Here is a 110,164-nt window from a genome sequence, read left to right on the forward strand (position 1 = left end):
TCCTGCTTTAATATCATCAGCCACAGTATCCTTCTGGATCAACTTTCTGTATTGGGTCACTGACACAGCAATTCTGTTCCAACTTGACTGGCCATTGTGAGAATATTAGGCTGGGAGATTATTGCTTTCCATCTGCATGAAACCACTGTGAGAAAACATCTGAGGATGTGGATTGAGCTTTTATTCATATACAAATGACACTTAGCCTTACTTTCCTTTTAATCTAAACTGAGGCAAAGACGAACACTTGGAATGGATATGAAAGGCCTGAGAAGGAATGTAAATTAAATCCTCATCCTAATATGGGGAATGTTGCCCTCCTTCCTGCTGGAAGTTGATAGACATTTTATGAGACTCCAACAAAGTTGGAAAGCTTGCCCTTGAACAGAGGTCCTGTATATGATCCAGGGGTGGGTTTCTCGCCCCGCTCCAACCGGTTCAGTTGGAACAGGGCCGGCGGCGTCCTCGTGCACGTGTGCAGTGCACGCATGCGTACTAGCGCCTGTGCGATGCTCCAGCTGCTCCTGGAGGATCACGCAGACGCTGTATGCGTTCTGCGCATGCGTGGAAGCGCAGAACTCGTCAAAACCGGGTAAGAAATGCGGGCGGACAGGTGGATCCTTTGGCGTTCCCGGAAGTTACTTACTTCCGGGTTCGCCGACAAACCGGTTCGCGGGGACCGCTGCGAACCGCCTGAAACCCACCCCTGATATGATCCCTGGAAGCATATCTTGACTACACCACCAAGTTTTGGGGATATGATTATTTGAAAAATCAGGATTCTATTTCCTATTATTTTGAGGCAGTGAATTCACAAAAATGATTGAATAAGCTCCAAAACAGTCTAAACATCATAGTAAATAGTTTTTTTAAAAAAATCTAATTCCATTTAGCAGGAGAAGAAAACATGGGAAAAAAATGGAAAAGCCAAGTTTCATCCATGAGTCCTTGGCACTTTGCACAATTGGTGCATGCATTGGGCTTCCAGACTCCTGCATCAGAAGTTGTTTACTTCTGCTCTACAAAAAACATACAGTATGTGGGTTTAGGTAATAGCGTTTCTATTAGGCTCTAGACAGGAGAAATGATCCACCTTTGTCTCTTAGAAATATAATTAGTAGTCTAGCTGCTTGACAGTGAGATGGGTGGCATATGCATTTAATTAATTTAATTAATAAATAAAAGCAGGTATTACTGTAACTATTACTTACATTGAGTGGAGAAATCCTACACATTAAATGCATGTATATTTTTACGTCATATTTAAGTTATCCCAGAAAAATTGTGCATTGACTTGCAGCTGTGAAGCAGAGATCAAAAGTGTTGCCTCAGGAAAATACAGGCATGCATTCATATCTCATACAATACTAGACAACTACTTCTAATCTGTTATGAAATTTCCCTCTGTAGAAGAGAAGAGTTTAGTGATAAAATAGGTGTTTTGCCTAGATAAGTTCCTTTGTTAACTTTAAGGCATTTTCTATGCTGGATCTTTGTTGTTTTGTAGACACACTGTGTGCTTTGTTTTTTTTTTAATTAAAAATCTGCCAGGGGAAGGGTTCACATATTTGAGAATGCAGCCCAATATTCACTGTACTTAGAATAAAATTAGTACAGTGTATAATTTATAAAAAGGATTTGATAAACTATTGTTTTAATGTTTGTGGTTATAACAAAAGTATCTGCCATAAATGTCTATTAGATTCTCAATCATCTAGGTCAAAGGTGTTTTTCAAAAGGCAATTGGACTTTCTTAGTTTTTCCTTGAAAATATACAAAAAAATATACAATAGCAGAGTTGGAAGGGACCTTGGAGGTCTTCTAGTCCAACCCCCTGCCTAGGCAGGGAACCCTGGACCATTTCAGGCAAATGGCTATCCAACATCTTCTTAAAGACTTCCAGTGTTAGGGCATTCACAACTTTTGGAGGCAAGCTATTCCACTGATTAATTGTTCTAACTGTCAGGAAATTTCTCCTCAGTTTTAAGTTGCTTCTCTCCTTGATTAGTTTCCACCCATTGCTTTTTGTTCTGCCCTCAGGTGCTTTGAAGAATAGTTTGACTCCCTCTTCTTTGTGGCAACCCCTGAGATATTGGAACACTGCTATCATGTCTCCCCTAGTCTGTCTTTTCATTAAACTAGACATACCCAGTTCCTGCAACTTCATATGTTTTAGCTTCCAGTCCTCTAATCATCTTTGTTGCTCTTCTCTGCACTCTTTCTAGAGTGTCCACATCTTTTTTACATCGTGGCCAAAACTGAATGCAGGATTCCAAGTGTGGCCTTACCAAGGCATTATAAAGTGGTATTAACACTTCACGTGATCTTGATTCTATCACTCTGCGTATGTAGCCTAAATGTTTCACTTCAGTTTAGAACTGAAGAAACGTCTTGGATGAAACACAAAATATTTTCAAGGGAAAAACTAAGAAAGTTCAGTTATCTTTTGAAAAGCACATTCGGGACTACCTGCCATAAACCACCTATAGAATGACAAGAACATGTGCACCGCAATAACCATGCAAGAATAATGCTGCTTTATGTAGGAAACTCATTTTTGAGGAACATTCAATGCATTCAGTTTCTAGTTTTGATTTATGCTTTCTTTGTGCATTATTTGATTGCACAGCTGTATATGTGCAGAAGTGAAAAAATACCCTAAAAATAACAATAGCAGCAATCGAATTCTTGCCTTTAAATATAGTATCTCTCCATTCCACCTGAGGACAAAGGAAAAGATACACGAAGTATTGAACAGCATCTACAACTTTAAACTATTCTCATTGGTAAGTAGTGTAATATCATGACCCATGAACATACATCACACATAGTACAAGGAAATGGCAATAATTAAAATAATGAAGAACTTGTGGGAAATGAAATAAATAGGGGAAATAGCATCAGAAAAACTGTTTGGGGAATATATACCATGTGCTATACAAGTGAGTTAAATGTTATTGATTGGAAGGAATACTGGTATAGATTGGTCCCTGGGCTTTTCTTATTAAAAGAATATCTGACAGCTGGGCTGGAAGAAGATAATGCTGGCTGAACTAAAATGCACTGAACAGGAGGAACTTTCCACAGACATACGTAACTCTCGGGTTTGTGCAATTAAACTTCTGCATACTTTTACTCAAGATTTTTAAAAAATGTGGTGTCTCACAGAGGGTGGGAAAGAGAAGAGAAACATAAGAAGTACTAATAGCCTCTGCTCTAAGGTGAGAAGATAATAGTACAAGACGACAATAAAAGACAATAAGATGCCAAAACAGCAGAAGGAAAGGAATAGTGCATACAACATTATTTAACGTGTTTGTTATAGACCAACCTGGTCCATATGAGCATAGTAGTTCTTTGGGGATGTTTCTAAGGAAATTAGGTAATATTCAGCAGCATTTTTCCAATGCAAACACAAAAAGCAGAATTTCATATATAGCCATGGCTATGAAAGGTTCAGTGGTCCAGACAGGAATGGAGCAAGGTGACTGAAACTCAGCACTATCAATTTTAGATGAATTTCACAATGATTCGTTAGGAAACACTCAAAAACCACAACTACTACACTAGTTGTAGAGGACAGAGTTTGAACCAATACAGGTTATTAGCACCTCTTGATGATGTAAGATTGACAAAGATGTTGCAGAGGTGAGAACAAAGCTTTTTTTATACCTGAAGGTATGGAAGATAGTGAGACAATTGATGCCCTTAGGGATTGCCAGTATCAGAACCTAAGTCTGTTCCTGTTGTCTCCCACTCATCTGGCTGGACTCAGCTTTTTGGGGGCAAGGAAGTGGTTGATATTGTTAATTTCAAAGCATCAGAATGAAGGAAAATTAATGGAGATAAATGCACTTTTGTGTGGTCAGGATTACAGTGGAGGGACATGGGAGAAGGAAATGGAGGATTGAAAGAACTGTAAGATGTACAGTCTATATAAGACTGAATAGATGGGATAGACTCAAGAAAAAGACCAGAAAAAATTGCATGGAGAGGAATTGATAACAGTTACATGTGAGTCAACTGAATGATACAGCATTCAAGATTTTAAAAAGTACACATAATTTGTTTTTTGATCTCTTTGGCCTATAATTGGCATAAGAGCAAAAGTATTCTGACAATTTAAAGCATCATAGTGAGTGAGTAATGAAACACAGACTGATTGTATACAGTCTATTGTGTATTTTTAATACTTTAATATTTTAAGTATTCTCAGGAGACTATTTGGTGTAGTGGTTAAGACAACAGGCTAGAAATTGGGAGGCTGGGAAACTCACAGTTCTAGTTCTGCCTTAGGCACAAAGCCACTTCCTCTCAGTCCTAGAATGGAGGCATTGGCAAACCTCTTTTGAAATTTTGCCAAGAAATTTACAGAGAAGTTGTCAGGAGTGAAAAAATGAATTGAGTGTATACACAAGTGGGGGTGGGATCCTTGAAGATGTATTCTGATACAGCTACAAATCAGTAGTCCCTTATTCTCCAACTCCAGCATTGAATTGAATTGAATTGAATAAGTTTATTTATAGGCCACCCTTTTCCCTGAGGGGACTCAGGGCGGCTTACAACTTATGTAGGAAGGGGAAACATACAATGACATATAGGACAATACATAATTAAAAGAATAGAGCAACATTCATCATTCGGGCGGGGATGGATTATAATCTTTAACCCCAGGCCTGACGGGCTAGCCAAGTCTTGAGGGCTGTGCGGAAGGTCTGGAGGGTGGTGAGGGTACGAATCTCCACGGGGAGATCGTTCCAAAGGGTCGGAGCTGCTACTGAAAAGGCTCTCCTCCGCGTAGTTGCCAGTCAACACTGACTGGCAGATGGAACTCGGAGGAGGCCCAATCTATGCGATCTAATGGGTCGCGAGGAGGTAATTGGCAGGAGGCGGTCTCTCAAGTACCCAGATCCACTACCATGAAGGGCTTTGTATGTGGTAAGTAGCACCTTGAAGCGCACCCGGAGGATAGGTGTTATGTGGGCGAACCGAGGTGCACCCACAATCACTCGCGCGGCCGCATTCTGGACTAGCTGAAGTCGCCGGATGCTCTTCAAGGGCAGCCCCATGTAGAGCATGTTGCAGTATTCCAGCCTAGAGGTCACAAGGGCCCGAGTGACTGTTGTGAGAGCCTCCCGGTTCAGGTAGGGTCGCAACTGGCGCACCGGGCGAACCTGGGCAAATGCATTTCTGTTCTCACACCAGGGAATGAGTTCCAGCAGGCACTACTGCCGGTTTGCTTGTGTGCGCGCTTGATGCACACTATAAATGTATGCACAGTGCAATTAAAATTGTTCTGCGCATGCGTAGAACTGAAAAACAAGATGGTGGTGCCAATGGCGCCACCCAGGGAACCAGTTCAGGGGCATGGCAGGCCTGGTTCCAGCAACCCAGGCCGCCAAACCACTACCGGTTGGGCTGAACCGGGCCAAACTGGTAGGAACCCACCACTATCTCACACCCTTTAAAACTGAAACATCTAAGTAAGCTTATTCTCAAGGAAGTCTCAAGCAGTTATAGCAAAAGAAACTAGGAAAGATAGATTTAACTTTCTGCCAACATTTTGCTGTTATCCTTACCAGAGAGTGAAATGACATTAATAACTCAGAAAATACCATATCGGAGAGTTAGGGTTGGTGATTGCAGAGTCCAATGGCCCAGGTAATTATGGGTTTGTCTATGTAACACCATTATGATGGGAGCTGCACTCAATGCCAGCTTGCTTCCAGATATAACTTACAGTGATGATTGTTACCTTCAAAACTCTCTATGTCTCCAGGATATTTTGGTGACCACTTTGTTTAAACTAAAACTACCCATCCAATAACATCTATGAGAAAAGATTGAAGGTTCTACTATTGAGGAAATGCCATTTTAAGTGCCCTTGGGCTTGAACCTTCCCTATGATGGCCCCTCTCCTTTGGAATAGTTGACCCCTGGATACATGAACCACTTTCTCTGTAAGATAGCTGTGAAAATGGCTCTATAAGACATTTGGAGACGGGCAATATGCTACGGTACCATGAATGATGGCGTATTAGACTGATTAGTTATAATTTTATCATTGAATAATCTTTATTTTCTGCTACTACCATAAGCCAATCATAAACTCCAGAAATGAACTAAGTTATAACAACAATAATTGTAATCATGATAATCTCAAGAAAAATGCAAGCAGAACAGGCTTTAAGGCCTCCATTCCTAGATAACACCTCTCAAAGCAATTTAATTTTTAAATGGCAGTTTGAAAAATCAACTATATAAGCAAACATAACAATTATTGTGGACATTAACCAGTACATGAGAATTGAATTGATATTCAAATATTCAAAACATCGAAAACTAAATTGATGTCAGGATAGTTATGAAAAATACATACAAACATGTTTGGCTAAAAGGCAATATTAAATTGGAATATTAGATAAAAGTCTTGCTCAGGCTACACAGATACAGCAAGAAAAAATTAAAATTAAAATCTAGATAATATAAACTTTGAATAGCAGTATAAAGGATAAATGCTATACAAATACTTATACACCCACATATTCTCACACATAAACAAACATGAAAATAGACATGTATTTCATCAATAAAAGAAAATTATCCAAAAGAAATTTAAAATTTTTACAGACCACTGTCAAACCTGAAAAAAATGTGGTACAAGAGCTTTCACCCCAAAGCCAATGGTTAATGCTGAACCTGTATAAGCATTAGTCGAGTTCATGACTGTTACGTTTTCCTACATTATTCCCTTCATCTCTTTGGGCCAGTGGGATCTGCTCCGCTTTACAACTTTTCTATTTAAGATCTCTTGACTTGCATAGCAACTTTTTTCAATGGTATCCCCAATGTTATGGGATGAGCTCTGCAGGAAAGCCCATACACTATTTTATTGCCTACCTAGGCCAATTTTTTTAATTCCAACTTTTAGAATTAAATTAAATTACTGTTGTATTCTTCCTCTTTTTTCTTATAAAATCTTGTGTTTATTCTATACTATTATCACAGAATTAATTAAACAAATGTCACATTGACTGTTTTTATTACAGTTGATTTTTCTCCTGCATGTGCCACTAGCATGTGATAGCATTTAGAATCTTGCAAATTAACAAGTGTGAAACAATCATTTAAGTGCTTATTGTTAATATGTGAATATGTTGAAGCAAAAACCTGTTTATACTGAGGCTGTAATACAATATATTTCTTGCTTCTATTTGCTTTTTTAAAAAATGTTTATGTCTTAGTTCCCCCCCCCACCCCAAAAGATGAAGTTTGATTTCATAGCATTATTTCACTTTACAGGGGTGAAGAGCATCTCAAATCTTTGGAGATTTACAGAATCCAATTAATTATTTAATCCTCTGAGGGATTTTCCAGAGGCAACAGCCAGTGATCTGTGGATGTCCTTGTTGATCTATGGAATAGGGAAACAGAATAGGCTACAAATACAATTGCCTCTAAGTACTGTACATTCTCTGGCATGAGAACAGACTTGCCCAAGGCACTCACAAAAAAGTAAGTTTAAAAACATTACAATATTCTTCCCTTCCTATTCATCTCTGGGTAGACTTCTAGGAACAACTTGGAACGGGAATGGTTAATTTACCAAACAAATCTCTCTGAGCTCTGATTAATAAAATTTCAAATATGGAACTATGTATGGTTAGAATAGGAAGGTCATGCTTATATTTCTTAACTGCTTTCTATGTAAAAGAGAGGAAGTTTGTTTCTTATGAAGGACCAGCAGCCTGCACCCATTTATTGTTTTGGAAATAGCTGATAGACTTCTTACCAATCTGATAACCAATTTTACAGTATCCAGTATCTAATTATGGAAGAATAAAATCAGGAAAGGCTTGTTTTTAGTAGTCATAATGTATAATTATGGATGAATTCATCTATTCAAATGTACCTAATTATTACCTACTATGGTAGTGATTATAACAAATAAAATACATTTTACAGTATACTATTAACATAAATCTGAAAATGGTTGATATGTATTGTTTTTTAAAAATATCTAATCAGGCAAGTCAGATGCAAAATATGGCTAGATGAACGAGTCCTACTCTATTGTAAGGTTACATTAACATTACATTTGTCTGAAAGTATAAATCTCCCACATCACTTTTAACAGCATGACCAATTAGGTCAGGTCCTTCCTAAATCTCTTTCTTTGATATTTAAACAATTGTGGCTCCTCCTTCTCTTTTCTGATCATTCCCTATGCAACATCATTTTCCTTCATCCCTCCAGGTCATTCCCACCTATTATTACAGGTAGCACTTTACTTATGGTTGAAGTTGGCACTGGAATTTCTATCATGAAGTCAGTGCAATCATAAGGTGAATCATCACATAACTGGACCAGGTTTTATAATTTTTACAATGGTCATTAAATGGTTAAATGAATCAAATGGTCACTAAGCAAATCAACTTTCTCTACAGACTTTGTTTATTGGAAGTCAGCTAGGAAGGTCACAAATTGTGATCACATGGCCACATGACGCTGCACCTGTTGTAAATGTGAGGAACTACCAAGTGCCAGAATTGCAGTCATGTGGCTGTTTAGGAGATGTGAGATTTTGAGGACAGGCTGTAACTTACTTTTTCTAAGGCTGCCATAACTTTGAACCATCAGTAAACAAACAGTTGTAAGAGAAAGGACTATATATACATCTAAAACCTAGAGTAGGAGTCTTTTTTAACAGATATCTATATTGACTGGTACACTTTAGTGCAGTTCTGAATGATTCTTTATTATATATAATAAAATGTTACTGTGGTCTGGTTCTGTACAACACCCACAGTTCATTGGAGTTGGGTAGTTATATCACTTTTAAATAAATAAATAATATAGCATCATATAATGTAATAATAGCTAACAATAAAAATACTTGTGTTCATAATTTTGCATCCCCTTTGCCAACTTGCAATTTGCAAATTTGTTTTCTTCAGTGCTAGAAGAGGTTCATTTGATATTTTTAGCTTTTTGTACTGGAAGAGGGATAAACTCTTAGTTATCCATCCATATATTATTTTGAAATATTAATGTACTATGTTTTTAACATTCTTTCCTTCTGAAAGGATCTAAAATTGTTATGGAAATATAGTGAATGGCTTTGGAGAAAATGCACTAGAAAGTACTTCTCTAATATGCTTTCCCATTTTTTAAATCAAGGTTTTCACTGTTAAAATGTTTTTTAAGAATATTAATTTGGACTTATGGAAATCATTTCTCCTTCCACATCTGTCCAATAAAGGTTTTAATCAGCCTGGGTCAATTCAAAAATAGGATGTAGGGAAAACTTAGATTAAGAAATCTAAGATAATTAATAAAGGCCCCTGCCATCACTGTTTCACCATAAAATATGCAGTCTTTGACAACCACTATTGCTACAGGATCAAACTTCAAAAATTCAAGATTGTTTGATGCACTATACTTCACAGTTCTTCCCCCTATAGAGTTTGCCGTGCAGAACGTGCTCATTTTATTAGTTAGGAAGTTATATGCACTGATCTTAACAATGTTAAATCCCACATGTCATCCTCTTGCCCAATCACTCAGTTTCAAACAATCTTTCTATCTTGTACTAATATTTGCACTATTTATTTATAAATTTTCTTCGCCATTTCAAGCTGTATAAAATGTTGCTGTTAATGTGGTAATATTTCATTCAGGTAACATTAAGCAGTTTTTGGGTTTTTTAAATAAAATCTAAGGCTTCAATGTTAAGACTGAAGCATTTCTGAGTAGGTTTATTTGATGCTAAATTCTGCAATTTGCTCAAGATTTCATCGGATAGAACTGTGATGCCAATGAATGAATTACATTTTAAATCCTCATATTTTAACCTGTTTTAGTCACATATTCTACATCAATCAGGAAAAAGAGAGGAAATCATAGACCACTTTCCCTTATAGATCTTACACTATCAATCCAGATTTGATTTGATTTTTCTATTGAAGACACAGCAGACAGACTCCTTGTCTTCTTGCTTGATTGAAAACTCAAAGAAACGACACTACCATGCTGCAAATGGAAGAAAAAACATTTGTACTTCTGACTAAAAGAATAACTATTGAAGGGGCTAACCAAACCATTTATGGCTCTGCTTTAATCCATTTCTATGCAGGTCTATTTATCAATATTATTTTGAAACTGAATATTCAAGCTGGCTCAATAATTGACCCTGGTTCTGACCCAGTTCACAACTTGGGGATCCTCCTGGACTCATGTCTCTTGCTCAAAGATCAGGTTGCTCTGTTTTCTTTTTTTAGTCTATTTTATTGTTCTGTTTGTTTTGTTTAAACTTCCTATTTATTTATTTTTAAGGTATAAGCCACCTATAGTAGCCCTATGGCGAGATGCACAGCAAATAAATGTAATTTAATAATATTAAGTGAGGTTTCCTAGATATATTAATCTGTATAGGTATGTAAGTCAACAATTATAATGGACTAATAATGCCATTTATTGCAATGCTAGTTTATTAGAGAGAACAACTGAATTAAAATATTTGTAATGAATCTGCCTCAAAAAAAAAAAAAAACCAACCTTGGGGGTTATGGCTATAAAAGGAGGCTGGAAAGAGTGACAGAAAGAAGCTGTTTAATCTTTACTATTTTGGTTGATTTTTTTTGCTCTAAAATCAATCTATATGCTTTTATTCTTCCTGTGCGCTTCTAAATACATAACTATAATACACATCTGGTCATCTGAAAGATGAAAGTAGCTCTTCTGGTAGTGAATTTTGAATGGAAAACAATAGGCAAGAAGAGCTTAAGGGCTTTTTTTTTTTGCTTTTGCTTTTGCTACTCCCTGTTGAAAACATCAATTTTCCAATAATTAAAACTTAGTAAATCCTAATAGTTGTACAGTAATGAAAGTGGGAATCTAATAAGTATTGAACCTTGATACTAGTATAGAACAATAAAAAGGGCTGGAACTATTTACAGAGACAGAAATATAACAGTTGGAATACCTAGTTTGCTAAAGATTTCTGCTGCTATATCCATCCCTTCTGTCATCCTTTTTAAACTCCTTGAGAGTCTCTCTATTGCAGATGGGTGACCTCTTGCTTTCACTCGACAGCCAGAGGCAGCTGGAAGTTCTCTAGACCTGTTAAATCAATACCTTAGAAATAGTCTGTGTCCCTTTTAGACTACATGTACTTGTTCTTTCAAAGGAACTCTTTGGTTGTAGGAATAGACAATTACTAGAGGAAGCCTGCTTTTGTGGTTGCACTACATCTGGGCTTTGATACCTGCTCCCCAAGGGAGCTGTCCAGTGTTCTGATCTCCCGCAACTATGTGATTCTGCTATTCAATGCTGCCAGTATCCCTCCAAGGTTTCAGTTATTACTGTTAAAAAACAGACTTCGTTTTCACCTTGCACAACCTGGCAAACTCTACAATACTACCCAAGGCAACAGATGTTAGGCATCATCAAAACAGCAAAGTAGAGAGAAGATAATTACAATATGGGCAATGGAACCCAAACTATCCATACTCTGTTCATTTCAATGTATCAGGAGTAGGAGAACTTCTCCGTGGAATAGCCATCTTGCTTAAATAATCAGAGTGGATGTCTATTTGGATTTCCTACTGGAACTGCCTTTACACATTTTAATGGCTGCTTGTGTCATTAGAGCAATCATCCAATACAGAACTCGAAAACACAAATTATATACTAAATAAGAGATATTTTGGACTGCTGCCAAGGTTTCTGACCATTAGCCATGCTGGCTGGAGCGAAAGGTAATTACCATCCATAACATTTGAAAGGTACTAATTTGCCTACTTGTATACTAAATTGATAGGATGAACGTAGTAATACCTCCCCAAAGAAAAAGAAAAACTGAAACATAACATTATCGGAGAAATGTAACACTCCCAAAACAAAAATATTCTGCTGAAAAAAGATTCGTATATCATTTGTAATGTAGTAGCAACTGCACATTTATTTTATCAAATAGCAAGAATAAAAAATGGGATTTTTAAATTAAAACACAATGAGGTGAAGTTCACTGAAGCAATTAGAAAAGCCAAGGTAGAACTGTTTTTTTAAACCCAAAAATCTGATTTCTAACAAAAATAATAACAATATTAGTTGTAAGATGAACAAACATCAAATATAATATCATATATCCTACTTACAAGTTTTAATCAATTGAATTCATGTTTTACCCTTTTAAATCAATGGAATTCATTTTTTGGTAAATATGTGGTGGATTGTATTAGTAGGCACCACCATCATTAGGACAAAAAACCAGGGAACTGACCCAATCCAGATAACTGGGTAACTTGTTTGAAAAACTATAATATATAAATTGCATTTTTATATGCAGATATAGACTTGTCAAGTTTAGTCATTAATCAAATTGATTAAAATGGAAAAATGGCCTTGATACAAATTTGTGAATCAATATTTCTGCCATTAACATACATAATAATAATTTACATTCTGGCTCTTTTATTTTGAATTTCTTTTATGAAAAATTAATTGAAAGGCTTAAAAAAATTAAGAATATTACTCACCTGAGAATAAAAAGTGGGGAAACTTCTTAGTAAATTGATTACATTTTTATTTTTAAAGGAATGTTTAACTAGATTCTATCACTATCAACAAGAATTCTTTTTTTTTTTTGGCATAGAAAATACATTTTCATATTAGCACACTTGCCAGTTAAAGGTTAGTCCATCTTGCTGTAATATAGGTTTAATATAACAGGCTATGCATTACATGCTGCCTTATTTGTAAATCTACAAAATGCAGGTCTTCTCCATTCACTGATTTAACTTTTACAGACTCAAATGAAACCTGAAATCGTTTACTAATGCACTGTTAGAAAATAAAATTAGAAAATAAAATAATGTGATTGAGTTTGTAATATAAATAGGTTATAGTATTTTCTTCACATAATTGCTATTTCTGTTAGTGTACCAAGTTTGAATTCTGGTGTGTATTGTAGTATATTTTTGTTGGACTGCACTTTGATTGCTAGATTTTGTTCTTTTTGGGATGATTGGATTTGAAGAACGAACTTTCATATACTATACTATCAATAATAGATTCCTTGTTTTGGTTCATTTTTTTCTACATTTTAGTTATTATTTTTATCTTACCTTGCAGGATAACAAATCTTTCAAAGTGATTTATAAGCAATGTTAAGAATTTAAAATAAAACACAATTAAAATTATTTTTTTTAAAAAAATCCCTGTAGATCTGTTGAAATTTGTGGGGGAAATGGGGTGAGAGAATCTAGCTGAATAGATTTCCCCCTGCCTTACTATTTCTTTCTGTATGGATCCTTTCCATAGAGAAGATGTAACATATTTCTCAAGAGGCTAAATATTCATCTTTTACATGTCTGTGGCTGTAGGAATTCTATAATCTTCAGTCCTTTTCTTTCTTATATTTCCAAGCATGCATAAGCTCCTTAAAAATAATTTGCATACTCAGACTTTGTAATTAAGTCAATTTAGAGAAACAAAAATATTTTATTTTCTCCTTTCACTGAATTATAGATTATATAATTATAAATTATGAAAACTAATGTATGCCCGATAATTGAAAACATATATAATTGATCAAATTAAAAAGGTGGCATTAAATGTTCTATGGCATGTCATTTGAGTAACTAACTCTATTTGCTATTGCTATTTATAAATTAGCACACTTTATTGCTAGTATTATTTATAATCTTTCAGAAGATATTAACAAAGATACTGTTTGGGTTTAGAAGTTTTAATTTTGTTACATATAGTTTTACAGTACAACTATACTGCATTCTCCTAGCACCCATATAAACCCCAATGTTAGATTGTAATACTCAGTGCTTAGAGGGTCAATGGAGAACTGAGGGAAAAATACTGTAAGAAATTAAGGTTGTACAATAACTTGATCAAAAAGCATTACATGAATATTTACTTGCTTATTTTATACCAAAATTCATCAAATATTTCAAATTTTATAGTGAATCAGACATCTGATTTTCATTTTTCAGAAATGCAACATTTATACTATCAATGGAATATCATATATTTCCCATGTATGTATGCATTTCAGTCTCATTAAATTGATAAGATTATTTTGATAGGACATAAAACAAATTGGAAGATTTTGACTTTATGATCTGTAAAACATACACTACAACCAATATATTTATTTTATACAAGTATAAGGTATGCAGCCTGGAGAGAAGGATATCCAAATGTTTAAGAAAAAATATCTGACCATTTTAAGTTTTTTAAGGAGATTTTGAGGAAAAATAGTATAAACACTTAACAAATTGATAATTTATTGTCATCAAAAGAAAATTCTTCCATTTCTAAATTAAAATTAACTAAACTAATTCTTATATTTGAAAGTTTTCAGGCACATATATTAAACCACCTTTGAATATTACAATGGGAATGATATTCAATTATTTTTAAAACAATACAATTTTTTCCTACTTTTTCACTAGCAAAAATTAAAGTATGTTGCGAGGATGCAGAAATTTTAGTATAGACTGTAGCAATCAATATATTTTTAACTCTTGTTTGCATTTTGAAAAATAGATCGAATATTATTTTATAATTTAAATTCCAGTGTACACAATATATTTCATTATAAAATAGTAAAACAAAAAACTTCAAAATAGTAAATTAAATTTTGGTATAAAGCTACTCTGAATTAAAATATTACAGCATATTGAAAGCATAACAATGCAGAAAACAATAGAAAAATAGTAATAAACTGCTTCAGTGTCCATCTATTGTTACTATCTTACAATATCAGAAATGAATAAAGACTCTCATAATCCTTTAAAATACAGTTGTGATATTTTTTCATAGTATTTCATATCCATGCATCAGTATATATGAGCATCTTTCTAGAAGCACTTTTGTTTTAATTTTAGTGAAGCATGGTAGAAAACAAAATTATGTAATCTGCTTTTATGAGCTTTGATGTACTATGCTATTCTAACCATGCTATATGAAATTTTTATTTAACTAGAATTATGATTTAATGTATTAAGATTTTAACCTAATTTAAACCTATCAAGAATTAGGATATATTTATTTCAAATGTTGTATTTCCCAATCAGCTCTTTTTTTAAAGGCACCAATAACATAATGGTAGATTCTATTCTATGGCCCAAATAATATAATTATCACAATTTCAAAGTCCATATAATTATCATTTTCTAGTGATTGTAGCTCTGCAGAACCACAATACATGGAACTACAAAATATTCACTCAGAGCTAAATCGTAGTGGAGCTTACTTCCAAATTTAAATAATAATGGGATTCCAAGGGATTGGAATCTTAAAGTATTGCATTTCATGCTAAAAGTTGAATCTAAAAAACCCCCATTATTTGTAAAAACCCATGGTTGCATATTAGGTGGTTGTATGAATGGAGCCTTTAGAAGGGGAATAACTCCATTGAATCCTAAAAAAATAATTTCTGATAGGAGTATAATATATATCACATTTTTTTCAGAATTAACTCTTTTTCAACACTGAAAATTGTTCATCGACATAAATATGTTTCCTTAAATTCTCAACAATTTTTCTGAATTATGAACATGTTGGAATTCTGAGGCTTTTTCTGAAAACTAGACATACAATATACTTGGCATCTTAAATGTGTTATAATGATTTAATAAAATTACATTTTTAAAAAGGATATACCATCTCTGATGATACTGTGAAAAAGTTGTTTATTTCAATCAAAGAATAAAATTAAGCAATTGTGTATTATATGGTTGCAGCTACTAGAATTCATAATAAAATATTAAAAGACCACAAACAAGACCAGTATAGAACAAACAGTCAAAATCATAGAATTATGCCATATGTGAAACACCTACCTACATCTTTCATGTACAAACTATCCCTGCGTGAATATTAGCTGAATTGTTACTGCTTTCTTTTACTTTTCCCAATCAGTTGTAGTTTTTTACATTTCTAATTTATTCTTTTTATAACATACAGTATTTGATTTTTTATAAACTGCTCTTGTACACAAATTATACACATGTCTGAGAAAAAGAAACAACTAGTTAATTGATCATCACTGTTTTAATAATATATTTTTCTTTGGTTTGAAATATTTTAGAATTCTTGTGGTTTTTAAAGTTTTCATTTCATAAATATTGTAAACATTCTTAGATTTTCATTATTCATACATTAATATTGTATTTAATTGGTGGATGTTTATAACTTTTTAAAAATAAAATATTATGCTTGTTATTTGTAAATGTAAATGTAACATATGCAATTGCAGTTCCTTGTATTAATAAAACCTCTATATTTTTACTATGTTAGGCATATATATTGTCTTCCAGTTTAGATTTCTATTCTGTCTTCTTCGGATTGGAAGCAGCTTTCTTTTGGTCCAGATATGGATTGTCCCCTATTTATATATGGGTGTCTGAGAATGGTAAGCAAAGCACCCATTACCCTTCAAGTGCAGGGACTTTTTATAATAAGCATTCTGTTATCTAAAATGACAAATCTAGATATTACTTTTTAATGAAAAGAATATATAAGGATTTTTTTACAAATGAATGTGTATTTAAATCCCTTTTATCTGCATGTATCTTTTTAGATCTGAATATGATCTAAAATATAGATAACTTTTGCTAATGTAGGAAAGGAAATTAAAAGATAAGACCATGTGTGAATTTTGACAATTGTACAACAAAGTTACAGAGTTCATCTCAGCTTTTTCCTTTACTTATGTCATCATTAAGGTTTGGCAATACATGCTGGTACCATGGAATGTATTATCTCCTAGTTGTTGCTACTAAGACTTTACCAATTTACCAATTTTTATAATTTAATGAAATTGTACTATTCCCATGAAATCTTGCAAGATATTGGATGAAAAAACTCAAATTCTGAGAGAACTGATTGTTCAAAATTTAAAGTAGTTGTAGGTTTTTTTTTTTACCCTATATCAGAGATTATCTCTTGTACCATATGGAGCACTATTGAGAGAAAGAATTATTGCATTACAGATATGGGAAAAACAAACTGTCCTTGTCCCAATACTCTTAGCTTTTCTAAATATATCTACATACAAAAAAGATACCAACTTTATTATTATATGGGAAGATTAATTTAAGAGAAATAGCTAGAAGTTGAAACAGGTACAACAAAAAGTCTTGTGGCACATTAAAGATTAATATATATAATTACCATCAACAGGGAAGTATTCACAAAAGCATTTTTCAATTCATTTTTATTATGAATGTAGTTAGGATAAAAACCCTCTGAACTCAATGAAACCTCTATTAAAATTTGCATCATACAATATTTAGTACTTGATTGTGAAATACCTTTGGATTAAAATGACATGTTCATATAAAGCACTTAAGCAAATTAAAATCAAAGTTTGAGGTATATGTAAGATATACCTCAATAGATTAGAGATTACCTCAATGTATTAGAGATCACTGACAGTGAGTCACATGGGTTTATGTAAAAATAGAGGCTGAAGTAATATAACTCCAGGTTTGGAAAGAAAAATAATCTATAGGATTTGAAAATATACGATGCTGTATTAATGTATATGAGATTAAGTTGTACCTGCCTTTTTTTTTTTTTAGCAATGTTTGTATATGTTGTGTGATGCATCCAGTGTGTCTGTTGACCACATATATTGCTGGAAAGGTCTCTCCTATAGAAGTCTTGTCATATATGTGTTATAAAAATCTTGTAGAAAAACCTCAGGTGGTGTTGGACACAAGAGAACCAGCAAACAAAGAAAATTATTATTGGCAAATGAATAACATGGGACAAAATAAAAGAAACAATAATATTTATTTTTCTGCAAACTAGTGGCAGAAAGTCTATTGTAAACTCTAATAAATACAGGTAATCCTCAATTTATGATCATTTATTTAATGGTCATTCACAATTATGAGAGTGTTGAAAAAAGAGACATAACTCATCCTTGCACTTATGGTCATTGCAATGTCTCCATAGTCACATGATCAAAATTCAGGTACTTGGCAACTAGTATATATTTACAACAGTTGCAGCATCTGGCGGTGGCATGTGATCACTATTTGTGACCTTGGGGGGGGAGGGCTTCTCACAAACAAAGCCAATAGGGGAAGTTGGATTCAGTTAATGACCATGTGATTTGCTTAATGACTGTGGCAAAAAGTTATAAAATCAAGCGCAACTCATCAGTTGCATTGTTTAGTGAGGTGCTAGTCCCATCAGTGAGAAGGATAGCATATAAATTAAATAAATAAACTATCACTAATTTTGTTCAAGAATTTTGCATAAAATATATAGAATTCTCCTATGTGATTGCAGATCTCTTCTCTGTTTTGAATCTCTACCCACAACATGATCTAATCAAGGATCCCAGTTTCTTTCTATTTGGATTTGCTATGTAGTGCATGTATTGCTTTAGCAAGAAGCAGAAGCTAATAAGTTGATGATATGCATGGCATGTCAAGAATGTGGGAGTTATAACTTCCTGCTGTTTTCTGCACCTTTTTCTTTTTGGCGTTATTTTCTGCCTACATTTCTTATCAAAGTGAGACTCAGATAACTTTCATAACCTATCTACTGGGCCTGATAATCCTGTTATATTGGAAGAGTGTAGTAGTGTTCAGCACAGCTAGCAGCTCCTACAACCTGGAAGAAGGTCAGAAACCATGCTTTTGGGATTTATATGAGCAGAGTGTTATAATTAATCCATGTTTATGTTATGAAAAGAATTCTTGATTAGATCTTAGTTATAGCACACATGCATGTTTAAAATAAATTCACCATAATTAGACGTGTTTAATTCAGCCTGAGCGCAATTGGATGCAATAGGATGACTAGAAAAGCTCCAGTGGAGCTTAATCCCAAATAAACTTGAACCAACTTCTGAAATGATGCAGCTGTATAGGACTGTATTCTACAAGCAAACTCAGTGTCCAACTATACCAGTTATAAAACTTGTGCCAGTGGAGCTACTGAGCAGCAGAATAATTTGAATCATGCAACTGTATAAATTGTATGGTTTAAGTTTGATATAGTGTTGTGTCAATCCAGCCCTGCTGGTTTGTAAACTGTATTTTTAAAATTATCGTGCAAATCCAGCTAAATGTGGTTTAAAGAAACCACTATTAATTCTTTAGCATGTGAGATTCCAAATGTCCTGTTTGTAGTTTAATGTTTTCATAAACCTAGCTAATGGGCTTGTAAACAGTGCTCTATGGTTAGTGTGTGGTATAAATGAAGGCTTTGGGTTTTTTTAAAAACAAGCTATGCTTAAGAAAGCCAACAGTAGTATTTTCTGTTTAGTTATCAAATGCCAAATGGTTGAAACATATTGTTATAAAATCAAAAAAATCGATACACTTGTATACATATACATATACACTTGTATCAATTTTTGATTTTATAACTAATATGTTTCAACCATTTAGCATGTTCACTAGAAGAATAAATTTATCTTTTTATGAGTACCTTAAATATTTTTAATAGTACAGAATATGGCAAGGACAATTACAACAAATTTTCTGTTTTTAAAGATATAATACTTTTTTTAAACCTCTGAAATGTTGATATACACAGATTGTCCTCCTTTTTTTTGCCTCATCTATAACTGCAGTATGGAGGGTTTTGTTTTTTTTCCCAATATAACACGCAAACATGAGAAGGCCCAACTGAAACCAGCATTTTACTCGCAGAGGTTGGATTCAGCACGTAAGAATCTGATTCTTCAGCTGTTTCCTTTATCAGACTTGCAAGCTGGAATAATAGGGCGGGCAGATGAAACCTTATGCAGACTTATTTCCTACCCATTACTATTTAATACAGGGGTTTTAAGATAACCTTCGTGTGACAATGGGATGATATTATGAGGCCGCATAGTGGAATTGACACTGTTGTTTTTTAAAGGTATTAGATAGCCCCGCATTTATGTAAATATATATACACATATATATAGCCTACAATGGAATGAAATAAACACTTTTGTACCAAACCAAGAAAGCTGCTTTATCCCTTCATGTAAAGTTGCCCGGAGTCATTCTGAAGGGGAAGGTTTTAGTTATTTTGTAATCAGGACCAATTAGGTAGTTATTTGAGAATCATGACCTTGGATACACTGCCCTGATGGGACTGCCTTCTCGGTATAAAGTATTTCTTTTCAACGCTAAAAAACGAAGAACTTTAGGAGCTCACAGCGGAGAAACTACTGAAGCAGTTTAAAAAAAAACCGTTAGACCCGTTACATTTCAAAATCCTTAAGCCCGCGATTCCGTACCATCTTTTTGTCCAGTGACTGATAAGCCAACGGGCCTATCGACAGACAAACAACCCGCACGGTCCAATCAGAAACAGAGCGAGCATTTATCCCCTGCCCACTTCGTATCGTTGTAACTGACAGCGCTTCCCGCCAATTCTAACGGCCGCCAAGAGCAGGGCAGCCTCGCCCGTGTAGAGAAACACCGGCCAATCGTTTCGTGATGGAGACATGAGTGATGGGCCCCGACATCCAATTGCAGCGAGGTGGGCGGAGCCTGGCTGTCCGGGTTTCCTCTCCGGCTCGGTTTTCCCCCTCCCCCCCCCGCGGGTTCTTCGCTGCGAAGAAAATGGCGGCGGCGCCGAGCGGAGATGAAGAGAGACTGTGAGTGACCCGAGGAAAGGGGGTGGGGAAGACCTGGGCCGGACCATGAAATCCCTTGCATGGGGGCCTTAGACGGGACCATTTGAAGCAGTTCCGAGGGTGGAGAGGATGCGCGACCGTGATGCGGCCGTTGGTTTCTTTCCGCTCGTGGGTTCCCCTCCCCTTTTCTCCTGCGCGCCCAGGGCCCCTGAGTGCGTCACAGCAATCCCCTCTGCCCAGCAATGGGAGGGGCTGCTCCTCCTGCCTAAGAGGGGAGGAGGAGTGGGTGAGGGAGACATGGGCGTGCCCCCTGAAGAGAGGGGGGGGTGGGCTTAAGGTCAGAGGTGACTCGCTGTTCCTTGATGCTCTGTGGCTGATGTCAGCTCCCCCGGGTTTACTCTTCGTGGTGCTGACCATCTTTCCCAGCCTCTAGGCCCCAAGCTATGTGTGGTCCATGCAGCTTTACCTTCCTGCAAGCTGATCCCACCAACTTCCTTGGGTGTCTTTTTCTCAAGATTGGTTCCTGATATCGGGAACATTTGGTAATATGCTTTTGGGGGGAAGGCTCTTCTCCTTCCGGGCAGCTCCATTATACTGAATGCATGCAAAAGGCAAAGAAACTGGACAAAGTTAGCATGCTATTCTCCATGGGCTGCGCTGCAAGGGAGGGTTGGGTTCCATTGTGCTCCCCTGGGAGTGGAAAGTGCTGTCTTTGCCCTCCTTTTTTCCAGGTTGTGCAGCAGGAAAAATTGGGCCTCATCCCTAGCTTATGGTGGCCTCTCATAGATAGAAGGATACGGGCAAATGAGCCAAGGTGGGCTGTTTGTGCATGGACAGCAACCTTTTTGCCTGCTCATTTGATACAGAGTCACAATGGGATGGAAGTTAGCTAGTGTAAATAGCAGAAGGTGAGGTGAAGAAGCAGAGATGGAAACTCATCTGGTTTTGGATCTTTGGGTGCAAGGAGAAATGTTGAGCATGCATGACCATTCAACTAGATAGGTAACTAAATGGGATTAGCAACCTTCACTTTTTGCAATTGTCACTCGTCCCATCCTGATAGATAATTAAGAGTAGGGATAGTAGTTTCCATCTCTTCTTAAGGTTTACAGATAGTCCTCGACTTACAACAATTCTTCCCAAAATTTATATTGTTAAGTGAGACATTTGTTAAGTTAAATTGCCCCATTTCACGACCTTTCTTGCCACAGTTGTTAAGTGAATCGCTGCGCTTGTTAAGTTTTGAAGTTTCCAAGATGAATAAAATTTGTATGCCGCCCACTCCCATTGGGACTCTGGGCGGCTCACAACAAGACAAAGAAACATTTAAAATTTAAAAATAGAAAATACAATATTAAAATTCCATATCATCCATTCCATCTAAGCGGGGCTGGATATCAATCAACAGCCCCAGGCCTGCCGGAACAGCCAGGTATTGACGGCTTTATGGAAGGCCGGGAGAGTGGTAAGGGTCCAGATCTCTACGGGTAGATCGTTCCACAGGGCCGGCGCAACAACAGAGAAGGCCCTCCCCCGGGGGCGGCCAGCCGGCATTGTCCGGTTGACGGCACCCGGAGGAGGCCCAACCTGTGCGATCTTAAGTTAATAACATGGTTGTAAAGTGAATCTGGCTTCTCCATTGACTTTCCTTGTCAGAAGGTCGCAAAAGGTGATCGCACGACCCTAGAACACTGTAACCGTCATAAATATGAGCCAGTTACCGAGTATCTGAATTTTGGTCATGTGACTATGAGGAGGCTGCAACAGTTATAAGTGTGAAAAACGGTCGTAAGTCACTTTTCAGTTCCATTGTAACTTCAAACGGTCACTAAATAAATGGTTGTAAGTCAAGGACTACCTATATTGAATTATCAGAGAGAGACTTTTCATCCTAATAAAAAGAGCGGTAAGAAAGGGAAGATGGTAGTGCTCTTTAGAGGAGCAGTATTTGTGCGTTCACTTCCGTTCCAGCCACTCCTTTACTTGGCAAGAATAATTAAACGTGATAGTTAGAAATAACAATCACTATTCTGATTAATATCTAGTGTTCACAGTAAAGAACCTGTTTTTACTCTTCTACTGCTCTTTGGTTATTTCAATGTGGAGGATTAGGTGAAGGGTGATTGCTCAGAATCCATCAAAGAACAAAAAACTAGTACTGCTCTTAGAGTCAACTTCAACTTTTTCCTCCTTCCTTTTTCTGTCTGGAGAATTACAATAGGATGATCTGATACTTAATTGCATACCTTTGCTCTCATCTATTTGTAGCAATTTTTCTGCTGTGCTCCATTGATGCTCACTTTCCACTTTCATTTCAGCTTTGTTGTTATTAATCTTCTAATGCACATTCTTCAATCTGGTATTTTCAAAACAACATTAGGGATCAGTAACCTTGTTATGTAGTGGTTATCTTCATGAAATTTTGTGCATTGCTTAAACTGCCAAATGCGTTTTGTTTTAAACGTTTTAATAAAAATTCTCCAAATCATAACAATATCTTATTTTAGTTAATTCTGTTATTTATATAATTTGAAGGTTCCTAAGTGCCATCTAGTGATGTTGTAGATGTCATGCCTATGAGCCCTGTTGATGATCTTTGGACTAAATTACCATTATCTCAGCATAGGAAATGCTAGATGAGAATTGTAATTGGACATTTGCAAAGAGTTCTCTCTGGAAAAAGATGCTTTATAGTTGTGGCATTTTCACCAGTTATTTAATTTTCTGCTACCAACTATTTTGTGTGATCTTAGTACTATCTTATCAGTTACAACAATTGTTTACTACATTGTAACACTTCTGTCCCAAGTAATCTATAACACTAAATGTCTGATCTTGTTTATTTGATAGTCGTTTGTGATTCTAATGCATGTATGATCTACCCCTTATTATCCCATTACCCAAACTAGAATTTAATTTCAGAATCCTAGCCATCAGCATATGAAAATCAAGTACTATATTACCTATATCTTCCTTATCATAAACATCGGTTTCGAGCGCTTATTGCATTCTTGTTTTACAGCTTTTATTCCTTCAGCAAAAATATATTTTTGACAATTTTATGCCAATGTGGGTGAATTTATGTGAGTTCCTGGAATAGTATTATAATTTGCCACCTTTAGTTGTGGTCTTAGGTGGCATTAAGGACTATAAAGCATTCTAAAAATGTAGCCCCTTTTCTATTTGTTATGGTTATTTATCAAACATATGTTAGCTAACATGGTTATTTATGCTTCATCTGCATTATTATTTGAGAAAGTTACTAATTTTCAGCATGTGACAATGGCAAAGTCTTAAAGAGGTTTACAGAAAATTATTAAAATCTAAATTTAGTATAGTAACATTAGAATTATAACTTGAGTTATAGCTAAACTATGCAGTTAGGAAAACAGCAATTTGATAACATTAAATAAAATATTTAAAATGCCTCAGGAAACAGTATTTCAATTTGGCTCAAAAGAAAAAGAACCATGGTGAAATAAAATATCACTTGTAAGAACATTCTAAAGTTTGAATGCCACCAACCAGATGCCGATAACTATTAGGTATCTGGTATTTATATATTTATTTATTTAATTCATAAATAAACTAGCCATCTCATAAATAACCCTGGGTGACCAACTTTTAAAATGGAATACAGTAAACATAACACAATATATAGTTTATTTTGAAAAATTGGCAATTTATTGTTATTTTAGAGACATATTAGTTTGTTTCAGCAAGAATAAATAGAGTGTAGGTTTTCATCAACGGAATGAAACGCGGTGGCTCAGTGGCTAAGAAAGGTCAGCAGGGACTTCCTGGGGGCGTGGCCTGTTGCCGAGGAGGGCTCCACCGAGCTCCTCAGAGATCTGGTCTGTATATCTAAATAAGATCATAGATAGCACCCCTTTTTGGCTAAGAAAGGGGCAGGGAGGATAGCTCTGTAGACTAGGGTCTATTCGTAAGCCACAGCCTTCTTCTTTTTTTGGCTGTGGAAGAGATTAGATCCAGCCGAAGCGGAGCTTTTATCTCCGGCCATTTCTTCTCAGCTGCCCTTTTTTTTTTTTTGGCAGCCCCAGACAGGCTAGCCCCCCCCAGGACAAAACAAAGTTTTTTCAAGCTAGATTTGATACGGGAGGGTACCACCCCTGTGAGATTTATGCTTTTATTACTATCTTAAATACCAGCACCATTCGTCTTAAAGACTTCTTTGTTTAAATAGACTTTAAAATGGCGATTTCTCTCCGTGGATGAACTGGATGTACTTAGCCGGGTTTATCTTCCTGCAGACCGCTCCTTAACAAAATAAACTCTTTATCTTTGGAAATAGAGGGGAGTGAAGCACTGCTTACTTGTTTATTTATTATGGCACCCAGATCAAAGAAGCGTCTTGCTACAAATGTGTCTAAAGAATTTAAAGAATCTTTTTTGGAAACACAGCCTTTGTCTCCTACGCCCTCTACTGGAGAAGTTTTAACACAGGAATATCTCTTTAAAATCTTTAATGCCTTTAAGCAAGAACTTAAGGAATTTGTATTGCAACTTTATGATGATCTAAAATCTAAAGTTAATCAAATGAAGGCGAATACGTTTGCAGCCGTGTCTGCCCTGTCAGATTACTCTGCTGAAATAGAGAACAAATTGGAAAGTCTGGAGAAGGCTAATTTTAATTTGACTACCAATATTCAAATTTTACAAGAAAAAATTAGAAATAACGAAGAACAGCTTATGATGCTAAATTTTGATAGGAAGGCATTTTCAATAAGAGTCAGAGGATTCCGTGAAAAGGAACAAGAGAATTTGAAACAGACCTTTGCTGAAGCCTTCAGCCATGCGCTGGGAAGCCCGGGACTTAACTTTGATTGGCAGATTCGGAAAATCTATCGCCAGAACTCATTGATAGCGGAACAGCGACAGCTCCCGAGGGACATAATTATACATTTCTCTACAAAAGAATCTAGAAACGCGATTGTGCAAAAGTTTCATAATAACAGTCTCCGAGTTGATGACCAAGACGTGATTGTCTTCAAAGATATACCTTTCCACATGTTGAAAGCAAGAAGGGAATACACTTTTTTAACTAAAGAGCTTAGGAGTCAACAGATTCGATACAGATGGGAGGCCCCTGCCGGCATCACGGTTACATTTGAGAATCAAAGATTTCGTCTTAACTCTGTTTCGGAGGCTCAAGATTTCTATTCTAGGATTCTGAAGGCGGGACTTCCTGACGCGCTTGGAAGAGAGGAGAGACAAGCGGAAGGAGAAAGCAAACGGCTGGCCATGCGGCTGCAAGATGGAGGGGGCAGCCCCTCCTCCCTCGGAGAAGCAGAAGAACGCAGATCGAGAATTTAGATACTTCAAAAGACTTCCTAAAGTTGAGGACTGAATGGGGGTTTGAGACCTCTCTCCGGTAGAAAAAGTGGACTAATTTTTATCAGAAGGGAAAGCTGGGTGAAACTACTTTGAGCTAGATTCTAAAGTAACGTTAGCATAAATTTGATAGTGGTTAAAAGAATGCGGAATGATCTATGTTGTTTAAACTTTGTTAGATGGGACTATTTTAAAATAGAAGGTTAACTGACTCTTGCTGAAAGTATTATTTGAATATGATCCATGCTATTTAACTTTTATTTGAAGGGAAAGTTGGTTGTAATAGTTCTGAGTTACTTTTCAAATAAACGTTAGTATAAATTTGATAGTGGTAAATATTAGACAAGCAAGAGATGAGGGTAAAATGCATGTGGAATGAACTACGTTATTTGTGGTAAATATCAGACAAGCAAGGGAAGAGGGCAAAATTTACGTTGTTTAAAGCTTATTAGAACAGGAAGCCGCTTGGGATTATTTTAAGATAACTGTAAAAAGAATGCGGAATGATTTATGTTGTTTAAACTTTGTTAGAAGCGACTACCTTAAAATAGAAGGTTAACTGATTCTTGCTGAAAGTATTATTGGAATATGTGGAATGATTCATGCTACAAATCGCTCTGAGTTATATTTTAAACAAATGGTAGTATAAATTTGATAGTGGTAAATATCAGACAAGTGGGGGATGAGGGTAAAATACATGTGGAATGAACTAAGTTATTTAAATCCTATTAGAAGGGGAAGTCGGTTGGAATTATCTTAAGATAGAAATTGATTCCTGCGTAAAGTAATATCTGATCTACGCTGCTTAACTTTACTAAGAAGGGGAAATCTGGTTAGATTATTTTGAATTACTGTTTGAAAAAGGGGTAAAGAAAGATCATTTACGCTGTTTAAATTTTACTAGAAGGGAAAGTTTGATTACTTGTCTGTAAAGTTATATTTGAATATATGGCATGAATCACGCTGCTTAAATCTTATTGGAAAGGATCATGAGGTTTAGGAAGGGAACGGGAGAGCCTACAGAAGGTCGGGGTAAATAGCAAAGAAGTAAGAGATGAGAATAAAATATAGATAGAATGATTTATACTATTTAAGCATAGATAAAGATGGGGGGCTGAGATCAACACAAAGAGTGGTTTCTTTTTTTCTTTTTTCTCTTTTCTCTTTTCTTTTTTTTCCTTTTTTTTTTCTTTCTCTGCTTTTCTTTTTTTTTTTTTTTGATATATTACTTTTATTTTTTTAATCCATATGTATACAAGATATTTTAGATAGAAGGTAGTGCCAGGTGTGGGCCCTGGGAAGTCGGGAGGATTAGGGATGGGGATTGTGGGGGGTGGGGTGGGGGGGTGTTAACATAGTCTTAATAAGAACAAGAATGTATTTATATACGGTGGTCCTTTTTTTATTATTATTATTATTATTATTTTTTTTTCCTTGGTTCATTTTACTTTTATCAGATCAAACAACACTCGAATAAAGGCATACACCAAGGAGGGAGGTAGAGGGAAGGAAGAGGGAGGAGTAAGGAAGGAGTAAGGGGAATGTAAGGAGTAAGGGGAATGTAAGGAGGGTGTCTGGGGAGTAAGGGGAGAAGGAAGGTTTGAGGGGAAAGGGAAGTAGGAGGGGAGTGTTAGAGGGAGAAAGGAAAGTTGGAGGGGGTAGATGGGGTGTATGGAGGATGCAAGGGTTAGGTGGGGTTGTGAATGATGAGTTGTGTTTCCTTTTTACTTGTTCGTTTTATTCCCTTTTTTCTTTTTTTTTTTTTTCTTTTCTTATAGTAAATACCCTGTATATAAATGATTGCAAATGGAATGTGAAAATTGAATAAAATATTTTACACACGAAAGGTCAGCAGGTTGGCTGTTCGAATCCCTAGTGCCGCGGAACAGAGTGAGCTCTGGTTACTTGTCCCAGCTTCTGCCAACCTAGCAGTTCGAAAGCATGTAAAAATGCAAGTAGAAAAATAGGGACCACCTTTGGTGGGAAGGTAACAGTGTTATGTGCGCCTTTGGCATTTAATCATGCCGGCCACATGACCATGGAGACGTCTTTGGACAGCGCTGGCTCTTCGGCTTTGAAACGGAGATGAGCACTGCCCCTAGAGTTGGGAACAACTAGCACTTATGTGTAAGGGAAACCTTTACCTTTTACCTTTCATCAACTAAAGTTTGCAATAATGCTGTTAAAAGTCATGCATTTTAAACTAAAACATTTAATGGTGCTAAATTTTTATTTAATTTTATTTTCCATGGACTATTGATTCAATCATACAGTTGTTAATCATTTATCTGAAAAATGGCCAAATTATTGCATGTTTATAATCTATGACATCTTTCCTGGAATGCTCAGAAATCATGCTTTTGAATTTAGAATTCAAAATGTCATTTGAATTACATTGTTACGAAACAGGGAAGTAATTCCCCTCCCATTTTCAACAGGAAAATGCTAAAAAGTGGGATTAACCTATAATTTTTTTCCAAAGCTATCCTCTGAAAATCCTGGCCTGGTTTATTAAAGTAACATCATTGCCGCCTTCAGCCACTTCCAAAAATTCACTTCAACAAAAGTTCCTCCTTGAGGTAGATTGGGCTATGAGATAGTATCAGCCAGTGAGCTTCTATGTCTTTTAAGTTCTTCATTCTAGTCCAGGGTTGAGAGAGCCACTGTTCTTATATAGATCCTAATCCTTAGAAATCATATATATACAGAAGTAGTAATCCCGATATAATATTTCCTGCGATAGCATGCTGTAAGAATTAATTTGTTGCTCATTTATGGTATACATAGTTCTGTAAGCTATATATATGCCTTTTACCGGAAGAGCTGCTTATTTACACTAAAAATCATGAGTTTTTATGAGATAGTGTGAATTAACAGACCAGTTTTCTCTCACTAGTTGTTTTCTTAATGCCGTGTTTCAAAATGAGATAGATTGTTCTTTTGTGGTTGTTACATCTTTTCATAGGTTCAACTGCTACATGAATAATCTTTTTTGCCATTCCACTATAGCAGATTGGGAGAGAATGAACAGAACACAGAATATATTGATAAGAGATTTGAAATATACCAAATGAATTGCCTTCATTCCAAATTAATCTATACAAATATTAATCATTGGCACACATTTTTTTCCCTGACTTTAATAAAACTGTGTCTGAGCAGAGCCAGGATAAAACATAACCTATGTTTTGACTGAATTTACACATCATGCTAAGTAGATCATGTCAACCTTGCTTTTAGGACTTTACTCAATTATGATAAAATATTTCAGCATTTAATGTTACATTTAAATCAATTTAGTATAATGTTCCTTTGAATATAGTTAGACTCTATTCCACCTGGAAGGATGTGTATTTCCTAAAAATTCAAACCAACTTTTTGGTGTTTATATTTTGATTTTTTAAAAAAAAAATCCAATAAGGATAATGACTAGAAATAGTGAAGCTTTAATAATGTAGTTATAGTTGTGGTCACTAAGGTGAGAATTATTTAGGACAGTATTGAGTGTTTTTTTGTTAGGAGTGCCCTAAACTATGCATTAAGGGTGTTACCAAACCAATACTTTTACACCAACTCTCCCAATGCTCAATCTTTCATAACATTTAGAAGAATTTTGGGTTGATTTTTTTTTTATAAAGAATGATATTTCTATTTATATACATTTATCCATTTTTGTTTATATCACCCATCCATATCAAGAATCTGAAACTCCCAACAGGTTAAACAGAATATATTGCTTAATTCATCTCCTGGTGTAGTTCAAATCTAGTAATCTCTTTTGCAAAGTGACCCATCTGTTTCCCTGATGGAAATGTCATCAAGTGCTACTTATATATGAATTTATTGCATTTTATGTGCTTCTCCAATCCAGCAAGGATCTTACATTCTATTCTTATGGTAAAATAAAATAATAAAAACAAGCAACAGCATGATAACTATCATCTTAAAACTATTCCAAAGAACTGGAGCTGTAATAGAAAAGGCTCAACTCATTGGTCTCTATAGATGATTAAATGAAGGGATGTGGAGTGAACCTTATTGTATAGGCAGAATGAATTGGGAGTAGATAGCTTTGTAGATATCTGGATCCGAAGACATATGATTTTTGGCATCAGTTGATATTTCAGGAGAGTCCTCTGTGGATTAAGTACTTGCAATCTCAGAATACTTGTTCTTAGGCAGTCTGGAAAAATCCAGATTGTGAACCTCAGACACAAAGTTGCTGGATAGCTTTTGACAAACTATTCTCTCTATTCTAGTTCACTGTCTGGAAGGATTGCTGGATATATTGAAAGAAGCATTAAGTGAAATAATGTGGCCAAGCACATGTAATACTAAATAGTATAATGTATAAATGTATGCTAAATTGATCACGTGGTTAAGGGTGACCTTAGGTCAGTCATTCTCTCTCAGGCCAATCCATCTCAAAGAGTTGTTGTGGAGAATATAGGAGGAAGGTTATTGGATATGTTTGCCACCTTGAGATAGTTGTAAAAATAAAAAAAACTATTAAGATCCCAAATGTAATTTGGCAAGCAAACTCTGCTTTTATATAATAAAGGTATGATTCAATATATGTGGTCATGCAGGTTGCCTATTCCTGATGTATAAGTATTATGGCCTTCACTATTCACTCACTCTTAATCATGATTATATTTGCTAAGGACTCAAGTATCAAAACCGTGATTAACATATCAGAATTTGTTTGTATTTTTCATATTTCTACACTTCATGAATACATTTTAATATAGTAGGGTAGACGCTTGTCTCCCAAGAGTGATTTACTCTTAAAGCAGACCTAGTAGCAAGGTGATTTTTTTATGTTTATAGGTGAATATGCATATATATCCTTTTTTTTTCAAAGATAGTGACATGATTTCAATAAATGGACTTTCAGATTACTCCAGAGCAGCCTAACAACTCAGTGTTGACTTCAAGTTCCCTGATTTTACACAGATCAGATTACAAACAATACTTTGATTCATTTAAACTGTTAAATGTTTAAAATTCCTTTTAATTTCTTATGCAAAAAAGAAAGGATAAGAAAGAAAAATATGTGAAAAAATGTCATTACATGCCAAAATATGTCATCTAATTCTTAAAACATTAAACTTTATCAATGCAAAATAATATTATCACTTTCCATTTTGTTGGTAGAATACCAGTTCACGAAAATAAATGAGATTAGATCTATAATCCATGATTGTAAACATTTAGTAAAACATGAAGTAAATCTGTCCTGTCAGTATTAAATATTTCCTTGCTACCTCCCATACACAATAAATTCATATTTCATATAAAATGTTATACACTCCAAAAACACATTTATATCCTTAAACTAGAATGAACATTGTAATATTATATTAACTTGTGATATTAAAATAGAGTATTAATTGAGTAAGACTGTATGAAATGGGTAAGTATTCCCTTATCCATAGATAGAATATTGTAATTGGAAACTACTATTTTTGAACATTTTCTGAAGAATATAATAGATACAGAAAAAAAGCTTTTGTTGAAATTGTCTTCTTAAAGTCATATGGGGTATAATTAATATTTTTTCAAATGTTTTGTCATTGATAATGTAGGCTATTCTAGTTCCTTTATTCCATTGTTCTTAAAAATAATATGCATTTTAGTAATAAACTTTACAAGTTTATAAATTTTTTATGAAGGTTTGAATGTAAGTACTGGTTCTGGAATTTTAAGTGCAGCCACTGCATCTCACCAAACTGCATTTAAGAGGTATTTTAATTGAATACATTGCTATTTTCTGTTTTACATAGTCTAAATTCCTCAAGTAATAACTGAAATAGCTTGAAAATTTTATTTGTGTAATAAATTAATTTAGAGTAGTGCTACTGTTAGCAGCCCATGTCTTCTAATTCTCTCTCCCACATTCCAGCAAACTTAACTATTTTTAGACTGGGATTATTTCAGAGTGTAAATATGTTGTATGAATTGGGGGATGAAATTATACTTTCATCCCAACATTTTCTAAATATGCCTTCTAGCTTTTAATTCACTATATCACTGTACCTAAAATTGGAATTGAGCTCCTATTTGACATTACTGGGATCACTTAATTATTTTATTATTGTACATGTAATGGATTTTGATTTGATCACTTGCATTCCAAAGGGAAATCAAGACACATTCTGCACAGCATAAAATTGAAAATCTGAGAAATTAAATTCCTTTTGCTTTACAATAACTGTAATTTAAGTTTAAAAAAAACTAAGAGGCATATTCTTGCCATAAGTAAATTCTTAATATTTCATGAATCTGTTGAAAAAGTTTAGAAGTATTGACATAGAAAGTATCACCAAGTAAATGCAGCCAGGAAGCAATATTCATTTTAATTAAATTACATTTTTGTATAAATTCATAGGGAGTCTTAACAATCTGTTTGTACTGATTACCATGTGTGATTTAAAAAAAACTTTAGATAAGTATACAGTGAATGAAGAAAGTTTCTTTGAAATGATTATTTGCCAAAATTTAAAGGAATTCACTTAAAACCACTTTTATTATGTTTCAACAGAGAGTAAAGCCTTTGGGAGTTAATATCTTAGAGTTTAGCCCAATTCACTACATAACCTGAGACATTTCTGAACTGCTGAATAATATAGCTTTGATGTATCATGATTAATACTAAAATATTATCTTACATCTGCATATATTTCAGGCTTATTTCCAACCATAATTATATACCAAATGTTTGTTTAATAAGTTAAAGGCTTCCAGTACCAAATTAAAGATAAATCTTGAGAATTCTTACCAGGCAGTGGTAAATTTATTTAGGATGTTCTATGACTACTCCACTTGATATTTATAAGACTCCTTATAAAATTGTTTACTGAAGGAGGGGAGTGTAATTTGCCCCAGATGCATAACTGTTTCAATATTTTGAATATCACACATATGCAACATTTAAACAATGGGATGGAACATTGTATTCAGCATTTAAAAAGCTACGTAAATCCAAAAAAGTGAAAAGTTAAGTAAATTCACAAATTAGTGCTTTAACTTAACAAGTGTCCAAAAGAAACGTTATACCTGCTGATTAAAATTAAGTGGATTACCTTTAGGATGGGAATTTCAGTGTTTCATTACAAAATTATGGCCCTATTTTATATTCCCAGTATTTTATTCAGTGAATAAAAAACCATGCACATCTCATTATATTTAGGAGGAATATAGGAAAGCTTATTTCATAGATTTCAAAGGAGTTTAAAGTCAAAAAAGGATATTTGGGATTTTAATTCAATCTTTATTAACATGGCTCAGAAGTAAATGAAATATCATAGATGCAGTTAAGGTGTAACTTATTATTTCATAAAATGGGATCATTTTATCAGAAAGGTGGTAATTTAATTTTTAGGATCCCTTTGTCATCAATTTGTTAATATGGCTATGTTATATTACCTCTTTGAATGTTGTGGGGTGGGAAAGATTTACATTTGAGTGTGTTTTTTAATTAAATGACACACCAACTTATTCAGTATGGATGGTAAAATATTGATCCATCCGATGAATGTTATGATTTGTGAATAATTGGCGAGGTCCCACTTATTTGTACATTAGTGCTTTTATTTCCCCCCCTCTATGAACATGCAGTTGCATTAAAAAAAGAGAAGACACTTAATGAATATTGAAATTTCTTTTGATTGCAAAGAGGAAATGGGTAATTAAAGGGTTAGCAGTTAATAAGTAAGAGGAAATGATTAATGAAAGGGCATATTTCAAACTACTGACCTTTACTAATTTAAAAATGAATGGGGGCTGATTGGGTTCTGAATAAAACTATAATATTCAGCAAAGAAAGTGAATATACTGCTCTACTTAGCAAATTTTTTAATTTAGAGTTTTATTTCTTAAATGAAAGCATTTTGGCTTTTGTGGGTTGCTAACATGGGATGTTTATGGGTTCTTTAGAGGGGTGCACAAAATTTGTGTTGCTTTTCAGGATAGTTCCATCTATTCTACAATATTATAATAGTTCAGCTGGAATTTACTAAAATAAATAGTGACATACTGATTAAAAAGATAGCTAGGTGCTAGATGTCTCTAGTATTCTGCTGAAGGCACACGTGTGCATAATTCAGCTGAGACTTTACATTATTGATTTTACTTCAGGGATCTGTTCTAATACACTTATTATGCTTGTTTGCTTATTGCTTTTTCTACTTGTTTACACTATGATGCTTTAATGCTTTTTAAACCAAAAAACCCTGCAAGGCTTACAAGTAACAATAAAAAGCCTTAATTATTTGGTTTTTTTTAAGCAAAATAATTTGTAGCAGTCTGTGTTTATGCTGGACAGCTTAATTATGATGTGAAGAGAAGGTCATTTAAATGTTATTGCTTGTCCCTGAAAGGTTCAAATGGAAGGAGGTGGTAGATTTGACTTCTAATTTAAAACAGTCCTACTGGGTTGTTTTGACACCTCTGCCTGCATGCGTGACGCATGTTTCTTGTGTTCACTTCTATAGTGCTAAGCTCAAGAAGGGCATACCAACATTTAGAAGATTGTTCTTTTGGAACCTGGGACTTTTAAGAGGTTGCAACTGAGAAAATGGCTTTAGGTTATTGCTGGGAAATATTCCATGTGTCTAAAATTTTGATCTTGGTCATAAACACAAAAAAATGTAGACTTTCTCTGTTGCCAGCTTGGGCAGGTGTGAAATGTAAACATTGATTCTGGTGCCTAGTGAGAATTAGTATAGTGTCATTGAAACAGCCAAACTAGATATGAGATAGAATTTTTTGCATTGAAATACTATGAATTACTATCAAAAAGGTTAGAAATTTCTTTTTAAGACATTTCCTTAATTTTTTAAAAAAACTTTCATTTAACACTTTCATCAAGTATTTGAATTACTGGATTTCTTTTGGTTGGGAGAACTAATGTCTACCATAAGAGACTTACATTTTCAACATGCTCTTTTTAAAATCACATTTTCTATGGGATTTGGATTATAGGTAGTACTTACTTATCTATGAACAACTCCTTTGCTAAGCAACACAGTCGTAAAATGAAATGACATAAGGTCATGCTGACTTGCCCCAGTTCTGGCTGTGGCCATTAAGCGAATCACTGTGGATTATTAAGCATTGCATCATGTGACCATAATTTGCAACTTCCTCTCAGCTTTCCCATTGACTCTGCTTTTCGGATACTTGTGGAAGTTGCAAAAGATGATGATGTGACTGTAGAACTTGGCAATTATTGTAAGAGTGTATCAGTTGTCAAAAGCCTGAATCACAAACATATGACCATTGGGACACTGTGATGGCTGCATCTTTGAGGATTGGTTGTAATTCCCTTTTCTTCAGTACCATTGTAACTTTAAAAAACAACAGTTGCTTAATGTGTAGTCAGTAAGCAAGAACTACCAGCATTTGGTGCTTAAATGAGAGTTTTTCCATCTATTTTTATTTTATTTTTAAAGTGGAACATACTCCAATTTAGACTACTTAGGCATATAAAAATTAACTGTTTCTTTTTTTTAAAAAGAAATCTATAATTCACTTATGCTAGCTGGAAAGATACAGGCAGTCCTTCACTTAACGACCATCATTGAGCATGGAATTATGTTTGTGTGATGTCTGTAAAGCAGATCACCACATGACCATGCCCAATTGTATAACCTTGTATAAGTGGTTGTTAAGCTATGTTCATTATGAGGTGCTTTTTGCCAGAAACCGAAAGTAAATACCATATTTTTCAAATATAAGACGTACCTTTTTCCTTCAAAAAAAAAAGGCTGAAAATCTGGGTGCAAGAAATGAGTCAAAAACGGGCCATTTTTTGCTCAATGTTGCCCCCCCCCCCAGCCTCCAGGAACACTCTATAGGCCTTCTAAAGGCTATTCATGCCCTTTTTTTGAAAAAAAAGGGCCCCTTTTTGTGAGGTCTGCAGAGTGCAAAAACTGTTTTTTAAAAATTTGCCTCTTCAAAATCTTGGTGTGTCTTATACTCCGGTGCATCTTATACTCTGAAAAATACGGTGCCAGTTTCCAGCAAAAATGCCTTAAACTGTGATCACATGACTGCGGAACACTGCAAATGACTGTAAATGCAAGCTGGTTGCTGAGTGGCCAAAATGCAGTCATGTAACATTGGAATTTTGAATCTGGGTCATAAGTAGCTTTTGCTGGTTCGTTGTAACTTTGAAACTTTGAACTTTGAATAGGCTCAAGTTCTACCTGTATTCAAAGGAAGGGGTGGGACACCTAGTCTTTTGTATATACATACAAATATTTTGAACTGAACATGGCTGCAGGAACCAGATTACAGTTTATATGCTTCAGGATTCTAATACAGCTTTGTATAGACAAACTGACAAGAATTGCAGTAGCTGAATTCTGTGAAGTTAAAGGATAATCTGGTGATAGCACAGAACATGTTCATAGCATGGATCATTGTAGTCAGGCTGTTCATGTCTAGGAAAGCCTGAAGTTGAAAAGCCATTTGAAGCTGCCAAAGTGTTCTGAAGCCACGTTGGGCCATAGTAAGGACTTGAGAAACGTAAGTTCTGGGAACTACTTACATCAGTTACCGATATACTAGGTAACCATTAACATTTCTTTTCAGGCTTAGTTCAAAAATTGTAATATCAGAATAACATTGACCAGGATATTCTGGAATGATTGTTCAGATAACAGATGCTGTTCTCAAGTGAGCCTGTAATACTAAGCTTATGTAACATTATTTATGGTGAGCATACATTTGTTTAAAGAAAAAGCATTGCCTCTGGAATGTTTGGATAGAAATTAGTTTCCTGTCTGGGGCTAAATACTATAGTAGAAAAAACTTATACTTGCAAAAATGAGTAGTGGGGATGCAATACTGAATTAGCGAGCCATTTTAACAATGTAGAGTTGGAAGTTCAAACAGAAGAAAGCAAAGCCAGGGCTAGATTTATCTGTTATCATGGTTATGCCTTATCTTTATATTTACATCAAAGTTTCTAGCCACAGTGATTCAGCCTTTTATTACTATGGGTTTGGATTACTACATGAATTCTGCATAGAGCTACCTCTAAAGACTGTATAGCAACTTATATAAAAATGGTGACTCATTATATCAGCAAACAAAGGGGCTATAATCATATAATTTCTCTTTTGCAGTCTCTTCATTGACTGTCAGTAGATTTCTAAGTGTAGTTTGCTGGTTTTGACTTATAAAGCTCTACATGGCGTAGCACTAATGTACTTACAGGGACACTTTTTCTGCACAGAAGCAGCCCACCTGAATGGCCCAGTGCACACATGTTACCAACATTTTTTAATAGTCTCCCAAATACATGAAATGGAAAGGGTGAGGGCTCACAAACTGTTTTCAGTTGCAGCCCCCATATTATAGAGTACCTCCCTCTAGAAATCATATTAAGAGCATCATTGTTGGTTTTCTGGAAGCTATTAAAGACCGAGCTGTTTGAGAAGGCCTTTGGGAAGTGAATAATCACCATCGTGCCTATTGTATTATTGCAGATTTGTGTTTTGAGTCTGGTAGTATAAAACTGTAATAAATATATGTAAAAATATGATATGGTGATTGAGTATCCAGTGGTAGAGGCATTTAGTCAGCTCTGCAAAGAATTTTTCTCTGCTTGATAAGGACAATTTCCAAAGTCCTGAGTAAGAAGTTGGACGCACAAAAATGGTAACGAATGGATCAAAGGATCCATATATACTACAGGGCAGTGTAACCTAAAGATCATATAGGTGCTTATTTTACTGAATATTTCTTATTTGAAGTCCACAGTGTTGCAGAGATTACAGTGGCATGCTTCCTTTGCATAGGATCAGATTTTGTGTTTTTTTTCTTACGCTCATCTGCAAACTTCTGCATAAAATGCTCTACAGGAAGTTCATTTGAAACGGGTGATGTGTTTTGAAGTGAATAATGATAGTACACTTTCAATATTAGTTATACAGTTTGCTTAAGGTGAACATAGTGCTATTTTCTTGAATGTAGTTGGTCAGAAGAAATCTTTATCAGTGGTTTCTGTCACTGATGTTATATTTTTATAGTGCATCCTTTGAATCACTAGAATAGTAGCTAATAGTTGTTATTGAGGTTGGGAGAGGAGGAAGAAATGCTTAAAAGGAAATTGTAAAGCTGGCTGTGCAAGAGTGCTTGATAAATCAGGCTTTCAGTTGGTTTTGGCAGCATAGTGTGGATTGTATTTTTACAAGCTGACTAGATCCTTAACAATTTCTCCTCTGTATTGTGTACCAAGCTTTCAGTCTTGGTGTCTGTTTACTGAAAGGATCATATTATTGTACCATCTTTATCTCTCTGTTCCCCCACCTTCTTTTGCATCCTTTCTTTCTGAATACCCACAGTTATAAATGAGTGGAAGAGATCCATTCATTTTAGTAATACCCTATACAGTAAAACGTGCATGTTGGAAATCTTAACCTTGCATCTGAATAACATTATTTATTTATTTATTTATTCATTAATTAATTCACTCATTCATTCATTTAGCATATGGCATATCATATATGGACCAGCAATATATATTAATATTTTACCTAGGTTAGTAAAACACAATAAAATATAAATGTTAAAAAATCTATGTTCTATGGTATTGATTGCAGGAGGGTCCAGGAACGGGATTCTCATGTCCTAATCTGCCCAGAGACTGAGTCATAACTTTACCCACGTCTTTCTGATCTTCTTTCCATTCATATCTTATTTTCCATTCCAATTCCTACCCTTCCTGGACCCTCCTAATTCAATCCTGTGAGTAAAAACTGTAGTGGCTAAAATTGTGTGAGGCAATTTCTGAGACTCTCAGAAGCCGAGGGCTGCTACAGCGGCTTGGCTGGCCACATGGAGGGCAAAGAAGCTGCACAACACTCGGCGGCTATCCGGAAGTCAAGTCATCGACTGCAAAGAGCCTGCTGTTCATCACAGAGAGTGGCTGCCTTTTTCCCTGACGGGCTGAAGCTCCATTCATCGGTGGAACAGCATTTGAGCACGAAAAGTGCCATGCATTTACCAATAGCCATTTTGGAGGCACAACTTGGCTGGCTCACACAAAATTCGCTCCAGCACACCCTAGCACTGTTTTTGGGAAGGGACCGAATAGCAGAGCACCTCGCCATCTTTCCTGAAGTGCCCCCTGGCCCAGTTTCGGCTTTCCGGGGGCTGCAACGATCTGACCAGTGTTATAGTTACAATGAACTATGAGTAGAAGGGGCCCAAAATGGCGGACGCTTCACTATCAAGGGAGCCAGTTCCATCTTCTTCAGCCTCATCTAGGAGCAAAAGCTTCAGCAAGGCAGCTAAATCCAAACAGCAGGAGGAAAGTCTTTCCAGCCGGACTTCCAGAGCTACTGAAAGGGATAAGAGGAGGAGGCAGAAGGCTCTTGAGAAGCAAGTACCTGGGGCGGAACAGCAGAGGAAGAGACCTAGTTGTCATCAGTCAGTAAGCCAAATCATTTGTCCACCCATCAATGATCCTGCCTCTCCATAGGAGTCTGGATCAGAGCCAGGAATCCCCTGAAAAGGCGAGCTCCCTTTCCCCTCTCTCCACGAGAGATCCAGGGGAATTTCAGGGGGGACCCCTTTGAGTGCACAGCTCCTGTGACCTGGAATCAGGAGCAATCTAGGCTTTGGTTGACTCCACAGGTACCTCTTGCACCCACAGCGACTAACCTTGGGCCTGAGCCTTAGCCCATGCCTGAGTTACCAGAACATCAGCGATTACTTATATCCCAAGACATTTATCATGGCATTGCATCGGGCCTTCAACAACGAAACCCAAGGTTACCACCAGCCCTGCCTATGCAGGTGGCTCCAAGACAACCTCTGGCACAACCAGGTTAATCCCAATAGCGCAGGCCTAGATGCCATTCACCATCCATCGCTAGCAAGGGATCCATTTGGAGTGAGGAGGACCAAAGAGAAAATGATGTATCAGATGACGAAGGCCTGCTGCCAGATCCCCTCCCAAATTTATGGGGCTTCCCCCCCCCAATTTATTTAGATCCTTGCTCCACAAAGCCAGAACCACCACTAAGCTGAGATCAGCCCCCTTAGCTTTGGCGCAACCTGCTACTGCTCAGGCACAGGATGGGGGACTCTCCAACCTTTCTGGGTTTACAGACTGGCACCGGGGGTGCGGAAAGGGGATGGTTCTGTGTGAATGGTGGGGGCATGCTCCTGCCATTTGCACAAATGGAGCATGTATGCATGCGTTCACCTGCTGCTCATTCACGGGGGAATACGCACCTTCGCTCGCTGCTTCAGGTGACCCACAGTGGGCTGTGACCCAGAGGTTGTGAGGCCCTGTTGTAGGAGTGTGTCTTGTTCAATTTTACTCCAAAGTACTTTGGATGGGAATCATAAGTTGTTGCTTAAGTAGAGTTTTGGGGGTTCATATGCTAGCTTGTTATTAAGGTGGAAACAAATAGTTATTTTGCTGATGCTAGGAATGAGCCTCCAGTCAGTGAAGAATTCTCCCAAGATTTTAAGATCTTTGGATAGGAGGCTGTCAGCCACCTCCATGTGTTTTTCTTCACTGCTATGGCCAAATCATTAGTGAATCCAAATTTGAGTCCCCTAGTTGCTGGCATATCTGTTATTTATAAGTTGAATTTTGTAGGTACTATTCTAGACCTTGAAGAGCTATCATTAACAAAATATCTGTAATTACAATAATTAAAAAGAACTAGAAGAAATGCAACTGTTACCAATATTGGGATTGTCTGAGAGAAAGTAACCCTAGTTTCAACGTCAGTGAAAACTGCAGATAGTCTGGCTTCAGTTAATAAGTTGCTGTAAAACACATGTCAATTCAATATGCTATACTTTGATTTTAGTCAATTAAGTAGTGTTGAGCTGGTCTACTCTTTCTATCTTAAATCTGTCTTTTTAATGAATAGACACGTTATAGTTGGAACTATTGGAGTGATTTACAGAATAATTTAGCTTTCCTCAGTGGAACAAAATTGTAACTCATATTAAACTGTATTGTATTCAAAAGGTTTGAGATTTCTGTGGTGTGGGTCAGGAATTAAAGGCTTCATCATCTTTTGAAGCAGCAACTATGTTCTGAAGACACCCTTTGTAGAGTAATTATTCTTGATTTTTTAAAAGTAATTTGGAATCAATTCTATACTTTACTTCCTTGGCTGAGGAACAGTAGGATTTGACAGATCCCTGGTATGCTGAGAGTTCACAATACTTTACCAACAGAAATAAAGGTATGTGTACTGTGTTTCCCCGAAAATAAGAGAGGGTCTTATTTTCTTTTTACCCACAAAATATGGCTTGGGCCTTATTATCAGGGGAGGGCTTATTGTTTTGGGGTTGCCGGGTGGCTGCTCTCTTGCGAGCGGGCTTCCGAAGAGCCGGGCACAGCCTCAGGGACGAACGGCTGTGTTGCGCTGTCACAGCAGCGCAGCACAGCAGCCATGAAGCAACAACACTCAGGAGCAGCCACCTGGCAAACCCCCTTTCCAGCCGTCCACAGTGCCATTCACTGCCCTAGGGATATCGCCAAGCCGTGTGAGTGCCTATTCACCGCCACCCGGCTCTCGCAGCTTGGCGCCTTCGAAATGCCAGTGAATGGCGCTCTGCACGGCTGGAGAGGGGGGTTATATGAACGGCAGCTGGTCCACAACCATAGAGCGTATGCCCAGAGCGGCCACTGCCGGAAGACTCAGTTTGGAAGCCGCCGAAAAAGCCATGTGGCGGCGGTGGTAGCGGATGTGCTCTTCCTTTGCAGAGAGAGCTGGGCCAGGGCATCATGAGGCTGGGAGGCGCGTGAGCGAGAGCGGAACAGTCACTCACGTAACCTCCCTCTCCAGCCGTGCAGAGCTCCATTCACTGGCATTTTGAAGGTGCCAAGCCGCGGGAGACGGACGGTGGCGAACAGATGCTCACGCGGCTTGGCGATACCTCTAAGTCAGTGAATGGTGCTGTGCCTGGCTGGAAAGGGAGTTTGCCGGGTGGCTGCTAGTGAGCTTGGTTGCTTCATGGCTGCTGTGTTGTACTGCTGCAACAGGGCAACACATCCATTCGCCCATGAGGCTGTGCCCGGCTCTTTGGGAGCTCGCTTGCAAGAGAGAAGCCGCCCGGCAACCCCCCTCTTCAGCTGGACACAGCGCTGCTCACCAACCTAGTGGTATCCCGAAGGCGCCAAGCAAAGCAATTACCTTTGCTTCTCCCCCGGTTCCCGCAGTTTGGCAACTTCAGGATACCGCTAGGTTGGTGAGCGGCACTCTGCCTGGCTGGAGGTGGGGGTGTGTGTGTCCAGGGGGCTTATTTGCGGGGGAGGGTTTATATTTTTGCCCACCAGAAAAATGTGGCATGGCCTTATTATCAGGATATGTCGTATTTTCGGGGAAACATGGTACTACTATACTGATTTTAAATTCTTTGCTATATGGAAGTTAAAGTTTATTAGTTGTAAAGTAATACTGTTATCCTTATGTGTATGTGTGTCACTATTACTTTGCAGACAGTTCAAAACTATAGATGGCATGTGCTTTACAAATAGGTTTATTGTGCTAAAGATGTTTCAGATTTTTATGTGAAAAACCTAGATTGCTTTGTAATATTTTACAGACATATGTTTCAAAATTAAAGTGCATTTGGGAACAAATAAAACCCTCAAACCAATGTAGCTGAAAAAGTGTATTTTTGCTTTTGTTACAGCATTCATGAGTTGAACTGAAGTGAATCTATTGTTTCTTTCCTGGGCTTTCTTCTATGGCTGCAAATGCAGGCAGAAGCTACAGAAAGTATTATTTCAAATTCCCATTATTTCCTATGACAGAAGACACAGAATAACCAGTATTTCGTTCTGGTGGAATCCAACCCACTCAGTTCGGATGTAAAGATTCAAGGATTTTATTCTGTACCAAAATCATAAGAATACTGTTTGTGTCATATATTTTCTTACAGCTTAGTGGAGAATCACACTGCACACTGTCTGCATTATGCTCTGCTTTTCCTGAGACAATGCTATACTTGCTTTGTGTTTAGCACAGGAAATGTCTTTCTCTCACTATCTTAAATTAAAAGGATTTTTTTTAGAAAAATTGAACTCATGTAAACCACTATTCCATCTTCATAGAGATAATGGGAAATGGTAGAAATTATAATTCAGTAACCAATCACATTGCACCACGATCATTATATAACTCACACATGGGGGAGACTGACAGGGCCTGCGACAAGAATGTGCAGATATTTGCACAGTTGCAATTCATAAAAGTGAGTTTTGACATGGTTAAACTAGTTAAAGGACAATTGAACATCTTTTTCAGGGAGGGGGAAACCTGTCCAGAGATTCACAACTTCCTTGGAATATGAGCACTTTGTTAACAGATAACTAGTAATAGCTAATAGCTAAATAACTAGTAATAGTTAGTTAGTGAGGCTGGCAGTGCCTAAATTTGATAAATAAAATAAGAAATAACTTTTTTTGTTTATTTTTGTACTTTTGAGTCAGCTTTTGACTAGTTGGTGACTTCCCAGAGTATTCTGCGCAGTTTTTCTTGGCAAGGTTTTTGGGAAGTGGTTTGCCATTGCTATCTTCCTAGGCCTGACACAGTGACTGGCCTAAGTTCACCCAGCTAGTTACCTCTCCAAGGAGGGATTAGAATTCACCATCTCCCAGTTTATAACCTTAAGCACTGGCTCTAATGCCTTGTGATTAGAGACATGAATGCACAAGATCTCCAAATTCTGTTTGTCTCCTACAATAGAGACAAATTTGAACAGAACACCCCAAAAAATAAAGACAAATTCAGGAATCGGTGATACTTTCCTAGAATCTCTTGTTCTCCTAAAAAACCTTAAATAAGATTTAAAAATTGTTGAAGACGGGAGATACAAAGTTCTTCAAATCTGACATTATTTGAGTATGAAACTGGGTCTTTCAGAATACTTTGATCCTGAAGATCTTGCAATATTATTTGGCTTTTGAGGGAAAACAAAAATAAGAAATATTTGATTCTTGAAGGAATATAGAGTATAGTATCTGCTATTGCAGATAGCTCTCATGAGTTTTCATGACCCAATTCCACTGTTGTTTTGGTCAGAAGTGAATATTGTCATTTGCTTGAACTGCATTTACTCTCACATTCTGTTCTGGGAGACCATGCAGAAGAAAAAACAGGTGGATGAGCTAACTGTCTAGGCACTGCTGGTTGAATGTTGAGTCCATGGTCACGACCGTAGCACACCCATACAGCTCTCATACTCTTTCATTACAGAGTATCCTTTTCTACTCCCAATGAATGGTGAGATCTGAGTTCTCAGGTCACTCACATCATTTCCTCCATTCTTTGTACATTTTTCTGAATATTCAGGCCCAAATGCTGCTGCATGTGACAAAAGCTCATTGCTGTCTCTCAGCATCTTCCCAAAGCATAGACAGGATTAATTTTATATCCTATTCTGTGCAGACCAGGCAGGAAGCTCTCTTCATAGCCAATAACCATGATTACCAACGATGCCTTGAATATGCCAGTCTGCAAGCAGTTATGTTGAAAGGTGGGTGGATGAAGATGATGTGTAGAATGGGCAATGAATCTTGTGGAATTGCAAGGCTAGCTGACGGTGTGACCAACCATAATAATGTATTAAACATTTTATGCCACCCAACTTGGGTGAATTACAGTCATTAAAACATTTAGAAACAACAACAGGAAAAACAAAAGACAAAACCAGCCTAAGACAGAACAATGGCAAAATGTTTCAACCAACACTCATGCAATTCATCTTCATTGATACTTACCTATTCTTGATCTTCCTTGCCCTTTTCTCCACCATTTCTGCTCTTATTACAATTTCTTTCATTTCCGTTTCTTTTTTTTCCCTTCTGCGCGTCCTTTATCCAAAGTGTATTCTTGTGTTTCTTTGGGTTGTCCAAACTGCACTATTTCTTCCCTAACAGGTGTTGGCTGGTTCATTGTAGTCTCTCCATTGATGGATTGGTAAAAAGTTTTTGGTTTGACTGAAATTGGAGATCCTGCCTATAGTATGCAATCCAAGCTTTGTATCTGCTGATTTTTTTGGCTATGACTATTATTTGCTGCTTTATTATTTCCAGTGCTCCCTTAATCTTCTTTTAATCTTCTTCTTTTAATCTTCTTCTAATTAAGAGCCAAGGTGGCGCAGTGGTTAGGGTGCAGTACTGCAGGCCACTTCAGCTGACTGTTATCTGCAGTTCAGCGGTTCTAATCTCACCGGCTCAAGGTTGACTCAGCCTTCCATCCTTCCGAGGTGGGTGAAATGAGGACCCAGACTGTGGGTGGGCAATATGCTGACTCTGTAAACCGCTTAGGGAGGGCTGAAAGCCCTATGAAGCGGTATATAAGTCTAACTGCTATTGCTATTGTCTCTAGTTGATACTTCTTGATCAGATACAGTATACTTTGGTCTTCATCTTCAGCTTATTTTCTTTCATCCGCTCTAGCTTGTTTGTATCTGTTATTATTTTCTTTAAGAATTATTTACTGAATTTGAATTTCAAGGTCCATATATGTGAATGGTTCCCACCAGCTTGAACTCCTCTTACATAGTTTTACTTTGTCCTTTATCACTGTATCTTGGAAATTATTTAATATGCCACATTGAATTTGTTTCATCTCTTTTTTCGTAGCTAACGGATTGCTTTTAAGACTCAGGAAGTTTTACTCTGATACAGTTGTCTATTTTGATCATACTAAAAGCTATCAAGGATATTTCCTTTTCAGGGATAGCAGGAGAAGACCAGTCTTCCAATTCCTCATTGAAGTGATGGAGAGTGTCCTTAGTGATTAGCTTGCCTTCTAATAAGTGGTTGTGCTCGCCCTGGCAGCCATTTTGTGATTAGGGAAAATCTATATTGCAATTATTTGGCAAACACACTCACAATATGCAGAACTCTCAAAATGTCAAATGTTTTCTCAGCATAAAAAGGTTACCTGCTCGCATTCCAGAACAGTGCTACTGTCAATGTATAGAGGTGGCTTTCTTCACTTCAAGTTTATCAGGGGAAGGTTCAAGAAGTTATGCATTGTTTTGTTATGATAAATTTTCTTTTTTGTGTATCTGTTGTGCTTCAAACTGATGTTTACAAGGTGCATTAGGGAATCCAAACTGTTCCTATATAGATGTCTAGGGAATGTCTGTAGCATAATTGTTCCTTGATTGAATCACTGAGGCTGATGAAGTCAGAACATTCATCCAGTTGGGCTTATGGATGAATTGGGCATCATTGTCAAGAAAACTTTTTTTTTTAATTTAGGAAGCTGTTGGAAGGACATTTACCTTTGCACTTCTGATGTTTATCTGCCTCTCTCCCACTTTACAAACCCTTTTTTTCTTCTGAAAGAGAATCAGATAGCTCACTTTTCTGTAAAATAAATAATAGAAAGGCAGAACATATAAAGAATATGGGATTAAATAACTTTAGCATTAAATTATAAAAAGAGGTATTTTTCCTTTTTTAAGAAAAAGTAACATCGATTTGCAAGAATTTGTGTACACAAAAGCACAGGTAGAATTCTATAGCTTGAGGCTAATTTGTTCCCTTTTTCTTTCCTCATCAGTAAAAGACAGGGCTGAGCTGGAGTGCTTCCCGGGACTCCACAGCTTTGCACCACAATATTAGAGCTTCCGGAGTAGTAGCTTTCTGCTGTTAGGGCTTCCTGAGATGCTGTAGCTTTGTGCTGCACTTTTGGAGATTCCTGGGCTGGGGCATTTTTGCACCATGCTGCTGGGTCATGCTGATGCAGCTGAAACTTTCAGGACAGTTGTAGTTTTGCTCTACTGCTTGGAGGCTGTTCGCAGCCCTAGTGCTGTGGTGTGCCAAGAAGTGTCTGAGCTGCAAGGTTCAAGAGCTGCTTGCTGCCTCACAGGAAAGGGTGCGGGTGACCAGAAAGAGAGTAGGGGAATAGGCAGCTGGGAGGCATTGGAGGGGAGGCAGTCTCCTAGTTTAGAAGAACCGAGACCCTGGGCTGGGAGAGATTAAGCTCAAAATGGCTTGGCTTGTGGTGGGTCCTCACGTAATGATCAATGGACTTTGCCTAATGATGGCAGTGGGGAGTCCTGGTATTGTCGTCACGAAATGATGTGAAGACCTGACTGTTGCACTTTATGTCCAGTTTGCTTAGCGATGAGAATAGTAATAGTCATAAGTCTGGGACTACCTGTATAAAAAGATTTTGATTAGTTACAAATTACAAATTCACTAGTACTTTGCTAGCTTTTTAAAAAGAGAATGAGTGGTTTAGCATGCTGCAGACTTATTTTCGGGCCACTCAAAATCATACTGAATCACTTTTTGTTTTGGAGATTTTAGCAAGCATATATAGTACAGTGAAACCTGTCATCACACTTGGTAGCTTGGTTTTTATGAAAAGCAATAATGGTTCACAGGAAATTTCTGGGCTTTTCTACATGTACACAGAATACACATACATTTACACATTATACCCATTACTTTTTTATATAAATCAATCTCTGAAGTGTGCTTTCTACCTAATCATAGCGTTACTTTGATTTCTCAGTGAAAATATTCTAAAATTACAGCAGTTTCATTTTCCCTTCCTGAATTATAGGATTTCATTTTGTCAATCAGTTCCATTTTTCTACAGTTGATAACCGTAAAAGAAACCAATTAATTGTGTCAGAAGTATCATGTCTAAAAATTAGAGTGGGATATGTACAGTTTATGAATACACTGACAACATTTACCAGATGAATAAAATATTAGCATTCAGTTACATTAGAAAGGGAAAGAGGTTTTTTTTTAAAAAAAAATGCCAGCAGTATTTCATACAATTTCAGAGTCAATTAAAATGCAGCTATTTCTGTGTAATTCTGGTATTTTCTGAAATATATGCATGTGTAGGTTAATATTTCCACTCTTTCTTTGGACATTTTTAAATATAGATTTCTGCTAATCAAGTCACATAGCCAGCAAATGAACAAGTATTTTTGTGACTGATCATTCCTGTAATTTCCATCATCTTAATTTCAAACCAAAATAAAATGTGTCATTAACAAAACATTACTTATTTTGCACTTCACACACTGTTATATCAACAACGGGAAACAGATTGAGAAAGTTTATGGATTCCCAAACCTTCTAACTATAAATCTTAGGATGCTAAGAGTACCGAAGCATATGAAGAATGGTAAGAAATTACAATAGTTACAGAAATTGCTTAGATGACAAGGCACATACATGAGGAAGAGAAGATAAATTTTGAATGGAGGGGATGATGAAGTTTAATATGATGATCTAGGACAGCCTTTTTTAAACCTTTTGAGCCTGGAGAAACCCTTGAAATATTTTTCAGGTCCTTGGGAACCCATGCACACTCAAGCTCAAATATAAGTCAGAAGTTTTAAATTATATTTGTTTAATTCACTTTGTTCCCCAATTCCATCTTTTCCTTTCTTGCCCCCCCTTTCCATCTCCTCTCTCAAGGACCCCTTTACAAGACTATGAGGGTGGGTGGGGTTGATGCGTTGTAACCTCCGACATCCCTCCCCTAATATTTGAACTCTTCAATTTCTCCTGGTACCCTGATGCCAAAGCTTCCTCCAACACCACTATTTTTCCTTTCCCCACTACCTCCCCACTACTTTGTAGATGTTTTCTGTTACTATTGTTGCTACTGATGGAGGCCCTCCAAACCACTGCACCTACACAAAATCAGGTATGCGCTGGCAAGGATGACCATGGCACATAGGCTCGGTGGCTCTCGTGCACCTACTTTCACCATCTGTTGCTCCTCACTCTTCAGCAATCCCTGCCTGGGTTCTATGCACACTCTGGTAGATCAACTCTGTATTGGAGGTTGGAAGTTTTTTTGCTTTGTTTTTTATAATAAATCAAGTTTCCCCAGAGTCCTGGGTTGGCACAAAAACACAGCTGAGGACAAAACATAGAGTTTAGAGGTGGGTTCCTACCAGTTTGCACCTATTCGGTAGAACCGGTTAGTCAAATCTACCGGTTAGAAGAGGTTCCACCAGTGGACCCAGAAAGCAGGCCACACCTACAGAAGAGGTTCCAAAAATTTTTGAAACCCACCACTGGTCCTTGGATATGATTATTCTACACTATCATGCTCATATTTATAAAACTCAGTGCCTCTGTGAAAGGTAAAGATGACTACTGCGTTTGTGGTGCAATCAGAACATTGCGTGTGTTGAAGTTGTTTTAACACAAACCAAAGATGCCTTTTAAAAAACAAGTTGACATCCTATTCTTATGCATGCCAGTGCTGTGTGTGAGGTAATTTAAGGTGGTTCTGACAAGTGTCGTCGGCATCTTCATATCCGGTCACATGGGCGGCAAGCCACTCCCATCCGGTCACATGGGCGGCAAGCCACTCCCACAAAGGAGGCCACACCCGCAGAGTAGGTTCGAACAATTTTTGAAACCCACCACTGGTAGAGTTGTAAATAGGCACTTATATTGTGTTGATCTTTTTTGCTGACACTTTTGTATGGTCCTTGCTGTAGTCTTTTGTAATCATTGACTGGTCATTGAAAAATCAGAACAAATGTATTGCTTACTGAACAATTATATGAAATACTATATGCATGTCTTTTTCTATATCTGTACATTTTTAAATGTGAAGTGAAACAATCAAGGCACATGCCTGCATTTAGCTTCAACCTACCGTACATCTCAATCTGCAGTAGCTATGTCTCATTATCCCAGTATGATATAATGGGTCTTAACACTTGTAGATTTAATCATACCCAGAATAAATCTTCCTGAAAAGGAATGAAAAGCATATATGAGAATAGCATTGATTTTTGCATATGAGTAAGTGCACTATTTTTAAATTAAATAATGGATAATCCTTTTTATTCAAGCATAAAGGAGTGCAGTATTTAGTTAAGGATAGTAATTTGTATGGAATAAAAATGAATTTGTTTAGAAAGCACTAGATAGTATGATCTTCAACTTACAAGGCAAAAACTTCAGAGAACATTATAAACCAGAAAACAAAATGTGACTCTAGTCAGGAAACTATAGCTTGAGTTTTAAGACCAATTTATTTGCTGAAAAAAAAGTTTTACACATGAAGTTAATGGGAAATTAGACATAGCTGCTTTAAAAATCATCTACAGTAATATTTGAGTTCTATAGAAATATAAAATGGAAGAAAAATAAAAATGGGCCATGTTTTGCTGTTCAAAAAAGTTAACTTGAATAGATATTTAGAAGTCCTAAGTATTTTTTTTCCCCGCAACATAGAAAATGATTAGGAAAATGATTGCCCACCAAAAAGATTTCTAAAAATATATAGGAAAAAATGTTCCATTTATAGAAGCAGCTCATTACACTTCCTATAATACAGAAGATAAGCTATAAGTACATTCATGTTTGTAAGGACAGTAATAGATTTATCCTTCTAAGAGAGATTGACACTGGGTTTCAACGAGAAGGAAAGACTTGGACCTTCTTCACCAATGGAGTTTATTCCTCTTCTTCTCCATTGAATCGATGGGAGAGTCCAGGTTGGGTGACTCTTCTCTGCTAGCTCTATTGACTGAGTTGAAATTCTGAGTACACACCTCCCTGGTAACGCTTCCCAGTTTCTCAATTCAGTCTCAGCTCTTTCAGATACTTTTTCAACACCCAGAGCTTCTGAGTTAAAAGTTTTAATTTCATTCCCTGGTTAGTGCTTGGTGACTTCAGAGGATTTCGGAGACATTGAAAAGCCATGGCGTGACCGTTTGGCTGTTGAGCAGAGGCTACTGAGATAGAAGTACTCTAAAAGGATCATAGGGACGATCCAAGTGGCCAGATGGCCTTGTACCACTCACATTTATAATGCGACTTGGAAGAATTTTAGTGATTGATGCGCTAAGGCCATTTAGACCCCACCTTAGCCTCGATGGCAGATGTGCTGGAATTTTTGCAGAAAGGCCTGGAGAAGGGGCTATCCCTGAAAACTTTGCAGCGACAGGTCGCAGCTATCAGTTCTGAGGGTTGGGGGTTTAGATTCTCTTGCTCACCACCCCAGGGTACGGGCGTTCCTAAGGGGCGCATCCAATTTGAAGCCCCCAGCGGTACACTGCTATCACATCTGGGACTTACCCTGGGTATTGCAGGACCTTACCACGGCACCATTTGAACCATTGAGGGAGACCAGCCTACATCTCCTCTTGTATAAGGTGGCCTTCCTGGCGGTCATGTCTGCCAGATGGATATCAGAGTTGGTGGCATTATCTGACATGTCTGATTCCCTGTGCTGCTAAGAAGGTCTCGAATTGCATGGCCATGAATTGGGGCCTGTTGTCAGAGACCAGGACGTCGGGCAGGCCGTATGTGGAGAAAAGTCTCTGTAGTACCTTGATGACAGCTTCTGCTGTAGTGGAGGTCATCAGGATTACCTCTAGCCATTTTGAGTAGGCGTCTACAACTACGAGGAATGTCTGGCCATGAACTGGGCCAGCAAAATCAATGTGCACCCTAGATCACGGTGCTTGTCAGAGTCAGCGGGAAGAGTCAAGCAGAGAATTAGTTTGGAATCTACCTTGGACTTTGAACTTTATCTAATCTGGCATCTGAGAAGATTCCTATGTTATATTCACAAACAATAAGATAGCTAATTGAAATCTTCCTGTGTGGATCTGATTGTTCGCATCTGAAAGGTTTAAGTTGAGGACTACCTGTAGTATTGTAAATACAATTCTTATTCCCACATCTCTTGCCCATGAATAAGTAGGTAAATCTGCACATATCCACATTTTGTCACTCCAGTAAGTAGAGTAGGATTTAACTGCAATCAGAGATGGAAGTGGGGTGGGGGTGGGGAATCAGTGTCCCCTCTTCTTTTCACCCCCTCTCCCATTTGAGGCTCCCATTTCCTTTTCTCTGTATGTACATAATAATTGTACATTGTTGGTTCTGGTTTCCTTGCTATAGGAGTTAAAGTTTTAAATAAGCCAGGTGGGACCTAAGATCGACACGTAAGATTTGTATGTGTTTCTACTGTGCCAGAATTCAGTCAAATCAAAGATGATATGGAATTAACTATAACCTGCCCCCTGGGTTTTTGCCAATCTAAATAATTTACCCTGGACAATTTGCATACAGTAACGCCCGAGGATAACTATTTTGGTCAGAAAACTATTATGGAAGATAATAACTATAGTTATTATAACTATAACCCTGATTCATTTTATTTCAGTAATGGATTTACATTATCATTTTTTGGTGGTAATACACACATTGGTGAAATTGGATATTATTAATAATCAATCTTGAAAATATTTTAATTTTGGTTCTGTCTAATATAAAATAGGAAAGAAACCATTATTCACGAACCTTTCTTTTATTTGTTTTGTTTTTAAGACAGTTACCTTTAACTGTTCCTGAAATTCATCAGCTGAATAAGTATTTGTGGTAAAAGATTAAAGAAGCATTCATTAAGTCAGGAAGGAAAGAAGCTTTGGAATATGCAGACATACACAAATAAACACATGTATTAGGATCTTCTGTAGATGCGTTTATGTAGAAAGACAGACTTGTGCCAACTTTTGAACTATAAGTTGAATCTCTACTAATTTTGAAGCACAAAATTAGTCTTTCTTCTTTGCTCCTTCCTTGAATATTTGTTCAAGACCAGGTCAGATCTTCTGAACTGTGTTCACTTTCAAACCTGAATGAAATGTTTCTCTCCTCCAATTTTAATTCCAATGTCCTTCCTTTCTTCTGTTTTGACTAATGATGTCGGCAATATGACAAGTGGAATATTTACATGTTTAAAAAGCAAAAATAGCATTTGGTATATTCGGCAGCGTTTCTTCCTATTATGACTACTTATCATTTCAGTGAAGTTTGAAGACATTTAGTCAATGCTCTGTTTACATCTTTGTTTTGTTAAAGCAAAATGTGATTATACATGGTCCATAACTGATGTTAGAGATGTCCTAATTACCAAAGTATGCGCTTGCTCTAATTTTGGAATTTTCCACCTCTCGCAGCAGTGAAATGAAACTGCTGCTTTCTTTATTCTCTCAGTCTTGAATTTTAAGAGAAAGGACATAAAAAGTAGAGTGTATTTTTCTCCTTTGTTTTGTAGCATGAATTCAATAGTGTGTGTGTATGTGTGTTTGAGTGTGAATTGCACTTGAGCAGCTAATTGGGCTCCCACTCTCTCTCTCTTTCTCTCTCTGCCTATACAGTAATGCTATCAAACCATTCAGCAGTTTCAAAAGACTAGCAGGGCTTCTGTTGCACTAATCACTCCAGGCATTCAGCAATCATGAATTCGGCTTATAAATCATGAGTCAAAAAGTACACTGGCATGTTGTATTAATAATAATAATAATATCCGTAGACGCTATATTAAGCATGCATTTTGCAGTATTTAGAACTCAGAACTTTGTTTGTAAATCTTTGTTGTTAATAATAGCTGAAAAATATGCAAATACATTCGCTTTGCAAGCAATTTAATGTATTATTCATCATTGTTGATTATTGCATATATGGTTTATAAACAAAATGGCCATGTTGCATTAACAAATATTAAAAAGTATTGGTGATGAAATAGAACATTTAAGTGACATGCTTAGGCAACGTGCTCTACATGGGGCAGCCCTTGAAGAGCATTTGGAGACTTCAGCTTGTCCAGAATGCAGCCGCGCGAGCGATTGTGGGTGCACCTCGGTTCACCCACGTAACACCTATCCTCCGTGAGCTGCACTGGCTGCCTATTGGTCTTCGGATACGCTTCAAGGCGCTAGTCATCACTTATAAAGCCCTTCATGGTATTGGACCTGGGTACTTGAGAGACCGCCTGCTGCCAATCACTTCCACTAGACCGATTAGATCCCACAGATTAGGCCTCCTCCGAATTCCATCCGCCAGCCAATGCCGACTGGCGACTACCCGGAGGAGAGCCGCCTCTGTGGCTGCTCCGACCCTCTGGAACGAGCTCTCTGTGGAGATTCGAACTCTCACCACCCTCCAGGCCTTCCGCAAAGCCCTTAAAACCTGGCTGTTCCGACAAGCCTGGGGCTAAAGAGCTGTTGCCCCCCTCCTCGAATGGTATGACTGTTGTGTGCTTTTAAATTATGTATTGTTATGTTCGTCTTTTTTATTCCCTGTCTGTACCCCCCTTCCCTGATTGAATTGTGAGCCGCCCTGAGTCCCCTTCGGGGAAAAGGGCGGCATATAAATGTAATAAATCCAAATCCAATCCAAATCCAGTATTTGATCATTTGATCATGTTTTCTGGCTAGAGGGGAGTTAAACCCAATTTGAATGAAAAGCTGCACCTCCGGTATATTTCTTGCAGGCTTACAAGCTGCAGTAATTTTTCAAAACAAATCATCAATATAATTAATGATGTATATTCTGTAAGAAGCATCAAAACCCAGCAAATTATAACCCAGCAAGTTATATTTTATCTACTACTGGTGTAAAAGTCAGCCACTGCAGATGTTTTTGTTTGTTTATTCTAAGTATATGCACAGGTGCTGAGTTGCTATGGCTGCTATGAACTTTTGGCCCTTTACAATTTGTGGGAAACCACCAGGTTTCCTATCAATCTCCTGCAGGCTGCCCACAAAAAAAAATATGTTTTACATACTTTGGTGTCAATGAATTGTGATGGCATTGAGCATTATAGACTGAATTTCATTATGATCATGTCTTTTTGAATCAAAAGTCATTTTGCAGAGCCGAAAACTCCCATTTTATGGTGTTTTTCCAACAATCATTATCTACATTAATTCTTGAGTTGGGTACAAGCCTATTTATGGAATTTCTTATCGCTTAGACAGTTTTATACAAAAGAATAGCTATCCAGAAGGTATTCATTTCATAATTATATATACCCACAGAGGTTTTAAATTTGTGATACATGAACAGTAGTCTGTACTTTTTAAACAGAGTAGTTTAAAAAAGTAGTCTGTAATATGGAGGTGAAAGAAATTAAACTCTGTCTTGTATTTTTGGGATGCCTTAGTATTTTGGATTCTAGACATTAACTTAACACTTGTGGTTAAGTTACTTGCAATGTATTGCAGGAGTGTGAATTTGGCTATAAAGTATCCTGAGACAGGAAATTTTGATAACATTATCTTTTATTTGCTTATGCTTTATTGTGCTGGTTCCTTTACTTACAAAATAGTTTTGGTACTTTTTAAAGAGTTTGATTCTATATCCAGATGTGCATATCATCTTTCCTCTCCCCCCAACCTCTAGTGCAAGAATACTTGTGGTTAATCAAGGTCAGATTGTCTCGCCTTGACTATGTTTCTGCGGACCTGCCTTTACATCCCTTTTGAAAGATCTACACTTTCAGAATGTATGATAGCAATATAGATAGAAATCTCCATAAATATATACATGAAATAGAAACATAGCATTTCCATTCAAAAAGAAGAAAAAGGAAATCTGTATTTCAGATTGAATTAAAATGTAAATTTGTGGCACAGAATATTCCTATAGGTAGTCTTAAATTTATGACCATTTGTTCAGTAACCATTCAAAATTACAACGGTTCTGAACAATGGAACATATTATTTGAATTTGAAGTTGCAGCATCCCCATGATCACTTGATGAAAAATTGGGCACTTGGCAATCTGCCCGCCTTTAAAACTAACCACAGGGATGCAGTACTGTCCCACCCGCCTATATATCTTCTCACTCTTCTAGGTCCCAGAGGCCTTGGGCCTCTTCCCCGCCCTGTCACATCTTGCTTACCTCTTCTGAAAATGCAATATGTGACCTTCCTGCACAACAACTTTGCACCATCCCAGATGCCATTCAATTTATGCATTTTTGAAAATCTCACTCTTCTGGGAAGTCATGGGAATGGTGCCCACCTCCAGGATAGTGTAAAGTGGCTCTGTACGATGGCTGTGTGACACATTGGCTGGGTGCTCTTTCAGAAAGGCAATCTTTGGAAACCGCCTTTCCAAAAGAGTTCCCAGCCAATCATTCTTGCATTTTCTCCAAATTGCACCCAACTAGGAATGGTTCCTGCTTCCAAAATAATGCCCACTTCCAGGATGGTGCAAGGTGGACTCTCGGAAGCCTGTGCATTGCATTGGTTGGGTGTTCTTTTGGAAAGGTAATATTCAGAAGCTGTAACTGGAGTAAAATGTGACAAGGCACGGTGAGATAGGGCTCAAGACTGGGGCTTCTGTGGGGCAGAAAGCAAGGCCAGGCAGAGGGGGAGCTGTACAAGGGGTGCTTCAGAGGGGGCAGGCCTTGAGAGGCCTGGCACAGCCATGGGTGAGTGGGTTTTTTTTGTTTTTTTTTGCTGCAGTGTGGACTTGTAACTGCCCTCCCAGGGCCTCCCCCACCCCTGAGGCAACCTGTATTCTGCTTAAGAGTTCAAATGGTTACTTAATGACTGTGTCATTCCCCTATCGGAGCCTGTTTCTATGGAGAAAGACAAGCCAGAACTGGAAATGATGGAGATCAAGGGGTTGGCTTCGGAGGAAAATGGGGAGGAACAGGCCAGGGCCTTTCAGGATTGGGACAGCTTGTAAGCAGGAAGAAGGTGGGGGGCAGGATGACCAAGAAAGGCTAAGCAGTGAACATGATAGACAGAGCTCAGGCGATGAGCAAGGACCCTCCCTCCTGATGCTCGAGCACGCAGAGTGGAGAAAAGGAGAGAACAGCGCAGACTGACCCGACTACTCGGGAGGAGAGCAGCCCACTCCTATTCACAAGGCACACCTGGGGACTGAGTCTCGAGGAGATGCTGTGGGGAGGGGCATTTGTTGGGAACAAACACTGAATTCATGGAGTGTTGAGTGCTGACATTTGAACTTTCCTGGATTCCTTGCATTCTTTCTGGATTAATTGCCTTGCTCCTTTGCTTCCTAGGCTCCTCGACTTGCCTTGCTGGATTTATTGCTTTGTAGCCCTGGTACTCATAGCATTGGCCTGTACTATTTGCAGCTAGGGGTTGCTGGGTGTGTGTTTGTGTGTGTATGTGAGTGATCACTTTGCTCTGGGGCTTGCCAGAAACATGGGAGTGTTTGGGAAAATTTGGACCAATAAAGGGACGGTTTGAACTGCCAACTGCCTGTGTTACCTCTGGGCTGTGCCCCGGGTCATCACACACTGCAACAGAGAGAGCTGAGTTTGCAATTGTTGAGCAAGATGGTTCTTGTGTGATGACCATAATGACTTATGACTAATTTCAGGCTTAATTATGGTAATATGTTGAGAAAGGTTTGATTTTTCAGTAATTTGTTATATCTGTGGTAATGACTGGAAGTCAACCTCATTTAAAACCCAAACATATTAAATCAGAATATGACTCAACAACAATAGTCATCTTAAGTCATCATTGCTCTTTTTTCTTCAGCATCATTTGAAATTGAGTGAGCTCAGTTTTTATGGATAAAGGTGCCCTTTCCCAAACCTATAATATGATTTTCCTGGCAGCAGCTTTTCTCTCTCTTACTGTATTACGTAGCAGTGCTTTCAAAATGATGAAACTGGTCTTCAGCTGACAGACAAGTAGCTTGAATTCAGATTGTCAAAATGGATACAAGATGTTTGTAGTTGGAGAGAATCTTGATAATTGGATTAGATCTGATGCAAAAGATACACAGGAAGTAAGAGAACAATGTTTATATTGAGTCAGTGTGCTATTTGCAATTGTCCATTCGTTATTTGCAAGTATGAATTATTTACTTTTACATACAGAAAGAAAACTGTGCTTTAATATAAGGAAATGTTCCTACAGATATGGGAGAAACGTTGAAGTAAAACACAAGCAGATGGCTGCTTAGTATTATAAAATAATCACAAATTTATACTCAACAGTATATATACTAAAGATTTTCTTAATTTTTTGTTAAGACTACAGATGTTAGGAAGAGATAGAATTTTGCTATTCCCAGCGGTTATGAATAAGGATGCACTATTCTGTGTTGGAAAGATCTGGTTCCAGAATATCCAGTTTTTCCTCTGAAATAAATGTATGTGAGGATTTTAGGAATGGTCTTGTTTGAGCTGAGAAAATAATCCTTGGGAGACAGAAGGAAGAGCTGCGGCCTACATAATGGCCTTATACAGAGGTGGTATTCAACAGGTTCTGCCCAATTCTGGAGAACCAATAGTGAAAATTTTGAGTAGTTCAGAGCTGATTGGGAGGAAATGGGGATTTTGCAGTAACCTTCCCCCTGGAATGGGGTGGGAATAGAGATTTCTCCATGGATACAGCAGGATGGCTCAGGAGTGGGTATTCTCATGGCCTGATTGGTTGAGAGACTGAGTCAATAATTCTGAAGCCACTCCTATGACTCTCTTCTTCCTTGGCCCAGTTTAACTCAGTCTAAGAGAAGAAGTAATTTATTTGCCTCACTTCTGAATTATTATCAGTCTATGGACAAAGCTAACATTTGACAGAATTGGAAACTTGAAATTTTAAAATAGTTGGGAGTAATAGAGAGGCAACCTACAGTGCCCTCCTGATCTATGGGGAATCCTCAGGACTCGCGGAGGTTGCATATCTCCCTTAAATTCAGCTATTGAACTTTCGGAGTCTCCAGCCTTAAGACTGGGATCCGAGATTTGGGAGCCGCTTTGTCTAACACTAACCACAGATGTCAGCCTTTATAGTTGCTAGAGAACCAGTTAGCGCAGGGATGGTGGATGGAGACCGACCTCCTCCACAACATAAATTGGTTAGAGCTCAAGACGGCCCCCCTAGCACTCCTCCACTTCAAGACCCGGCTCTAGGTTCAACACGTTCTCCTGCTTATGGACAATGTGGCAGCGAAAGCCCATGTAAATCGGCAGGGGGGCACTCACTCAAAGTCCCTATGGATTAAGGTCCTGAGACTGGGCTTGTGGGTGGAAAGACACCTGGGATCGATTGTGGCAGAGCACATCTCGGGGACGCCGACTGGCTAAGCAGGATCACCGTGGACCATGGGGAGTGGCAGCTGCAATCCAAGCTGTTCCAGCAGATTTGCCACTGATTGAGGACTCCAGTGGTTGACCTCTTTGTGACGTTGGCGAATGCCCAGCTGCCGTGATTTGTCTCCCGATTCCGGTCACGCAGAGCAGAGGATGTAGATGCACTCTTGCCACTGGCTGGCAGGCCTTCTCTATGCCTTCCCACCCCTCCCTCTCCTCCCAGGGGTGATCAGAAAACTAGAGACAGAAGGGGCGGAGGTAGTACTAGTGGTTCCACACTGGCCCAGGAGGGCATGGTTTGCGAACCTCATCCACCTGTCAACCTCCCCCTCCCCCCATGGAGAATTCCTCGGGATCAGATTGTCTAGTCCCAGGCAGTCCTACTCCACCCGGAGCCCCAGTGGCTCCAGTTGATCGCCTGTCCCTTGAAAGGCGGATCCTGAGGGCGGCCAATATCTCCAACAGGGTAATCACGACCATTGAGGCTTCCTTGAGACCCTCAACAACACGCATCTACAATGTGACTTGGTCGGCATTTGCTAGGTGGTGCGGAGGAAAGGTCATCGACTCCATAATGGCATCCCCTCCACAGATCCTGGAGTTCCTGCAGGACGGCCTTCCTGCAGGAGGCCTAGCACACAACACCCTCAGGTGCCAAGTGGCCGCAATTTCAACAGGTCTGGGAGATGGTCATTCATCATCCTTAGCTCACCAGCCATTCATCTGACGGTTTCTGAAAGGGACTTCCAACCTGAGGGCCCTGGTGGTCCATAAATTCCCTTCATGGGATCTCCCCATGGTTTTTCAAGCTCTACTGGGTGAACAGTTTGAACCAATTAGGACCATCTCACTCCAGTTCCTGATGCTTAAAGTGGCCTTCCTAGTGGCGGTCACCTCCACCAGGCACATCTCGGAACTTGGAGCACTGTCATCACGTACTGACCTATGCACATTTCAGGAAAACAGAGTGGTCCTCCAATTAGACCCAACTTTTCTCCCAAAGGTCAATTCTCTCTTCCACAGATCCCAGGAGGTGGTCCTGCTGGACTTTTGCCCTGGGTCATTGGGGGAGAGAGAGCATCAATGGCATAAGTTGGATGTTTGTAGGGCCTATGAATCTACCTGAAAAGAACAGCCCTGTTCCGTAGGTTGGAGGCCCTCTTCATTTCTTTTCAGCCTTCCTCCATGGGAGCTAGAGTGTCTCTGGCCATGATCAGGAGGTGGTTGAGAGAAGCAATTATAAAGGCCTATGAGGTGCAACATCTACCAGTTCCAGAGGGAATCACTGCACATTCCATGAGAAGTGCAGCTATCTCTGCAGCTTGGAGCACCATTGCACCCATAGAGGACATTTGCAGAGCATGAGCTTGGGCCTCACCGTCTCCTTTTATTTGGCACTAATGGCTGGATGCCTTTGTGTCCGCGGATGCGTCCTTCAGCCACAGAGTACTCCAGCAAGTCATACACTTCCCTAGACGGACAGAACAGTATCAGTGACCCACCCTTGGGACGTTAACTCTGATGTGTCCCACTCCTGAGCCATCCTGTCTTACCTGAACGTTGTTTCTCATGTAACAGCGGGATGGCTCAGGTCCATCCCAATAGTTGGAGCTTCCTGTTAGCTACTTGGGACGGACGGACGGTTCCCTTGTTTGCTCTCCCTTATTTGTTTTAGATCCTGGAAGCTACAACCTCATTAAACTGGGCCAAGGAAGAAGAGAGTCATAGGCGTAGCTTCAGAATTATTGACTCAGTCTCTTGACCAATCAGGCCATGAGAATACCCACACCTGAGCCGTCCTGCTGTTCCATGAGAAACAATGTTCAGGTAAGACAATGTATATTTACAGTAGCCTTCCCCTGGAGTGGGGTGGAAATGAAGATTTTATAGTATCCTTCCACTGTCACGCCCAGCAAGCCAAGCCACGCCCAGCAAGCCACGCCCAAAGAACAAGTAGTAAAAAAGTTTGAATCCCACCACTGGTCTAATAAGAAAAATCTGAGTTTAAGAGAGGAATTGGGTGAAGAAAGTATCTTAGAAGGGACTCTCCCTAGTTCTTTGGAAAGTAATGGCTGGTGAAGAGGTAAATGCTTTTTAAGACTTGCAAGATTCTGTTAGTCTAACTTTATAATGACGGTATTACGGTATTAGTACCCATGATTTTGGTTTTCTGTCTATTCTGCCTTGAAGGGTTGAGAGGTCTGTGTATTTCTCCAATTAATTTGTTGAATGGTGATTGTCTGCAACAAGTGGTTTGTGGTGTTTGACACATCCCTTATGTTCCATAAAGTGTGCACCATGGCAAAAAAAGCCCACATCTTCAGGTTTCCCAGGTGTAAATTCCCTAACAGGTAAGAACCATGCCTCTTCAACTAGATCTGATAAGATGGGCAGATGTAATTGGAGGTAAGCGGTTAAATTGATTTTCCAAACTGTTTTTTAAGGGATCTGAATTATTAGGTTTTAAATACCATTGACTGTTGAAATCTCTCCCTTGTTTACACTGTTCTCTTGAAATTTGCCTAAAAGGCTTCATAAAAAATTAATTATATTTGGATATACCTGTTGTCATTGAGTCTGTAATTCACTTGATTAATTTAATATATATAGTACACCCGCACACAAAACCTAGTTTGCTAAGTAATATCTGGAATTGGCAAACATCTATTCAAATTAAAAAATTAAATCCTATTCAAATTAAAAAATTGTGAATAATATTAGACATAAAATTAACATTTTAAAAGATTTTGTTAAGTCAGCTTTTTTCTTAGAGCATTGAATTTTTAGTACATTTTCAAAAAAGACTCAAGGGAATTTTTAGGTAGAAAACCTGTGATGTCCAGTAAGAACTCTTAGCTGGAGAAGAATTTTGCAGCCACAGCATGTTTCTCAAAGTTGCTTACCTATAGATCTCACAAAGGGTCCCCAAAGGATTGTGCAGTCTAATTTGCATGTTTCTTTTTAGGATGATAACAGAGCAAGCACAACATGCCTTAAAGAATTTTCATTTTTAAATGTATGGGAAAGTCTCTTATCTTTTTAATATTAGCACTGACAATTGTTCCACCATTTGATATAGCTTTCTATCCCAATATAGTGTAAAGAATTAAGAACAGTCACTGGATTTCTTTCAGGTCCTTTCATAATGCAATTTTTGTTTGTTTTACAACAGAATCAATCAAAGAGGACGTAGGGACATAACTTGTGTAAAGATGTTACTTGTTGTACAGTTACTATGTAATTGTTTACTTCTTACAGGGCATTCTAACTTCATGAAATATATATATATATATATATATATATATATATATATATATATATATATATATATATATATATATATATATATATATATATATATATATATAAAATTTGTGCTATATATATATGGCTGATAAGGAGTCGAGCCTTGTAGCTCAATGGTTAACACATCTGCCTGAGAGGCAATAGAGCACAGGTTCGATTCCCAACATAGGGTATGGCTAGCTGATGAGAGCTAAATAGCTTGAAATAGATCTATACTAGTCTCCCTTTATTTATTTATCAGCATAAATATAACATATATATATATATATATATATATATATATAAGATTTGTGCTGATATATATATATATGTATGTATGTATGTATGTATGTATATGTATGTGTGTGTGTGTGTGTGTATATATATATATATATATATATATATATATATATATATAATTTGTGCTGATATATGTATGTATGTATGTATGTATGTATATGTATGTGTGTGTGTGTGTGTATATATATATATATATATATATATATATATATATATATATATATATATATATAATTTGTGCTGATATATGTATGTATGTATGTATGTATGTATGTATGTATGTATGTATGTATGTAAGTAATTAGTGTCACAACCCCTGATATGCCCAAATATGGGAGGAAGCTCACTGCTTCCATTCTCTATCGGCTCGTCACAAGAGAGCATCCAGACAGAAACCCAACATTTTTACTGTTGCCTTTGTTACATTTGTGTTGTATTTGTGCTGATAAACAAATAAAGGGAGACTAGTATAGATCTATTTCAAGCTATAGCTTGAAATAGATCTATACTAATCTCCCTTTATTTATTTATCAGCACAAATACAACATATATATATATATATATACATACATACATACATACATACATACATATATATATACATACATACATATAGTCACATATATATATGTGTGAAGTATATATATATAAATATATAAGATATATATAAAGTCATATATATATATATATATATAAAGTCATATATATATATATATGTATGTATGTATGTATGTATGTATGTATGTATGTATGTTTTTTTATTTGTATATAACAAAGGCAACAGTAAAAATGTTGGGTTTCTGTCGTGATGGACTCTTGTGACCAGCCGATAGACAGATGATGGAAGCAGTTAGCTTCCTCCCATAATTGGGGCTTACCAGGGGTTGTAAAAAATATTATATATATATATATATATATATATATATATATATATATATATATATATATATATATATATATATATATATATATATATATGTATGTATGTTGTATTTGTGCTGATAAATAGGGGTAAATAAAAGTACCATAAGGAATATATATATATATATTCCTTATAGTACTTTTACTTTTATTAGTACTAGTAATAAGAAATTTCTTCACCACAGCACAGATTACTTTTCTTAATGCAATGTATCATTTAAGGAAGTTATTATTTTGATTCGTATAAAATAACATCTTTGTCTCTACATTCAATATTTTTGCATTATTGCCCTTTTTACAGTATCTGCTTTTTGTCTCCCCTCCATTCCCCAAAAAAAAACTTTGAAAAAAAATTAGTTTACCTTTAAAAAAATGGTAGTTGCATAATAGCACTTTAAAATACTTTTAACAAATTTACATATTGAATTAAAAACATGGTTAAATGTATTATTATATCTCTTCTTTACTGGAGTCTGCAATATATCCCTGTTGGTTTTATCTCTGTGCAGTGTCCTGTTTGGAAATCCCCAGGGTTTATAAGTTGTTGATGGAAGTTTTACCTCCTTTTCCTATTGTTCATTATACTTTGGATAATTTTCTTAAGTGCCATTGTGCTGTTGGGCTCATTTTCATATAGTATCTATATTTTTCCAATTCACCCATCTATTTCCCTTTTTTTCTTCTTCCTGCATGTTAAAATACGTCATTTCTTGCTCATTATTTTATTATAGTACAAGTAGTCCTCCATTTACCACCACAATTGGCATAGGAATTTGCATCACAAAATGATGTAGTCATAAACTGTGGCATCACATGGTTTGCTTAATGATGGCAAACCCAGCATTTACTGTTGCTGTCCTTAACCAAAAATGGTGTGTTGGTAAGCGGCACCTCATCCCTATCAAAAATATTCCTGCCTTGGTCCCTGCCAGCTCTGAGTCTCGGAAAGGTAAGGGACTGCCCCCTTTTGACTCCCTCAATTATATCTCTTTCCCATCTCTCCCACTTGGGCCACCCAGCACCCTGTCTTGCAGGGCTGAAAGCAGACTTGGATCCCTGCAACTCTGGGGCTGCTTGCCATACTGTGGCTCAGGGGATTTTTGATATGGTGCAGTTTCCTGAGCTGTCCAGCCGGGCAGGGCAGGACAAGGCAGGGCAGGGCAGGGCAGAGCAAAGCAGATGCTCCGGGAAGTCCCAGCACCACAGCATGAAGCTGGTCTCCCAGAATGCCCAAGCAGATCTCATGAGGAAGCCATACATGTCCTGAGGAAGAAAGCTTCATGTGGCTAGCAGCTGCCATGTGAAGGGCCAAGATGGGTATGCTTGGTCAGCAGTGGGAGCAAGGAGATGCCAAAGTCGGCTAGGATGCAAGTTGTTTCAGAGTTCAGGGGGCCAAAAGTGCATAGAGGGGGGGGGGAGAGATAGGTAGATGCATGTTCCTATGGTTGTAAGTCCAGGTGGGCATGCCCAAATTTTGATCATATGATATTGGGGCTGCTGCAATGGTCATAAGTTCAGGGATCAGTTGTAAATGCCTTTGTTTAGTTCTGTTCTTGCTTCAAGCAGTTGCTGAATGGATGTGCTTAAGTCAAGGATTGTACTGGTAGTGCTTGCTTAATGACTGGTCACTTAGTGATGAAAATTACAGTGCCCCCCCCCCAAAGGTATTTATGATCAGATTTGAAATTTAGATGGCGGCCTTTCCCTAGTCACATGATTGCATTTTGAGCACCTGGCACCAGTCTACACTTATGGCAATTTGCAGTATCCAGCGGTCACATGACTTAAACTTCCAGTTAATGGCTAAACACACCCGTTGCAAACAATGAGTTTACTTAATGACCACTGCGTTCGCTTATAATCGCTGCAAAAAATATAAATATAGTCAGTCATGTGATGACCTGCTTAATAACTGGCATGACATACTGTATTATTGTAATTCTGGACTCAATCACAGTTGTAAATTGAAGACTAATTGTAATAAACTTCTCCCTTTTGATGAAATAGCAACATTGTAGCTAAGCAAAAAGTAAACATGGGCCTGTCAAGTTATAAGATTGGTTTGAAAAACTTCAGAGGGCTTCATTTCCACCTTCCTGTGTGCTCGAGTGAGGAAAGTGTCTATGCTGGTGTTTTTAATACAGTAAATTGGAGCAAATATTCCTCTCAAATGCTAAGTATCTTTGCCTTTCTGCTCTGAAGCCAAGGAATGCCTGCAACACAATTTAGCCAAGGGAATAATTTGTATTTCCCCTTTTAGACTGATAGGTAGTTGCTACTGATGCATCTGTGTTAAGCTAGGAACACACCTCTTCTTCTTTTGCATTCAGGTTATTCTATCAGTGATCAGGATGTTCTATCATATCAACAGACTGGATACATTTTTGATCTTAAGGTAGTTTGCATATTTAAACATTTGCTTCGGTGTTAGATATCATCAGGGTATCATATTGGCAAGAAATGTGCCTTACCTATGATCCTTTGGTTGGTGGTCCTGCATCAGAAAGTGATGAGCCGAGGTGGCGCAGTAGTTAGGGTGCAGTACTGCAGGCCACTTCATCTGACTGTTATCTGCAGTTCAGCGGTTCAAATCTCACCGGCTCAAGGTTGACTCAGCCTTCCATCCTTCCGAGGTGGGTGAAATGAGGACCCAGACTGTGGGGGCGATATGCTGACTCTCTAAACTGCTTAGAGAAGGCTGAAAGCCCTATGAAGCGGTATATAAGTCTAACTGCTATTGCTATTGCTAATCACATACTTGTTTTCCTGCTCTTAAATTTCACCTAGCATTGTTCACTCAAACTATATCGATTCCTTGTTTAGTGAAATTCTGTACCAGTGACCAGGTCATTAAGTGAAATGATTACTAGTGAATTGAAAGACATTCATAGCTGCTGTCTGATTTAGATAAACTCCTCATGTACAGATAATGTCAGCATTGCTCTCACTCGAGCATACTTTATTGTCATGCACATGAAATTTGGTCTTAAATGCACACATTGGTTGAAAAATGCATTTTTTTTAATACCATGGTATTTGCAAATGGTTGTTAGCCATATGCATGCAATGAAGGTAGTCCTTGTATTACAGTCACAATGGAGTTTACCTCCATTACAGTTGTAAGTTGTGATGATTGTAAAATGGGTCAGTCACGTGACCCAATTTTACAGTGTTTTTGCTGTGAATGCAGCAGTCATAAAAGGCCCATGGTTGTTAACAGTGATTGTTAAGCCTACCGATTGTTTGCTATTGCACTTTTGCCAAAAAACCGGAAGTAAATACCAGTTTTGGGGCAAAACCATCATAAAATACAATCACGTGACTATGGGACATTAAATCTGGCTGTTTTACAGGAAGTGCAGTCATGTGACTGCAGGGGGTGGCCATCAGGTAGGTTGTAACTTTGAAGCTTTGCTAAGTGATCTACACACTTCCTATACATCCAATCGTCACGTAATGTTTAGCAATTATTTGAAGTTACATTGGCATCGAAAATGTAACTTTACAAATGATCCTTGCAGTTATAATCATTGCACGGCTCTGCGGCCATGTAATCAACACTCGGGTGCTTCACAACTGGTGGGCATTTACGACTGTTGCAGCGTCCTTGGTCACATAAATATCATTTGGTGCTTCGCGGACAGCTTCTGACAGAGTCAACAGAGAAGCTGCTTTTAAAATCACGAATTGCAGTCTTGAGGTGTTTTGCTTAACGGCTGGGTAATTTGCTTAATTACTGCTGCAGAACTGTTTAAGACACAGAAACTTACCTTACCACTCAGGTAATCATTTTTATCAAAAAGGAAAAACGCGAACCATTATATTAACTGTTATTTTAAATTTAAAGTAATTTTTAATTGTCTTGGCCACATACACTGCTTGTCCTTGTTCTACCGTACTTTTAAGGGGGATATGCCCGTGGCAACTGTAACCTTGAGTTTAAAAAAGCTGCAATTACAGCAATTATAGTTTGTAAGGGATTTAATATGTTTATTGCCTTCATACCATTATGCATGAGGCTATATGTTTAAGTTCTAGGGCCTTGATCTTTTAGTGTGCACGCATCAACAGAAGCAGTTTTTGAACAAAATCCAAGTCCAAGTTGCTGGATAATTAAAATTATGCAGTTATATTGAACTTCCTTTTATTGGAAGAAGCCACTTTCTTTTTCAGTACAGAGAAGCTATTGTCATCTGTAATTGAAACCAGCATGGCCTTCTGAACAGCACCTACTTTAATTACTGCTTTTCAGCAAATTGGTTCCTTTGATGAAGGAGGATTATGTGTGATGTTTCTTGCTTGAATGGGCCAGGCCACGGTTGTCTTGAATTTCAGTACTCACAAATTATAGAGTGCTTGTACCGCCTTTGAGATTTCTCTTTTCCTGTTGTCCACTGATTTGAAATTGATTGATGTACTAAATCTGACGCGCTGTATGATAGGCTGCCAAATTAAACATTGTAACTATCTTTGTTTTCGGACAAAGCCAAGAATGCCCTCTTGCTCCATTTTTGTGTACTAAATCACATATTTGATTCCTCTGCCCATCACTTGCTAGAAACAAAGCTGTTAAAATTGCAATTAAAAACCAGTTAACCTTAATTTGCATTTCACTTTCTGAACTGGGAAGCCATTTGGACCAAATCAGTTGGCAAATTTATCTAAATGTATAAAATGGACTTGGTTTGCTTGATTCTGCTCAGGTATTGACTGGATGGATTTTAAAATACAGCAGCAGGATAGAAGCTGTTAAACCAAGCTGCCAGTGAAGCAAAGCTACATGAAGGTGTACAGATTTCTGTACAAGACTGACTGCATAGAGGTGAAATGGAGAATGAAGAAATTTAAACCATCCACTGGCCAATGCCGATTGGCTACTACCCGGAGGAGGGCCTTCTCTGTGGCTGCTCCGGCCCTCTGGAACGAGCTCCTTGTGGAGATTCGGACCCTCACTACCCTCCAGGCTTTCCGCAAAGCCTTAAAAACCTGGCTGTTCCGACAGGCCTGGGGCTGATGAGTTCTTGTCCCTGCTCGAATGGTGTGGCTGTTGATTGTTTTTTAAAATTGTGGTGTTATGTTGTCCGTTGTCTTTCTTTTCTTTTTCTTTTTTTTCCGTTTGTAAAACCCCCCCCCCCCTGATTTGGTTGTGAGCCGCCCTGAGTCCCTCTGGGAAAAGGGCGGCATAGAAATACAATAAAAACCGAAAATCAAAATCGAAACCTGTGTTGTAATTTACAAAAATAATAACAATAAAACTTTGCCTAGATTTTTTAAAAATGTTGTCAGGAGTCAGACATTTCAAATAGACCAAGTCATTATTTTGAGTGACACAAGGAAAATATGATTTTCTCTAGCATTATGTCAACAAATGAATGGGCAGGACTAAGCCCTCCCACTTTTCTTATATACTGTAGTGGCATGGGCCATATGTCCAATTATTTTATGGATATACAATATGTGGAGAAATATTGCCTTCTAATTCATTTTATCTACTGATGACTTAGATGGGTGCCTGCATTCTGGGGTCTTTTTTTGGCTTAAGGTAGACATTAATTTGTTCAGTAATGCTTCCCTCCCCCCCAAAAAAAAATATTAACTACAGTCAGCTGCATAGGCTTGTGTAACCAGTCACAAGGAGTTGACTCAAAAGCAACCCAACTTCCCCTACCATGTCATGTTTCATTTGTTAGCAAATAATAAAGCCTACCATAATCATTTGATCTTAATCCATTGAGAGTGACCAAAAAGAACGTGTGTGTGTGAACATTAAACAAGTAAATCAGTTTTATAATCCTTTCCTTACTTTACATAGAATCTTGCCATTTTCTCTAAAAAAAACAAAACAAAAAATATCTTCCCATGTCTTCTCATATAGATAAACAAATCTTCAAGACCTCATCATTCAAACTTATTCAAGAAAAATTCCATTAGGAATTACCAGACACGGTAATATATTGACAATTTAATTTAATCCCTTCAAATCACGTCACAGAAATTAATTTGTTACCATCTTCTCTGTTTCTCCTCTCAATTTTAATACCATAGCATATCACTTTCTTTAAAAGTGCAACAAAATTTCTCCTCTTCCCATATCTTATCCATAAACAAATCTTTAAAATGTCATCTTTCAGTGTGCAGTCAAGAAAAAATATTAAAGGCTTCTAAGAAAAAAATACCATACAAGTAGTCCTTGACTTACAACCATTCATTTAGTGACTGTTCGAAGTTACAATGGTACTAAAAAAGTGATTTATTACCGTTTTTCACATGACCACTACATCATCCCCATTATCATGTGATCAGAATTTGGATGCTTGGCAAGAGCCGAGGTGGCGCAGTGGTTAGGGTGCAGTACTGCAGGCCACTTCAGCTGACTGTTATCTGCAGTTCAGCGGTTCTAATCTCACCGGCTCAAGGTTGACTCAGCCTTCCATCCTTCTGAGGTGGGTGAAATGAGGACCCAGACTGTGGGGGCGATATGCTGACTCTGTAAACCGCTTAGAGAGGGCTGAAAGCCCTATGAAGCGGTATATAAGTCTAACTGCTATTGCTATTGCTAATTGCTTCATATTTACGATGGTCAGAGTGTCCTGGAGTCATGTGATCATGTTTTGTGGCTGTTTGACCAGCAAATTCATTGAGGAAGCTAGATTCACTTAACAATTGTGTTACTAACGTAACAACTACCGTAATTCGTTTAACAACTGTGGCAAGAAAGGTCATGAAATGGGGCAAAACTCACTTAACAACTTAGCAACAAAAATTTGGGGCTCAGTTGTGGTTGTGATAGCAATAGCAGTTAGACTTATATACCGCTTCATAGGGCTTTCAGCCCTCTCTAAGCGGTTTACAGAGTCAGCATATCTCCCCCAACAACAATCTGGGTCCTCATTTTACCCACCTCGGAAGGATGGAAGGCTGAGTCAACCCTGAGCCGGTGAGATTTGAACAGCCGAACTGCAGTCAGCTGAAGTAGCCTGCAGTGCTGCATTTAACCACTGCGCCACCTCGGCTCTCTTATATATGACTACCTTATATAATTTAACCTTCACCAAGGAAATCAATTTAGATCATTATAGGAGAAGCAGTTGGAAAACTTCGATGCGGAGCCAAAAGTGGAATCAGCCTAAAGTCTCTACATAGTTACAAATGGAGTAAGTCCAACCCCGGGGATGTGGACAAGGCCATGAGGGCTGTAAGTGCCTCCACCTGCGTACTGGACCCGTGTCCCTCATGGCTAGTTACTAACAGCAGTGAGGTGACACGAGGCTGGATCCAGGCGGTTGTGACCGCCTCTCTTCGGGAGGGGAACTTCCCCGCCGCACTGAAAGCGGCGGTGGTGAGACCCCTCCTAAAGAAGCCATCTTTGGATCCAGCTGTTCTTAATAACTATCGCCCAGTCTCCAACCTTCCCTTCCTTGGGAAGGTTGTTGAGAAGGTGGTGGCCTTTCAGCTCCAACGGTCCTTGGAGGAAGCAAACTATCTCGACCCCTTCCAGTCAGGCTTCAGACCCGGTTACAGCACAGAAACCGCTTTGGTCGCATTGACCGATGATCTCTGGAGAGCCAGAGATGGAGGATATTCCTCCATCCTGGTCCTCCTTGACCTCTCAGCGGCTTTCGATACCATCGACCATGGTATCCTTCTGCGACGACTGCGGGAGGTGGGAGTGGGAGGCACCGTGTTGCGGTGGTTCTCTTCCTACCTCTCGGACAGGTCGCAGTCGGTGTTAGTGGGGGGGCAGAGATCGTCCCCTAGGCCCCTAACATATGGGGTGCCTCAGGGCTCGGTCTTATCCCCCCTACTATTCAACATCTACATGAAACCGCTGGGAGAGATCATCCGCAGGCACGGGATCAGATACCATCAATATGCGGACGATACCCAGTTGTATCTGTCCGCCCCGTGCCGACTCAATGAAGCGGCAGACGTGATGAACCGAGGCCTTGAGGCCGTTAGGGACTGGATGAGGGTTAACAAGCTTGTGCTCAACCCAGAAAAGACCGAGTGGCTGTTGTGTTTCCCTCCCAAAGATTCGACCAATATTCCATCACTCAGGCTGGGGGGTCAAATTTTATACCCCTCAGAGAGGGTTCGCAACTTGGGAGTCCTCCTAGATCCACAGCTATCGTTTGACCACCACCTGACGGCTGTGACTAGGGGGGCATTCGCCCAGGTTCGCCTGGTGCGCCAGTTGCGACCCTACCTGAATCGGGAGGCACTCACAACAGTCACTCGGGCCCTTGTGACCTCTAGGCTGGAATACTGCAATGTGCTCTACATGGGGCTGCCCTTGAAGAGCATCCGGCAACTTCAGTTGGTACAGAACGCGGCCGCGCGAGTGATTGTGGGTGCACCGCGGTTCACCCACATAACACCTATCCTCCGCGAGCTGCGCTGGCTACCTGTCAATCTCCGGATGCGCTTCAAGGTGCTATTAGTCACTCATAAAGCCCTGCATGGTAGTGGATCTGGATACTTGAGAGACCGCCTCCTGCCAATCACCTCCCTGCGACCAATTAGATCACATAGATTGGGCCTCCTCCGTATTCCATCAGCCAGCCAGTGCCGGCTGGCAACTACAAGGAGGAGGGCCTTCTCAGTAGTTGCCCCGACCCTTTGGAACGAACTCCCCGTGGAGATTCGTACCCTCACCACCGTCCAGGCCTTCCGCACAGCCCTCAAGAACTGGCTAGCCCGTCAGGCCTGGGGACAAGGATAGCCGCCCCTCCCGAATGATGAATGTATGTTGCTTATTACTTTTATTATATGTGTCTATGTTACTGTTTGTACTTCCCCTCCCTGATTTTATGTGAGCCGCCCTGAGTCCCCTCAGGGAAAAGGGCGGCCTACAAATGTTAATAAAATCTAAATCTAAATCTAAACCCCTCTTAAATTTTATTGACCCTTATTTAACACCAAGACAGTTGAGTAGATTTTTGTGCATAGGCATTATTAAATAGTAAATCAGTTTAATTGGAACTTCACATGTGATCTTGGTCTTCTGTGCCTGACACCTTCTAAGCAAATAAGTTTAAAGCAATGAGACAAACATGGTGATAAATTACAAACATTGGATCCATTACAATGCAGACACTTTTAGCTTCCAATTTAGCATTAATTAATTATTAAGAATAAAACAATGGTTTAAATATTTCTATGAGAAGCTTAGCTTGTAGCTGTTTTGTAATTATACTTACGGGTAGTTATTAAGTGGGGAGAGATGTTGCTATGGCTTGATATGGATAGAGTGAAAGATGGAGAGTCCATATTTATCTAAACCAGCTAACTGAATCTTTCAAGTAGTCTCCATTGACATTTAAACCAGGTGTATTGCACACAGGTGGAAAACAATAGAATCTCTGTTTAGAAAAGCAGGTGGGAGAAACTCCGTCTAACTTTGTCTCCCATTTCAGTGCAAATTTAAATGGAAAATAGTTGGAAAGCTAAATGGTTTACCATGTGTGTGTGTGTGTGTATTTAGTGTCACAACCCCTGGTATGCCCAAATATGGGAGGAAGTCTACTGCTTCCTTTCTCTGTCTATCGGCTCGTCACAAGAGACCATCCAGACAGAAACCCAATATTTTTACTGTTGCCTTTGTTACATTTGTGTTGTATTTGTGCTTTATTTATTTATCAGCACAAATACAACACACACACACACACATATATACATACATACATACACACAGATGGATAGATAGATAGATAGATATATACACACATACATACATACACACACAAACACACCACACACACACAAACACACCACACACACACACACACACACACACACACACACAGAGACAGACAGATAGATAGATACATAGTTGCAGTTGTTTAAAAAAGCCCCAAATAGAGCTAAATAAGGGAATCTATTCATTCAGATGTTTGAGAGGTGTGTGTCCTTAACCACTGTGGAAAAGTTAGCAAATACTCATTATATTGAGCCAGACTGACTCTTGTCTCTGTTTTGTGAAATAATTATTATACAGGCTTGTTTAGTAACTGCTCAAAGTTACAATATCACTGAAAAAGTTACAACTGGTCCTCACACATATGGCTGTTGCAATGTTCCTGTGGTCATGTGATCGACATTCAGGCACTTTGCAGCCATTTCACTGTCCCATAGTCACGTGATCACCATTTGTATATTTCTCAGCTGCTTCTGAAATATAGTGTCAGCAGAGAAGCTCGCAGTAAAATCATGGGCATATGATATTTCATTTAACAACTGTGGATAATTCACTTAATGACTATAGTGGAATTGAAATTGTAAGTCCTTTGTGGTCACATTTAATGTTCACTTCATTTAGTGATGGAATTGCCAGTCCCAATTTTAGTCATTAAGCAAGAATTACTCGTATTAATAAGTTTAAAGGAAAATGAAAGAAAAGAATGGTAAAAAAAATATACAGTATTTATAAGTAGACAAAAATTACCAAGATTGTACAGTTAATTCTCAGTGTATATTTGATTACAGAACAATCTTGAAGTTGTATTTATGTATATTATATAGTTTTAATAATGTAAATAAGAATTATTTTAAAATACAAAAAGGGAAAAAACATAAAACATTATGGAAACATAGAAACAAATGAGTTTCCAATTTCTCCTTTATCGAACTTCAAGATTACTTCTCAGTAGTGCAGGGGTCCCCAACCCCCGGTGACCCACTACTGGGCCGTAGCCTGTTTGGAAGTGGGCTGCGGAAGTGGCAAGCATGTGCAGGCTCATACAGCTCCATTTGTGCAAGTAGCAGGCATGCATGCCCGCTGCTTGTGTGAATGGAGCTGTGTGCGCTTGTCCACTTCTTGTGTGAACCATCCCCCCATAAATTCCCAGTGTGATCTGTTTGTAACTTATCTCTTTCCCAGTGTTGTACTAAATGTATTATTGATGCCGTAAGCATGTATCACATAGTGATTTTAAAAAAAATTTATGCCTAGTATAAAGAATGGTTTCATTTCAGCTTTTTAAAAAAAATCTAAAATTTTCTGAATAGTACTGTGTATTTCTTTCAAGTACTTTTGAGAGTTTATTACATGTTTGTCACCCGTGGCAAATTGTTCCATATTATGCCATTTCCAACATTTATTACTATATGATTTCTCTATATTGGCAATTATTGATGGAGTTTTATACCATCTATAAAACATTTTAAATCACTGGAGAGCTTGAAGAGATTAGACAGCAATTTGTCTGAAATGGCATAGGGCAGAGGTCCTCAAACTACGGCCCGCGGGCCACATGTGACCTGCCAAAGGCATTAATCTCTCACATGCAGGACCCTGAGGCTGCCCCACTCACATTGCCCGCCCACCGGCTGAGCACAGGACTTACCTTCACGAACTGAAAGGTAAGGCCAACATTTTTAGCCTGCAGAGTGCTACTGGAGTTGGGGGGAGGGAGGCTAAAAACGGGGCGGTTGGCTGCCCCGGAGGCCAAAAATGGGCCCATTTTAGCTCATTTTTGGCCTGCAGAGTCCTCCTGGAGGCGGGGGAGATGAAAAATGGCCTGTGGACATCCTTGAAGGCCAAAAACAGGCCCATTTCGGCCTCCCCCACCTTCAGTAGCACTCTGCAGGCCAAAAACGGGGTGACGGAGGCCTCCTGTGTGCCCTGTTTTTGACCTCCACTGCCTCCAGGAGAGAGATGGGGGGGGAGGGAATGAGAGAGAGACAGGAGACATGGAGGGAAAGATATATATACTCTGTGTGTGTGTGTGTGTCAGTGTGTGTGTGTATACATCCCCACCAATATTTATAGAAAGACGGCAGCTCCGATCATGCTTTGCTCGTACAAGCACAAAGCCAAAGGCACCAGCCTGAAGATGGTGAGAGGGACCTCATTGAAACGTCGCCAAGATACTCTCAATTTTATACGGGAAAAGACCTGAATATGCCAAGACCTGCATAAAATTTATTTTTGTATATATATATACTTGAAGTCCAAAGAGCCACCATCTTATGTGACCTCACATTCCTACGCAACTGCTGAGACAAAATCCTGATCCCCACATGCTTCCAACTAAAATTCCATTCTAAAACTTTAGCCGCCGAAAGGATCCTGAAAAGAACTGAATTAGCCCTTATCAGAAACGAACTCAACAGGAAAACATTCCTACTAGACCAAACCAACTGGGACCGACTCACTCTTCACCTCAAACTCAGCAACAAAATCCACTCAGCACTCTGGGACAAATCCATACAACTAGCCCTCTGGAGAGCCGAAACCTCCTACAAGACAGACAGACACACCAACAAACTCCACAGACTAGAAAAAAAACAGAAGCCCAACCCCCCTCCACAGCAACTCATGAAACAAACAGTACACAACATATCAGACAGACCCCCCACCACAGCTGAAACCAATGTCCTTTCCAGAGGATTCAACTTTGCAGTCGCCCCTAAACACATCCCCACTGAGACATCATATGCGGAGTTGAAGCTACATCACCAAAATCAACCCGGATGAAGCCAATAAAATCAGACTTGCAGTCACCAACGTCCTTTGCTCCAGTAATCCACCCAGAAGCAACTTACAGCAAGAAGAACAAAAAGCACTGACCAACCTGAGGAAAGACAACAACATAATCATTCTCCCAGCAGACAAAAGTAACGCCACAGTGGTGATGAACACATCCGACCACCAAGCCAAACTATCCAACCTACTCCAATACCCTGCTTACAAACCTCTAAACACAGACCCCACCACTTACCTGGAAAAAACCACCAAATCCAAAATAAAAGCCTCTCCCATCAGTAAAGAGATCCAGCAAAGAATCATCCCCTGAGAGAAATATATATATATATATATATATATATATATATATATATATATATATATATATATATATATATATATATATATATATATATATATATATATATATATATATATATATATATATATATATATAAGAGACGGGGAAGGGAAAGACAGACAAGAAAGAGAGAGTTAGAAGGAGGGAGGGAAGGGGCGAGAGAGAGAAAGAGACTTGTTGATTGTAAGCTCCTTGAGGTTGAGAAGAATTGCTGCAAAACTGAGTTTCCTGAAGTGGACCCTAAACAACTGAAAAAACAATCTAGGAAAAAGAAAAGGCAACACAAAGAGCGACATGCAAACAAAAGCAAATAAAACACCTTCAGGAGCACTTCTTCATGCAGGATATAATTAACCTGGAAAAATTATTAATACAAAATATATTGATGGGCAAGGATTTGGAAGGCTTTAGAAGGCTTTAAAAAGAGATTGGATTAACTAATGGAGGACAGGTCCACCAGAAATTAAAACTCTCTCTGGGCTGTTTTTGTTATAACAGTTCAGCAAACCCTCTACTTCCTTTTGGTAAGCACCCTCATTGTCATCTTCAGTAAGGCCCACTACTGTTGTATGATCCACCTCCTTCACAAAATGCTTGGTTGAAAACCTAGCACAAGAGTAATGGGTCAACAGGGTGATTAACAGGAGGCTTAGGAAACAGCCCCAAGCAGAACCTGTACTCAAGAAAATGGTGTTAGAAATATTACTCCCAATTTGCACATACTGTGGCCCAGTGGTGGGTTTCAAAATTTTTTGGAACCTCTTCTGTAGGTGTGGCCTGCTTTCCGGGTCCACTGGTGGAACCTCTTCTAACCGGTTCGGTAGATTTGACGAACCGGTTCTACCAAATAGGTGCGAACTGGTAGGAACCCACCTCTGCTGTGGCCTATCAATAAGAAAATCAAGAATCCAGTTTCACAAAATAGTATTAAAGCCTAAAAGGCCCAGTTTGTCTACTAGATGCTGAGGAATGATTGTATTAAATGCCGAACTGAAGTCGACAAACATCAATCCCACATGAGTGTTTCTTTCCTTTAAGTGCACCAAGCTTAGATGGAGAACAGAAGAAATAGCATTCTCTATAGAGTGATTTGGAGCTTATTTGTGAACACCTCCCATAAATATTTATTTGACCACTGTGAGAAAACACAACTTTTATAAATGAGTGGAACCTCAAATAGTGGAGTGGAGATAACAAAAGGATTATATTAGCAAGTGAGCAGAATCTGTATCTACTAACTATACTGAGAAAAGCTTTGGATATGGTGCTCTGATAGAAGAAGTTACTCATGTGCAAAGGCTACTTGAAACTATTATTGAAGTGTGCTCAAATATCATCCTTTGTGTCATTATCAGCAATTTACCTTAAACATTGAACTTCTTGTTTTCACTTAGAAATTAAAGAGTGCTAAAAATTCTGTCTCTGCAGAATTCTGTCTCAGTAGCAGAGAAATCAGAAACACATTCAAATAGTGCAGAATGAAAGATATTCTTGTTAACCTCAGTTTATTCCAATGAATATACTCCTGTTTCAATCAGGAACTATTTGTCTGTCAAGTAAGTATGTTTAAAATAATTAAGAGAAGAGCAGAATTTTAAAAGGCAAGTTTCATAAAACTACCATGCTGTATGTTAGTTTGATTAAATAAATATCTGACTGCTAACCATTTCCCCCCCTTTGGTAGCACGTATAGATGAGCAACATTGACAATCTTAATAAGGCCACGGGAAACAGCAAATGTTTATGTTTTAGGAACTAGTACCCTAAGATTGACAAATCAGAAGAAGATGCAAAAGGCGTATTAATAAAAGGGCAGAGTGTCTGAATTAGGCTAAGAATTTGTTTACAGTGCTAGGACTCAGCTTACAAGCCTTTCATAAAACAGTCTTGTTATCCTAAGCTTTTTCCCCTTATCAGCAGAGGTTTGGTGGAAAAATCAATATTATGATGCAATTATTTAAAAAATGGGAAATTAATATAGTGCATATTACACAGAGATCTACAATTAAATTCTGATTACTCTGTAATCACCCTGTGGCTAAATCTATTCCAGCCATTAAGGCATAGTTGTGAGGTAATAAAGAAACTGCATTTACAGTTTTATATTAAGTCCACTATCGCAAATTGAACTCTGATGTGTCTTACTCTGATTTTAGCTATCATTTGGAAAGATAAACCACTTTTAGACAGATTCATACAGCAGATTGAGCCATAGAAATGTCGGGAGATTATCAGTCATTCAGGCCATGGTTGTTCCTAAGGTACTTTTTCAAAAGGAAAAAGGACTTTGTTTTTCCTTGAAGAAGAAGCTTGGATGAAAAGCAAAATTTCTTCAAGGAAAAACAAAGTTCAGTTGCCTTTTAAAAAAGCACCTTTGGGAAGAGCCATAGAAACTTCAGATTCTCTTTTGTAGTTCTAATACCAGGTAGAAAGGGGAACATATGGGTATGAAGCTGCTATGGCTTGTTCTTGTAATATTGAACAATACTTTACAGGTAGTCCTTGACTTGTGACTGCAAAAATTTGAGGCCAAAATTTATGTTGCTAAGCAAGACAGTTAGGTGAATTTTGCCCCATTTTATGGCCTTTCTTGCCAAAGTTATTAAGCAAATCACTTCAGTTGTTCAGTTAGAAACACGCTTGCTAAGTGAATCTGTCAGAAGGTCAGAAAAGGTGATCACATGACCCCGGGACGTTGCAATCGACAAATACATGCCAACTGCCAAGCATCTAAATTTTGATCACATGACCATAGAGATGTGGAAACGGTTGTAACTGTTAAGAATGGCCATAAGTAACTTTTTTTCAGTGCCGTTGTAACTTGGGGGTATGGTTGTAAGTCGAGAACTAATTATAGTCTGAGAAACTTCTCTTTCTTAAGTTTAGACATAGTACTTTTTAATTTGTTAATTCTGGTGTGCTTTTATGAATTAGCCTCTAATTTGAAGGAATTGTAACTAAGACAAGTGAAGTGTATCTTCTGAAACTCAGAATGATGCCAGAAAGTCATTTATAATATGGATTGTTGGAGGCATGTTTGTTTATTTGACATTCTTCTTTTCTTCCAAAAAGTGATGGCTAAGTCAGGTATTTCTATTTTATATGTAGGAATAATTATATACAACCGTGTTTCCCAATTGTATTTCTACGTAAGGCACAGAGAATAGAAGGTGAAACCATTAATCAAAACAGTGACTTTCAACTATATTGCAAGAGTCACAGTTTTCCTTGCTTGAATATTTTTTAAATGACGACATAACACCCCTCCCCCATGTATTCACATTTTTGAAGGATAACATGTGAATTAGCTCCTGTTTTTCTGACTTTTTAATCTGTATGGTTGAGAAGGATATCTTCCTCTGATGTGTAACTTACCCATTGCTTTTAACTCAATTCACATATTTTATAAATCTCAGAAACTTCTTTTCTCCTCGCCTCTCCTTCTCTTTCTTTCTCTGTCATGATTTTAAAAAAGGAAAAGAAAGGGAAAATGTTCTACTCTTTATAGTTTTCATACGGACCTGATAATTCATTTAAAAATGAATGGGAGAAGATACTGCCGCCCCCCTTTCATTATACTTTGGGCCTGAATGAATTCTATAATGTTGGCTAGGAAAAAGATTGAATTGTTTCTTTATGACTTCAGTACCATCTTGTGGTATAAAATGTGAAGTGCAGATATTTAGGGAAAATAGCAATAGCAGTTAGACTTATATACCGCTTCATAGGGCTTTCAGCCCTCTCTAAGCGGTTTACAGAGTCAGCCTATTGCCCCCAACAATCCGGGTCCTCATTTCACCCACCTCGGAAGGTTGGAAGGCTGAGTCAACCTTGAGCAGGTGAGATTAGAACCGCTGAACTGCAGATAACAGTCAGCTGAAGTGGCCTGCAGTACTGCACCCTAACCACTTCGCCACCTCGGCTCTTTAAAACGGACATCATTTCCAGAATAAGATTCTTCCCATTCACTAGCAGGGTTGTTCAGTGTTTATTTATTGTACAGGTAGTCCTCAACTTACGACCACAGTTGAGCTCAACATTTCTGTTGCTAAGTGATCCATTTGTTAAGTGAAGGTTGCTCCATTTTACGACTTTTCTTGCCACAGTTAAGTTAATCGATGCAGGTGTTCAGTTAGTGACATGGTTGTTAAATGAATCTGGCTTCCTGTTGACTTTGCTTGTCAGAAGGTCACCAAAGGTATGACCCCAACCAGGACATTGCAACTGTCATAAATATGAGTCCGTTGCCAAGCATCTGAATTTTGATCACGTGACCAAGGGGAAGCTACAGTGGTCATAAGCGTGAAAAATTATCATGTCATTTTTTTTTCAGTGCCAACTTCGAGTGGTCACTAAGTTTACTCACAAAAGAAAGCAAATATACATGTCCCAGGATAATGATGTAGGATCCAATCTGGGTGGACAATCAGCAGTGGTCTCCAACCTTGGCAACTTTAAGACTTGTGGACTTCAACTCCCAGAGTTCCTCAGCCAGCTTTGCAGTGTGTGTGCTTTAGGCTGCGTTTACTCAAATACCTTACTGAAGATTAAGAACATTTATCTAAAGTCCAAATTTATAGAGGTATAAGGTTGGATATTAGCTCCTTTGCTTTTTAATATGTATTTAAAGCCAATAATCCAAGCACTCACTCTTTCAGCCCTTTGCCCACCTATTTTAGCTGACTCCCAAGTCAAACATTACTGTAGGCCAATGTGGTATGTATATCTACTTCATACCTGGGAATGAGAATAGCTCATTCCCAGGGCATTAGTTTTATTCTTTACAAAAGCTACCAATTAATATCAGAAAACCGTTTTAGTATTTGCCCAATATTACCATCAAATTCACAAATGTCAAATGAATGGGATTCAGATTGAACAGATGTACAACTATGGTTTCTTGTTTCTCTGTCATGGAATGTTGATATATTGGTATTTATTTTTATTTCTTTATTTACTAGACAGTTGTCAACACAACATATTTTTATGTTATCATAATATCGGGTTCTGATAATGCTAGAACTGCCCTCAAAGAACACAATTTATATATATAAAATCCAAGGAAATTTAAGCAAGATGTCGCACCCCAATATTCATCGTATTCTTCCAAAGGGGTTTGCTCCAGCCTCCTATTTGTCATTAATTACAATTCTGAAATATCATAAGGCATTCTATAAGCCAGCTGCATTCATTGCCCTCAGCAGATCATTTTGGATATTTTAAAGGTACTCCTATCTATCTTTGGTTACATCCATGTTGTGATGGCTCAGTAGAAATTAAGCCACATGCTACCGTGCCGTTACTTGTTTAAGGATTCTAAACAGAGAACTTCTGCATAGGGAATGTAATTTCTACTTAATGTTACTTCTTTCAGACAACTCAAAATTATCTTCCCCAAGTATCTCTTTTTTGTGCTACTATCTGTACAATGTTCCACACCATTAATTAAGCTTGGAATCTCATCTACTAATATTTTTGTTCTTTTATTTTATTATATCTCTTCTTAATCCATTTTAGATGCTATTATACATATGATTTAACAATAGCAATAGCAGTTAGACTTATATACCGCTTCATAGGGCTTTCAGCCCTCTCTAAGCGGTTTACAGAGTCAGCATATTGCCCCCAACAACAATCTGGGTCCTCATTTTACCCACCTTGGAAGGATGGAAGGCTGAGTCAACCCTGAGCCGGTGAGATTTGAACAGCCGAACTGCAGAACTGCAGTCAGCTGAAGTAGCATGCAGTGCTGCATTTAACCACTGCGCCACCTCGCATCCTTTTTCTGTTTTGTGTGCAGGGTGAATTTGATTTAAATCAAGTTGTTTTAAATCACAATTTAAATTTCTAGTAAAAAGGCTTGATTTAAATCAATTCAAATCATAATTTTTAAAGAGCTTCTGTCATCTCTGACTCGCTGTTGACTCACCGACAATCCCATTCACTTTAATGGGACGACTGGTGATGCGGCAGTAAAACAGGTTGAGGGATGTGGGAGGCAATAGGTGAGTGGATGCTTGCTAACAGGTGCTGCCATGATGGATCTGAAATGGCAGGTGCTCTTTAATATTATATTTATAAGCTGCTTAGAAAGTTTCACTTTCATTTTTACCGCTTGCCCTTCCTCCTCACACTTAGAGCCTGGCGGTACAGATGTATTTCTCTTCAAACAATCACATACTTTGTAGTGTATATAGATTTGCAAAACAATGGGATAAAGGAATATTCCTGAACTTTCTTTTATGATTTATCTCGCATTTACTGTGAAATTGTGCACTTGTATCTTATCTCAGCTTACAGCGCTTGGATTCACTGAGTTTACCAAAAATGTAAATAATGCAGAATATACAGCTTCATGCTACATAACTAAGCTCATTTCATGCTGAATAAACTAAATTATTAATGTATCTTAAATAGAAAACTATCTTTTGATAGATTTTTTACTCCAAAAGCATTTTATTAAAATTAATTAATTAATTTGATAAAAATAAAAAAAAATGATTTAAATTTTTTAAAATCTATTTTGTTTGTTTGCTTTTTTTAAAAAAATCATCAATTTTTATCCACCCTGTTTGTGTGGGTATGTAACAGTTCTACTGTTAGATATTTTATTGTATCCGGTCTTAGAGCTATAATAAGCTCATTTGATTTGTAATATTGGGCCATAACTGAGTTTAACAGTATAGGTGAGTTCTCCTGTTGTGTGCAACGCCGTCATGGCAATGTAGGTAGTCACTTTGTGAAATTTTGCTGCACCCACTGATCAAGTGGTCGACTGTCTTGTCTTCCTCATTACAGAGGCGACATTTGCTGTTGGTGGTAACATGTTGAATTTTTGCCTTCATGCAGTTTGTGGCTAAGGCTTGTTCTTGAGCTGCCAAAATAAAGCCTTCTGTTTCTTTTTTCAGTGCTCCTGATCTTAACCAGTTCCAAGTTAGCTTTTGGTCAGCTTTGCCTTCAATACTTTTCAAATATTGGCTATGCATAGCTTTATTTTTCCAATTTTCAGCTCGCTTCTCAATTACTTCTTTCTTATATTCAGCTTTTGACTTAGTTGTCTTTAAAAGGCCTCCTTTATTCACTTCCTTAATCATTGGTTCTTCACTTTTCTGGATGTAATCATTCAAGCTGTGTTTTTCTTCTTCCACAGTCTGTTTTACTTGTAGGAGTCCTTGACCACCCTCTGCTCTTGAGAGATATAATCAGTCAACATCACTTTTAGGGTGCAAAGCATGATTCATTGTCATAAGCTTCCTTGTTTTTCTGTCCATCATATTATTATTATTATTATTATTATTATTATTATTATTATTATTATTATTATTATTCAATTGTATCACAGCGGCCAGTTGTTTCGCCAGATTTGGCATTGGTTACTAGTCAGGCCCCACCCAGGGGCCTAGGACGTTGCAACGTATTTTCGTAATATGCGTGCAGATCCAAGCAGTGCGGCTTTTTGCATTTGACTGATGGTGATTTTGTCAATTTTTAACTGTTGGAATTAAATGTAATTCCAGTGCTTTTGGAATAGCACCCAGTGTGCCAATTACCACTGGAATTACCACTGCTGGTTTGTGCCATAGTCGTTGAATTTCAATTTTTAAGTCCTGGTATTTTGCGATTTTTTCATGTTCCTTCTCGGCGACCCTGCTATCACCTGGTATTGCGATGTCTATGATTGTGACCTTATTTTTCTCAACCAGTGTGATGTCTGGTGTATTATGCGCCAGTATTTTGTCTGTTTGTATGCGAAAATCCCACAAGATCTTGACCATCTGATTTTTGGTGACTTTTTCAGGCTGATGTTCCCACCAGTTTGTTGCTGTTTTAATATTATAATTTTTGCACAAATTCCAATGGATCATTTGTGCTACTGAATTGTGCCGCAATTTATAATCAGTCTGCGCGATTTTTTTACAGCAGCTGAGTATGTGATCAACAGTGTGTGATAAGTGTGTAATTATTACAGTGTGTAATATTATTACACAATTGTATCACAGCGGCCAGTTGTTTCACCGGATTTGGCATTGGTTACTAGTCGGGCCCCACCCAGGGGCCTAGGACGTCGTAACGTATTTTCTTAATATGCGTGCAGATCCAAGCAGTGCGGCTTTTTGCATTTGACTGATGGTGATTTTGTCAATTTTTAACTGTTTTAAATGTAATTCCAGTGCTTTTGGAATAGCACCCAGTGTGCCAATTACCACTGGAATTACCACTGCTGGTTTGTGCCATAGTCGTTGAATTTCGATTTTTAAGTCCTGGTATCTTGCGATTTTTTCATGTTCCTTCTCGGCGACCCTGCTATCACCTGGTATTGCGATGTCTATGATTGTGACCTTATTTTTCTCAACCAGTGTGATGTCTGGTGTATTATGCGCCAGTATTTTGTCGGTTTGTATACGGAAATCCCACAAGATCTTGACCATCTGATTTTCGGTGACTTTTTCAGGCTGATGTTCCCACCAGTTTGTTGCTGTTTTAATATTATAATTTTTGCACAAATTCCAATGGATCATTTGTGCTACTGAATTGTGCCGCAATTTATAATCAGTCTGCGCGATTTTTTTACAGCAGCTGAGTATGTGATCAACAGTTTCATCAGCTTCTTTGCAAAGTCTGCATTTGGCATCATCAGAGGATTTTTCGATTTTGGCCTTAATGGCATTTGTGCGGATAGCTTGTTCTTGCGCAGCCAGGATTAGTGACTCTGTTTCTTTCTTTAATGTACCTGTTGTTAACCATAACCAAGTTTGTTCACTGTCCACTTTATCTTTTATTTTTTCCAGAAATTGGCCATGCAGTGCTTTGTTCTGCCAACTCTCCATTCTTGATTTTATCACATCTTTTCTGTATTCTTGTTTCGTCTGTTGGGCCTTCAGTAGATTTTTGTTCTTTACTTCGATTAATAGATGTTCTTGACTTTCTTTTAAATAATCAGCCAGTGCATGTTTTTCTTCTTCAACTGTTTGCTTCACTTGTAATAATCCTCTGCCACCTGATTTTCGGGGCAGGTACAGTCTATCAGTATCACCACGTGGATGTAAACTGTAGTGCATTGTCATTAGTTTCCTGGTTTTTTCGGTCCAAAAGGTCCAAATCAGCTTGTGTCCAGTTAACTATACCAGCTGTGTATCTTATAACTGGTATTGCCCAGGTATTTATGGCCTTGATTGTATTTCCACCATTCAATTTAGATTTCAAAATTTTCCTAACTCTGTTGGTGTACTCTCGCCTGACAATAGTTTTTACTTCTCCATGCTTGATGTTATCCAACTGCAGAATGCCTAAGTATTTGTAGGCTTCATTTTCTTTGCATTTAATTAATTGGCCATTGGGCATTTCAATTCCCTCACATGCAGTGATTTTGCCCCTTTTTATGGATACAGTGGCGCATTTTTCCATGCCAAACTGCATTGAAATATCGGTGCTGAATACTCGGACTGTGTTTGTCAATGATTGGATTTCTATTTCTGACTTTCCATAGAGTTTCAAATCATCCATATATAGTAAATGTGAAATTTTTTCAGCTTCTTTGGCTGTTTGGTAGCCTAATTTCATTTTTTTTAAGATTATTGATAGTGGGATCATTGCGATGATGAAGAGAAGAGGTGAAAGTGAATCACCCTGGAAAATTCCTCGCTTGATATTAACTATTCCGTAGATCTCATTCCCTACTGCCAACTCAGTTCTCCATTGTTTCATCGCCTTTTCAGTAAAGGATGTAATATTTTTGCTAATGCCAGTTGTTTCTAAGCATTTTATGATCCAACTATGTGGCAGTGAGTCAAATGCCTTTTTGTAATCAATCCAGACCATATTCAAGTTCGTTTTTCTGTTCTTACAATTTTCTAATATCATTTTATCAATTAGAAGCTGATCTTTGGTGCCCCTGCTCCTTCTTTTGTTGCCTTTTTGCTCTACTGGCAAGATGTTGTTTGTTTCCAAATAATCCATCATGTTATCTGCAATAATGCCTGTGCGTAATTTGAAGGTTGTTGGCAAGTATGTTATTGGTCTGTAGTTTTCAGGTGTTGTTCCTTTAGTTGCATCTTTCTGAATCAAGTATGTTTTTCCAGTTGTCAACCATTCATCAATTTGGCCCTTTTGTAAAATTTCATTCAGTTGCCTGGCCAATATTGCATGTAAACTGGTCAGATATTTGAGCCAGAAACCATGTAATTGGTCCTTTCCAAGTGATGTCCAATTCTTTACCTTTTTAACTCGATTTTTGACCATCTCAGTTGTTATTTCTAATACTTGCATTTGCTTGTTGCCAATGCTTTTCTCAAAGTCATGTATCCACTTTGCTTCCTTGTTGTAGTTGTTGTTGTTGTTACTATTATTATTATTATTATTTATTATTATACTATGTACTAGAATTACAACTCTGCTAAATTAATATATAAAGTTATTGTCATTATTTGTTATGCTTTCTACTTCAAAAAATTAGTAAATAATTTTCTATAGGTGTTATTAAACTAGCAATCTTTGCAGCTTCTCTCAGTCACATGTTTGAATTGCAGTTTGTTTGTTTGTTTATTCAACCCCTATAGCCGCCTATCTTAGTCAATGACGCTAGGCGGTTTACAATTCAAAAGTTGCTAAACAAGGGTATCTCTAAATCAACAAAGGTAAAATAACTTTTTCAAATTCAAGCATTTTCTCATTTTTGTTTTCTGAAGAAGAAAACTCTTTGGGGCAGCATAAAATCACACTGAGCTTTTTAGATTTTGTTCATTGCCACCCCTTTGAATCTGAATTCTGCCAAACACTTTAGCAAAAGCTTATTTTTAAACAAATGGCTGCTGTTCCTGAAACAATTTTCAACATAATCAGCTTTTCCCATCAGCTTCCATTGAGAATTTAGAATCATAGACTTGAAATCTTTGAAGTGATTAAACAAAATGGAATTTGATGGAATCTGAAGAATGAGACTGTCATCCAGCCAAACAAGAAGCTGCTAGTTTTTTAAGAGTTATGTATGTGGAAGAAAGACAAAACATACATGACTAAATAAACACATGTTACATCAAGGAGTCAGCAATTTCCCCGAAAAGTTTATATTCTTAGTTGCATAAGGGCTTTTGTTTTGCATTATTTTTCATCATTTATCAAAGCCAGTCCTTTTCTACGTCACACCTGATGCACTCATTTTCTTCTAAGTAAAAATGTAAGTGCTTTGGAAGATGCCATTACTGTAACTCAGGGAGAAATTTATGGAAGTTAATCCGAAATCCTCTAGTTGTGTGACTAGCCAAATTCCTTTAAATAATGAGATGGGAAGAAGAAAATTTGTATTTCAATTGATGTTGGGATGACAGGATAAACATTGTTTGGGATAGCAAGTGTGGCTGAGTATGGCTTTGTTTTACATTGCATATGTATTTTTAAAAATGTTTTATTTCTTAAGACATCTGCCAGCAGAAAGGTCAGTAGTTTCCCATCCACATTGTGCTTCATGTCAAACAGTTGCTACAATGGAACTTCACATTATTTGAAAAGCCATGGTTAATTACAGTCCTTATCCAATGAACAATGTGGTTTAATTACCATTCATCTACAGTTAAGATAAATTCTTAACACTTGGTAAGGTATTTCTTCATGTATAATACAGTCATATCGTGACCCGACAAATGCGCGCACGACAAAAGCGCGCCGAGAAAACCACGGTGAGAAAACCACGACATCATAAACGCGCCCACAACAACGCACCGACAAAACCGCGCCCAGAAAAGCGCAGTTTAAGTTAAGGTTACGGTTAGGTTCAGGGTTAGGGTTAGGGTTATTAGATTGTTATTAGTTCTTTGTTGAAGGCGCGCTTTTGTCGGCGCGCTTTTGTCGGCGCGCTTCTGTGCGCATTCGTTGGCATGATTTCGACCTCGCAGTTTTCTCGCCGCAGTTTCATCAGCGCGCTTTTGTCGAGTGCGCATTTGTCGGTGAACTCAGTCATATAATATTAATTCATCGTGATCTGGATGCTTGGCAACCTGTTTGTACTTAGACTGGTTTCAACGTGCCCTGCAATCACATAATTATTCAAAATTGTAATATTTGATATTGCCCAAGCAATAGTTTCAGATTAGAAAAAAAATATTTGATAAGTGTCTTACAATCTAAAACTTATAAATAAAATATCTATAGTCTATTGGACCAATTAAAAGATAGTTTAGAAAAGATTGGCTCCCATTTTTTCTGTGCTGGAGACATTAATAAATTTTAAGAATTTGTAATATACATTACAGCTGTGTCCACTTGTAATTCCTATTAGACGGATCAGAATTGGATTATCATTATGGTGAATTGGGCTCTTGGAAAGCAGTTAAGGGTGAAAGATGCTAATATTTTATTCAGCTATATCTGGAATTTTTAAATTTATGAAGAACATTGGATATAACAAGCTTGGACTCTTGCAAAAAGGTCATAGAATCATAAAGCTGGGTGGGACCAAAGGTCCAAACTTTTAAGTCCAAAATTTTGCAATGTGCTGGAAAACCATATAAGAGAGGAGATTAGCTAATCTCTTCTTAAAAGACTAGAGACAGAAAGCTTTTTTCATAGTAGTCCATAAAGGCTTATGAAGGCTTATGAAAGAATACACGTTGGTCTAGGTTCACCAACAAATGCGCGCTCAACAAAAGCGCGTTGATGAAACTGCGATGAGAAAACTGCGAGTTCTAAATCGCGCCAATGAATGAGCGCAGAAGCGCGCCGACAAAAGTGCACCGACAAAAGCGCACCGACAACAAACAAGTAATAACAGCGAGTTCTAAACCTAATTCTAAACCTAACCCTGAACCTAACTCTGAACCTAACCCTGAACCTAACCCTTACCTTAACTTAAATCGCGCTTCTGTCAGCGCACTGTTGTCGGCGTGTTGTGGGTGCGTTGATGACGTTACGGTTTTCGGCCACAGTTTCGTCGGTGCGCTTTTGTCGTGCATGCATTTGTCGGGTCACGGTTGGTCTAGCATGCCAGAAACCAGTCGGTGCAAGCAAGCGAAGTCCCACCTGCGGGAGGCGGGCAGCACACGAAGCCACACCCCCTCTGGTCTGCGGAAAATCCACAGAACTGGTCCCTGGTGTCCAAAATGTTGAGGTCTAGAAGCACCAGATTAGAAAGCTGGAATCTATGAGTTGCAGTTCTGCCTCATCCATGAAAGCCAGCTCAGTATACCTGGGCCAATCACTCTGTCTCCACCCAACTCACCTCGCATGGTTGTTATGGGGAAAATAGGAGAAGGAAGATGTGTTGCATATGTTTACTGCCTTGAGTTATTTATAAAAATAATGCAGGTGGGATATTAATTAATTAATTAATTCAATGTTAAGAATGCTTATTAGGTTGGCTTAACAACATTTGTCAACTTGCAGCCCTTGAATTGAAGAAGAAACAAGACCAGGCAGTATTCTGCATAATATGCTTATATTGCTATTTAGTTTATACACATTACAAACCAATAACATGGTTGTTTTAAAAATGTTAATGTATCATTCTCTTTTTCACGACAAACTGTAATGGCAATAAATAGTGTCTATGCCACAGCTGGAAGATAGAAGTATCACAAATCTATATTCAATAAAAACTGAGTAATGTGTGCTTTGAGAGCCAGTTTGGTGTAGTGGTTGAGGCATCAGACTAGAAACAAGGAGGTTGTGTGTTCCTGTCCCACTCTAGGCATAATGCTAGCTAAGTGACCTTGGGCTAGTCACACACTCCGCCCTAGGAAGGAGGCAAGGGAAAATCACTTCTAAAATTTTTTTTTCTAAGAAAACTGTATGGACATATCTAGGCAGTCTCTGAACATCAGACATAATTGAATGGAAGTGAAAAAAAAGTGTCTTTTTATATAGAGTCTAAAAATTGACTGGGCTATGTGTTGTGATATTACTGCATATAAATTAGCAAGAACTCCTGCTTTTTCGTACCAGACAAAAATAGTAATTTCTGGCTTCCTCTGTTTAATTAAACCAGCTGTGGGATTATAAAACCTGTCTGTGAGTTGGAGCTCTTCAGGGAACATATTTCTGGAATATACACATAGAAAAATATAGTTATGTTCATATGTGATCTCTGAGAGATGTTTTAACTATCAAAAAGAGCACAGCAGATCATTGTAGTCTTACAGAGATACACCTAGGGCACCACTGAATCAAATGTATTCCTCTGCTATTTCCAAAAGTATGCAACATACTTGTTGTTTTTTTTATTCTGCCCAGCCCAATAAAGTATTGGAAAACTATTACCTGTGGATCGATCCCCAGAAACCTAATGGAATAGGACCAAATTTATATGAGAGGAGAAGTCTACAAAATAAAATGCAAACATTTCAAGTTTGAAAATGGACTACCTGAGGCCACAGACTGTAGACCAGAAAATCCAGGAAATTTCTTCTCTTGCGTCCTTGTGTCAAAGAGAGATAGGCAGCTGCTGCATTCAAACCCCTTCCACCTTTTTGTCACATGGCTCAAAACAGCTGTCATTTAAGGAGTTGGAAAGAATTTCAAAAATCACACATTGCTTTTCCTTCTTATTGAAATTGTCCCAAAATAAAATTCCAAAGGTATACTGTTGTGGCCCAGCAGGAGCCTTTGGAGCTGCCACCAGACTCCAACAGCGAGGGGCCCTATGAGTTGGCTCTGGAGGATGTGGAGGACCCTGGACAGGGTTCCGACTCCGAGCAGGGCGCAGAGAGGCTGGTTGGCCACCAGGAGGCACCTGAGCCTTGGACCAGTGGGGAGGAGACAAGGGAGAGTGAGCCTGAGTCCAGCAGTGAGTTGTTCCTGGATGCCCGGCATCGAAGAGCTAATAAGCGTAAGGAACAGTTGCGCAGTTACAGGAGGTAATTGCACTCAGCTGGTGGTCATTAGGCTCCTCTCCAGACTATAAAACGACGCCCCTCTTTGCAGAAGTCAACGCATTGACTAAAAGTTGGAGGACATTTGTAACTTACCTTGGCAGGCTGGATTGCTGCCAAGATTTGTCTGAGTTGCTGCCAAGGTCCTTATCTGTTTGTTATACTTGGCTTTCAGCCACCGAGGTTTTGGTTTCTTGCTATTAATATTCCAGTTAAGCTTGTCTCGGCATTCGTTACTGGACGGAGGAGGGGGTCAAAACAGTATACTATATATGTATGTTAAAGAGAATTTATGAATGTGACTTTGGCTGTAGGTGAGTTCTTATTCCACCTATCAGTCCTGATAATTTATTGTTCGATATGCTAAATATTCAAGATCTTTTTTTCTCTCTCTATTGCAGGGAAGAAAAATCTGAAGACCAAGATTTACATGGTCTAAAGGACAAATCCTCCAAATCTAAAAAATTCAAGAAAGAGCGGAAAGAAGAAAAGCAACATGAGCATGCCCAGCCCTCTGTGGAGCCAGCTGAGGCAGGCAAGGCAGAAATGTCTGAAGGAGCTGGAACTGCTCCAGCTGTACCTGAAGCTTCTGCATCTCCAAAACAGCGCCGTTCTGTCATCCGAGATCGTGGCCCCATGTATGATGATCCCACTTTGCCTGAGGGCTGGACTCGCAAACTCAAGCAGAGAAAATCCGGGCGCTCGGCGGGAAAGTATGACGTCTATCTTATCAAGTGAGTGTCAGTGGTCCTTGTATGTCTGTAGTGCATACTATCTTCTGAAAGTAGAACAAATACGCTAGGCTGAAAATGACTTAGCCAGTATGCTAAGTGCATATTTTTGACCCAATGGTCATTTCAGAGCTATTTCTTTACCTAAATGGAGAAACAGAATGACCACCGGTGGGCAAAAAAGCAGTCAGGAGCAAGAACAATTTCCAACTTTTTGTTGGCTTTCCCATTTAGTTTGCTTGTGGGAAGCTGGCAGGGAGTGTCAAAAATCACAATCATGTGGCTGTGGCTAATTGTGGCAATACTGCAGCACCCAGAGTTTTGCAAATATAACTGGTATAAAGATGCTAGAAATTTCAATTGCATGGATTCTGGATTTTGTGAGAGTTCTGTAATTTAGCATATTTGAGGTACCTGGATTCAAAAATTTGTGCTATGATGCACCATTTGGGCTAATTGAAGATTACCAACTAACAGAGGCACAAGAGTTTTAGTAGTATATAGATGTGGGAAATATAGGCCTTTCCACATCCCTTCTTTCTGGATTTGTTAGTCCTTGTGAGATATCCATATGACTTAATTTCTACATTATTGACAACTATTTTCTGCAATCCTACAAATAACAATGAACATTTTCCTGGAATTGCATGGCACGTGCGGAGAGGATTGCTATTGGGAAAAGGCTTTAAAACGATTCAGATAAGTGCTCTCTAACTGTATCTTTATATATTCTTGGAATCTAATTCAGTGTGCAGCTGTTGTCTTGCCATATAGGCATACACAAGTGAAAAAAAGGATAAAATTACAAAAAGATTGTTCAAGTTCAAGAAATTACCTATCAATCTTCCAATTGGAATTTTCAGGAAGCAATAACAACAGGTGAACATGAATACAATGAACATGTAATTTTGAAGTTGTCAGGCATTTATAGAAGCTACATATGAGTAAATGTAACATAAAGGAGAAAAGGCATTAACAATTAATATAGGGCTACCTTAAATGCCATATGGAATCCCCCATATATTTATATTTAATTATGCTTCCAGAGGGGAAAAATGCCTCAACAGTGCTAAATATTTATACTTCACCACAGTCAGGAAAGGTTTAATGTATTGTTCTACTTCTTTTTTGCTGCATGGACTCCCTAACTAGATATTATTACAGGATTCATTTAAAAAAAAAACACCTTCCTTTTAATAATGAAACTAAAGTGGAAGTACTATAGAAATGCCCCTTGCCATATAAACACCGTATAAATTTCTCATCTTTCCTACTATCTTTTCCTATTGGTTTCTTATGAGTTATCAATTGTTTTTGTAACTTATGATTAATGATTGTAACTATAATTTATGACCTATGACTTGTTACATGCTGTTTATATATACACTATGAAATTATGCATTGGAGACAAATCCGTTGTGTGTCTGATCACACTAGGCTAATAAAGAATCCTATCCTATCCTATCCAAGATTTTTAGCTGGTTTTTTGCTGCTATAAATAAATAAAACCTGTGTTGAAGGAATTTCTTTATACAGAACTAGGATCTTAACAAAATGTTGTTATTTAGCAAGGGCTCTATTAACCTCATCCTATCTGATTTTTCATACTGTGCATGGGGGCAGGTTGGTGAAGGGAATTTACCTTGATGACATACATGCCAATGCATACTGTATATTAACACATTATAAATTCAGGCACTCGATAATGCTGTTTTTCACTAAGATCACATGACAAGAACCTGCTTTTTCCCCCCTCTATATTGTTTTCTGAAAACATAGGATAGATTTTGTGCATCTTTTTCTTTGTAACATCTCTGATCAGTCTCTGAGGAAAATGATGCTATTTTAGATATAGGACTAGGAACCAAGAATACAGGAAATCCTCGATTTACCTACCTATTAACAGTTGTAAGTTGTAATGGTCGCAAAAAGGATTGGTCACAAGACCAGTCCAATTTTATGACCAGTCATTAAGCAGCTGTTGACGTGGTTAAACAAGCCACTGGTTCACAGTGAACTGTTTTACTGAAAATTGGAAGTAAATGCTGATTTTGAAAAAAAAAAACCTATCATAGAATGAAGTCGAGCACTTCATGTGTGTGTAAATATGGCCTTTTTGCTGAGCGCCCAAAGTTCAGTCACGTGACTCCAAGGGGTGGCAACTCTTGTAACTTCAAATTTGGGTTGGGTTGTACCTAGCCCCCAGGTAGCTCCATTGGGATGTTGAATGAAGTTGTAAGTCAAGGACTGCCTGTACTTCTAGGCAAAACTTTGATAACATATTCACATTGTTTTTTTCACAGAATTTTACAGGGAAGCTCAGATATTAAGCTGCCTTTCATTTGCCCTTTGTAACTCATTTTCCCATTAAAAAGAAAAGGCAGAACAGTGGCATAAGGCCTTCTGAGTGCTAGCTCTAGGGGCTATCTTTCAAAACTCTTATGATTAAAAGTACTAGGGGGAATCCGAATTAGCAATGTATTAATTGCTCTCCCTTATATTTCTAATAGCTTTCACACCAGAGCTGCATGATATAAGAGTGGGGGGAAATAGAGCTCAACACAAAGCAAAATTTCAAACCCCCCCCTTTATTGGTGGTTATTTGCAATGTGATATTTGATGTAGAGTATATTGCAGATTACAGAATCATTACATAGAACTCTTTCAACTTCTTCCAAGATGAGTTTTTTTTTTTAAAGTGATAATCTCGCTCGTGTATCTCTGGTGAATTAACTAATTCTCTCTCCTACCCCCCTTCCCTTCCTTGTTCTTTCTCATATTTCTGGTTCCAAAACTGCAGCCCCCAAGGCAAGGCCTTCCGTTCTAAAGTTGAGCTCATCGCCTACTTTGAGAAGGTGGGGGACACTTCGCTGGATCCTAATGATTTTGATTTCACGGTGACTGGACGTGGGAGCCCCTCACGACGAGAACAGAAGCCTCCTAAGAAAACTAAAGCTCCTAAATCTCCTGGCACAGGCCGCGGACGGGGTCGGCCTAAAGGTAGCGGCTCTACCAAATCTAGAGGAACTGCTTCAGAAGGCGTACAGGTAAAAAGGGTAATTGAGAAGAGTTCGGGAAAGCTGCTGGTCAAGATGCCTTTGCAGTCGTCTTCAATGGGAACAAAGGCAGAAGGAACAGGTGGGGCCACCACCTCAGCACAGGTCATGGTCATCAAGCGTCCTGGACGTAAACGGAAACCTGAATCAGATCCCCAGGCTGTACCTAAGAAACGGGGACGAAAGCCAGGCAGCAGTGCCGTAGCAGCTATTGCCGAAGCTAAAAAGAAAACAGTCAAGGAGCCAGTCATCCAGGCAGTCCGGGAGACAGTATTGCCTATCAAGAAACGTAAGACACGTGAGGCTGTCAGTATAGAGATCACCAAGCCAACTCCTCCTCCTCCAAGCAACACAGGGGAATGGAGTTCCAAAGGACAGCGAATGGCTGCCAAGAGCCCAGGGCGCCGCAGCAAAGAAAGCAGCCCTAAAGGGCGGGGTGGCAATGCTGTGTCAACCCCCGCCCCTTCCTCTTCTCCGGGCAAGAAGGATCAGCACCTCCCTCCCCATCAGCCATCTTTGGAGCCCCAGGGCACCTCCCCTGCTCAGTCCCCTGAAAGCCCCAAGGACAGCAAGAGCCTTCCAGTTGAGCCCCAGGACTTGAGCAGCAAGAGCTATAAAGAGGAGAGGGCTCCAGAAAGTGATGGCTGTCCTAAAGAGCCACCTAAGACTCAATCTGGTGGTACCGCCATGTCCTACAAACATGAGCGCAAAGATACTGTGTCGTCCTCCACGGCCTTGTCCCGACCTACAAACAGGGACGAGGCCGTGGACACCAGGACACCTGTGTCAGAGCGGGTCAGCTGACTTTGCGGGGGGTGAGTGAGCAAGTGAGCGCCAGAGGTAACAAAGAGAGGAGCAGGCACTCTCAGCCCCACACACCCAAATGAGACTCCAGGCAGCTGCCGGGTAGAATTCTCTTTTCCCACAATGCCCTGGCTTTCAATCAATCAGCTTACCCCCAAACTATCCCTCTGTGTCCCTCATTCCCCCCCCCCCATTTTTAATACAGACAAGCACAGTGTGGGGTACAGAAACATGCCTCCCAGGGCTGGAAGCCACTTTGCACTTTTTCTACAGAACTGGGGCCCATTCTTCCCCCCTCCCCCCCACCCCCCAATCTGCCTGGCTCCTTCTGCCATTGCTTTGCTGAGAAATACTACTGACAAGGCAAGCTGTTGGCAGGGGAGAAATAGCTTCAAACTCTGGCTTGTTGCCCTGATCCTGTCTGCCCTCCATATTATAGAGGCCCCATCAACAGATCAGGTGGAGAGGGGCCCACGTGTGTATTCCACTCCACCTCCCTAGTGCCATGTAATGTAGTTGTCCAGTCTTAGTTGGAGTTCTGTAGTTTTCAGTAGGGTGTGTGCGCATGTGTACACATGAAAGAGAGAGAGAAATAGGGTTGTGGTATATTGGGGAACTAATATCCCTCATCTGCCATTTAGGCCAGCAGTTAGGAAGAATATCCTCTCCCCGCATCCCCCCCAAGAATAGCTCTGCTGCTAAGAGACCACTGGGATACTAGGTGCAGCTTTGTATTAATGTCCTCCTTTCCTGTGTCAATCCTGAAAGGAGAGGCCTTTGATTTTGTTGAAACAATCTGTGTGCTGAATGGCATGTGTGTGTGAGCTTGTCACATGCCAAGAGTTAAAAAGAGACGTTCTTCCAGTTACTGTCAATGATGTTAGCTTAGGAAACTGTTTGCACTAATGGAGGCCTTTGTCCATTTGTTTGGGGGAGGTGGGGGGGGCACAGTGGTGTGAAGGATGTACAGAGTGTGCCTGTGTGTATCAAATGGGGCATTGGACTGAACACTGGCTCACCTCTCCACCTGACTTCTTGTTCAGGAAAGTAGCCCAATGTGTGTAAAACTACCTGTAATTCTTTGTGGGATTGGTACATGGCAATGGCTGAATTGAGAAGCGTAGTTGCTTCCAATAATTTCCCTACAGTTGGCAACCAAGCTCTTCCAAGGCTGTTGAGCACATATCGCCTCTCTCCCCGGGAAAGCAGGTCTCAACAGAAGCGTAGCGTTTTATTGTGTATGAGACTTTGTCTGCAATTAAGGTCTATTTTGTTCCCCTTCCTAATAGCAGAAAACAGCGGGGGGAAGGGGAAGGACATTGGCCATGCTAGTCCGCTTATTTTTATTTAAGTGAATATGTAGCACAGTGTCTCTCCTTACCTTTTCTGGACTGTAGCAAATAAGAAGAAGAAAGGAAGCCTGGGTCCCAGTCAAAGTTTAGGCAGAAAGTAGCTATCTTAAATAGCTCCCCACCCTCCCCATGGTGTGAAATGATTAAACAAGCCCAATCTTGTTTTCATGGGTCTTTGAGGACCCTAATAGACATACATCCTGACATCTATGATAATTTTTGTTTCATCAAGAAGTTAGCACTCTAAAAGTCAGAAAGTATTCAGAGCAGTAGCTGTTTACCGTCTAAATATGTGCCCTCCGATCCTTGTTAGTTGTTACTGGGAGAAAATTAGAGATTCCTATAATAGCATCTCCTCCCCCTTTTCTAGTGTAGCAGTTTGCTTGCAGGAACGGCAAAATTTAGAACAGGAAAATTATTTTGAGAGAGGGGAATAATTACATTTTTTTCTTAGCAAAATTGGGAGTTCCTACAGATTTATATGTACATATATACATACATAGGCTCTTAGGAGTTATGTCTGTTTGAGACCTTGGAGAGCCTCGTTGGCATAGATGACTTTTCTCTGTTCTTGCCTATGTACCAGACATTGGAATAAAAATTCTTTGTGCATAAGCAGCCAAAGTGAAGTTATTAGCCTTAGAATATGTTCTGCTCATAAGAAAAAGATTCGGTTTTCTTTGTGGGGAGACTGATGAGATTTAGCCCTGCAGCAACACAGATTTATTTATTTTTCTTCACTTCTTTAGCATAATCAGAACTGAAAGTTTGATTTCCCCTCCCTTCTCCTTGATTTGCAGTAAGGTTGGGGCTGCCTTCTCTTCTTTCTTTATCAAGAATAAAAACCAAGCCCCTTTCTTAATCGTTAGAATTTGGGCTACAATCTGTAGCTAAATGATTAATTCCCTTTGTACCCGAAAGCAACAATCTGAAACTAGCTCATTATTAATTGGAATGATGTCTCTGTGCTGAGAAGTACATATGGAAACCTGATAGAAAAATGTAAAGAAGCACGCACAAGGGGGAAAAAAGGAGGAAATTACTTTGCAACAATTTAAACTCTTTAAGGGCTCTTCCTCAATATTAAAAAAAAGGCACAAATTTATTTTGGCAGGGGAGGGAGTCTCCTAGTTTTCCAAACCACAGTAAATATCCTCCTGTCTGGGAAAGAGATGGGAAAAATGCAGTACACTTTGAGGGTGTATTTGGGGATTTCTAAGGCTTTGCATTTGACTGAGAAATCTAGTTGAGAATTATCGTCCCTCTTGCTCCAGCTTCTAAGCCTGCAGAGACAACCTTCTAGTGTATTAATTTTTCTAAGTTATGAGATTCTTTTGGTAAATGGAATAGAACCTTACATTTCATTCCACTTTGGGGTCACTTCTAATGGGCCTTTTTTTAAAAATAGTAAACATATACAGACATATGTCAAAATTGAAAGTGTGACAGATAACAATTGGGTGAGTTTTACAGAGCACTTATCCTTGGAAGTCAAAGTTTAATTGTATAGATACACATCATGAAAGTTTCCACAGAAAAATATCATGGTAAAACAGCTCTTTAGCCTGTCCAGCTTGAAACACAAGAGCCACATCAAGAATAAACAATAGTGATAGCAATCTTTCCAATTGGAATATTGACTTTTTAAAAGAAATCAGTTTGGGTTATAACTGAAGCTTAAACTGGCTGTAGAGGTCACCATTCTGTTTAGTTTTTTTTAATCAGGTGAAGAGGATAGATTAAATATTTCCTGCAGTTTAGTCCTACAGTCTGATATATACAGGTGTTTGCAGGATGAAAAGCATACTCAAGCTGGGCTTAGAGTGCCACTGTTACAATGCAAGCTACACCTCTTTCATATGTGCAATATCACAATACTTGCACATGAGTGGAGCTTGTGTTAAATTTGTGACAATGCCTTCATCTTGGGTTTCCCCAATAGCAGACTGGATACCTGCTGACACAAACATTTTCATTCATACACACATTCTCCTCAGAAGAATTCTAGTAACAGGAATTAGGTTGGATAGGAAAAAAATCCTTGGGGAGAGAATGATGGGAGGAACTAGCACACAGGGAGAACATTGCTTTTATGTAACTGCCTGCACTTATGCCCTAAAACATGGGAACCACATTTCCAGTTCAGACATTAGAACAAGCTTACGGCTAAGCAAGCGTGTTGTCAGTTTAGTCCTGTCCCTATAATATAGGGTATTGCTGCATTCCAGTGACTTTTTAGGATTCATAATACTGTAGTGTATAGCTGAGTCTACAAATGAGGCTGCAGCTCTGCAGGAAATAGGCTCAGCATTTGAAGTTTTTAGCATTTGAACCTTCTGAACTTAACATATACCCATAGATCTCCTTTAGTTTAGTTTACTGTTTGAGAGTTTTGAAAGCCTCGTGCCTTCCTACTTATTTGGCAAAGATCATTTAGAAAAATGTAGCTTTTGCTATCACGAGAGGCGCTACTCTCCCAGCCATGTACCTTTCAAAAGATATAGGTGACTGCTTTAATGCACTTTAAAGCCAAGAGAGAATATTCTTTCTTGCTTTCTTCCTGTTTGGGTGGACAGTAGAGCCACAAGCCCATTGAGATCACATGGTTTTAACAATGTTTTGCAAATAGTTTTAAGAATGGGTTAAATTTAATATGGGGTCAGATGGGGATATTAAAGGAAGCTTCAAACGTTAAGATTTTGGGGTACCTTTAATTTAGGATACCTATGAACATGTATGGAGTTTGAAACAAAAATCCAAATTAGAATATCAGTACCCATATGTCAGTTAAAATCATATTTGTACTCAGTCTAATCTATTGTTACCTGGATTTGAATAACTTGTAAAACCACAGGGTTTTTTTAAAAAAAAAATCTCGTGTGTCTTGACATTCCAAACAAGTCAAAAGGTGACACTTTTACACTATTTCCCTTCCTTGAGTTATGACGTAGGGTGGGAACTTGAAGGTTCGTTTTGTCAGCAAGAGCCAAACTAGATCCTTGTAGGCAGACCAGGATTGCTGCTTGATTGCTACAAAGTGATTGTAAGAGAGGCAGTTTTTGCACCAGAGAAACAGCAGGCGAGCAAAAAGTTTTAATTCTGCTTGCTTTTTTTCTGACTCTCCCTGCCTTCCTCTCCCAGCACATGAACATTTCTTTGCTGCATATATGGCATTCATCTTGCTCCGCTTTGCAGCTGATTACAGACCTGGGTCTTCCACCAAAATCTAGTTCAACCCAAAGAAAGGATTGAGAAAGTAGAGCAGGAGTAGAAGAAGTCTGGCCTCTTCCCACCATTCCTTCTTAAAGATGTTGTTGGAACTAGCTGCTTTTCCAGAGTGCATTACATCAGTAGTAGCTTCACTGGCAAACTGCTTATTTACAGGGATACCAAGTGACTATCTTTACTCCTAGCTCTGCCCACTTCCACCCAGCTCATCCTGAAGACACATGTGGATAGTGCCTGGAGTTTTGAGAGACTGTGCAAGAGGGATTTACCTTGTTAGCATTGTGAACCACCTGATGTTTCTGTGTCAAGTGAAAATAAACTTCTTGTCAGTTTCAATTATTATCCAATAATGTGTAGAGTTTAACGTTAGATCTAAATCTTTTTTTTGTTTGGGGATTTAATTTCTGTTTTGTGTGTGCGTGTGTGGTGTTTTTTTTTTTTAAGGCACCAAGTAGAGACAGAAAAAAAAATGTCTAATTTTATATATCTGTATATTGCATTATAAATGAGGGGTAGCTTTTTTCTGCTTATTGCACCACTTACCAAATAAGGATAACAGACTGACAAGGAATGGTATGGTCTGTTGAGAAATTATTACATGTTGTTTTCTTTACTATTACTCCTAATCCTTCAGTATCATAGCAAGGGAAAAGAAAACGCCCTTCACGATTGTCTGCCAGTAAATGCCAGAACAGAAGATACATTCAGCTGGGCTGGTCTCACACTTTTTGGAAGCGTTTTATTTTTTTCTTTTTGCTCAATGGGTTTGAAAAAATAACAGGATGATCACATATGGTCAATGTTTTATTTTTTTGCACTCAAATCTACTTGTGGGGAAGGGCATTGATTTGGGCCTAGGAAGATCAAGTGAAGAAAATGTGGAGTATTTGGTCTGTATTGTGACTTTCCTCTCTAAAAATATTTTCAGTTTAACTAGAGCCTAACTAATGTTCTTGGCATGATTTAGCTCTATTGATTATGGCTACTTCCAATTAGCCTGTAGTGTAATTTTTGGAAAACTACTATTGGTCCTAAACTGAACTTCTCAGTGCTCTTCCTCAGTTTCTTCAGAGCAAAGTTCTGACCTGGCTTCTCAACCTCCCACTTTTACTGTTTTTAAAGCTTATATTTCTCCTACCACTCCCTTTCATTTTGTGCATTGCGTGCCATCTGGCATAAATTGGAAGCACTCCACGATAGCATGTTCCCTTCTTTAGCTGATAACCTGCCCCTTATATTCACTTCTCGCCCCTCTCTTCCCTGCATGTTTAGCAAAAAAACCTAGGTCTGATTTCCAAAGACATCACGTATGGATTTGATGTTGTACCTTCATGGATCAGTGTCGCACTGCATCCGGCTATGGATCCCGGAAAGAAAAAGGTGTGAACAAAAAGGCACATGTCAAATATTTGGGTGGTGGAAATGAAGTATTTGACTCTCTCTCTTCTTTTTCTACTGATCAAACCTGTTTCATAGTATTTCTCAGAGAGAATGATTTATCAAGTTTTTTTTTCCTTCAAATTGGACTTTGTCCATTCTCCTCTTAGGGTTGCTTATGCTTGCATGAGTGATTGCTGAGATGTTCAGTTTGTGTCACAATAATTTTGTATTAAAGCTTTCGTTTTGTTGACATCTTTGACATTACAGCTCAAGTAACATTCATCAAATCAAAGGCTGATGTGTTTGGAAGCAGATCGTTAAGCAAAAAAAAATAGCTTGCCAGCACTTTACTGACAAGAGTTCTCATCATATCCCAAAAGGCACCGTTAGAAAAGAGGACCAAATATGACAATTTCCTGTCTGGCAGTTTTCACTTGCAAGTTGTGGAAATCAGCAATATCCGCTCAAGAGTAGCAGCTTAAAATTGCCGTTCTTCCAAAAGCAAAAACCGAGCAGTAGATTACACTTCTCTGAGGGACAGTGTTACTATATTCTTCCTAATTGAGGTTGGGGAAGAAAATTTCTCAGTCCATAAATTGACATACATAAAATTTTCTTCCAGTTATGTTTTTCCTCCTTTAAGCCATGTAGATGAGCAGTACTTACTGTGGTTGTCTTATCTCTGCATGAAGTGGCAGAAGAGTTGGACATCAATTGGTTTTCTTCTATGAGTGCAAAAAAAAAAAAAAAAGACTTTCCTCCCTTTATTGTACAGGCAGAGGGATGGTGGGAAATCCTTTCTCCTGCTTCCATAAATCAACACGCCGCTAATTAACAAACCAACTTCCTTCTGCTTCACAATTCAATAGTGATCACTATAAGACCAAATATTGCAAGGACTGTTATTAAATGTATGCTGAGTGCTTGCTACCTTGTACAGCTCTTAATCCTCACATAGCCAACTAACTCTATCCAGTAACATTTCTTTTAAAAAATAAATAAATTCCAGAGACACAAGAATTTGGGGTTGGGGTGGGAGTTGTTTTTTTATTTTCTTTTAAATAGTGTTTTTTTTTCCTCAGAGGGGGGATGTAACAGAAAAGAACTGTGGTATTTGAGACTCATTGTGTGTAGGGTTTTATCTCCCCATCCTGAAAAAAGGAATGTCAATGAAAACCTTTTGTGTGTGTGTGTGTGTGTGTTTATTTTATTGGTCCACGAGTTTGTATCGTGAACATTTCTGTAAAGTAATTGTTCCAGGCACAAATGCTTCAAATGTGAGTGTCAAATATATGTATATATTTTAAAAGGGAGGAAAGGTATATGCTTTTATTTTTGTCTTACCATTGGCAGTAGGGAGAAAGGGGTAGTTTAGGCAATTTTTTTAACAACTTCCCAGGGTATTTTGTATGCTTCAATTTCTAATAATCTACTACCAGATGTCAGTGTATCAAAGAAATTAGACTATGCTTAGACTCCTTCATTGAAACATTCATTTGGCAGGAATGCAATAGTAAAAACATGAAACAAAACCCAGGAGGAACTTCATAAAGTTTTCATTTTTAATAATCCACTACCAGAAGGCAATATAGGAAAAAAAGGAAAGCGGTTCTGTAGATTCCTTCATTGAACACCTATTAAGGGAAGATGAATAAAGTAGCAAATCAGGATCTAGCATTATAAATATTTCAAAGAATGCATTGAAACTCTAAAAATCATAATTAGCACTCTTATAAGTTGGGCTCTATTTTGTCTTTAAGGATTGCCCCACTAATATTTTTAATGCTGAAAAATCACAGTTGATCCACATGAATGATCCTTCCATACTTAATCTCTAATTTTAGGAAAAATAAATATTAAGAAACTTTCCACTGAGGTTAAGTAGAGCTTCCTTGGCTCTTTTGAAGACTTTTAAATATATATACTTTATTGTATACCCCTAACCCATATTTCCTGACCACACTTTGCATTTGTTTGATGCGTTTTTGGGACAATTACTTTTAAGAATTCTGAGTAAATTGTTTAATAAAACTTAAAAATTGATTGCTCTTTTTGTAGGTTTTGTCTACAGCCAAAAAAAAATAAAAAATACTGAAAGCACTGACTATATTTAAAAAAAAGAAGAAAAAAGAAATTTAATAAAGGAAAATTTGTATAATTTCAGTAAGAAAATAACAAAATCCGTCTGAATGTACATGTATATGTTTAAAAGAAATCCACCAAAATCCCTCCCTACCCTTGTATCCTATTTATTATATAAAACGTTTGCCTTATAAATTTACAAGAAAAGTCATTTCTTTATGAGTGTCTCTTATCTTTTGTTGTTAAAAACAAGCATTTTTCTCTTCCTTTGGGGGAAAAATACTGTGGAAACTGCATATATATATGCATTCATATAAAAGAATAATTTATATTTTTATGTTAAAAAATACATGCAGGCCCAGTTTTAGCACTCAGCATGCATTCTACACAGTAATCTAGTTGCATCTCATGTTGGTAAGTACTGTATTCTGTGCTAGAATTGGATTATAAACCTATGTAAAATGTTACAGATCTGTTTGAGCCTTTTATTACCAAGGTAGAAATGTTCTGCCCTGCCATTAAAATATAATATTTTTTTCTCTGTTGTGGGCGAGGATCTCTTTTAGCTTTTAAGTTGATTGAAAAGTGGCCATCTTGTTGACTAGCCAAGTTTTGTTGCAGCCGACTGCTGCAAGAATATTTCTTTTCAAAAAATTTGTTTCCCCCCCCTCCCCAAATTCTCAGGGTGCAGAGGACGTTTTTGAGTTTCATGAAACTCTAGGCTGGATTTAATGGAGAATTCTCTTTTCATCTACAGTGTTTCATATTATTTATTAATACAACTTCATCACTTTTTAGCTCCCCATCACATGGCATAAAACACTTGATACATCAACATAAATAGGAGGCCAGACATGCATCTTTTATATTTATTTTTTTAATCATAGCATGGTAATGTTTATTTTATGTTACAGGAAGCATTTTTTCAACATCTACTTTAGGGCAATGTTTCTGAAACTCGAAATTATCACATAGTTACAATGTAAGAGATCATAGAACAAATATGATCGGCTCTACTGTGTCAGTGGAATCTTAAGGCTGAATGTATTCAAAAAAATATGCCAAGTTATTCTGTAGCTGGGCTGTGAATATCAGTATCTACCCAATAGTCGAGACACTTAAGACTGAATATTAATATTAGTGGCCATTTTTGGTTTTGGCTGATCTGATCAAATATGGCTCCATGTGTTGTGAATCTACCACAAAGGGTAACCTATTGTTAAGCATTTCTCTACCCCAAAAATGAGGTGGAAGTTAGGAGCAGACATAAATGGAAATGCCCCTGAAGCAGTATCTCCATTATTAGAGCTGACTTTTCTCATCTCAGTGTGGGAAGTTATCATCCAGCCCTCTCCCAGAAAAATGAAATATCCTAGGAAATATCAAAAAGGCAGAATATTTCTCTGGATGTGAAAAGAAACATGCTTTAAAAGACAGAATAGTTGCCTATAGCTTTCTGCCCATCCCCAGCTAATGGGCCATTAAGATGGCCAGGCTAGCCCACTTTACATAATAAAGACTTCTCCTCACTGCAGCTGTAGGGGGAAGGGATATTACTCAACTCTCCACATGGCATCTGAGAACTTATCTATACCTGGACTCATCACAGCCTAGAGAGTAGCCCCCTGCATGGCACCATGGGAGTCTGACAACCAATCAGAATACATTTCTTACGCAGGAACAGGAAACAGAGAGGTGGGACTAAACAGGGTATAAAAAGCCTAGCAAGCCCCTCCCTCAGCCCTTCTCTTCTTCTCCACCAACATTGAAGCATGTGATCACCTTTTCTGTTCAGGGCTCAAGCCATGTGGCCCTGTCCACCAATAAACCATCTTTCCAAGCAGCCTCCATGTCTCCAGTGTCTTTTTCCCCACTTGGAGCTGAACCCAAAAGGACATTTCTTTCAACATCAGAAACATGGAGTTAAATTAAAAGATAAAGAGGCTGGGGTAGCTCTCCTCCATTTCTCTCTGTAGCTAATCCTAATTAGTACACCAGCCTTTTTAGGGTCAAATTTACCAATGGCAATACAGAGCATGGGGACCAGGAAATTATTGCCTGATTTAATATATTGTGTGGCCCTCACTTCATATACTAAGACTCTTTATCTACAATTAATGCAAAGTTAAACCAACTGCGTTTATTCAGTAAAGGAGAACATACTTTTCATTATGGGGCCGTGATACAAACTCGCCTCTTATTACATCATACTGAACATTTTTCATTACAACCAAAAAGGAATTCAGATATGTGTGGTAACCTTATGACTGCACAATTCTGAGATGTTGGTGCTTTCTTTTCTACACTTCCAAAATGCCAAACCATGGAAAATGACATCAAATCTGTAATGTTATTCTTTCTCTTAATGTTAGCCTCTACCTATGCTGCCTTTATAGAAATCAGTGCAAATCACTACTAAAAGTTCTCCATCATGATCTTAATGATTATGCATATGCAGGCGACTCCACAACATATTATCCCCTACTGCCAGAATTCAAAGACAAAAGTGACAGAATTTTACTGCCACAAATCTCAGCTGTTTTGAGAGCTTGAGGGGAAGGTTTTGGATGGGATGCACCCATTCTCATCCTAATACATTTGTTTTCTGAAAAGGGCCTAAATTTTTATCCAGTCTTGAAAGATCTAATTGGAGGGTCTGTGGACTTCAGAAGATGAGGATGATAAATTGCAGCTCCTCAGGAATTGGCACAGGATCTGGCATGGCTTTGGCTAATGCCCTCAATTTCTCTTAAGCTCAATTTCAAAGTGCTATCTGTATTTCTTTAAAAGTATCAAGATTTTTCCAGCATTTGCTGTTTCCTTTCTATCTGGTATTCAATTTTTTCCACTTATTTTTAGAACAAACGGTATACCATTTTGGCAATTAATATCATTTTCATGAATGCTATTGAAAGGCTCTGAATGCCAGAAATTTCCAGTTCTGGAAATATTGGAATTATGAGAGAGAAATCTTCATCTGATGATCCAGCCCCTTGATGTACCCAAGAAAGGAGCATATAATAAAATCTTACCCATTAGTCAAGCTTTCATGATACAGGCTCAAAACAAGCTTTGCACTCATGAGCTCTAGGAGACGACCTAAAAGCAGCTAACTTCACGAACACTGTGAATTAGTGTTGTTCCTTCTTGGTTCTGAGGAGTAAACATATCACAAATGAAAGTAGCAGCAACACAGTATGTGAGATTAGATTTAGCCTTGTTTGGCTTTCCTGGAATTGCCATGTAATGTGAGTCAAATAAGTTATCTGCAGATGAATTGGAAAAACTAGGTGGATGTCAAAGTGGAACTTAGATGCGGGAAGTGGGAAAAAAGGAAAAAGATTGAGAAAATGCAGCTAGTTCAACTATGCCAGCCAATTCATTAGTAATCTGAAGTTCAGATGCAAGATTTTGTAGTGGGAATGCAAACCTTGATACCAATGGAATTGTTCCTGCTGCCACTTCTCAGCCTCTGAATCAGATGAGAGATTATTAACTAGGGAGAGGTTCCACAACTAAAGTAGAAATCCACCAGCTACTTTCAAACAGGGCTTCTTTCCCAAGAATCTAGCAGGCTACTCAGGTAGCAAGTTTCTGCTTCATACCAAACCTGATCTGCTTCTTGCCATCTTCATATATTTTCAGAACACCAGAAACTCCATATCAAACTCATCCACGCTGCTTGGACAACACACTTTTCAAAGATCTGATAGCTATCAGATCTTGTGCAGAGAGGAATAGTGGCCTTGTATTTGCCTTTTGGGCTATATTCCTTATCACAATCTGGACAGATATAAGCAACATTTTTATTACAGGCCATCCTGATCGCAAAAGCCAGGGATAATATCCCATCTATTGAATCAATAACCACCAAGACCATTCCCCTGCAAATCATTAAACAATCCCACTGACTCCTAGGAGGCAGCATTGCACCACTTTTTACTCATCCATCCAATGTTGAAATCCAGGATTTGTGGTTAAGAGAAAGGCTGCCCTTCGAAACAACTTTCCAGGTTAAAGAACCTGGGACACCTCCATTAACACCTTCGGACTCTCGCAACTGTCCCTGAGATCACTGCAAGTCACTTTCATTGTTTGGAACTTCATGCCCCCCACCCCAAAAAAAAGTGGTACCACAGGGAAGATCATACTTTATTTTCTCTTGTTATAAACAGACCTCCGCAGATACATAGCTTGCTATTCATCCAAAAATGTCAATTACAGACAGCAATACTATATGGTAGTATCTAGAAGTATGTTTCCTTGGATGAACATTATAAATTTCCAGAACTGACCTTCCTTCCCCACTGAAAACTGGTCCAAAACCTGTGGGAGGGAGGACTCTGGCTTTTCCACCATTTGTTTCACCTAAGTCAAATGAGAGCCGAGGTGGTGCAGTGGTTAGGGTGCAGTACTGCAGGCCACTTCAGCTGACTGTTATCTGCAGTTCAGCGGTTCTAATCTCACCGGCTCAAGGTTGACTCAGCCTTCCATCCTTCCGAGGTGGGTGAAATGAGGACCCAGACTGTGGGGGCGATAGGCTGACTCTGTAAACGGCTTAGAGAGGGCTGAAAGCCCTATGAAGCGGTATATAAGTCTAACTGCTATTGCTATTGCTAAATGTGGATGTGTCTTCATGTCACTGAAGATTGCACATTTTTTACTCTATATATTATTTGGAAGACTAATTCATTTCCCCCAGAAATCTTAAATTTCTGCTACAATGTAACTTGTTTTACCCTTTTTATTTCTTGTCCTGAATACTGCTTGATTCTGTTTAGGATTATAAGAGATTGCCGTCTGGAGGATTGGTGTGATAAGAAATTATGAACTAATAAAAAGGTAAGCTATCGCATAACCGAATTTTACATCCTATGGTAGATATTTCTGTTAAGCAACTGTCTCAGTCTTAGCTAGGGACAAATTCATATGTTATAGAAAAAATAGTAAATTCCTCTCAGAAAATATTTTGACTATGATACATTAATACTGGCTTTAATTACAGACAGCAATATTATATGGTAGTATCTAGAAGTATGGTTCCTTGGATGAACATTATAAATTTCTAGAACTGACCTTCCTTCCCCACTGAAAACTGGTCCAAAACCTGTGGGAGGGAGGACTCTGGCTTTTCCACCAATACCAAGCAAAGATAAAATGCTGTTAGTACCCACATATAGAAAGCAGATAGCCATTCTTGCCATATTGATATTCAAAGAGTTGGTGCAGGGAGCTGAAATGGGAGTCATATTTCAGACTCAAAATTCTTGGCAGGAATTACCAAGCTGGATTTAGAAGTACTGTACAAACCTAATAATAATTGTCTTTTCCACAGAATCTGTACAGATAGTCCTTAATGTATAATAGTTCATTTACGGACTGTTCGAAGTTACAATGGCACAGAAAAAAAGTGACAAGGAATGATATAATCTATTTAGAGTTAGCCTAGCAAGGAGGAGTTAAAGCTCAAATGAAAGATGACATTAACCTTTTTTTAAAAAAAGTTTATTTTAGAATGTTTTTGTTGAAGATTTATACCCTATATTGGTTCTGGGAAGGTTGGGGGGGGAAGGGTGGGGGGAGGGAAGTAAATATTTGTAAAAGTTTTTTCCCCCCAAAATTCTCAAAAAAAAATAAATGCGTGCTTCAATGATAAAGGTTGTTCAGAACTTGCAATACTAGCCATTGACTAGTTTTCTGAACCTGGCTGCCAATAAACGTCTCCTTGAATCCCCCCCCCTCAAAAAAAAGTGACAGGATCATTTTTCACACTTAACGACCGTTGCAGCATCCTCATGGTCGCATGATCAAAATTCAGATGCTTGACCACTGACTCATATTTATGATGGTTGCACTGGTCTCAAGTTATGGGATCACCTTTTGCGATCTGACAAGCAAAGACCATGGGCAAACCAGATTCACTTAACAACCCTGTGTTGCTAATGTAACAACTGCAGCGATTCACTTAACTATGGCAAGAAAGGTTGTAAAATGAGGCAAAAAAAATCACTTAAATGTTTCACTTAGCAACATACATTTTGGGCTCAATTGCGGTTGTAAGTCGAGGGATATCTGCATTTGTATTAAAATAAGTATGCATTGTTAACATCTTATTTATACAGCAGTGTGGGGGCCTAGTGCTGAAAACACTTGGAAGGTTGAGGGTTCAATCCTAGGTAGTTAGAGATGTTTCTTTACTAGGGCGCAAAGAAAAAATATCTACTGGGTCCATTCAGTCGCTCCAACTCTCTCAAATTAAGGGATTACAGGATCACACCAAATGGGTTTTTACAATCTATTTATCAGGGAACACCCAAATGGCATCTTTTTCTTCAAATAGTGGACAACCATGAATAACAATCAGAATTTATCACCTAAACTAGCAGCTTCTGCCTAATTGCTTAAATGGGGCTACTATAAGGAATTGTAGAAAAAAAATCTTATCAGATTCGTTTAAGGCAGATAAAGTAATCCTAATAT

The 110,164-nt window shown here is 38.2% G+C and overlaps 1 protein-coding gene across 1 annotated transcript; it reads left to right on the forward strand.

The window, feature by feature from the left end:
* Positions 1-20,562: 20,562 nt before the first annotated feature.
* On the forward strand, positions 20,563-104,228 carry MECP2 (methyl-CpG binding protein 2). Its single transcript, XM_032209887.1, has 3 exons — positions 20,563-20,638; positions 91,453-91,785; positions 94,583-104,228. Exons 1-3 carry the CDS (start codon positions 20,604-20,606, stop codon positions 95,640-95,642), a joined length of 1,428 nt encoding a protein of 475 aa, XP_032065778.1. The 5' UTR covers positions 20,563-20,603; the 3' UTR covers positions 95,643-104,228.
* The last annotated feature ends 5,936 nt before the right edge of the window (positions 104,229-110,164 follow it).

This window comes from Thamnophis elegans, chromosome 2 (assembly GCF_009769535.1).
Source record: "Thamnophis elegans isolate rThaEle1 chromosome 2, rThaEle1.pri, whole genome shotgun sequence".
Taxonomy (NCBI): domain Eukaryota; kingdom Metazoa; phylum Chordata; class Lepidosauria; order Squamata; family Colubridae; genus Thamnophis; species Thamnophis elegans.

Excerpts from the sequence above, each read along its gene's own strand:
- MECP2 (XM_032209887.1), top strand. The coding sequence starts at position 20,604 with ATGGCGGCGGCGCCGAGCGGAGATGAAGAGAGACT. Across the intron at positions 20,639-91,452 it reads AGCGGAGATGAAGAGAGACT|GGAAGAAAAATCTGAAGACC; the intron begins GTGAGTGACCCG and ends TCTCTATTGCAG. Across the intron at positions 91,786-94,582 it reads TATGACGTCTATCTTATCAA|CCCCCAAGGCAAGGCCTTCC; the intron begins GTGAGTGTCAGT and ends CCAAAACTGCAG.